Source organism: Podarcis liolepis, assembly GCF_965112155.1.
Source record: "Podarcis liolepis genome assembly, chromosome: 3".
Taxonomy (NCBI): domain Eukaryota; kingdom Metazoa; phylum Chordata; class Lepidosauria; order Squamata; family Lacertidae; genus Podarcis; species Podarcis liolepis.
Window position 1 is genome coordinate 61117206 of NC_139557.1, and position 144179 is coordinate 61261384.

The 144179-nt window shown below is 42.2% G+C and overlaps 5 protein-coding genes across 7 annotated transcripts; 1 reads left to right on the top strand and 4 right to left on the bottom strand.

Moving 5' to 3' along the window:
• Positions 1-2750: 2750 nt before the first annotated feature.
• Positions 2751-24870, bottom strand: TAAR2 (trace amine associated receptor 2; the record flags this gene model as incomplete). The annotated part of the gene is made up of 4 exons (XM_083498199.1): positions 24782-24870; positions 7583-7673; positions 5045-5121; positions 2751-3792 (listed from the first exon to the last, which is right to left on the bottom strand). The coding sequence occupies exon 4, from the start codon at positions 3783-3785 to the stop codon at positions 2751-2753; it is 1035 nt and encodes a 344-aa protein (XP_083354325.1). The 5' UTR covers positions 3786-3792; positions 5045-5121; positions 7583-7673; positions 24782-24870.
• On the bottom strand, positions 9410-24949 carry TAAR1 (trace amine associated receptor 1). Of its 2 annotated transcripts, none has more exons than XM_083498201.1 (2): positions 24782-24949; positions 9410-12220 (listed from the first exon to the last, which is right to left on the bottom strand). In XM_083498201.1, exon 2 carries the CDS (start codon positions 12126-12128, stop codon positions 11094-11096), a length of 1035 nt encoding a protein of 344 aa, XP_083354327.1. In that variant the 5' UTR covers positions 12129-12220; positions 24782-24949; the 3' UTR covers positions 9410-11093. The 2 variants fall into 2 exon arrangements, with proteins under 2 accessions (XP_083354327.1, XP_083354326.1); XM_083498200.1 differs by lacking the exon at positions 24782-24949 and adding an exon at positions 12905-12988 and having other exon boundaries at positions 10886-12220.
• A 5342-nt stretch (positions 24950-30291) lies between these two features.
• Positions 30292-59046, bottom strand: LOC310702448 (uncharacterized protein). Its single transcript, XM_083493931.1, has 14 exons — positions 58806-59046; positions 58417-58547; positions 52286-52478; positions 51031-51325; positions 49650-50020; positions 48086-48256; positions 46916-47029; positions 39754-39984; positions 39554-39684; positions 35888-36080; positions 34601-34892; positions 33126-33496; positions 31483-31653; positions 30292-30603 (listed from the first exon to the last, which is right to left on the bottom strand). The coding sequence occupies exons 1-14, from the start codon at positions 59019-59021 to the stop codon at positions 30478-30480; spliced, it is 3006 nt and encodes a 1001-aa protein (XP_083350057.1). The 5' UTR covers positions 59022-59046; the 3' UTR covers positions 30292-30477.
• Positions 59047-61582: 2536 nt separating this feature from the next.
• On the bottom strand, positions 61583-81874 carry SLC18B1 (solute carrier family 18 member B1). 2 transcript variants are annotated; one of them, XM_083498180.1, is made up of 17 exons: positions 80772-81874; positions 80033-80725; positions 78611-79676; positions 76791-77619; positions 75190-75329; positions 73791-73886; positions 72683-72756; positions 71870-72017; positions 70922-71078; positions 69596-69732; positions 68090-68191; positions 67472-67563; positions 66334-66429; positions 65592-65666; positions 63555-63648; positions 63411-63460; positions 61583-62157 (listed from the first exon to the last, which is right to left on the bottom strand). In XM_083498180.1, exons 4-17 carry the CDS (start codon positions 76822-76824, stop codon positions 62091-62093), a joined length of 1362 nt encoding a protein of 453 aa, XP_083354306.1. In that variant the 5' UTR covers positions 76825-77619; positions 78611-79676; positions 80033-80725; positions 80772-81874; the 3' UTR covers positions 61583-62090. The 2 variants fall into 2 exon arrangements, with proteins under 2 accessions (XP_083354306.1, XP_083354307.1); XM_083498181.1 differs by lacking the exons at positions 78611-79676; positions 80033-80725; positions 80772-81874 and having other exon boundaries at positions 73791-73882; positions 76791-78499.
• On the top strand, positions 81725-86117 carry RPS12 (ribosomal protein S12). The gene is made up of 5 exons (XM_083498224.1): positions 81725-81784; positions 83653-83769; positions 84866-84968; positions 85238-85339; positions 86028-86117. Exons 1-5 carry the CDS (start codon positions 81771-81773, stop codon positions 86088-86090), a joined length of 399 nt encoding a protein of 132 aa, XP_083354350.1. The 5' UTR covers positions 81725-81770; the 3' UTR covers positions 86091-86117.
• Positions 86118-144179: the final 58062 nt, after the last annotated feature.

Consider the following 144179-nt stretch of genomic DNA (forward strand, 5'->3'; position numbering starts at 1 on the left):
GCATGAGAGAAATTGCTCATCAGGCTGACAAGGGGTTTTCCACTCCTGGAGTATGGAGAGAAAGAATTGCAGATAGAATGAATATGCAAACACAGAGAGACTGAAAGTCAATAGCCCATTCTGTATTATTTTTATTGAATGTTAAGGGGGTTTTTTGTTAATTTTTTTGTACACGCAACTCCCAATTTATGCCTGGGTTATGTTCTGGGCCCCCGCACGTGTAACTGAAATCACATATCAGCTCCCCGGAGACTCCTCCTGGCTCATGAGGAGACCCTCCCCAGAGCCTGAAGCTATTTTAATTCACAAAATGTGTTTCTACCAGCCCAGTGCTTTTGGGGGGGCTCCTCTCCCCCACATGTCTTAAACACAGAGGTTGGTGAATAAATTGTGTCTAAAGTAGAAGTAGAATTGTGTGGAAAGTAGAAATTTGTAAAGGTCTTGCTGTGACATTTGCCATTTTTGTTTTGGTGGACTACAACTCCTGGCACATCCTGTGTCTGAGCTTCGGAAATAGATCATTTCTGTGTGTTTCTGTTTCAATCAGAGGCTGTGGAAGTTAATCTGGCCATAAGCTGCTTTGTGCTAGTACCCCCACTCCCACCAGATTGCTCCCCACTTCTGCTAGACTGATTTATATGCCAGACAGGCAGACCTGCACCACAGCTGATTTTGTATACTGATGTTAATGCAATGTGCTCCTATGAACTCCTAAATGTGGTGTTCTTGTTTTCTGAACAAGCAAGAATGTCTTAAAGAGTCACCTTACAAAGTAAGAAAGTGTATAATGGTATAAGGGTTAGTGATCAGGGTGTGTAAATAGAGAGGTCAGAAGGAAAGTAGAAATATATACAGTACTGACTGGCTTTGCATCATTACCACCAGCTGTTCACAAGAGCAGTTCACAACCAACATAGGTTGCAAGGCCATCTTCCTTTTCAGGTTCTGCACCATGGTTATTACTTAATGTGTCATGTTTAATGACATCACCATGACCCGTCATCATGACATCACTGAGGCCTGCCTCTAGACCTCAGGTTTGGGCCTCAAAATCCCAGGATCTGGGGTACTCCTGACCTGACAACCCTAATAAAAGCAACATTCCAGCAAATAAGCAATTATGAGCATAGCCCAAGATATGGTGTCGGAAGAGAGGTTTCATACAGGTGTTTACAGGTATACCTAAAATAGCTTTTGACTTTTCTGAAGAATATTCATAGGGGATGCAAAAGCTGCTTGGGAGACATCAATATACTGGGCTTCCCCTTGGGGGCACTTACTTCTCAGCTGTTTGCTTCTGACAAAAAAGTGTGCCTCACTTGGGAAATGTCAAACCTGAACTATTATTTCAGTCGTATTCCTTGAGCTCTTTTATGACCTCTGCTTCTTGTTCTTTGTAATGTGTAAATATCAGGTTGCCATATCCTGAAGAGCAAAAAAGATGACAGCCTGAGCTGCTGCCAGCCTGAGCCAGGGAAAGAGGCATCCGGGGCTGACTCAGGCTGGTAGTGGACACAGTGTGCAGAGCAGCCCAAGCCCCCCAAACCCAGACATTTCCTTTAAAATGTAAAAATCTGCCTAGATGGGCATGTTGGCCCCCCAAAAGAGGACATGTCCAGGTTTTCCTGGACATATTGTACAATGATGTAAAGTTAAGGAATAATTGGTCCAGCTTAGCATCTTCAAGACAGAGTGAGAGTCTCAGCTCAAGTTAAGTTACAGCAAAACCTTGTTGACTTCAAGGATGTATGGCAGGAGTGAGAAATGTCAGGCCCTGGAGGCTGAAAGAGGCCCTCCAATCCTCTCTGTCTGGCCCTCAGAACTTCACCCTGTGCCAGGCCATGTCCTCTCCAGGCCTGCTCTGCATTCTCTTCAAGGGCTTTAGCTTAGCTGGAATGTGTCCTTGAATGGTGAGAATGGTTCTTGCTTGCCTGGATGGGGTGTATGTAGCCTATGTGTGTAAATAGATGCCTCTGGTTTCTGCATGGCTGAAACATCAGCTACATCTGCTGTTCAACCCACTTTTTGCCTCTGCCCCCCCCCCCAGTGTGTGTCCCCCCACCCCAAAGGTTCCCTGTGAGGGACCATGACCATCAGACTAAAAGGAGTGCTTCTACCACTGGAAAATGAATAAAGATAATTGCAAATGAAATGGATATGCCAAAATACATAGACTGATATACAGTGGGCCAGTCTTTATTGTTTTTATAGGATATGCTTCTTGACATTTTCCTTGTATGACACCATGATATTTTATTTCAGTCTCTCTATATAATTGTAAAGAAATAAATATGGTTTAAATGTATTTAAAATACATTTAAAAATGTGTCAAAAGCGTTCTTAAGAAGTTCAGAGTTAGCCAATTTCCCTTGTGTGTAGAGGATTTCCCCCCACTGGTATCATGGCTGCAGATACACTTTACATTTGTGTGCATTCTGTAAGCTCTATGTCCTGGGTTTTGTTATTATTAAACGCATGACATCAACACTGATCTGGACATATTTCTTTTCTTTCTATGAGTTAAAGCACTTCAGCCCATGTGTGTGTACAAAAGAAAGCACGTGCAAACAGTACAAAATTCAGGTAAGTGTGAAATTCAAAGCTTAACTACATTCTAATATCTATGAGATAGATTCACAGTTCCGAGGTACAACACACCTCCAGTTCTTCTGGTACATACTTTGAATTTATTTAAACATACATGCTATGTGAGAGAAACCACTGAATGCCTCACTTGAACACATGTTAATTTATTGATTTTCAAGGAAAAGGTTAGCAGTGCAGGACTGTGAGTGGAAGATATTTCCTATGAGGATGTACCTAAGTGCTTTTTGAAACCATGGATAAAAAAAACCATATATTAATGGATTGCAGGTGGAGTTGATGTAGGCAAACCAAGTTAAGGCATCAAATAATACTTCAGGAGTGGAAAACCCTATAAAAGGGTCGATTAAAATGGTGAAGAAACATGGAAGCCAACACAAGAGAAAAACCCCCATCACAATACTCAAGGTCTTAGCCGCTTTCCTGTCCTTACTCTTAGAAACCTGGTTGTGTTTTTCATCACCCACATTTTCAGATCTGCTCTTCATGACCCTCAGGTGCTTTTTGGACACGTGGAAGATTTTTGCATAAATTCCTATCATCACAGAGCCAGGGATGAAGAAGCCAAATGAGAACAGAACTACACCCCACAGTTTATTAAACATCACCGGGCAAGAACTAGAACATGCAACTAAAAGCTCATAGCCTTCGATGCCAGAGGCATATGCTTCAGAGAAAACCACCCCGAAGGCAAAAGAAGCTGGGACTGACCAACAAACAACAATCAATTGCCTGATTGTAGGGATAGTCATTTTCAATGAATAGTGAAGAGGGAAACAGATGGCATAGAAGCGATCGACAGCAATGGAGCAGAGGTGGAAAATGGAAACCAAGCAGAGCATCAGGTCCAAGCTGTAGTGGATTTTGCAGAAGGTGATCCCAAAGTACCAGCAGTTCTCTACAGATCGGATCATGCTGTAGGGCATAATGAGGAAGCCGAGCAGGAAGTCAGTGACTGCCATGGAAAGGATGAGGAAATTAGTTGGGGAGTGCAGCTGCTTGAAATGTGAAATGGAAACGATGATTGCCAAATTCCCAAAGACAGTGACAACGATGAGTCCACTCAGGGATATATACATGGCTCCCCGAACACCTGCTGACCTGAGATTTTCAAGGCAGCTTCCATTTCCAAAGCCAGAGCAATCAATGGCAGCCACAGAGGAGTTAAGAAAAAACACCATTCTTCATCTGAAAATAGGAATATGGAATATTTAATGCAGAAAGGGACACATGCTGTTTTGCAGCTCTCCTGTAATCTGTCCAGAGGCTTTACCATAAATCTGTCTGACCTATTGTAGCTGATTGTGTTGACTGATGGCCACTGAGAATGACATGCAAGTTACCCCACACTTGATATGTTGCTGGCCTCTCCGTATCTTGTTTCGCCTTAACAAACGAGGATCTTGTTTCTTATTGCAGAGGTAGCACACAAGGAGATGAGGCTCAACTCTTCACTACCTCATCCCATGTTTTTTAATAAGGCTGCTTAAGAATGGGCATCTAGTGCATTTGGGGTGCCAATCTCTGTTCTCTGTGCAATGGGAGAGTCAACAGATAAGCTTTCCTGCCCTCTGCATGTTGCCTTCATAGTGAGAATCAGCCTCCCCAATGCCTGTATTTAGTTAAGGAAAAACAAGATAAATGGCTGCCTGCTGCTTAGTAAGAGCACATCCAGTTTGGTCCTCAGAACAGTGTCTTTGCCATGGCAGTGTGCCAGCGTATGCCACAGCTTAATTGTGTCATTCATCCTGAATCCATGGGAAAGTCTGTTCCAAAACCAGAAGTCATGAAGCAAAGTGGCCAAGATTTTTGCCAATCTTGAATTCCTCTTTACTGGTGCAGTAACTGATGGGATTGACTCTTAAATCCTATTATCGGTAATTGGTTTAGTCCTCCTAAGTAAGCCACGTTAACCAATTTGTGGATCAGTTTGTCAGGCTACCCTGTGACTAATCTGCCCCATTTGGCAAATGTGAATAACTCCCCTATGTTGTAACATGGCTTTGTGGAGAAATATACAAGCAGACAAAATCAAAAGGGGGAGGAATGGGAGAACTGAAGGCAGGCAAACCACTTTTTCCTGTGCCCTATTGAGCTCATGCCAGCAGCCAGAGAAGATGGAGGACTGCTTGGTCCCTTTTTCTTTTTTCCTGTTCTGCTTCACTGGGATCCGGGGCTCATATAATCTGCCTCCTGTTCTGGGAACATGTCAAGCAAACTGGAAGACTGTGGCTCTACAACCTCTCCCAAAACAACCCTAACATGCCTCAACATCAGACAGATGTGGAAGAGGAAGAGGAGGTCTGATCTTCCCCCACAACAGTGGACCTCTTTAAAAATGAAAACCAAACTGTGGACCTCTTTCTCCTAGCCCTTGAGATGGGTACACAAAAAGTCAAAATAGCATTTAATACATTTACATCCTTCTTTCTTCTCCTACCTGAGTCTGCTTACACACCACCATTTAAATATTAAATTTGAATGAGACGACTGGAAGTCTCAGTCCTTTCTGATATCCTGTTTTAAAATAAACTGGGATTATAAAGCTGCTGTGCTTTTATGACACGACAGCAAGAACTCAAGAGAATATGAAGCACAAGAAAAGCTGAAGTTTAGTTGGGAGGTGGGGTTAAGTACAAGTGTGAGGTCAAATCTCCAGAAAGGTTGGATCCTCTCAGGATCACACATACTCTCCAGCAGCTAGCAGACTTTATGATCAAATAAAAGGTGACTTGAATGTGATTTGAAAATGATAATAAAATGCGCTGTTTAATTCTTAATGTGAAACTCCTTGTTTTCATGATTTTCTTTTTTAAATTTAGTTTCTACATTCTTTTATTAATGTTTGCTTTATTTTGCTTTTGTGCTTGTTGTATTTCACCTTAAGCCCTTTTGGACAAAGGGTGATCCCTAAATATCCTAAAAAATAAATACATACACATGCATATAAATATGTACTATGTATAGGTTTGCCCAAATACATCATGAAAAGATTGATCCTCCAAAGACCGATGAGATCATGTGACCTAAACTGCATTCTAGCAGTGAACATGCATGCTTAAAAACTTTTTGAATCCAACATGGGTGTGTAGGGAGCTGTCCAAAGGAAAATCCCATCTCCCCCAAAATGCTATTAACCCTGGGACAAAAGCTCCCATTGGTACCAATGTGATAAATTCCATTTTAAATGTGGAACACACACATATCCATTTGCCAGACAGGAAGAAGGAAGCAGCAGCATGGTGGTTTAAGCTCTACTGTGACAGAGACATAGAGAGATTGACCCCTCTACTGTCCATGGCTGAGCTATGGTGATGCAATTGTATAAACAAGCCTAAGCAAGGTCTGAGTTTGTTGGCTGAGCTTCCATTCCTTCTCTCCTCCTCTGATGTGGCATCCATTTTTAATTAACCACATTTTATTGAAACATCGTAAGCGTAAGCTGTGGTTAATTTTGATATCATATTAAAAATACAACAGCTTCATAAGCCATTATTTGAAGCTGGCTTGATTTAATACACTATATCTAAGATTAACCACTGCTTGTCTGGATTGATGCTGAGCTAGTTAGAAGTAAAAGCTTCCAGTCTCCTCCCCACTACCATACCAGAGTGGACGGGGGTCGGTGCACAAGTGCACAAGTCTGAGGTTCATCTATGTACATTCCAACCATAGCCTACATCTCCACGAGAGCTATGAGGGCAGGGGGAAGGAATGGAGAAAGGAACTTCCCTGGAAGTGAATTTCCTATCCTAGCAGGATCCCAGATAACCTTCCATATAACGAAGGCTATCATGGGCACAGAGAGCAGCAAAGTCCAAGGCCCAAGTGGTTCTAACAGGGGTTCAAGGCAAGTTGAGGGCCAGTTTGGGGAAGGTCTGGGTCAAGCAGGGACTCGGGGGGGGAATGCAAGTTGATGGACAAACCAAGGTCCAGGTAAGCAGAACACAGTGTTGGCAGCAAGATGTTCCAGTAGCTCTCCCAGTCTCACATTGAGGCTTTTAGGCCAGAGCTATCAGAACCTCACCATGGGCCCAGCTGAAGCCCTTTAGAGGTTTCCATAGAGTCCTCCTCATGAAAAGGACCCTCCTCACAAGGAATCCTCTTCTGCAACCAAGCACTCCTCCTAACTGTGACTATCTTGGCCTGCCTCTAGAGGTGCTGTCATTTGCAGGGACTTGATGGTGGTTCTGCCTTCTGCTTCAGTCACTGATCTTGCTTTCTGCTGGGAGTAGTCCCTGCTAGTCTCCCACAAGGGTCCCGGGCTCCTACTCAGCTGCTTTCTGGGGGCTCCAGATCATCCTTGGCCAGGGCATGACAGTGATGAGCAGGAAAAGGCCAGTGAAAAATTGAACTTTGAGAATTATTACCTGAAATACCCTGAATAGAGAAAACAATTTTCTTTGAGGACCTTGACAGGCAAGGAAAGGGTTGTGGCTTCTCTTCCCATATAAAAAAGTGGGGGTCCCTACACTTGCTTTTTCGTTGCAGTTTCCAATGGCATATTCATCATCATGACTACTTTGACTCTCAGAGGGCAGCCCATAGGGAAGGCTAGAAGGAAAAGCCAGAGAGGAGGAAACACAATGGGTGTGTAGTAGGGAGTAGAAGAGAAAGTGGTCCCCCATTATGAGAGGAAGAGGCGGCGGCTATATTGAAAAAAAATTAAAGGGGGTAGTTGTGATTAGACACAACTGTCTCTTTGAATTTCTAATTCACTAGCGAATTGCTTGATTTACTTGAACTGGTTCACCAGTAGTTGCTAAGCAAATGCTTTCATACTATCAGTCTTCATGATCTTTTTAGTTCTCATGAAAGAGAAAAAGATGACATCGTCCACAAAGTACCTATTTAAAACAAAAGGGAAAGGGAGTTGGCCTCTGGGACCTGTTCAGTTAGATGAGCAATTAGATGTGCTGATCACCCATGTCTCAAGTTCTAATAAGGCTAATGATGCTTTGAAGACGTATTTGTTTACCTGCTCACAGGTTAATTTCCATCCAAAATAGGATCAGACAAAAGTGCAACACATTTCCCTCATTTGCTTCTCATTTGCTATATGACTGGATCTGAACAGAAACCAAGAGACCTCATTAACACATCTCTGATGCATTTCTCAGTTTTAGTGAGGACAGCTACACAACAGCACTGATTAGGTGCTAATGAAGCCATATACTGCAGGACTTTTGCAAAAACATGGTTGTCTCTGATGGGACATTATACTTTGAAAACAAAAGGCAGCGAGACTCTTGGGGAAACTTTGCCTAATCAGTCACAAGAGGAAGAAGTTATTCCTGAGTTAGGTCACATACTTAAATAACCATGCTGATGGATACAAGGTCAACCTTTGATCTATTTGTTAGGAAGAAATTTAAAATGTAGTAAAAAAACATTGAACTGGCAGTAACATATTGACAAATGGGAGATGTTTTGTCTTATTTTACTGAGTTATCATGTTTTACTGTTACCAATTGTCTGATGTGTTCATTGCTGTAAACTGCCCTGACATTGTATGAAGAAAAGTAAGATATGAACTTTAAATAAGTAGTAAAATTTTCAGTCATAATAATAATAATAATAATAATAATAATAATAATAATAATAATAATAATAATATATTATTTATACCCCACCCATCTGGCTGAGTTTCCCCAGCCACTCTGGGCGGCTCCCAATCAAGTATTAAAAACAATACAGCATTAAATATTAAAAACTTCCCTAAACAGGGCTGCCTTCAGATGTCTTTTAAAGATACGATAGCTACTTATTTCCTTGACATCTGAAGGGAGGGTGTTCCACAGGGTGGGCGCCACTACTGAGAAGGCCCTCTGTCTGGTTCCCTGTAACCGCACCTCTCGCAATGAGGGAACCACCAGAAGGCCCTCGGAGGAAGACCTCGGTGTCCAGGCACAACGATGGGGGTGGAGACGCTCCTTCAGGTATACTGGACCAAGGCCGTTTAGGGCTTTAAAAGTCAGCACCAACACTTTGAATTGTGCTTGGAAACGTACTGGGAGCCAATGCAGATCTCTCAGTAAGTGGTTTACGAAACATAATCAAGGAGAATTAAATCAAGGGAAATCATGCACATTGGTACTGAGAGGAATACAGAGCACAGGAAGCCACATAGCTCTGAGTCAGTCTAGCTCAGCATTGTCCACACTGGCTGGCAGCAGCTCTCCAGGGTTTCAAGACAAGGGATTGAACCTGCTTTCTGTATGGAAAGCAGATGTTCTACTACACATACACAGAGGAGGGCGACCAAGATGGTGGAAATCAAGCCTTATGAGGAACTGTTGAAGGAACTGGGTATGTTTAGCCTGGAAAAAAGAAGACTGAGAGGAGATATGATAGCTGTCTTCTTCAAATATCTCAAGGGCTGTCACATGGAAGATGGAGCAAGCTTGTTTTCTCCTGTTCTTGAGAGCAGAACTCGAACCCATGGCTTCAAGTTACAAGAAAGGAGATTCTGACTTAGCATCAGGAAGAACTTTCTGACAATAAGAGCTGTTCGACAGTCTCCCTCGGGAGGTTGTGGACTCTCCTTCCTTGAAGGTTTTTAAGCAGAGGTTGGGTGACCATCTGTCACTGATGCTTTAGCTGAGATTCCTGCATTGCAGGCGGTTGGACTAGATGACCCGTGGGGTCCCTTCCAACTCCATGAACTATGACCCTTCCCCATAACTTTCCTTTTTGTTAAAAGTCAGGTCTTTCACTTAAAGGGGGGAGTGGGGCCACAATTTTCATTTCAGCAATCAACATACTTAAGCCAGGTTTACAAAAGCAGACATGTTGCTTTGATCAGCAAATGTGTTTTATTGTTATCTGTTGTATAACATCACATACTGGACAGATCTGGTAACTGCACAGGTTTAAGAAACAACAACAACAACAAAAACCCACGTGTATAGCAAAGGTTAAGTGGAGCACTGCATTTGAAGGCACTGTTCCAGTGCCCTCACAGCCTGACCCAACCCCAAGCATCTCTGCAATATGCAGCTCTTTCCTTCACAATCCCTTTCTCATCAAAATAAGGGCCATTTCATTAGTGATAATGTAAAGAGAAAGAGCGGGACAGAAGCACATAGCCATCAACCCCACTTTCTGTTTCTTAATATAATGTTGCACGTCACCCCAATCTCTGAGCAGTGCGACATTGCAGCAGTTCCAGGGTTCATGTTTCCTTTTGGAAATGAGGCATGGCAGAGAGTGGGGTGTCTTTATGCTATATGGTTTATATTAAACATATATGCAACCTGAACCTCCGATGGAGGGGTTCACAGCATTAACACCCCAAAAGCATCTTGTTTCTTTCATAGCCACAGCCGTGGAGTCAAACAGAAATCAAACATTGCTCTCCCTTTCTCCCCAGCTTGCTACTTTCCTTCTAGGCCACATCACTGCTAACTCTCTCCTCCAAACTTGGTTTTGTCGGGGGGGGGGGGGGCTACCTATTTTCTGTCTCGCACAGAGCCCTTTGTTCTCTTAACAGTCCATTACCCAGGCTATCACCTCAACATAGGAAGCTAGCCTGGCTTATATTTTAACACTTGCTGAAACCAGGGTTTTGAAGGATCTTGCATACAGCCTACTTCGTCCTCCCCAAACTCATAGCAGTAACAAACTCCAAATCCAAAGTAACAATAAAAATGTTGTGACCTGCTTGCTGATCAGTTTGACAGCTACAACCCTTGGCCCAGTGAACTCATGAGAGCTGCCAGGATGGTTGGGAGGGCTGCCATGGCAAAGGAAGGAGGAGGGGGCTTTTGCAATATTGGCGGGGAGGGGGGCTGGGCTGCATCTTGTGCAGCCGAGTGGAATCTTCTAGAGTTGTGGGGTTGCAGGAACCTTCCAAAGGACCAGCTACCATTTCACTCTTCCTCCTTTTCCATCAATAGACAAAACCAGCAGCGGCTGGTTAACAGGGCTGAAAATGAATTCCACACTCAATCTCAACTGGCCCTTAGTCTTTCTCTGGGTGGGTAGCAAGAGTTCTGTTACGCGTTCCTTCATCTTTGTTGCAACTTGGCAGAAATAGAATTGGGTAGGCTGGGTGGATAAAGGGGGCTCCCTTTAGGGGACCTGAAAGGTGAGCAGCTCCCAGCTCAAGGTCCAGTGGGCTAGGCTGCTTAGCAGCCATCTCAAGCTACCAGTGGTCTCAGATGCTTGGTTTTGTACCACACTGGTCTCTCAGAGCTGGATAACCCACCAAATGGATGCCCCAGCCAATGAAGGTTGGCTTACAGGTTGAAAGTCTCTGATGTCAACAGAGTGTGCCTATGTCTGTTTGCCAATAAGTTGTGGCCCATTGGCACCCATACTTCTCTCGTTGTTGGTTATTTGTCTGCACCCTGTTTCTGGGCCATGATGGGGCTGCTGGAGCAACTGCACTGAAGCATCCCACATGCTTTTTCACTGTGACCTTCTGCTTCAAAATGGACAGTGCCTGGTAAAATACTGAAGAAAATGCTCTCAAAGCTCGACGTGCTTCACTCCATAAAGAGCTGAGTCCTGGATGAATCTTGCTGAAAAACCTTCCCCAGCACAATCATCTTCAAGGCCCTTCGAAACCACAGGTAAAAATACGCATAAACAATTGGGTTGAAGGTGGAGTTCAAGTAACCAAACCAAACCAGGGCATCAATGAGAACGGGAGGTATCGCATAATTCATAAAGGGATCTGTTGCCGTGCAGAAAAAGAATGGGAACCAGCAGATGAGGAAGACACCGACCACAGTGCCTAAAGTCTTGGCTGCTTTTCGTTCTCTGCTGTGTGAAATGTGATGCTCAAATCTGATCTGTATTTGGTTTGCAGCAGCCTTAATGGACCTGGCTTGCCTTTTGGCTATAGTGTATATCTTCCCATAGACACACAACATGACAAATCCAGGGATGTAAAAAGAAACCACGGAGGCCACCACTCCTGATGTTTCATTGAAGAAGACAAAGCAGCCTCCCACGCAGTAGATGAGCTTATAGTAGGTCTCTTCTGCTCCAATCATGTTTAACTTCAAAAAGACCATCCCAAAGCCAAATGTAGCAGGGAAGACCCAACTTACAAAGATCATGATCAATACGACCCCTGTGCTGATCTTTGCTTTGTATCGCAGTGGGTCACACACAGCGTAGTAGCGGTCAATGGAGATAAAAGAGAGGTGGAAGATGGAGGCTGTACTCAGAGTGATATCAATGCTGGTGTGGATTTTGCAGAAGAATTCTCCGAAATACCAGCAGTTCTCAACTGACCTCACCATGCTATAAGGCATGACAAGGAAACCAAGGAGAAGGTCCACTGTGGCCATTGAGAGGATTAAGAAATTGGTTGGGGTGTGGAGCTGCTTGAAGTGCGATATTGAGATGATCACAGTCAAATTGCCAGCTAGGGTCGCCAGGATCACACACACCATGAAGATATACATGGAAATACGAATGCTGATTGACCAGCTGCTCTTTATGCAGGAGCCATTTATGTGTTCACAACACAACTGCATCCTTCCTAAAGACTCAGATTCCTGAAAGCACATTTTAGGCCCAGCCTGATTGTGGTGTGTGCAGTTCTTCTTTTATGGTCAAAACAGGATCTATTTATTGTTACCATCCAGAAGAAGGGGGCTTCCTGCCAAGAGAGAAAATTACAACATGAATATTTAGGGCTGAGACAACAGGTGTGAGTTTTATTTTCTTCTGTGTAAAAATGTTATGTGAGAGAGGGGGTGGATTTCATGAAGGGTGTATGATTGTGTGAATGCACTTTGTAGAGTGTGTGTGTGTGTGTGTGTGTGCGCGCGCTTGCATATCTGGGTACACAAATGGTGTGGGGAGTTGGCTCCTCTCACCACATGTGTGCAAGCGACATTGCGGCAACTTTCCCCATCAGAATATGGCCGTCAAGAGGAAAAAGTTTCCACACCTTATGTCAGTTGTGCAAGCCTGACATAAGCCTTGGAGCCCTTTCAAGGTGTTAGCAATCTTTAGAATGGCATATTCAGCTTTTAAAGGCCCGATGTGTAAATAACGTACAGAAGACAATCACGATGCACGAAGACTTCACACTGTCAATAATGGACTTTTAAGTTTATCACAATATTTGCCAGTGGGCTTTCCAGTAAAAAATAAAATAGTCATACGGAGGAGGAAGGGGATGCGGCTTTTCAATTAGAAATGGAACACTGGCAATCCAGTCTACAAACCAGTTCCTTAATACAAATGGACTTTGCCTATTTACCCAAATGAGCTGAGCAGAATGATTCCAGCCAAATAATTAATCATTCAATAGTACTGATTACTTCACTGCAGTTACCAAGAAATGACTGTGATGCAGTAGGAGCTGGCCTGGACAGTACTGCATACTCAGCAGGTAAAACTCTTTGGTATTCTCCCCTCTCCCAGGCTTCCCATTCTTCTTAGTGCCAACACAGTTGTTTGCTGGAATATATCGCTGTGGAGGGATGAAAGTCTGTTCCACTTGTCTTGCAAAGGGTGACACTTTAGCTGCTGCATACAATACTTTGCTTGCCGCTCTACAGAGGATAGTGGCAAAAAGCAAAAAAAGGATTAGACTGTCAGGATGTAGAAATGTCTTGTTCCTGGCATGATAAAAACTCAGTTGAAATTAGGATATCAATAAATAGATAAAGAAATACATCATTTTGGAAACACACCAGCACACTCTTCTAGCCTAGCAAATGGTTCCCTTGAGAATCTCTTTCTGGGCATTTAGCCCATGAGATTTTCTACGTTACTCTTAAGAGAGTTTCCCCACCCACACCCCCAAGTGATTGAAATGCTTTTCCCAGACAGTGAATATTTTACATGACAGGTCCAAATCCTTACTTTCCATCTTTACTGCGGTGCAGCATGGAATGATGTATGAGCTATGATTCTGGACCCAGCCTAGATGAAAACAGCTGGACTTAAACTTTCCCACTGTTGTGACAGAAGATTTAGTATCTTGAAGGTGCTACTCATCCAAAGGTTCATCTGCTCCCTTTCAGTCTGGTTTCTTTGACTTTTTGTGGGCTATTTTGTTGATTCATTTCTAAGAAATTCTCCTCTGTGTTCTCTTCATCGTGAATGAGAACATGATAAATTATGTTAAATGATGGATTCCAGAACACAAGAGGCCATGAAATGTTTTGGAGTGAAGGGTCTCAATCTGAATTTTTGCCAAAGCCATTGGTCTCTCTTTAAGCCACCCCCAACCTGATGTCCTTTAGATGTTTTACAGCACAACTCTCTTCATCCTGACCTTCCTGGCTGGGGCTGAGCATTGGAGTTCTAACAACATTTGGAGAGCACTTTGTTAGAGAAGTCTACCTTAGGCCAAAATATTTAAGAAGGGAGGGGAGATAAACCTTTAAGGATGCCTAGATTCACCATTGCAGCTTAATTAATGTTTTGGGTCAATATTGTTGCAATTTACTATGTCATACTCAAGTGGTATTATACAGAGCAAATGTCAAGCTGCTGCCAGCAACTCCAGGCTGGTTGCCCAGGAACGTACAAGACAAGGGTATGTTTCTTATCATCCTGTTTTTATTTAATATTTACTTGGATATTGGCATTGTCCTGAGTGAATCTCCACCCCCTGTTTCTCCCACTTCCTCATTTGTCATTCTCATTGTCTCTTCCATGGTTGCTGCTACGTGCCCTCTGTCTTTGAGCTATTTGCTCTCCTACTTTCAAGGCTCACCAGATTCTGGGAGATGGAGGGTCTGGAATGCTTTCTAAAGACACTGTGTCTATCAGCAGTTGCCCCTCTGCTGCTTCCTCTCCTATTATTTCCCAACTTTTCCCCTCATCTGCCTATGAGCTGTGACCTCCCTCAAACCCCATTGTAAATCTAAACCATCTTCCTCTTCTCTAGAAGGGTCAGGCTAGGGAGGCGGTCTCCACCATTCCTCCTCTGCCCAGTCCCTGACAGCAAATGAATACTCTTCAGTTGGACCATAGTCTTCTGAGGGCCTGCTTCCATGTCATTACTTTTACTCAAACGAGCTCCTCCCAAGTGCTGCACATGGGAAAGTGTAACACTTGTGGCTATCAAAGAATCAGACCACAGTTCAGCAGGCAGCTGAGCTGAGCAGGCTCGTTTCCTATTTAGCAGATCCTCCATCTTGATTAATTTAATATTTTACATTTCCTCATTTTAGTTTCCTTGTGAGTAATTGTCTCCAGTCTCCTTTCCACCTAATGATGACAAATGGCTCTGTTTTAAGAACTAGCTAATCAGGTCTGATCTAATTGGACAATTCTTAAAATTTATCAGTTAGAGAAATAACTGCATTAAGAAATGATAATTCCCATCACTATCTGTCAGTTTTGTTGAACGGACCAGGGGAATAATAAAATAATGCAAACAAACAAATTAAGAAAAGCACTTTAGCTAAGAGAAAGAGACATTCCATTTAAATGGGCTGTAGATTATAAAAATGCATATCTAGCACAGATCTAAACGTTGTTCTGTAGAGTGCCTGGCAGGGGGACTCAGGTTTAGGCTCCCAGCTTTATTAGACTTTCTAGCAGTGATCTCATTCACAACATCATCTAGGCTGGGATCCTATTTAGTGCCTCAGATTAGGCCCAGTCTAACCCAGGATTACTCAGACCCAGAGATTACTCAGTGCAGAGCCAGTGGCATTGTCCCTATAAGGGAGAAAATACAGACTTCCGGGTTGACGCGATCTGGAAATGGCGGATTCCCTCCGAGCTCCGGAGGGAATCGGCTCCACTGAGGATGGGTCTTTGCCGCGCCGGCGACGCGGGGACCCTTAAAAACCGCAAGCGCGGAAGCCTGCGGACTGAAGACTCGGCGGGTGCCTTAAGCGCCCCCCCTGATTCGCAAAGAGCCTTTTTAAAGGCTGCGGAGGGGATACGGGGGTGGCGTGGCACTGAGAGTCGATCGCTACCTCGGTGGAGCGAAGCCGCGAGCCATGACCGGAGAGCGCTGACTTCCTTCCTTGAAAATTTGGACTGAAAGAATCACCCGTGAGTAAGACGGATTGGGACTTTATAAAAATTTTACCTTCAATTGGAGACGACCGGGGGGTGTGCTAAAAGGAAGTCCACACCCCCCCTCTTGCAGACCATCTAAGCAACGACACAAGAGATAAGCTGGAGAGCCTACCCTTGGCGGGGTGAGTTAAAAAGGACACTAACTTTCAAGATTTTACTAAAGGAAATTTTGTGCAGGAGAGTGGAGTTTTGGAAACCTTCCTTTTGTTTTAAACAACCCCCCCTCCCGGGCTCGGGAACGTCCTGCCTTTGTGCCTGCGTTAGAGCTGCGGAGTTTGACAGCTGTCAAAGCTGCCAAACGGGCGGTTTAAAGTGAGAAATTGCCATTTAAGATTCCTATGGACTAAGACGAGTCATAATTGAGCTGAAACTGTTGGAAACAAAGTAATAATAATCAGTTAAAGGATTGTTGGTGAAAAGGCAAATAAGTAACCAGATTCCCCCTAGGGGGAACTCTGTGAAACTACAATGGATACAATGGCTGTGGAAGGAAAGTTACTAGTGGAAATCGAAAGGATGTTTCAATTGGTGGGAATCTTACAGGAGCAGAGCTTGGCCATGAACAAACAACTTGAGACTATGACCTTGGGAACAGGCAACTCTGCTCTTTGTATTGAGGACCTTAATGAGAAAGAATCCACAGCTGATTGGGAAACAATATCTACAGAGCTGGAAGAGACTAAACAACAAGAAAAAGAAGAAGTAATCCTGGGAAGCAACAACCAAAAGTTGACATCTGTGGAATACAAGCAAGGAGACGCTGGGAACATATCTACCACAAGTCTGCGAGAGATACAGAAGAAGAAGGAGGAGGCCCCAAGACAAAATGGAGTACAGGAATTTAAAATAAAGAAATATGATTGGGGCCTCCGTTTGGACTTAGACTTGGAAGAGATAGACTTTGTGGAAATACTTCAGCAGCTACCTTTGAATCTTCTTGTCGGAAGAGGACATACTTTGATGGTGAAAGAACTTTTCCCAGATCTGACGACTGTTATAAAGGACTACCAACAGGACAGGCGGAGAGGAACGGAAATAGATTTGAAAGCCTCGGACGTGAGGAACCCAGGCTGAGAACTTCGAATTTGGATTTTTATTGGGAAGGGACAAAAACCGGGGATGGGAGGGAGGGAAGAAGAGACTCTTAAAAACTCTTAAGACTTTTAGGTTTGGTTAAGATGACTTTTAATTAAGATAAAATGAAAATCGATGGAAGAGAACTTAAGTCCAACTTATGAAAATTAATTTTTATTATAAAAAAAGGAAATAAGATGAATAAGATAGTTAAGAGGAGAAATATCAACTTGCTGACATAATCTTGAAACTGGGATGCATGAGGGGGGGTGGGGGGAAGTCAGGGAACAAGGCTATGAAATGGGGATTTGCTGATTTTATACATGTTTTTGTCTTTTGTTTTTTCTTTGTGTATGTTTTGTCTTTATAAAAGCAGAAAACCAAATAAAAATTTTATAAAAAAAAAAAAATATATAAGGGAGAAAATACAGAATCAAAGAATAATCAACTGAGCAACCTAGTAGCTCCAAAACCAACCCTCACAAATATGGTATACAGTACAAGGGCATTTTAGAAATAAAAAGATCACCATAAGACATTGCAGCAGAAAATGTGCAATTAGGCAATTTCTAATAAGCAATGCAATAGCGGTGACTGGAAATACAAAACAGTGAAATTCATCTGGTTGCAGAGTGCTGAGGCTGTTTGTTGATTCATCATTTGGTCTTCAATCACTCTCACTCACTCACTCAATCAATCAAAGAAATCTTTATAAAAATATTCCACTTCGTCATTCTGTGCCTACCATCTCCTCTGGAACATTTTTACTGAGGAAGGCAAGAGATGTAGTATCAGAAAGCTGAGAGGTAAGGGATATGTGGAAGAGGAACATGTGAACCACTTTTGGAGGTGGAAATTTGTGCTGCTAATCTGCCACCTGACACTTCCTGGGATGTAGCTCTCTGGAAAAACCTATTGCAAACCCACACCCTTGTTTCTCATCTCTCCACAAATCCAAGCATAATAATAATAATAATAATAATAATAATAATAATAATAATAATTTTATACCCTGCCCATCTGGCTGGGTTTCCCCAGCCACTCTGGGCAGCTCCCAACAGAATATTAAAAACATGATAAAACATCAAACATTAAAAACTTCACTAAACAGGACTGCCTTCAGAATTGTGAGTGGGTGAGCGTAATTTATGACAATTTATTATGGTATATATTTTACATATATTGAAAAATGTGTTGATGCTTAAACAAATACCTTAGAGAGACCTCGTTTTACTAGACAAGTTGCAAATTATGTCAGCTTTTCTTGAAAAGTCAATATTTCTTTTTATTTATGAAGTTCAAGGGTAAGTGCCAATCCTTATGTAGCCCAAACAGTATCATCCACACACAAGAGAAAGGTTTCAAGCATGATTTTCAGAGGATAAAAAAACCTCTATGATTGAGACCCCCCCAAAAAAAAGAAATTCCAGAATGGACTGAGCATCCTCAGTAGGCAAAGAATGCTACCTGGGGGACCCACAAGGGATAGAATGGAGTGGCTGGAAATACGTTCAGTAGGAACCCATAATGGCAACATTTTGGTGCATTCCTGGCCATCAGATGTGTTGATGGAGCATGCATATGCCCACCCAGCCCTGTTATGCCCCATTACACCTCTGCCCCACCCCATACCACCCTCTTCCAGGTCCAAAAATGACTCGCTTGTGCATGTTTGTGCATGCTTTGAACACACGCAAAATGGGGTTGCCTGTAAATGACTCACTTTGCTTATGGTAAGATCTATTAGTCGATGTATTTAGCTGAGGTATTTCTCTAACATTAGCAAAGATTTTTAGCCCTAGAGCATCCCATCATAATGTTTGTGCTAGTCTTGAACTTTCCATGGAACGTCATGCCATCCAAATGCAACAATGTTTAATTTGGGACAATTCCTTTTTTAGTGAACTATTTTCTCAGCATTTGACAAACTAGGGTTGGCAATTAAAGGAAACCGTAAATCATATCCATTAAACTTTTTTTCTTTTTAAATAATCTTTTTTAAAAGTAGCAGACATAAAAGGTTAAACAGAAGCTATAATATCTGCATCTAGTTTACAAGTGCCACAAAAAAATGGCAAGGGAACATGCCATATTAATGCTAGGAGCTGTCAGAAACTTAACAGCTGGTGCAGCACAGAACGATTTGCCTTTTAACTAAAGCAATGGGGAGAGCAGTGAGGTTGGCACCCAGTTTCCCAGAGAATAAAATCTCTGTTGCAACAATAGGCTCCAGGTCCTCTTGCTTTCCAATCAAATTCAAGCTCCTGGATTTAACCTATAAACCCCAAATGGCTTTGGGCCCTACATATCTTACAGCCAAGTTCTAAGCATGTTTACTCAGAAGTCCGATATTCAACTCAGAAGCCTCTACTCAATGGGTCTATTCTGAGTAGGGCTAACAGAGCAATCCAAACCCCTTGTGCTTGTGTTACTTGTTTGCCCAGCTCTATGGCTGTGACAAGCGACACTCTGTCCCTGCACTGCATCTTTCATCTTTCAAATGTGCAGGTGGTAGAGCAGCCCTCGTAAGATCCTCACTACCAGTAGCCAACAGAAAGTCCCCAATGGGATGTGATGAAGGTGGGTAGGGGATGAGTTGGCCCAGGAACTTTTGGACCAGGGGACAGAAGGAGCTGCCCTTTTCAGTTCTTTCTGTTTCTCATTTTCCATGCTTAAATTTCATTCTCCACATTTCTGCAGCAAATCTGAGATTTCTTTATTTTTCAAATCCTCATCAAAACCCACCAGTGTTTTAGAATGAATTTCTTCGAGTAAAACATTTTGTATGCAGCCTTTGCAAGCAATTTCCCCTCCTATGATGCATTTTTGTATGTTGTTTTCACAAATACGTCCACACTTTCCCCTAATATTTTTTGTAAGCATTGTTTGGTTGGAGAATTGCATTGCAAAATTCAGAGACATGGGAATTTCAAAGGAAGGCTGCGTTTTGGTTCCCATACAGCTTTGAAAACTACAGATTTGATAGACTTGCATTTAAATGCCAACTGAATCAAATTTCTCCCCCATCTCTAGGCTGGGTCCCCTTCAGATCTCACTGCCATCATATCTTTCTAGGCTTGCACAGCCAGCTATCTTCCTGTCTTCCTAACTTCTGCTCCAGTTGCAGTGTGTGGTAGGACTGTGAATGCGGTAAGCGGTGGTTCAGCCACTCCATAAAGCCCTGCCAGAGCAAGGGGCAAGAACTGGATTGCAGTGATGATGATGATGATGATGGCAACTTCTAATTTATATGGGGGTTACGTTCCAAGATACCACACATTTAGGTGGAATCACGTATATTTGAAACACCATTGAAAAAGCCTGCAAACACCCCATTCTGCCCCTGGCCTGCCCCATTCTTCCCCTTTTTGTGTATATTTGGGTCACTTACAGGTTCAGCAAGATGCGCATGTGCATGGTCGCACACATATCGGATGCACCTAAAACAACAGTTGCTGCCTGTAACAACAACTTTCTGATATAGGGCTGCATTAGCTAGATATCATCCGCTGACTCAGCTTTTGAAACTGCCTCTTTCTCTGTGTCTTGAATAAGAGAGATATTTTCTGGAAGAGAATATATTTTGCTCTTTCTCCCCCCCCCCAAAAAAATACTTTAACGTAGACCATCTTGGAGGTCTTTTCTTTATACAGTAAGAGGAAGGTGCTGTAGAATGGCAAAAGTAGGCTTTTAAACTATCTCAAATTTCTACCTTCTCTGTTAAAATGTGGGGTCTCTGCCATAGCCTCAGTTTCCCATTCCCATGGGCTTTCTTCATCTTGCAAGACATCTTTAGATAAGAAGCCACCCAGCTTGTAAGCTGTTCCTAAAAGGTACAAGTCCCGTTTCCAAACCCCATCGCAATGCTTGTTCTTAAGCCCTCTAGAAGTCAGAATGGAGTACATTATTAAAAGCCAGTATGTCCAGGAAGCAGCTGCTAAGAGAGAGAGAGGACCAAGCAAATGGTTCTATAAACTTTTTCCACTCCACTCACTGGAAAGGCAAATCCTTACTACTATTTAATTAAACATTATAGGCACATGAGGAACAAAAGGAGCCACGCAGCACAGCGCATGCAGCCAACCTTTTGCGCAAGCCTCTATAAAGGGAAGAAAAGGCACAAACGGAGCTCTGTTTTGTGTTTCTTTTTCAAAGGGGTCACTGTGTACAGAAAGCAACACTCGGTGACTGAGTTCTGCTTACTTTGTTGAGCAAACAGGCGTAATCCAGCAATCTATCTGCTAATATTTGTCTGAAAAAGCAGAACTACTAGATACACAATTGCTGTGTACGTTAAGCACATATTACAAGACATATTAAGAGCTATGGGTGAACAATACTAATTGCTTACTCTACAGTGGAAACGGCAAGGCTTCTCCGCCCCTGCCCCCCAGCAGTGTGTGGCTATAAACATGTTGGATATAATCCCTGTTCTTTTAAAACAGATTCTACAAAAAAGCAATATAACTATACAGTGAAGAAACTAAATCTGTTCCTCAGTTTAGAAACTAAATCTGTTCTGGAAGTCCGTTCTTAAACCAAATCCATTCTTAAACTGAAGCACGCTTTCCCTAATGAGGCCTCCCGCCGCCGGTGCCCTTCCACTGTTCAGCTTCCGTTCTTAGACCGAGGTAAAGTTTGCAAACCAGGACACTACTTCCAGTTCTGCGGAGTTCATAAACTGAATAGTTAGTAAACAGGACTGTTTGTTAACCAAGGTACCACTGTATATTATATATCTAGCAAAAAGTTGCTGTACAGACTGAACATAAGAACATAGAAAGTGCCCTAGAGGATGAAGCATCCCCTCCTCACATTGGCTAACCACCGATTGTCATCAGTCAGAGAGGGAATTATTAGTGTGTGTTTTCGTTCTTATTTTTATTATTTATTTTGTGTTTTTTATATTGTAATGTTGTGAACTTCCCTGGATGAGGGGCGGTGTACAATTTTAAAAAGATGATAGATAGATAGATAGATAGATAGATAGATAGATAGATAGATGATAGATAGATAGATAGATGATAGATAGATAGATAGATAGATGATAGATAGATATAGATGATAGATAGATGATAGATAGATAGATAGATAGATAGATAGATAGATAGATGATAGATAGATGATAGATAGATAGATGATAGATAGATAGATAGATAGATAGATAGATAGATAGATAGATAGATAGATAGATGATAGATAGATAGAGATAGATATAGATAGATGATAGGTGATAGATAGATAGATAGATAGATAGATAGATAGATAGATAGATAGATAGATAGATAACCTATGGAAAGCAGACACTTTCTCCAGCTGTGATTCCCAGCAACTGGTATCCAGAGCCATAATGTCTCCAATAGTGAAGGTAGAATATAGTCATCACAGCCTGTAGTCATTGTTAGCCTTGTACTCCGTGAATTTGTCTAATCCTTTTAAAAAGCCAACTAAATGTTCCCCGTTCCAGTTCTTTGGGGATACTGCATTCCACTTCTCCATTTCCTGCCCTTCTCCCAATATACACTTAAGATTCTGTGGCCTCTAAACATGCTCAGACTTCAATGGATTGCATTCTCCCCCCACCCCTGAGAGGGAGGTGCCAGGCCTTAGGTCCCCTGTCCCAAGAACTACTCCTACTTCTGCAAACTTCAGGGCTCCCCTGAGCATGTTGATACCTTCCCCCTCCTGTTACTCAATGTCCCCACTTGGGCTACAGTCCTGCCAATACTCATCGGCTGGGTTTGCTGTTGCCCCTCATTAACAATTTCATTGCGGATGTTGCGTAAATGGAATGTGTAAGCCTCTTTCCTAAGCTCTGCAAGCAAGCCTATAACAGGATGCAGGAGCCAAGCCAAAAAATGCTTTTCCCTCATCATCTTCCCTTGGTTTCAAACATAAAGTGGATGCTCATTCTTAGATTTTACCCAAGTTGTTCACATGTTGCATTTGTTTTGTTTATAATCCCAGAAAAGTGAGTGCTACTGTTTATAGTCCCAGAAAAGTGAGTGCTACTGTTTAGGAATGTAAACAGCTTGGAATTGAGTGTGCCTGTATTTCCCATGGAGTTTCTTTAAAGGAGAGAGAGAGAGACCCCCCAAAAAACTTGTTTAGTTTTTCTGACTCTTAGTTCTGTAAAGAATTTTGGAAAGGCAGAATGTTAGAAGCACAGCGTGAGATTTTGCATGGCTAATGAAAATATTTCACATTACTTTAATAAATGTAGATGAAACATGCATAAGAAAGTACCTGGTGCTTATGGGGAATAAGGAACTCCAGTAGGTGAGGAAATAGATCAGCATTGTAAAAGTGGAATCTATTTATCCATATTGTGACACAAGAAGAAGAAAGGCATGCTGGACTAGCAAATCATTGGATAATTTCAGCATGTAATTTCTGTTCCATTCATACAATGGGGAAACTTCTGTGGTCCCCCTCCCCCCTGCGGCCCTCCACACTGCACCCTTTTCCAAGGGCAGCCCAGTTTTCAGAAGCACATTCTTAGGAGACCCATGAGAAAACCCTATTCTGTGAATACAAATTCAGTTTTGTTGGTGGAAGGGAAGACAACTAATCAGCACCACCCAATCACAGTTCCTGTGTTAGAACAGGAAAAATATTCTTTACCTCTTTCCTCCTCAAAGTTTGGAAGATCAGAAGCAGGCGTGGCCCTATCACATGCTTTCAGCCTGTGGCAACAGCTCAGGGGTAGATGGGAAAGTGGGGCACAGATGAAATAATGTGTGGGGAGGTGGAATTGGGATAAATGACTGGAACTTCCCCCACAGTCAAGTTTCTTAGGCTGGAATCGTAACCCCACCTTCCTGGGGGTAGGCCGCACTGAATTCAATGGGATTTACTGAGTAGACATGGTTAGAATTGCAACCATAGTTATAAGCAGTGCTTTTTATTACCATACTCACCAGTACAGAATACTATTTCCTCTTTCTTTTTTTTCTTTTTTTTTTTTGCTACCTATGGCAGCCACTGTGTGCTGGCACCCACAGCATGTTTATCAAAACATGAGTACTGGCACCTCATTTATTCCCATGGAAAGCACAGGCTTACAAGCAAATTTTCTTCATCTCAGGAGTTCTCAGAAACAGGAGTGCAGGAGTGCTTGTGAAAACAGAAGTATGCACTAAAGCATCTTTTATTTAGTGTGAAAATATATTTAAACATGCAATACACAAGGGAACAATTTTCTTGGTAAAGGAATGCTCTTTGTGTTAGGGCAACTGGCATTTTAGGATATGCACCTCATCTCATGAGATCCATCCACCCACTGCAAAAGGTGGTTTTCTTTTAATGTCTAGTTAACTTGTTTTTAATTAGGGGTATCTCAGATGAAAATATTGTAATTCTGAGGTTATAGCAGGAAACAATTTATGTATATCTCTTCAGACTAGCCATGTTTCACATGCTTTCCAAATAATACATTGTCTTTCAGCATTTCCTAAGCAAGGTAAACTGCTATGTGTCTTCAAATATAAGTACCATAATGATTTCAAAACTGAGATACTTTATTTAATGCAAAAATTTATATGCTAAACAAACAAAGAAACCCAGACTGTTCAGAGTATCTCACTTCTACTGCAATATTTTCAGGCTTAATTTAAATATAACTTTTATTCCAACTAAAATAAACCAATTAAAAACAAGATGCCCATTGACTAAATGTCACTTTAGTGAGTTGCCAACTATAACTAGCATCTTATATTTGTGATATATATGCATAACATTGAAATGATAAGAGAAAGAGATTTAGTTCCTGTTTTGTTTTTTAAAAACATCCAAAATCTTGTGTGTGGATTCAGAGTCATTTTATTCTCTTCTGGCAATAGGAAATCTTCCCCAAAGAAGGCAAAGAGTTCATTGTGTAGTCTCAGCATTCTTGAGAAGAGCACTCTGCTTTAATTCAAAGTTTGTCCAGCTACTGTACTGGACAGGGTTTTTAGATTTCCCCCTCCCCTCCTGTAGTTTCTGCTAACCAGGGCAGAATACTTGAAGGAGGAAGAAACTCTTTACTGTCTTTAGCCCAACCTCTTCACAAAATCTCCACCAGAATCCCCAAATAATAAATTAATCTCACCTCAAAGAAAGATAGACTCCACCTAAGCAAGCATCTCTAGCATCAATCCACCATCAAAGGTCCAAATCACCACAGATGCAAGCCTTATTCTTGGCTTATCAGTTCATGCAAATCCAAGTTGATGAAGCTGTGTCCATTCAAGTCTGACTTTCGTTCACAGCCTAATGCAAAGTCTCAACCCACATGATGACGCAGACATTAAATATTCAAACAAGATAAGCAGATGAAAAATATTTCCTGCCACCGATTTGCAGTGCAGGGAAGGGCAAAGGGCTTATATTTTGAAATGAATATATATAGCATGCTAAACAGTTATGACAACTTAATGTACATTTCTTCTACCTGAACATGACATAGACACATATTACATTAATAATAGTTATAACAACTTAATTTACCTGTGTTCCACGTGTTATTATATCAGCTGATAATAAAGCAAGAAAAGTTGTCAGCATCATCTTGGAAATCTACTTTTTCATTACATTAAAATTCAGTGTAAAACTTTTAACACCCTTTATTTTTAGAGTTGTCCCACAGTTTACCTTTCCCTAGCTAAATATTAATCACATGGAAAACCTACAGAACTGGTTTGGTTGTGTGTGTTTTTTATAGTTTTCCTGGACAGCAAAATGTGTGTGTGTTTCAAGCACAGCAGCAGTACTATCAACCCACCTGTGAAACCACAGAAAGTACCAGTTGTGGAAGGTGCCAATTCTGGAAAATACCAGTAGTCATTTGAGGAAGCTCTGTTCAGCCTATAACTAAATGCCGACTGCATCCATAGCTCCAATGTCAGCTAACCTGGATGCCACTTCCTCATCTCCAGTTTAGATTACTGGACATGGTTACCTTTGCATTTGTTCAACAACAACAACAACAGCAACAACAATAATAATAATTTATTTATATCCCACCCATCTGGCTGGGTTGCCGCAGCCACGCTGAGCGGCTCCCAACAGAATATTAAAAACACTTCCTCATCTCAAACATTAAAAACTTTCCTAAACAGGATTGCCTTAAGATGTCTTCTAAAAGTCAGATAGTTGTTTATTTCTTTGACATCTGATGGGAGGGCGTTCCACAGGATGGGCGCCACTACTGAGAAGGCCCTCTGTCTGGTTCCCTGCAACTTCACTCCTCACAGTGAGGGAACCGCCAGAAGGCCCTCAGAGCTGGACCTCAGTGTCCGGGCTGAACAATGGGGATGGAGACTCCTTCCGTGATAGAAGGAGGAGGGTGGAGAATGTCTGCCTTTCAGTCTCCATTATCTTTTAAAAAATACTTCTGACTATTGGTCTCCCAAACCAAAATTTCACACCCCTGTTTATGCTTCATTACTCCCTGCCCCTCTTTAAAACAAAAACAAAAAGCTCAGCCATGGCATTTCTCCTGTTGCAAAATTCTGCCCCTTCCAACCTATCCTCCAGTTCATGTTGTGATTGTTTTCCACCTTGCTTTCTTCTGCCACCTTCTCTTTGGACCTTCATTGCCACATCATTGTCCTTTCACTTCCACCTCATCCCCTGCTGCCGAAGCCATTCACTCTCTCATTGCTAAGACATGTAATGCCCTTCCTCAAATCGTTACTCCGGCTCCACATTCTCTTGAAGGTCCAGCACAATCCCTCTGCAATGCTCCAAGTCCCAATTGATTCTGACTCCCTCTCATCCACCAAGTCTACTTTTCCCAATGGCAAAAAAGGAAGTCACAGTGCAACTCTATGCATGCCTATATGGGACTTACTCTCACATAAATGGTTATAGGATTGCAGACTTACTCCCTGTCTCAGAGAGTCAGGAAATTAGGGGTAAAATTACAGAAATGCCCAAAATGCCTATGTAGCACTTTAACTTATGTCCCATCACCAAAATAATTATTCCTGTCTTCTTTCTGTCTTCCCTTCTGAATGGGCAATCAGGGTTGAGGTGGAAAGGTAAAGAACCCCTGTATGGTTAAGTCCAATCAAAGGCAACTATGTGGTTGCGACGCTCATCTTGTTTTTCAGGCCAAGGGAGCTGGCATTTGTCCACAGACAGCTATCCAGGTCATGTGGCCAGCATGACTAACCCGCTTCTGGTGCAACGTAACACCATGACGGAAGCCAGAGTGCACAGAAATGCCATTTGCTTTCCTGCTTTCCTGCCACAGTGGTACCTATTTATCCACTTGCACTGATGTGCTTTTAAACTGCTAGGTTGGCAGGAGCCCACCCCATCGTGCGGCAAGCCCAAGAGGCTCAGTGGTTTAAACCATAGCGCCACTCTTTACTTCACACCCCTACCAGCAGATAAGCCCCCTGTGTTGGTTTCACAAACAAAGTGGGGGGTTTTTTTGGGGGGGATGTATGCTGTGCAATGCTAGGAGTCCAATGCTAGGAGTCTTCAGCTGGTGAGGTTCCACAAAAACCACACTGTTCATCTGCCAGGGGGATTAACAGTAAAGATGGATCTGTCATTTTCAGTGTCTCAGTTTCTAATTTTTCCAATCTGAAATTCACTTCTTCACATTCCTGCAATTATTCTATTAAAAAAAGCCATGAAAATTGTTCAGCCTTTGCAAATTCTTAAAACATTTTTGAATGTGGTTTTGACTAATACACACATTTTTTTGCAAGCAATTTGTCCCAGAGAATTAACTTCCATATGTTATTTTCACCCATAATTTCATTTTTATGCACACCTCCCTCTAACATATACATTTTTGTAATTGTTGTTTGGAAAACAGCATCACAACATTTGAAAAAGCATGAATTATGAATGCCAACATTCTGCATGCCTGGAAAGGCTTGCCTAAATGTTTTTAGCAAGTGAAGACACCTCATTGATGCCAATTGGCTGGGTGTTCCGAGGCGTGGGTGATGCGGCACTAAAATATCAATTTATTACAAACGTGGAACAAGTATTATATGGCACCTGTAACAGTACCAGATCTGCAGATTGAAGCAGTTGTGTGGGCACATTTGGGGTAGGGCAATCCTGCAGATAAATTGATTTCATCAGTTACCAAAGGTGAGCCATCTTAACAGTCCCACCACCTGTCAAGGCTCAGGGAATACTATCCCTTCCCCGGGGGCAGCCAAAAGAAAGCAGATAATGTGAAGAGTCCTTACCACATAATTTATTCAGTATTCACAGAGAGAGACAAAGGGATGTAGTCTCTATGCCATGATGGCATTGCTCCAAGTCCCACTCCCCTACATCATCCCTATTCTGTATCACTCCTGCATAGGCTAATCTGAGCTTTCTGCCCCAGAGCTCTTTGTTTTACCATCTGCAATACCCGCCTGGTCCTGGGAGTGGGGGGGTGTCAGGAATGCTTTTCAAGGGCACTGAGTCTGTCAGCTGTCTCTTCCCTGGTGCTTCTTCTTCCTGCTATTCCTCTTCCAATATTTCCCAACTTTTGCCCTCTGCAGCCTCTGAAATATGCCCCTCTGCAAACCACTGTTCTAAATCTATATTGTCCTCCTGTTGTGAGGAACATTCAAGAGGAGGGGTGGCGCCCCCCACCATTCCCCTACTGAGGTCCAGCTCCTGACACCACCATTGCAGGTGAACCCATCGGTAGCAGTGAACTTTCTGATTTGATCCCAAAAAGGGTACAGTGGTACCTCAGGTTAAGTACTTAATTCGTTCCAGAGGTCCGTACTTAACCTGAAACTGTTCTTAACCTGAAGCACCACTTAAGCTAATGGGGCCTCCTGCTGCTGCCGCGCCACCGCCACACGATTTCTGTTCTCATCTGAAGCAAAGTTCTTAACCTGAAGCACTGTTTCTGGGTTAGCAGAGTCTGTAACCCGAAGCCTATGTAACCCGAGGTACCACTGTATAGCCCATTTAAACCGTGTAAGAGCCCATGGAATTCAATCTTTCTCTCTCAGCTTCTCATTGCTCATTTTAAGTCCGTCTGCAGTAGTTACTCTGACTCATGAACCACCCTTGTCGAGAAAGTTAATTAACTCTTTTACAAGCACAGGGCAGGCTAGCCTTTAAATATTACCAGCTTGAAAATGTTTTGCAATGCTGTGTAAGCAATTAAAAAGCATTTCATCGTTGTTGTGTTTTGATGCCCAAACCTTTCCAGGCCAAACGACACTTAACACGATGAGCTGCACTTTGCAGTGCTAATATGGTTTGACATTCATTTCAGCATCGAAGGATTAAGAACCATTTTGAGAGCGCTGCCGTCCCTGAAGCAGAAGCAGGTGCTTCTTGTTTACCCCAGCAACACCAAAAGGTTGTTAAGGGAAGATATTGACAAGAAGAAAGCAATTTGTTCCAGCCGGGGAAGAGCTATAGTAACTTATCCTTGCATTCGTAATTCATTGTGACACCATATGGAACTCCTTTTGGAGCAGTGATAGGGGATATATAGATAGCATTTGATGTTGACACTCTCATTTGATACGCAAACCATTCAGAGAGCAAATATTCTTAAAAGAAGTCAGGCTTTCTCCTTCCTGTGTACGTGTTGAGTCCTTTTTGCAGCATCAGGGTGACCAGATAAAATGATTCAATAATATTTCAATACTTCTTTTTTTGGAATATTTTTTGCAGCCATTTTATAGACGGAAGTGGGTGGTGTGAAGGCAGCCTCATCATCATGTCACTGCTGACTTGAAAGGCACATAGGGCATCGGATTGTGACCCACAGTATCTGTGCACAAGTGGTTCAGACTTCCCCCAAATCTTTACACACATCTCAGATCTGCTCCAGAACCTTTGGAGCAAATCTGAGAGGAGGGGAGGGGAGACGAAAGGAAGAGGAAGCCTGATCACGTGACACTGGATGCCACCCACTGTTTTCTAGCAAGATACTTCCCCGCGTGAAACATTTGAGGCAAACACCTGTAGGGTAAGTGTGGGGTTGGGGTGGGACACTTGCAATGTCCCTCTGTGTGTAAGCTACATCATTCCTTTCCATGTTAAGAGTGTAAAATCCTCATTGCAACTGGAGAACTCTGATAAGACAGGAATCCTGATCACAGGAGGATTCTTAGCATGTTCTGCTCCCTATCATGACATTTCTCTTCTGACTTTCAGTTTAAAATCTATCCTCCATTTTGAGGAAAACAAGAGTGCCAGTTATATAACAAATCCTGTGTACACACTGTGTATTTAAAGAACATGACTTTCCCCACAGAATTCTGGGAACTGTAGTTTGCCCACCACAAAGCTATATTTCCCAGCACCCTTAACACCCTTAAAGTATACAACACCCAGACCTCTTGGAGGGAAATCATGAGCTTTAACTACATGGTGTATAAAGCCATGTTTGTCATAGTCCATGCCCTGTTGCAGCTGTGAAGTGCAGTATCACCTTAACGTCATCAAAATAAGATTGTCACAGGAGCCATTTTTTCTCCCAGAATATTCATGGTGCACATAATGTGCAGAGGCCTAGTTCTCTGATAGAAGTGAACAACCAAGGACCCCAGGGAATTTCAGGGATAAGAAAATGGAAACTCAGAAAGTGTTCCTGTTTGAAGAAGAATAAAAGATGAGTAGCTAAAATTAATTCTTTGACCTTTATTAATGCAATCTTCGAGGAACTTGTGTTCTTTGGGATTTGACGGTCAACAACTAAGCAAAATAATCTATGTGACCATCACAGCAAGCTGTAGCAGCCCAGTCATGTCAGAGTCAACAAAACGCAATTTGCGTTCTTTCACAGTTGTGAACTGTCCAGCTCAGAACATCTCAAGGAACCTCACTGAGTATGTAGGGATGTGGAGGATCCTTCTCATACCACCTGCCCCAAAGTGTCACCGTTAAGACTGGCTTCGATGTACCATTATGAGTAACCAGCTGTCCATCACTCAAAACCTAGTTGAGAACAAAAAGAGGAGGGAACGGTTACAAAGTAATAGTTGCACACAATATCAATATTATAGGTTTTATGCAACATAGCACTAAAGTGAACATTCGGTTAGAACAATAATTTCCCTCGCACATTCTCCCCCCATCCCTCCTTCTGCACACGTGTTCCTCTTAAATCTGTTCTGAAGGTTTTTCCCAACCCTCCAGATCAGATTTGGGCAGCGCTTTTTTTCTTTAAAAAAATGTTTAGGGGTACTCTCATTTTGACAAAAAATAAATAAATCACCATTTCATAGTTCAAATCAGGAAAAATAAATACAGTAAATGGACAAAAGTACAAAGATTCACAAAATGTTCAGGGGTATGCATCCCCCTGCATCCCCCCCGAAAGAAGCACTGGATTTGGAGATGGCGCAGGGTGTGTGCTGGAGGGGAAGAGAAGGAAATTCTCTTTGTGCTGGTGCTTCGCTTTGCACTAGTGGAACCATATAGGCAAATATATGTAGAAATCCATTCAGAAAAGTGAATTATCATAGAAGGGATGGAGAGATCTGTTTCTCCTCTACCAAGCCAATTGGTAGAAGACAATTTTTAGTAGGCCAGTAAAAATAATAATAATCCATGCTGGTAAATTTCCTGGCCTAATAACCAAGGCCGTATTCAACAGTCTCTGTGGCCCCCATAGATTTCCCTGTACAGCTGAAGGCACAAGAGAGGTAGCATGATTTCTTTCAGAAGCCCACTCTTATCCTGAAAAGGCTACTGAGCCATCTGAACTTTGTTTATGATAATGTCCTTAAAGGAATTTGTCTCCATTCTGATACCATACAGCCACAGTTTTTTTCCATCTCAGCCAGAAAACATTTGCTAGAAGCACCGCCCTACCTGAAATTCTCCAGGCGCCAATTGAACTCCACTGAGCAGGACTTCTGGGAAGACATAGTTAGTGCTAAATGTGCCACTGAGAGAAAAGAAATCAAAGTGGGTATGAGCAGTTGTCACAGGCTGGCCACAGGTCTGTTGGTCTGCGCTTGCACACTTCAGCAATGTACATATCTAAAAAGAAAAAGAGCAATGCATTGGGAGAGCGCTCAGAATAAATATAAATTTTACTGCTGCTGTACCATCACAACCATGGTGCTGGTTTAAAATACAACCAAGTTGGTTACAGTATAAGAACAATAAGAACTGTTGCAGTACTAATACAGTATTATATGAGCTATATACCCTCTATATACCCAGGTGATCACCGCACTTTGCAGGTGAGGCCTTCCGCAGATACCATCTCATCAGGAAGTCCATTCTGCACCATGTAGGACTCAGGCCTTTAGTATTCTTGCACTTAATAATTTGGAATCCCCTCCCCTTCAACATTAGACAGGCTCCATCTCTGTTGTCTTTTTGGCACCAATGGAAGACCTTCTTTCTCCAACAAGCATTTTAAGTAGAGATCTTTCCCAGTCCATATCTGTGTTGGAATTGTTTTTAAATATGCTTTATTATCAATTGTGGTTTGCTGCCCTGGACTCCTTTGGGAGGGAGGGCAGGCTATAAATTGAATATAAATAAATAAATAACCCGCCCAACTGCTCACTCAGTTGATTCAAGAAGTTTCCTTGATGGTGTTAGCTGCAACAAGAACACCCTACAAATGTCAAATGTAAGAAGTCAAAAGCCAACATTGATTTCTTACATTTGACAGCCCTCACCTAGTTTCCAGTGTACTTCCACACACAACTACAGGCACATTGGTCTCCAGAATTATGAAACAGGTGCATATCTCATTACTCCAAAACTAAATAACTAAACATACTAAATAAAATTACAGTCTTAATTATCAGTGACAGCGTTCCATGGGGCTAGAAGGCCATATTTAGACTGTAGCCCTGTGCACACTAACTTTGGAGTAAGCCTCACTGAACTCATTAGAACTTTGTTCCAAGTTCACCTAGCTACAACCAAGTTACTAAGACTTTGGAATTAGGTTTTCTTCTTTCCTTTATTCTGGGCACGAGCCACCCAAGAAGGAAGCACATATTTTTGTTGTGTTGTTGTCCTCCGTCTGGGGAAGCAATGGAATTCCAGTAATTTAAACTGGAAAATTAAATTCAACTCTCCAGCTGAAATTTGTAGGAAATTACAGTGGTACCTCAGGTTACATACGCTTCAGGTTACATATGCTTCAGGTTACAGACTCCACTAACCCAGAAATAGTGCTTCAGGTTAAGAACTTTGCTTCAGGATGAGAACAGAAATTGTGCTCCGGTGGCGCGGCAGCAGCAGGAGGCCCCATTAGCTAAAGTGGTGCTTCAGGTTAAGAAGAGTTTCAGGTTAAGTATGGACCTCCGGAACGAATTAAGTACTTAACCTGAGGTACCACTGTATATTAAAAGTGCTTAACTTGAGCCAGATCATGTCCTATGTTTCTATGGCAATATACGGCAATATATCTAGAACTTCCTCCTCTCTCCCCTCATGAATAAAAATGAGATCCCACCTTCCCTCATAAGAAGAAGATAAAAAGAGACCTGTAAGTAGTAATTTCCTTCGACCTCATGAAGGCCGTCAAATGCACCTAGCACATACACTTCATTTTCTTGCTTTTCTGTCATTTTGTAGCTCAAATGGCAGCAGAGAGCTCCCTGGCAGATGGTAAGATTGCCAGCTTCTTTGGCGAGTTCAGAGAAAGTGTATTCATCAAAGAAAATCAATCCTGTGAAATCACCATCTTTGGGGACCGGTTTGATAGTTGTGGCATACGAGCTCCAGTTCACAGGGGCAGGATGGGTAGGAGAAAGAGATGGATGGGAATCGAGCTCTGCAACCAGAAGATTCCCCTTCTCTGATTCTGCATCATAATGATATGCTTGGGATCCATCCGGAGCATAGATTCCACTGCCTAAGAATGACACAAAACAGAAAGACAGAAGCAGCTGCTTCATATTGCCCGTCCTGTCATAACCGCAGACAGCACCCATTTAAGTTGACCAACACATACTCTCACATACCCAAAACCCACATGCTGTACTCCTTTCAATCTGGGTGTGATGATTATCACTTTGTCAGGCAGGAGGAACGCTGAGACGAATATCCTCATTCCCAGACTTAGGATGAAACAGATTTCTTGGTCCAGACTCAGCCCAGTGAAGAAACAAAAATTAAAGCCTCCAGGTGGCATCGCTGACAACCTGATCAAGCAGAAGTTCTGCTACAGCTGGGGCCCAGAGGCTCCTTAGAGCGACTAAAGGCCAAGTCAGAGGCAAAAATTGTCTGCCTTTGTTTAAAAGAGAGCCAACTACAGCCCAGTCTTTGCCATCAGAAGTCCTATGAACTTTTCGAAACCTATTTTTGGAAAGGGCATACTAAGCACACCTCCAGTTGTTCTTTTTATTGTGTATTCATAATGATTTGTGTTCATGGTGGTATCATGATAATATATAATGATAATGGAATATTAATTATTATTAATTATTATTAATTAATAATTATTATTGATTATTATTGATTATTGATTATTATTATTAATTATTATTGATTATTATTAATTAATAATTGTTATTGATTATTAATTTATTATTTATACCCCGCCCATCTGGCTGGGTTTCCCCAGCCACTCTGGGCGGCTTCCAACAAAAGATTTAAAATACATTAAAAGTACTGTTGGCATCTACTTCATTTCCAATCAGTGCATGCCCTTCTGTAATCCTGCAACTTTTTATGCCGCAAAAGTTCCAGTTTATTTTTTTGTCCCCATTTTGTTATGCTACAGTGCAAGTGATGCAGTAACATTGGGGAAGCACCATCTAATAAAACAGAATGATTTCTGGACAGCCCAGTAAAACTCCACCATGAATGCTTTATTATTGCATCAGTGTGACCTTGCAGAATGCACCCTCAAAAAACAAAAACAAAGACATCCATCTGGAGGGGTCTTAAGAAGGGAGAGGCCAGCTAACTAGTGTATAACTAGTTATACATAATCTTATTGAAAACTGTATATTACCTGTCATTTTCAAGCTAGGGCTATGGGTATTAGATGCCAGGACATTGACACGCATGCCCATAGCCCATGCTGAATGGAATTCAACGGCAGTCAGATGTGGGAGAACGTTCATCCAAGCTGTTGGGAAGAGGATGGTGTCCACCTGCAGCTTGCTCACCAGGGTCACCGCAGGGTCATGGAACAGAATATCAAAGCAGGTGAAAAGACCAAATTTTCCAAAGGCAGTATTGAAGGTCACCAATTCAGGTTCTGGAGGGGAATCAAACTGGTGTTCTGACATAAAGAGATTGAACTGTGGAAAGATAACACATTAAAAAAACAAAAAACAAAACCACCACCCACACACCATTAAGGTACTTGGGTATATTAAAAAGAAACTATTGTACTTAAAAGTGACCTGCAAAGTGTACTGCAAGTTATTTAATTTTCATCTAAATTAATGAAAAGCTAAATAAGGAAGAATGGATACCAAAACTTATGGAATAGGCAGAAGTGGCAAACTTACCGGAAGAATAAGAAATCAAGATAACAAACATTTTATAAAAGAATGGAAACGGTTTATTGAAAATTGACAGATAAATTGTAAACAGGTAAGAACATTGGCAGGATTGTTGTAATAACCTGTAGTTTTATAAGAGTATATATTTAAAGTAGATGGATAAATGAGCAAATTAAGTTAATTTGGATATGCAGAAGACATAAAAAATCAATATAAGGAACCGCAGAAAGAGAGGGAAGTCAAATTTTGAAATGTTAAAATGAAATTAAAATTAGTGAAATATATAAACCTGAAAAGCATATTTTATTTTTATTTTTAAAAAAGCTAAATAACATTCTTTTTAAAACTGTTTTTAAAAGGTTTTATTTTTGTTTCAATTGAACCACCTTTCGGGGTTGTTCTTTCTATACCAATGCCATCAGTGTGTTCTTATACTATTGTGTAGTCTGTACATAAATTGTTAATAAAAATACGATCATTATTATGTATTCAATGTACTAGTTGCTTCCCACATGGGAGCCTCTAAATGACTTGCAAAATCACAGGAGAATAACCCATAACAGAAAAATGAATAATAGGCTGTGTACAGTAAAAGGAATACAATGGCCCATAAAATGAACAGAATAAAACAGCAGCAGAAGACATCTTCAATAGACAGCAAAATGTGGCATGCATCCTACATTCTCTTGCCTTTTCTTCCCAGTTCATAAAACAATTCCACCCTATACAATATTATAACTGGGGGGTGGGTGGGGGCCAATGATACCCAGTTTGTAAAAATGAATTACCTTGTGGTAACGTGCCACGAGTTTTCCATTCGAGTCCATGACAATATTGGTGTTGTACTGATAGTGACCATCACTAGGGCATTTGGCATCTGTGTGATTGCATGGTTTCTTATCTCCCATGTTGGCAACCAGATAGATAGAGTTGTGCCTCGCCAGGCAACTCAACCTTTCTTGCACTGGGGCAGGTCCAAATCTAAGCGGAGAAAAGCAGAGAAATGAAGGACTCGGAGGAAGAGAGATCCGTTGGTAGACCACCTAGTTGAATCTCCTGAACGGAGGGGCAACATGCTAACATTCATAGCAGAGTAGCCCCATGTTCCTCCAGACTGTAGGAAATAAAGGGCCCCTTCAGATTTCCATTTTATTACACTTTCAGGATGATTTGTGCTAAGGATGACATCAGGGCAGTTATATGCCATCCTGCTTTCAATATTGTTTAAACCTGCAAAGGTTTCAGGGCTGTTTGGACGTCCCATAGCTTCTAACTGAAATCCCACATCCTTTTACACAAATGTTCCAGTTTTTGTGTTTTTGTTTTGGTCCCACTTTTGTTGCATCATCGTGCAAGGGTGCCCCTCCCCCCCCCCAACAGCACTAATGCAGTGATATAGAGGAAGCACTGCAGAACAGCCAATAAAGCGGAACAATGCGTGGGTCGTCCCCTAACCCACCACTAATGAAGTATTACTGCATCAGTGACATGTTGCAAAATACCCATCTGGAGGGGCCCTAAATAGATAGAAGGTAGAAAACATATTCTGGGCCACACTAGACCTTACATAGAGATAAATGTCGCCCAAATTTTTCAAAATGAAACGCAGCCACTGGAAGACGTCAGTTAGAGGAATGGGGATGTTTGATCTCCAGCCATTTATCCATTCAAAGTTACCTTATCTGAGCTGTTATTTTTCTATCTGTGGGCAAAAGATATGTATACAGGCAACAATTTACAGAGGGATTGCGTTCTGAGGCACCACACGCATTGGCGGGACTTGTGTAAAACCAGCTCACCCCTTTCTGCCCTACTCCTCACTGCCCCCTTCAAATGTCAAAAACACCATGTGCATCAGTCGATGCATGTGCTTTGAATGTGTGCAAATGTGTGCAAAAGTTGTCTGTCCCAGTAGCTTTCCCCTTGTGGTTAGAAAAATAGCTTGGGGGAGGTGGGGAATTAAGTGGACCCTCCCAACATTGCTCCTGTATCCAAGCTGGCAACATCTTGTTGCTGTTCTTCCTTAAAGGCATTGCAGCATCCTTACCTTCTATGTAGCATTTAATATGACCCTCAAAAGGTTCAAGCAAATGGGACAAAACAACATGTTGCACATCAACATATATAACTGCAGCACAACAGCTTTCTCTCTTTTCTTAAAAAGTTGATTCCACAGTGGGTGGCTGAGAACTGGGGTGGAGTGGGGTGGTGGAGCTTAACCTCCTTCTCCACTCCAAATTCCTTCCACCATCACCCTGCCAGCACTTTGCATTATAAGCAAAATCTGTCTGTTAAGTTTCCCATTCTGTTCTGCATTTATGTAGCATAACCACCCATTCAGGGTTATGTGATATAAAAATAAATAAATAGCTCATCTCAAGCATCACACGTCACTGTGGATGGTTTCAGAAGCTAGTTTATTTTATTTTATTTTTTAAACCCAACATTCTGACATTATGAAGCCAAATACTGTACAATTACATTCCACAACCAACTAACATTTCTAAAGTGTTTATTAATAATAATAAAAATACACAGAAAGCAGGGAAGTGGTACTCTTCCCAGTTGGTTTCCATCACAGCCTCCAAGTGCAATCTTTCTCGCTATCTTTTATGCCAGTTAGTACATTCCTGCTTAAGTGAACATAGCTTCCTCTAAAAGCCTTCCCACACAAAATATTTATTTTTCAACTCATTTCCTGCTCAGCTGCTTATGATATCCATCACAAAATGTTTTTTTTAATGAAAGCGCCCTCTCTTTTGTTCTGTTGCTCCTGGCCCTCAGAAGTGTGCAGTTGGAAGCTGTGATTGAAGCTGTAGGTTTTCCACAGCCAAGAAGTAAATATTGGCATATTATTTGTAAAGCATGTATGTTTGGGTGTATGGGGTGTTAGGGGAGAGGAAATACCTCTGCTGGGGAACACCTCATACTCCTTCTGTCTGGCAAGGGCTCTCCATTGCTTCAGACAAGAGTCCTTCCTAGCCATAGCTGCAGATGCTGGGGATTGAACCTGCGATCTTCTGCATGCAAAGTGAAAAACCACCAATGCTCTGCCACTGAGCTCTTCCTTAATAGCTTCCTTCTGACCTATCAAAATGGCAGCCCATACTTGCTCTTGCTTTTCCATTTCCTCATCCTCCTTTCCTAAGTGCTCTAGGAAGTATGGTCTGGTCATTCTAACCACAAACACCATCAAAACAAGGGAACAAATCACTGTGGTGTCATGGTTAGAGTATTGAATGTAGATAGAAGAGACCCAAATTCAATAATAATTTATTATTTCTACCCCGCCCATCTGGCTGGGTTTCCCCAGCCACTCTGGGAGGCTCCCAACAGAATATTTAAAACATGATAAAACATCAAACATTAAAAACTTCCCTAAACAGGGCTGCCTTCAGATGTTTTCTAAAAGTCAGATAGTTGTTTATTTTCTTGACATCTCATGGGAAGGCATTCCATAGGGTGGGCGCCACTACCAAGAAGGCCCTCTGCCTGGTTCCCTGTAGTTTCACTTCTCGCAGGGAGGGAACCACCAGAAGGCCTTCGGCGCTGGACCTCAGTGTCCAGATAGAATGATGGGGGTGGAGATGCTCCTTCAGGAATACTGGGCCGAGGCTGTTTAGGGCTTTAAAGGTCAGCACCAACACTTTGAATTATGCTTGGAAACGTACTAGGACTATGCAGAACTAGCAAAACTGACATATAAGCTATGGGACAAGGATAACTGTGACTTTAAAGATGAATGGAAACCCTTTACAAAGTATTTGAAGACGCAACAAAGTGAACTGGACTCCTTGGCAGGTTTTGAATAAACATTCACAAACTTTTTATTGATAATGATCAGCTAAATAGTTTGAGGATCTATACAACTTTGTAACATGCAGAAAACAGCAGTCTCAGAGAAACCAAAGACTGGAACTGAGGGAAGGAGGAAAGGGGGAGGAAAAAAGAGGGAGGAAAAATGGGGGGGGGGGACAAGGGTGATATATTTTTGGATAATACGTTTTTTTTAAAATTTTGAATATTTTTTTTTAAAAAAATAGATAAAATAAAGGTCAGCACCAACACTTCAAATTGTGCTTGGAAATGTACCGGGAGCCAGTGTAGGTCTTTCAGGACTTACTTGTTTAGTGACATAGCTTACGGGCTAAGCTTGAAACAGTCACCATTTCCCAGTCTAATCTACTATACAGGGTTTTTGGAGTCCTGATTTTGATCCTCTGCCTGCCCATCAGCCATCTAGATTGTGAAGTCCATAAATGTGACTTCCCAGCAGTTACCAGGTGCTTTGGAGAAACCTATCGTTCTCCAAAACAACTTTATTTGAAGCTGTACATACATTACAACACCGACCACAAGGATGGAAGAAGCCACCATACTGAAGTGCCTTTATAGGGTGTTTTTTCATTTTGTTTTTTAAGGCTGCTTATGAAACCAACAAAATCCGAACACACCTTTTTGGGTCCGTACATGGAATCCAGTCAACCTGCGGATCAGGTATGTTTTCAAGGTAGGGATAAAGTGTTTCTCTTGTGAATCTGAAACCATATATGGCATCTTCAGGAGTCACAATGATGTGTGCACCCTGTCAAAAGAAATGATGCTGATGATCTCTCCACCACAGGATAAACCAAGTCACTTTATCAAATAGTACCTGCTTTGCGGCCAGTTTGATGGCCTCTTCCAAGACATCCATGTTCTTGTTCATCAGTTTTAATGCCTCTTCAGAAGAAACAGGCTTTGGGGTGGGCTTTGCCAGTACGACTGAGTGCTCGTATACTGCTGCAATGTATTTGTCCAAGGCCGAGGCCCCTGGGTCCAGCAGGAGGAGATAAACAAAGACATGCCATGGGGATGGGAAAGAAATCATTGCTGGGCTCGTCTGCTGCAAAGAGGAAAAAAGTTCCAATAAGGCTAAGAAAAGAGAGGAAAAGGGATGGCAAAGTCCACACTTGTATCAGCTGACTTGTATCACATGACTATCATGTAGATTATTTCATCCCTTTCTGGACTCTGGCCAGTTATTTCTGTCTGGACTCTGGACAGTTATTTTGAAACTAAGAGTGTTTCACAAGATCAGCATTAAAGAAATTGACAGTTGTACTTTTAATCCTTTTTATGCACCATATATCGCCCCTTTGTTTTAGTCCGAAATGGAAATATGGAAGGAGGTACTTCCTGAAAACTGCTTAGATGAATCAAGCAGTTTATAAATTTTGTTCTTTTTTTAAGGAAAATCTGTACACATGGGCTTTCTTCTGCTCTGAGTAAACATGCATAGTGTTGTGCTTTTAGCCTTATTTCTCTTTAAGAACAGCAACTAATATATTCGACACTTTCCTCTAAACATGCTTCTGTAATAACTAGAGACTCTGAAAAACAGGTTTTCTTAAAAATGGTAACTTCCTGTTATAATCTTAAATACTCTTTCCTACATTCCTTATTTTATGGTTCTATGAAGAATAATCTAACACATTAAAAATATTAACTTTACCTGAATGTGCTATATGAAGAAACAGCTTAAACAGTTTCCAGTGTTTAAGTAGTCCATATGAAAGCTGTCAGAGCAAATGTATGTAACCTGACACAGCAGCAACCAAGGTGCTGCTTATATAAGGAAGCTGGGATTAACCCTTTAGCTGCTATCTAGCATTCTAACGAAGTGATCCTTGAAATATTCCATAGCAAAAAATACCATGTTTTCACTTCCTTTTATAGTCTTTCCTGTGTTTTTCCCCTCCTGCAGATTGCTACAAGAAAGGTCTAATTAAAACAACTTCACAAGTCCCATAGGAAAATATACCTTTACCTTGCTTATTCCTGCCAACCTAGCAGTTCGAAAGCATGTCAAAGTGCATGCAGACAAATAGGTACCGCTCCGGCAGGAAGGTAAATGGCGTTTCCATGTGCTGCTCTGGTTCACCAGAAGCGGCTTAGTCATGCTGGCCACATGACCCAGAAGCTGTACGCCGGCTCCCTCAGCCTATAGAGCGAGATGAGCGCCGCAACCCGAGTCAGTAACGACTGAACCTAATGGTGAGGGGTCCCTTTACCTTTACCTTACTTATAGGGTTAATACCTATGGATTTCAGGAGTCCCCCCCCCCTTTCCATTTACCCAGCACCATCTGAATTCTTTCTGTTTACTGAAGTGGGGAAATTTTGTTTAAATTCCTCTCTTCATATCACCATGAAGGTGATTTCCTAGTAGCCACAATGGCCTTTTTCAAAGGGCACTACCACTGAGGAAAATACAATACTTTGTAGAAGCAATGTTACAAATTGTCATCAACAGTACCACAGGCAAGGCCCATCAAGAACATGAAGATATCACAGGCTGTCAGAGGTTAAAAGTATTGATCATTCAAGTGCTGATCACAGCTCACAATCAATCAGCAGCTCTCCAAACCTGCAGGTGAGAGAATATACAGACATCAGATGGATTGTTGTTGTTGTTTAGTCGTTTAGTCGTGTCCGACTCATCGTGACTCAATGGACCAGAACACGCCAGGCACTATATGCCTGTTGTCTTTGTCCATGGAGTTTTCTTGGCAGGGATACTGGAGTGGCTTGCCGGTTCCTGCTCCATTCAGATGGATTAGAAATATGCAATCAACCCTCAGATGGTTAAATGCTGATTGTGCACTTTATCTACCAGAAAGATAAGCAAATTTAGTACACACCCTATCTCTTAAGAATGAAGGCTTTAAATGTTACTCAGCAGTTACTGCAGCAAATGACAACAAAATTCAGAGTTGGATTATTTTTCACACATCAAATGTGTATTTATTTATTTTGAAACTGCCATTTAATAGTTTATTTGTGCGCCAACAACATAAAAGTTGTTTTTTATTCAAGCTTTCTGGCTAGTTAATGATATGCCTCTCTTACACCCCCATTATTTCTGTCACAATCGTAAAAGAATTTCAGAAATGTCATTGTACCATATAATTAGTACATGAGAAATGCACATTGGCAGCCGTAGAAAGTGTTTCTTCAATAGCTGATATTCAGCAACAGAGAGACTTACATGGCAATTATCTTGAACAGGAGCAAGGTCAAGCCAAGCATTTCAAGAGGTCTCAAAGATCGGCCAGCTGCAGTGAGGCAAGCCATTTCCACCTAAGCTGCCTACCTGCCCTGATTCCTGGGCTTGTGTGCCACCCACTGCTCTAGTTTCTGGCAGGGCCTTGAAGAAGTCTGAAGGCTGCCTTGAGATTCTGCTTGGACAATTAGCTAGAACCGCCCTGAGACCTTCAAGTATAGGGCAGTATAGAAATTAAATTAATAATAATAATAATAATAATAATAATAATAATAACAACAACAACAACAACAACAACAACAACAACAACAACAACAACAACAACAGAAGGGGTGGTCATAATGGGCCGTCCTTTTGGTGTGGGCATAAGATTCTGCCTGGTTTTAACTGATATTTTAGTTGTTAGGCACCCAGGGAGAGTGAATAAACAAGATAGCTAGTTGACTAGACTTCCCACTGAGAGTGGGGAGTCTAAGTTCACTGTGGGGAATGTAATGTAGGCTACATTGACTTGTTGTTGGTAGTAGTATGTCTCTGGAATGAAAACGAAGAAACTGAAGTGGGTTCAGGTTCTGAGGTGTTTGTTTGGACGGGGAAGGATCCAACAGCCATGGGTGGGTGGGGGAGTGGTGGTGCCTCAATAGGTAGCATTGAGGGGAGGGAGAAAAACATGGCAAGGAAATATGACAAAATGGCACACATAATTAAGGACTTTTGGAACCAAAATGGCACACATAATTAAGGACTTCTTCCATTCCTCTTCTCTGTATTGTTTACTGAGGGAACTTTTGGGCCTCCAGATATTGCTGAATTACAAGCCCCATTACTCCTAGCCATTGCCGATGCTTGCAGGGGCTGGTGGGAGTTGTAGTTCAACAACACTTGGTCTACCCTACACCATAGTGGTGTGGCTCTTCTGGGTTTTCAGCAGGAGTCAGTCCCAGCCCTACTTGAAATTGCTGAGAATTGAACCTGTGACCTTCTGAGTGAAAAGTTTGTGCTCTGCCACAGCCCCTTTCTGTGACTGAAGAGCCTACAGGGTAGATGATGCTAGGCACCAAGCAAAAACATTCATCTTCTCCAAGGTCTTTGACTAATTAAACAATCTGTGGCCTTTTAAACTGGAGGAGGGTACATTGTTTGTTACTGTGTTATTTATTTTTGTATTTTTAAATGGTAAACTGCCGTGTGCTCCTCAGATAAAGGGACATATAGAAATTTAATCATCATCACCTTTCTTTTGCTGAGATGGGAAATCAGTATCTAAATTAAAGCATTGTCCTAAGCCTAGCTGGTACCGTTTTGGAGAGAGGAATTTCTCCCCTCCCACCCACTAATTTTTAGCAAGATAGTGAAAGGAGATTTAATCCTCTCCCTACTCCCCTTCCCTACATTTAGACAGTCCTTCCCTCTTTGCTCTCATCTCATTTCACCCCACCCAGCCCAGGGGTCCGCCACCCAACATGGAATGCTATACACCTTCCATTGACTATCCTTTCACTCAGATTTCATATTCTCTTTCCCAGAATGCTTTCAGAGCCTGCTAGATCGGGGCATTTGGCTCCTTTAGGCCAACATCTTGTTGTAGTAGCCAACCAGATGCGTGTAGCAAGACTGCAAGCACGCCAACACTCTCCCATCCTGCTGTTTCCAGCAACAGTTATTCAAAAGAATAATGTCTCTAACAGTGGAGCCTCTCATCCTCAGATGGTCTGCTGCCTCAAAGCGAGATTTTTGCATCTGATAAAAAGTGGTAACAGATTGATTAGGAAAGGGGAGAGAAGTGAAAGTTCAGCTCAGTAACTGTAGCTGGAAAAGCAGGTGCCTCACCTTTCTCCCTTATAATGGACTGTGACACGATTATGTCCATCAGGATTATGGGACCTGACAGCAGAGATATCAATGAAAGTAGTAGTAGTAGTAGTAGTAGTAGTAGTAATAATAATAATAATAATAATAATAATAATAATAATAGTTGTAGTAGTAGTAGTATTTATACCCTGCCCATCTGCCTAGGTTTCCCCAGCCTCTCTGGGCGGCTTTTAGCAGAATATAAAAACATAATAAAACGTCAAACGTTAAAAACTTCTTGATACAGATGTCATCTGAAAGTTGTGTAGTTCTTAAACTCCTTGACATCTGATGGGAGGGCATTCCACAGGTAGGGCATTACTTCTGAGAAGGCTCTCTGCCTGGTTCCCTGTAACTTCTCTTCTCGCAGTGAGGGAACCACCAGAAGGCCTTCAGTGCTGGACCTCTGTGTCCAGGCAGAACGATGAGGGGGGAGACGCTCCTTCAGGTATACTGGCCAAGGCTGTAAACAGAAACTCCAAATGGAATAGCCTACAAACTGATCTGCAGTGGCTGTGGAATCTAAGCAATGATGTCACAGTCCTGTCAGCCAATAGTTTTCAATCTCTTGCCAGGATTGTGGTTTTCAGCTAAATCTAAAACTGTTTAAAATCAAAATGGTAACATCTAGAGTGATTATTCATATTTCTATAACTATTGGGTTTGATGCTTTTGAATTATGGTGCTGGAGGAGACTCTTGAGAGTCCCATAGACTGCAAGAAGATCAAACCTATCCACTCTTAAGGAAATCAGCCCTGAGTGCTCACTGGAAGGACAGATCCTGAAGCTGAGACTCCAATATTTTGGCCACCTCATGAGAAGAGAAGACTCCCTGGAAAAGACCCTGATGTTGGGAAAGATGAAGGGCACAAGGAGAAGGGGACGACAGAGGACGAGATGGTTGGACAGCGTTCTCGAAGCTACCAGCATGAGTTTGACCAAACTGCAGGAGGCAGTGGAAGACAGGAGTGCCTGGCGTGCTCTGGTCCATGGGGTCACGAAGAGTCAGACATGACTAAACGACTAAATGACTAAACAACAACAACAACAGAATAGACCCACAGAAATTAATGAACATATCTAAGTTAGGTCCATTAAATTTCAACAAGTCTCCTTTAGTAAAACCTAGTTGAATACCTCCCATTTCTTAGCTTAGTATGTCCTCACACAGCCAACGTGTATCCAACGGATGATTCATAGGTCAGAGACTCAGAACACCTGTTTTACGGGTAGCAGTCCCAAAGTTTCTCACATTAATTTAACAAAACAAACGAACAAGTAAGTAAATATATAATACTGCCAACTTCCTTGAAGAAAACAGTACTAAATAAATAAAAGAAAGATCAATGAACCAGTATGGTGGGTTAGCTTGCAACACTGCGGTTCAAATCCCTTGTCAACTATGAAGCTCATTGGGTGACCTTGGGCCAGTCACTACCTCTCAGTCTGATTTACAGGCTATTTTTTCAGGCTCACCATTCTTCTCTCTTTTAAGATTTACTTACCACAGTACAGTGTAGCAACTTATAACAAAATGGTGTTTTGGACCAGAGTGTATATATGTCAAAATAAGCCAAGGGGAATTACTTTACTAGAGCATGATATTTATTTTAAGGGCAAAAGCAATGTAAACATAAAAACGACAATTCAAAACATTTTATTCATTACAAAGTAAGTGAGTCGCTTTTCCACTCAAACTGAGTATTCACAGAGACATCTAACAACCAGAAGTAAATTGCACACCTAACTGATTAAGCCTGAAATGAAAAACAAGGTTCATCAACTTAATTGCAAGTTTCCATGAGTTAAGAAACCATGGGAGAAATTTAGCACAGCACTTAGTCGGTGCAAGTATTCTTGCTTGGCTGATGTAACAATCTCCCCTCTCCTTCCTCTGTGCACTATTTGGGGGCTTCTCTTGACCCCACAGAGCCAATTTTGGAAAGCATGGGGGCATACATGGGGGAGGAGGAAGAAAGCCATATTGCACTAGTAGAAGCCATTTTGTGGGCTCCTGCTAGCAGGACTGGTTAGCTGAATTCCTCCCCAAATGTATGCATAAGTCTCTGAACAACGCAGCTGGAGACCCAAGTAAGGAACAAGAAACTGGATCAAAACACATACAGCACATCTTTCCCAGAATCCTTTTGGGGACTGAGTTTGAGTTTGACTCCATTTTGGAATCTGAAATATGATTTGGGCAGCAGGAAGATTACAAACTCACAAATTCCGGTCCTGGACCTACAGAGGGCCTTGGGTGCTTAGTATCTTCATGAAGTGTGGGCAAGACTGACCACTCACTCACAAACAACAAAGGTTCATTTTGGGCGCTTTCTCAGGATGAACCCGACGACAGACCTTTTATCAAGTATTGGCCCTATTGAGCAGGGCACAGGTTTCAGGAAAAGCAAAGAAATGTTTATTTCTTTCTGATAGAAGACAAATTAGTCGTCTGAATGCTTACAGCAGGGGGGAGGGTACCTGTGGCCCTCTGAATGCTGCTGGATTCCATTTCCCATCAACCTCCCCAGCCAGTGTGGCTTGAGGTCAGGAATGAAGGGAGTTGGAGTCCAACAACCTCTGGAGAGCCACTGGTTCCCCACCCTGAATTATAGTTTATATTTGCCCTAGCAGAAGATTTCTTTTGGGTACAACCAAGAGGAGGAACACAAATATTAATAAAGTCTAAAGCCAAAGTTCTTCTTCATTGTATGCCCCATGCTCCTGTTTAAAGCAATGGGAAACTGCCATGTAGCTAGATGGTGTGTTCATCTCCTCTTTGTGGCTGATAACTGCTCCTAAAACAAGCTATTTGGTCTGTCCTGCAGCAGAACACACTGATCCTGTTCATTCCGCCTTTGTTGTACAAGCACCCACAAAATTCAGGAAAAGAGACATGATGGTGATTGGATGAGTCTTATGAAGGAGCACCCTCTGGATGTGGCAGGTCCCTTTCATACCACCTTCCAAAAAGAGCCACAGATAGAACTGGCTTTGATAGGCCATTGCTTGTCAAACGTCCGTCAGTCAATACCTGGGAGGATGGAAAGGGCAGGCAAAAAGTTATACATTGGGAAACATGTTTGGCTTAGAATACATAGGAAAATACAGACAAACATTTATTACTGGAAAGTTACAGGTGCTTGCAATCAACCGTTTTTTTTCTTGTTCTCTGATACAGGGTGGTCTTGCATCCTTCTTTACACAGGACATCCATCCTGTTTGAAGGCATCCTTGCGCAGTCCAAGTCCAATTTAAAAATAAAGAAGGGAGAGCAGGGCCCTTATAGCTTTCCGCCAACACCTGTCACCTAGACAGCAGACTGAGCCAGCCAGTCACCTGGCTGCAGTCTTCCCCACTATGGTGAAAAGTAATGCATTTCTTTTTAAGTTGTAGCAGTTTTCCGTGAGAGTCATGTGCCTGCACCCAAAATACATTTAGAATTACTGAGTGACATGCATAACAGCAGCTTCCATGGACTGTTTGTCAATGAGCAAGCAAGGAAAGTGGGTAGACTAGGCCTCAGCCTGCCTTTCCTTGCTGAATACTGTAGGCCAGGGCTGGAGAACCTGTGGCCCTTCACAGAGGCAGATTTAGGGCACTTGCTCAGCTTTGGGAAGCAGGTGTCAGGGCTCTGCCAGGGTCCTAGAGTCCTCCTTCCTAAAGCCGGGCAAGTGCTTGCCAGGCTTTGGGAAAGAGGTGGGGAGGCTCTAAGACCTTTCCAGAACCCCACACTTCTTTCCCAATGCCCACCGTAAGCTGGAGGGAGGGCATCAAACGGCCTTGCCCAGGGTGGCATATGACCAAGCTCCAACCCTGCGCTTCAGATGCTGCTGGGCATCATTCCCATCTGGAGGACCACAAGTTCACTACCCTACTCTGCTACAGGCAAGATGAGAGAGACCAAATTCACACACACATAGCAGGGAAAGCTGTTCAAAAAGTTCAGTGCTAGGTACAAAGAAAGCTGTGACTATTGAATGATTAGGAGCACAACTGTTTTGAGAGATGGAGAGGAGGAGCTATTTTAATCTAAGAAATGGCTTGGGTCACTGCTTTTGCAGAAGTTTGAAGACACTTTGGTCCTTACCTGAAATTCTCCAGTGGTCAGCTGAGTCTCAGTGAGCAAGACTTCCGGAAACACGTAGCTTGTGTTAAAGGTGCCGCTGAGGGTGAAGGAGTCAAATCTTGTATGAGCTGTCTCAACTGGCTCCCCGCATGATTTCAAGTCTGTGCTCTTACATTTCAGTAGTGTGCATATCTATGGAAAGAGAGGGTTGTGGGAAAGGTTATTTTGTGGAACTAAGCCATTTAAAGAGCCGTGTGTTTATGGAATGGAGGAAGATATTTCCCATGTAAGTGGGCTATACAGGATGCTGTTGTGATTCAAAACAGTACACAAACCAATGATAACACTGCACAATACTAAGCCTGAAGTAGATCACTTTCGCTGATTATTTTGAGACAACTCTAGAATATTTGGAAGAAATAAACAAGTATTCTTTTTGGAATACAGTATTGAAGTTATGGGATTGGGGGGGATCTTTCTTTCTGTTTCCCTTGTGAGGACCAACAAACAAGGATTGCTTTTGAATCAACAGAGAATTCTGAGGCCTTTTCTATAAAAATAAATGTGTGCATCCTTCGAAAAATGCTATGCAATACTGGGAGTACTTAGCATTTGCATGACACTTACAGTAAAAAGCAAACAAACCCACGACAGAATATGAAGTTAAGCAGGAAGCCACATGGTGGCACTGTGTAAAGTAAAGGGACTACCATCTCCAATGACTTCAGCAGACTTATTTTCACCAGAATCCTACTAAATTTTTAAAATTATGTTATGAATGTAATATATAATCCCCACCCCCTATATCAGGGGTGCGGAATCTGTGGCCCTCCAGATTTGTTGGATTTCAGCTCCTATCAGTGAGGCCAATGATCAGAGATGATAGGAACAAGAGTCCAACGACTACAGCCATCTTGGCTCTAAGCAGTAGCTGTGCTCTAAAGAAGGGAGGTGTCTTACAGGGATTATTATTTTCTTCAGTAGTAATCCCTCTAATGATTCTTACAGGCTTTTGGAAAAGCTTCTGGAGAGTACAGCTTCTGGTTTCCTCAAAGGCTCTGCCACAGTGAAAGCATGAAACACATGTATCCTAGACGTTGTTGGTAGGTAGGGATGGGAAACGCTATCAGTTTCTTTTTCTCTCGGTTTCTTGTTTTTCCAGTCTTAATTTCAATTCTCCATATTCTCACATCAGTTTGTGAATTTTCTCTTTTAAAGAAGTTCGCAAGAAAATTCACCAGCATTTTAATAAACTAATTTTTAACGTGCTATTTGGCCCAATATATAGATTTCCCCCTCTAATATAATGCATTTCTGTATGTTGTTTTCACTCATATTTGCATTTTTATGCACATGTTACTAGAATATATTCCTCTTGGCTGGACATATTACTTGGCCGGAGAAGTGCAGTGCAAAATTCAGGAATGTGCCATTTAAAATGATGGCTGTGTTTTGGTTCACATATTGTTCTGAGCTGGGTAGGTTTGCCTTTAAATGAGGACTGAGCCACATTCTCCACCACTCCCACTGGTAGGGCATTTCCCTTCTACATGGCCTGCTCACCCTACCCCACAAAACCCTTTACCTGCAGATAATATTCCCCTTCGATCACATGAAGCCCATCAAAGGCGCCGAATGCGTAAACCTCATCCTCTCGCTTCTCTGCCATCTTGTAGCTCAAGTGGCAGCAGAGGCCCTTTTGACAGACGGTGTGGTTTCCAGCTTCTCGAGAGAGTTCAGTGAAGGTGAAATTATCAAAATAGAAGCTTGCAGTAAACACTGGGCTTGCGGGGAAATGCTTGATATTTGAAGCATATAAGCTCCAGTTGACAGCAGGAGGGTATGTAGGGGAAAGACGGGGGCGAGCATTGATTTCTGCAACCAGGAGTTTTCCAGTCTGCGTTTTCATGTCAAAGTGATACACCTTGGCTCCTTCAGGTGTAAAGATACCACTCCCTGTGGATGGCAAAAGACACTGGGGTGAGGCATAAGTTTTACTATTCCATTCCTTTACCCAAATGAATGGAGTACTAACAGCAATGGTAAAGGGAAGTAGAGCAGACTCTCAATTCACTGATTTGGGGCTAGAAGCTAATGCATAGGGCAAATGGTGGGTAGTGACAAGAGCAGGTGTGGGTAATTGCTGAACTACAGTTCCTATCAATCCTAGCAAGCACGGCCAATGGCCAGGGATTATGGGATGTGTAGTTCAGCAACATCTGGAAAGGCAAAGGTCCCCCACACAAATAGCTTCAGCAGGGAATGCATCTCATTAGACAAAGCAAGGTAGGCAACAGATCCTGGGAACTGGCCTTAGTCCCCACATGTTCTCTTCTACTTAGAATAGAGCTGTGTGCAACCCCCTAAGTTAGCATGTTACCCTCAAAGCCCATGGGGTGTCGTGGTGAGTGTGTCGGACTAGGACCTGGGGAGAGAGAGAATCATGCAACACACACACACACACACACACACACACACACACACACAAACAGTGGAGGGTGCTGTCCCTTTGCCAGTGCTGAAGTAAAATCCAGCTGCTTCTGTAGGTGGAATTGGCCCATACCGTTTTGTCATTTGCCTCAAGCTGCAAAATGTATTGGGCATGTGAAGACAAATAATGTATTAATGCAAATAATGTGTTGCCTGCAGAATATCATTGTGCGCTCATCGCCCGTCTTGAAAGAGGCTGGTAGAGAGTTCATAACTGCAACTTTAGCACTGGTAGCAGATGCTAGTGGATTCCAACTCCCATCAGCCCCAGGCACCATGGTCAATGGGAGCTATAGTCCAGCAACATCTGGAGGGCCACAGTTTGCCATCATTATTTTATAAGGCTGATCTCTGAAGGAAATCACATTTTTAAAATAGCAATTAATAGGTTAATCCTTTCCCCCCTCTGTGCTCTTTCCCACACTCAAATTGCCAGATCTATATCTACGCTGAAATTATTCAAGGTAGCACTTTACCAGTAATGTCCAAGGTGGGCTTGTTTATATTAGCAGCAAGGAAGTTGACACGCATCCCCATTGCCCAGGCTGAGTAGAACTCAACAGCAGACAAGAGCGGCAGGCCATTCTGCCAAGCAGTTGGGAAGAGGATGGTGTCCACCTTGTACTTCTCCACCAGCGAGATGGCAGGTTCACGATAATTCAGAACGTCAGCACAAGTCATAAGGCCAAGCTTCCCAAAGGAGGTGTTGAGGGTGACAAACTGTGGGTCCTTGGCGTAATTAAAGTATACTTCAGAAGCGAAAAGGTTGTACTGTTTATAAGACAGAAAATATATACAGATATTATTGGAAGAAAAGCCCCTCGTGGAGACAGGAAAAATAGTATTAGGAACATAAGAAGCTGTCTTACACCAAGACAGAACATTGAGCTCAATATTGTCTAGACCAGGGAAACCAACAAGGTGCCCTTCAAAGGCCATCAGCCCCAGCCAGCCAGGATAATGTCAAGGATGACAGAAGATACTGTCTGCTACTTTCTGGAGGGCCTGTGTTGCCTACTCTTGTCTTCACTGACGGGCAGTGGCTTTCCAGGATTTCAGGTAGGAGACATTCCCAGCTCTACCTGAAGATGCCAGGACTGAAACTGGGACCTTCTGTGTGCAAAGAGGATAGTCTACTACTGACCTACAGTTATTCTCCTAGAAGTTGGTGGTGTTGCCTCTGTTTTTCAGCACACTTACAAGACCTGGATTATCTTGTGAAAACCATCTACAAGTAAAGTCCTTACAGCAAACATCTCAAATATTGTGGTTTCTCTTTCAATGAGACACATCCATGCATACTGGTGCAGCTTCTCTGGCTGCTCCACATGAGTGCATACCTATCTCTTATTTGGGTGGGAGAAATGGGGGCTCCTTTTTCTTCTAATTCAAATTGAGCTACGTATATTAATTTGCATTACTATCTGTTTTGTGTAGACCAGGCATAGGCAAACTCGGCCCTCCAGATGTTTTGGGACTAGAACTCCCTCATCACTAGCTAACAGGACCAGTGGTCAGGGATGATGGGAGTTGTAGTCCCAAAATAACTGGAGGGCTGAGTTTTCCTATGCCTGGTGTCAACTCTAGGGTGCATTACTGTGCTTTCTATAGCAAATGGAGAACCTGCAGCCCCCCAGAGCACAAACTCCCATAGTCTCTGACCATTGGCCAAACTGACTGGGCCTGATGGCGTCCAGCAACATCTGAACCAAAACGAAGAAGAGTGCTTACCTTGTGGTAACGTGCCACAAATTTCCCTTCCGTATCGTAAACAACGTCTGTATTGTACTGATAGCGACCGTCACTCGGGCACTGGGGGTCACTGCGGTTGCATGGCTTCTTGTCCCCCATGTTGGCAACCACATAGATGGAGTTCTCCTTTGCTATGCAGCTGAGTCTTCCCTGTATTGGATTCGACCCAAACCTAATGTTGAAAGGAAGAAGTCAATCATCGATACAAAGTCTATTAAAATGGGGAGAGGCCACTTTAATTCTGATCATTTGTGAACCCTATCAGTTCAGAATGTGGCAGATTAAAATAAGAACGCACGGTTTCAGGTCTAATTAAGACCGTTCTTACCAGGCAGGGGAAAGAAAAAAAGAAGTTGGTTCATGGCTTTAGATCAGCCTTCTCCAACCTGGTGCCCTCAAAATGACCAGCCATACTAGCAGTGGCTGATGGGAATTGTAGTCCAAAACATCTGGAGGGCACCAGATTGGGAAATGTTGCTTTGGAAAGATCTTGTCCAGGGATGGAGATGGAGTGAGTGGGAAAAGATCTTGAAGTGACTAGAGAAAAGATCAAGGATATCTTAAAGCAGCAATAAAACGGTGTCGCATTTCTGTTTATATTACAGTGGCAAAGACAGGTATAAGATTTTTAAAAAAACCAAGCAAGTTGTCTCTGAGTTGGTTCACACTGGCTCTATTTTGAAAGCAGCACAGGCCCAAGATTGAGGCCTGTGCATGTTCTTCCACTGCATGTAGCCTTCTTGGTGTAAAGTGATACCTATGCCCATATAGTTGTACCTGGGAAGATGAACAGAATCCATTCCAGAAGTCCGTTCGACTTCCAAAAAGTTCAAAAACCAAAACATGGCTTCTGATTGGTTGCAGGAAGCTCCTGCAGCCAATCGGAAGCCACGGAAGCTCCATCGGATGTTCAGCTTCCAAAAATCATTCCAAAACTTCCGGGTTTCAATCGTTTGGGAGCCGATTTGTTCGGGAGTCTAGGCATTCAAGATCCAAGGTATGACTGTATTCATATGCAAGTATAACCTTCCCATATGATCCATCCACCTTCTGCAGCATGTGGGCAGTGTAGGCAGGACACGTTGGTAATATACCAGTAAGTGCAGAGAGAGTAAAAAGAGTCACGGAATACAGTGCAGACTGTGATTGAACCTGGTGCTAAGCATATGGATGTAACTGGGCACCAGCAGAAGTCTTATCAAGAACAGCCTGGATTATCCAGTACAAATACTCTCTTCTGTCCAACTTGCAAGTCTGGGCTTATCAGCTTCCTTCATGCTCATCATGCTAATTAATTCATTATCTTAATTTATAGAAGGACTATACTATGAGAATGAATGATGTAAGCAGAGAAGACCTGGGAAATATAGCAACTTATTTTACGAGGAGAAGCTTTGTCTCTCCACTAATAATTTTTACAATGCATATTATTGTTTTAAGGCAGTTGAGTGGTGTTTTTTAATAATGCTTTAGGTTTGGCTCAGAGGATCCATGGTGCTCTTTCGACACCTGTCCTCAAGGTAATTCTGTGATCATGCATAATCTGTCCTCTTTAATTTATTTTTCTATAGGTCTTCTAATATAGCACCCTGAGCAAAGAACAGTTTTTTGAAACCAGGAGCAGCCTTTGCATCTTCCTAACATTATTACCTGTTACTAGGCCATTGTCTACAATCTTGCCAACAGGCTGCTAAAACTTCAATATAATTTAAGCCACCTGCCAACTACCTTTGCGGCATTTATCAGCAAATGATTAAACATTTACATGTAATTTTGCACTAATGCAACTTAGTTTGAATTATAAGTTTCAGGTAATGCAGTCCTACGCATGCCTACACAGAAGTAAGTCTCAGTGAGTTTGCAGCATTTAATCTCAAGTAAGGGTGCACAGGACTGCATTCTAAACTGTTGTTTTTAAAAAGGAATACTGTTTCAACGTGCTATTTTTAACCAAGTAAATTTGTTAAAAGAAATACTTCCTGCAAAGTTTATTTGGCAGACATGAATCAGGCCATTTATACAATGACAGTTTTGTTTTTCTGTTTAGTATCATTGCTAAATAATTCACTAGGAGTGAATCAGCACATGACTGAATTTCTCTTTTATAGAGAACCAAGATCCACTAAGCAGGGAAGTCCCGTGAATGACTAAGGAAAATCTCACAGGACATGTGGAAAAGGTGTCCCTTTGCTGCCACCTCGTGGCAGACAATTGAGCAAACAGATGCATTAAAGGTGAAGGGACCCCTGGCCATTAGGTCCAGCCGTGGCCGACTCTGCATTACAGTACTTCTAAATTGAATCAGGTACAATACTTACAGAAGTCTAGAATTTTGGGTTTTGTTTTGTTTGCCCACTGTAGGTAATCTGATATCTGCTCCTAAATGTGTTTAAAGGTAAAGGTACCCCTGCCCGTACGGGCCAGTCGTCTCCGACTCTAGGGTTGTGTGCCCATCTCACTTAAGAGGCCGGGGGCCAGCGCTGTCCAGAGACACTTCCGGGTCATGTGGCCAGCGTGACGAAGCTGCTCTGGTGAGCCGGCACCAGCGCAGCACACAGAAACACTGTTTACCTCCCCGCTAGAAAGCGGTCCCTATTTATCTACTTGCACTTAAGAGTGCTTTCGAACTGCTAGGTGGGCAGGAGCTGGGACTGAATGACGGGAGCTCACCCCGCTGCAGGGATTCGAACCTCCGACCATGCGATCGGCAAGCCCTAGGCACTGAGGTGTTACCCACAGCGCCACCCGCGTCCCAATGTGTTTACTTAGAAGCAAATTTACTAGGTTCATGGTTAAGTATAGTGTGCTTTTTGATCACTATTCCTAGGAACCAGATCCCAGCTTTAATGGGATCTGGTAAGTATTTTTTAAAATCAAATGACATGGATTCCCGTAGGTAGATGGATGCATCTCCAGCTTTCACTGAGAATTCCTTTTAAGTGGCGGCTGCCCCAATTAGGTCACTATCACAACTTGTGAACTGCAACACCGCTCAAATAAAATGTAAGAGAGCAATCCGAAAAGAGTTCCTTTATTTTAGTACCCTCAACACGAGCAGCGTGAGGGTGTTTCTGGGTCCAGCTCTGTCACTGGAGGCCCAGGTAACGTCAGTGGCTAGAAAGAGCTTTTATCAGCTGTGATTGTTGCATCATCTGCAATTGTTCCTGAACTGGAGAGCGTGGTCACGGAAGCTGGGACACTGCTGACTTCAAGACTGGATTACAGGAATCCACTCTGTGTCGGGCTTCCCTTGTGCTTGATCTGGACACTGCAGCTGGCGCAAAATGGTGCATCTCTGCCCCGGTTGCCCATTTGTCACCAGGCCAAATTCAAAGTGTCACTATTGGCATATAAAATCCGTAACACCTTAGAGTCTGTTTATTTGCAGGATTGCCCCACCTTGTATCTGCCCACACAACTGCTTTGACTTGCAGAACTTGCACTGTTGCATGTACATTATACTCATTTTTTCATGGATAAGCAATAAATCTTTTAGGCAGGTGTCATCACTGTACTTTTTGCTGCCTGCTTAATATATATTTTAATTCAGAAAGCCTATCCAGGCATATAGAATGCTTATATGAATTTTCAAACTGGTGTTTATCTTCTTATTTGGAATCCCATACCAATTGACTTCAGCAGGCAGACACTTTCCCTGTACACTTTTTGGCACCTGTTTAATATACTTTTGTTTAATGTAAATGTCTCGTGTGTGTTTAGCTACTGTTGATTCTAATCATTGTTCATATATTTTGAAAAAAAACCTGTTAAAAACTGTTTAAAATCTATAATCCGCAATGTTTCATCTTATCTCTTTGTAAACTGTTTAGAGGGTTTTTACAATCCAGCAGTATAAATAAGTTTTGTTAAATAAATAAAAGCATGCGAACTTAGAATCATAGAGTTGGAAGGGATCCAAGAAGCCACCCAGCCTACGCCCTTGCCTGAGGACAGCATTCCATATATATATATATATATATATATATATATATATATATATATATATATGCTTTCGTAGATTTTCACGGGTACAGGAATGCAGGTTTTGGTGTCTTCGGGTGTCTTCCCGTGTAAGAGTTGGGGTGTCTAGGCGACGTTTCGACGAGGTCTCACTCGTCATCTTCAGGCTGGTGCTTTCGGCTTCTTGTTACTGGAACAGAGCAGGATCTCAGTGTTTGAGTTCCTATAAATACTGTTGAGGGGGTGTGGTGTATAGCCTCCAACGTTCTGGGCAGAGAGGAAGTTCCCAGGTTAGTGTGCCTTTTCTTCTTTTGTTCCTTAATTACTTGAGGGATATCTTGAGTGATTTCTTGAGTGATATTCTGAGTACCACTTAGGTGGGTCATTAGGTGTGGATTAGTTGCTAAAGCTTTCGTGTCTTGACCTCTTGAGCTTGTGAAGAGTTTTTCTGAGAAGATGGCTGTACTGCACTTAGTTGTGCTCTGGCTTGGCTTCGTGTATAGGGGCGAGCTGTGGTTTTGTGCCCTGTGCCAGCCAGATCTGTGTAGGGATTGCAGGGGGGTGCAGCATCCGGAGGTGCCACTATGGTTTGGCTACTGGATGGTGTCTGTAATTTATCTGTGGAGAGGGTCTGGGTTTGGGTCTGGTGTGGTTGATTGGTGATGGCGTTCTGTGTGCCTCTGGTTCTGGTGTCGGTTTTTGTGGGGAGGGCTAATTTCCAGATGTCTGGCAGGCGGGACGTGTCGTCACGCTTGTTCATGTTGTGAGGGTGTTTCTCTATCTCGATGGCTTCCATGATTATTCTCTTGTGGTGATGTTCCATGTTAAAGAGCACCTCCGGATGCTGCACCCCCCTGCAATCCCTACACAGATCTGGCTGGCACAGGGCACAAAACCACAGCTCGCCCCTATACACGAAGCCAAGCCAGAGCACAACTAAGTGCAGTACAGCCATCTTCTCAGAAAAACTCTTCACAAGCTCAAGAGGTCAAGACACGAAAGCTTTAGCAACTAATCCACACCTAATGACCCACCTAAGTGGTACTCAGAATATCACTCAAGAAATCACTCAAGATATCCCTCAAGTAATTAAGGAACAAAAGAAGAAAAGGCACACTAACCTGGGAACTTCCTCTCTGCCCAGAACGTTGGAGGCTATACACCACACCCCCTCAACAGTATTTATAGGAACTCAAACACTGAGATCCTGCTCTGTTCCAGTAACAAGAAGCCGAAAGCACCAGCCTGAAGATGACGAGTGAGACCTCGTCGAAACGTCGCCTAGACACCCCAACTCTTACACGGGAAGACACCCGAAGACACCAAAACCTGCATATATATATATATATATATATATATATATATATATATATATATATAATATATATATATACACACACAGATATATACATTTCACTGATTTTACAGTCATTTTGACATTTTAAAACTTGATTTCCTTCCCTCTTTCTGCAGTTCCTTAAATTTATTTTTAATATCTTCTGCATATCCAAATTAACTTAACTTACTCATTTATTTATTTATTTATTTTCTTTATATATATATACTCTTATGTAGCTGCAGGTTATTACAATAATGCTGCCAGTTTTTTTTTTAATCTGTTTACAATTTATCTGTAAATATTCAATAAACCATTTCCATTCTTTTATAAAAAAGTTTATCTTGATTTCTTATTCTTCCAGTAAGTTTCACCATTTCTTCATATTCCATAAGCTTTTGTATCCATTCTTCCTTTGCTGGGACTTGCCTGATGACAGCATTCCTCTGCATAAGCCTCTGCTTAACTTCCTCATCACCTCCTGAAGCCCTTTGTGCTACTGCCAAACAGCTTACTGTTAGGAAGCCTTCTTTAACTGAAATCTATTCCCTTGCCATTTCCAACTGTTAGTTCTAGTCCTACTCTGGAGTAACAGAGAGCAACCAAAAAGAGGAACAAATGCCACATTGTACTGGAATTGCCATTCTGCACATATCCTGAAAAGCACCAGGGAACTCCACTATTACTTCACCACAACAAATGAAGGTGTGTTTGTAAAGAAGAATCTGAGTCATATTTTCTGATTTTGAGGCTACACCCCGGAGCTGCTTCTGTTTTTATCTTAATGAATAACATGAAACCAGCAAGAAAATACCTTTTTGGCTCATTGCATGGAATCCAGTCTACTTGCGGATCTGGTATATATTCCAAATAAGGATATAGAGTTTCTCGGGTGAAGACCCAGCCATAAAGGGCATCCTCAGGCGTCACAATGATGTGGGCACCCTGCAAAAAGACATCAGTTCAGACATATTAACCCCAGGACAAATACTGCCATCAAAAGGTTGCTATCCAACTCAGAGTGGGGGAATCTGTGGCCCATCAGATACTGTTCGGCTCCAACTCCCATTGGCCTCAGACAGCATCATGGGCAGTGGCCAGGGATGATGGGAGTTGCAGTCCAGAAACATCTGGAGGACCATCCGGTTTACTAGTCCCTGATGTTGCTGCTGCTGATCTGCTCTAACTGGTATGCAGTAGTACCTGCTGGGCAGCTGTTTTGATGGCTCCTTCTAAGATGTCTAGATTTCTGTTCATCAGCTCCAAGGCTTCTGCTCGAGAGACGTTTCTCGGAGTGTCTCCTGTCAGTATCACAGCATGCTCATAGACAGCGGCAATGAAGGTATCCTCTAAGGCAGAAGAAGGGAGAATCATTCCCATCAGAAATGCAGCACAAATGTGAAGCTGGAAGATCGCCATGCTGGTGGAATCTGCCCGTCTGCTGCTCAAAATGAGAAAGACTAGGCGGTTACCTGATTTTTAAAGAAGTTCCTGAAGCTCCAGTCATGGGGAAGTAAAATTGTGAAACGCAGATTGCCAAACTCCGCAAACTGAATTCACCTTGGATTAGTCTTGCACAAGGCAGAGAAGCAGGCTCTTCTAGCAACAGTGTTTGTTGACCTAAAAGCAAGCGCTGCCAATCTAAAGCTGGGGAGTTCATGCAGAGGGCTGGAAAAAGGTGCATCAGAACAGGCAAAGAACTTGAAATTCGTGGTTCAAAGATTCATCCTAAAAAAGCAAATAGACTACTTTGAAAGTCAGAGCAGTCACAGCAGGTTTTTTCCTGCAGAATCACTCAACAGTAAGACTTTCATGGGATCCAGGTAATGTCTTGAATCCCAGAAGCAGACATCAACAAGAACATGGGGCAGAGTTTCTGCGGCAACGTTGCTTCCTTTGTCCTGTGTCTACCTTCAGTTATTGAAGTACTGTACCTCGAACTTGCTCACAGCTCCCAAAAGTTGGTGGCCAGTCCTCCTTAAGGACAACTGCAACATCTGGTCCTTCCCTCCCACCCAGTCCATCATCATGATGGATGATTTGCTAGGTGATGATGATGCTCCATGGGGGGAAAGCTCTGTTGCCATCTTTTGAAATCACATGCTGGTGGCTCCCTATGCGACCTGCAGGTGATCAGTGATCTTCCTCTGTGCCTAGGGGATGGGACCACAGCTTAGTGATGGAGAACTTGCTTTGGGGGCTCCAGATTAATCCCTGGCATATTCAGGCAGATTTGAGAGTCATGTTTGAAACGCAACAGAGCCATTGCCAGCTAGTGTAGACTGAGGCTGGGCAGGCTTGCCAACTCTACTTGTGTGTGTTTTGTTATTTGAACTAGAAGCCCAGGAAGATCTACCTTCCAGAGCTAGCAGCCCAACACACAGAGTTTGAATTTCTATCGATAAATCCTTCTAAGGCAATCCTTCCACTGTATTTTGGCTTGCCAGATGGAACAGTCACCCCTTCCACACACACCCCAATGCTGTTTCCTGACCCCTTCCGCCAAGGCAATTTAAGGTGGCATGCAGGAGGGAGGAAAGGTTAGAAGCCCCATTGTGCCAGTTCTTGTGAAGGACTTCCGTTGATGAGACTCATTTAGTTGAATCCCACCCTTTGTTTTTATGGGGCATTTTTGGTCTAGCTTTGTACGCATTCTTAAACAGTTCAAAAGTGCTTTTGAACAAATACCCAGTGTGCCTCTGAATCCGTTCAGAGCCAAGGAACTTTTCAAGACAAGAGCAGAGCTGCAGTCTGTCCTTTTGCACAGAAATCCTGTCTTGCTTCGCTTTCATTTCAGCAGGCTACGTTTAGGTAGGAACATCTGTTTGGTTGCTGCTAGTGCTAACAGTTGGGAATTGGAAACATCTTGCTGAGCCACTGAAAATCCCGTGTGTGCATAATCCCTTAAGGGACCAGTGGTGTCTCAGCAGAAAGCATCCTCCTATGTTCCGACAAGTTTCAACAACATCTTATTAAATAGAGAACTAATATATTTAGGGAAACTCGAAACTTAATGCCATCTTGGCAGAGCCCCACCATCCACTTGTAGAACGGCAATTCTGCCTGCTAACAGGAGTCATAGATCTACCTTCAACAGAAGCCAGACAAATTTATGGCTACATTGAATTAGATTTTTATTTGCAAGGTACCCACATGCATATTTCCTCCAAGACCTCTTTCTTGTATAATGTCTGCTGGAAGCAGTGTCAGACTAGAATCTTGGAGACCAGGTTCAAATCCCCAGTGAGCCTTAAAAGCTCACTGTCTTGGGCCAGTCATGTTCTCTCAACCTAACCTACCTCATAGGGTTGTTGAAGGGATTAAATGAGGAGGTGGAGAACCACGTATACCTTGAGCTCCTTGGAGGAAAAGGTGGGATATAAATGCAATGAATAAAATAATGTTTTAATGTATTCTAAATCTTTTTATTGGAAGCTGCCCAGAGTGGCTAGGGAAACCCCACCAGATGGGCAGGGTATAAATAATAAATTATAATTAAATTATTATAATTAACAAATCAGGAAGCAATGTTTTTCAAATGAAGAGGGCAGCTCTACACCTTGCAAAAGGAATGTGCTTGTCTCTTTTATTGAAGGTAATGGGAAAGTCCACATTTACTGGAGCTGAGCACACACACTGGAATGCAAAACAATTCTCTGGGGTTAGACTGTGCATGCAATACAAGCAGCTGGGGCATGATGATCTAAGGACACTGCCCTGTTTGCACAAGGGCTTCCACTTGTAGAATGACTTCTCCTTCCATTCCCCTCTCTCTAAATCCCCCCACCAATCTGCTCAGGGGGGCTACAGTGAGCCACCAGAACAGTAGAGAACTGGGGTGTGTAGAGAAAGAGAAAAGGGAATGGAAGTTCAGTTGCACAAGCAAAAGGTTTTGCATCAACAGGACAATTTTGCTGGACACGAATCAATTTCTCAGACAATCAGTAATTTTCCACATTCAGAAAAAAGTACACATAAAACAGCTTTTAGTGTTCTTTATTTTAAATTAGCAGGCAGACAAAAGTTTTAGGTCACAATATACCTTTAAAAGTTTCTAAGAATATTAATCTTTAAAAAATATATTAGCAAAATGCCCTAGAACATCTCACACACTTTCGAAGAAACTAAGTTTATTGAGTGCTGACCACCGGTGATATTAGAGTACAAAAGTAGAGCATTACGGAACATATTTCACATAGTGGAATATATTATTTTCACATTGTGCAAAGTACTTTTGCCCGCCAGGCAACCTTGCTGCTCTCACGTAGAACCAGCCCAAAGAGGTCTATCACACGACTGTCCAAAAAGACAGGCATCCCCTCTAGAAACAGAATGCCACAGTACAGCAGTCAAGAACCTACAGACCACCGTGTGGCATGAGGCAAAGGTGGCCACCTTCAGTTGCTTGCTTGCTTCTTGCTTGTGTATCAAGCTCCTAAATTATCTGTACAAAAGTAGCTTTAAATTGACAGCAGGGAAGGCTTCCAGCTACGTTGCACTTGGCAGAAGACGAGCCCTTTCTTCCTCTGTGCCTGGAAGGTTTTGGGGACGGGATCTGCGCAAAAGAAGAAAGACAAGGTTTGAAATGTTCTCAGCATCCACAGCAATATTAAAACAGAAAGGCAAATTAAATTTTAAAAATGCCCACAAAAAATTGCCTATTAAAAGGGAAGAAGGCTATAGAGATGCAAATGGATTTGTGTTGCTTCAGCGCGGTTTCACATTCTTCCTTCCTCTTTCTTTTGCGAACCATGATTTTGTCTTAGTGGCTGTGATGACACACACGGTTTCACTCACCACCACGACACAGCAATATTTGGACTTGAATGTGGGGGGAATCAAAACAAGTTGCCACGGCTAATATGGCTAAGTGCCAGAGCTAAACCAGCCAATGCCTCAGTCCCAGGAAAAATCTCTCTCCCTGAAGCTGCCTTGAAGTTGCTGTTGGGAACTTCCCTCCTGTGGGAAATAGCAGCTTTAGATGAAAGATTTTGTTAAGTTGTGGGTGAACATATCAGACGACACAGCGATTCTTCAAACAGCTCTTGTTTATTCACAGGCCAGGACAGAACTGAACTGAAGGGCTCAGTCAGCCTGCTTATATAGAGCTCCAGTACCACGTTATTGTAACAACTTTCTAAAACTATCCAATCACTGAACGTCACTTTCGATCCTTCATTTGCATAACTATCTACAGTATCCCCCTGCTGGCCCAGGGTGAGAACTTCAATACATAACAGATTTTATCAGGATTATGCCATGGCCCCTATCCTGATCAGCTTCCCCCACCCCCAGCAGCTATATTTTGATAGAAAACATAGCAGTGAGCGGGGTATCCCAGTTGTGGAATAGTCTCCTCACAGAGGCTCGCTCGGTTCCTTCTTCATAGGGAGGGTGACTTTTTTTAATTCACCCAGGCCTTTGAAATCATTTGTAGTCTGACTTCTGACTTATTGTGTATTTCTACTGCTGGTTCTCTTTTTCCTGTTAAAAATATTGTCCCCACTCAGCCCTGAAGCTCCCTGGGCAACTCTGGGGCAGCAGTGCTCTCTCTCAGCCCAACCTACCTCACAGAGCTGTTGTGAGGATAAAATGGGAAGGGGCTTTGTATGCTACCTTGAGCTTCTTGGGGGGAAAGGTGGGCTATAAGTATAAATAAATAATTTTTAGTTTGCATCGAGCTGAATAATCCAGAAGTAAAGAAGGAAAAACTTAAAAATTTGCTCAAATGCTTATTTGTACATTTAAATGAAAATAGTCATTTCCCCCTTTAATTCATTTTTTAAAATAAAAAAGTAGTCACAGTACCTTCTTCTGTGCAAGGCCTCGTAGATATAATATATTGCAAGAGCTAACCCCTGAAAAGAAAACAAATAGTATATTTGCAATGTGCCACACATTCAGAGACAAATGTAATAAAAGCTCATATCAAGAAAACACTGGTTTACATACACTTATCAGCGCAAATCCACCCTGTATGGCTGCAGCCCATTCAAAACCCAGCTTGTCGTTTAGAAATCCACCTAATGTTGGACCTACAAAAGACCTAGGAGAAGGAAGCGAAGCACACATTTAATGTAGATCTGAGAAAGAATGACCAATGCAGCTTGCACAGACTTTGCATCCCGGGTTATGATTCAAGGTGCTTTGAAGAATTTGCCCACTTCTTAAGAAAAGCTAAACGAAAACATCCCTTCCCCCCAGTATGGGCCACTAGAAGGATCCCGGGAAATTCTGCCCCCTGCCAGAGCAGCTGCTGCCTATTATGCTCTGCAAGACAAGAGACCAGAAAAGTGTAGCTAGCCCAAGACATTATAAAAGACTGGTTTGCATAGTTAGTGCCCCTAAAAAAACATGCTGACAGCTCAAAACGTGTTGAGTTTATAAACTATTATTACATTAGTCACACTTACTTCTCAATGGGACTTCACTTAGTCAAGAGTAACTTTTCACAAAGGGCAATTAACTTATCATGGATTGAAACCTAGATTTCCAATAAATTTTTCCAGTCTTCTGAACTGGTACCCTTCCCGTCCTTATCCTCTGCTCCATGTCACCAATCACCTCTGGATCCAGATAAATTATTTTACCTAGGTTCACATCCACACCACACACTAGTGGCCAAAATTGTGGAAACCTTTTGGGAAAAGTGTATTTCCAAGGTTTGATGGCTCATAACACCCGATTGGCTCTCGAAACACTCATGCTCACTGGCTACATTCAAATGAGGGGAAACTACTGCATATCAACCTAAGCAAGTTGTGCTTCCTTTTTCTTTTGATAGAATACAGAAAACTGAACAAACTTTGTTGCATGACATTCTTCATTGAATTATCTTTCCACTGAATAATTTCATGGTATTACTCCAAAAAAAAGTGGTGTTATGAGCCATCAAACCTCAGAAATACACTTTTCCCAAAAGGTTTCCACAATTTTGGTATATTTAAAGCACATTTTTACCAATCGAATAGCTATGGCTTCTCCCAAATAATCCTCAGAGCTGCTGTTTCCCTCTTATAGAGCTATAATTCCCAACACCCTTAACAAACTACCATTTCCCAGGATTCTTTGGGGTGGGAAAGCTTTGCGCTTTAAATTTAGGTTGTGGGTGTGTCCTAGAACACCTAATGCCGCCACAGAGTCTAGAAATGCATGGGCTCAACCCAGTCCCCAAAGGGCATAACAGGGCGTGCACCTAATCAAACAACTATAAGAATGGGTGACCTGGGCATGCCCCCTTCTGCCCCTCCCCTTGGTCAAAACAGTTCTGAGTTCTGAGCTGTGCTCGTGGTCAATTGGATCAAGTCCAGTAGCTATTTCTAGAAACAAAAAGGTCTTTTGAATTATTTGAACAGAGGCTTAGAAATGTGTGCTAAGAGTCTGAAAGGGCCCTTTTTTTTTTACTTGTATGATTTCCCCTCTAGTTTCTTCCCCATTGTCAATATACACAGCCAGTGCTGGATTTACGTAGAAGCTAAACAAGGTATAACTTAGGGTTCCACTCTCTTGGGGGCCCCAAAACATTTAAAAGGGGGGGGCTGGATCTACATTTCCAAAAAAGAAGATAAAAAACAAATATAATAAAATAAAACCTACACACAGCAACAGTGTTTTGTGTAAGTAATGGGCATATTTAGCATATATTCAACACAAAAACCAGTGACAATTTGTTGTTGACAAAGGACAGGTGGACATATAAAGGGCCCCATTACCTTCGGTAGCTTGGGGCCTCATCAAACCTAAATCCAGCCTTGCACACAGCACTCACATTCTTACACAATGAATATTTTTGGGGTTTTCTCCAATGGAACTCTTATTTATGTAACCCACGTAAACTCATGTTTTGTACTCACCCCCCACCCCCAAACCTATGAGACCTCTTCTCCTGTGAGTAAGCAGTGTTGCTTTGGCTCTGTAAGTATCAACACAGAGAGAAGAGAGGAGGACATAGGAGTGCAAATGATAGGCCATCCATGACCTTCTACATACCCAAGTGACCATACTGCGCTGAAGAGTCCAGATACCAGGCCTAACAAGCTTAATCCTTCCTCAAAGCCGTTCTCACTGCAGGACAAAAGGCGAACAAACAGATCATTTCCAAAGGTATCAACTTTTCATTTTGAAATGCAAGTTTTGGAGCTCTGCAGTTTGGAAGACAAGTCATAGAATCACAAAGTAGCAGCATCCAAAACAGACCTGCCTTGACTTTCAAAGGCAGCTGCAATATTTCCTGCAGGGAGAATAAAGGAATGGAGTACTGTCTCTTCAAAATCTTCTCTTTGTACATGAAACCACATCTCATTCTGTAGTGAGACGTGGTTGTGGCAAGTGTGAGGTACCACACTGGTACTCCAGTGGTACTCGCACTGGGGAAAGGGTTCATTAGCTCAGGGAGAGAGGCCGTTCTTCTAAAAAATAAAAGCACTGCCATCATCTTAATTCATATGTTGTCTTAGCTTTGCATATGAAATAGGGTGGAGGAACCTGTGGTCATTTTGATGTTACCGGGATGCAACTCCCATCATCTCTGAACTTTGGGTCATATTGGCTGGGAGTCCAACAACATCTTGGAGGAACAGTCTCTCTGCCTCTCAATATAAAGTATCCTGGCACAGACCTATAATCATCAAAGGAATTCACTACAGAACAAGGGAGCCATATTCCAATTCGCTTTGCAATTGCCAAAGAGTAACATTTTTCCCCCAAAGTGTATGGAGAGACGATAACTTACTATGCATGATTGAGCATTTCAGGGAATATCGGGATACCGCTCATTCCAAGGGAAAAACCCATCAGGACCAACATTAGAACAAAGAGCCAGAGTTTGCTGGGGGAGGGAAATCAAAATCCTAAAATAAGTTGAGGAAATGATGCAACATTCCTCATTTGGAGGAAGGCACTGGATATAGATAAATATAATAAATAAAATAATAAGCAAACACACAATTCATTATACCTTTGATTCATATATTAACTTTTTTTTAGCATTGGTAACAAAACATTTATTTTATAGGAGCCCCTCCCCCCGATTGTAGTATTAGTAATAATATATTCTAGCAACAATGTGTGTTAATGACTTTTGCTAAGTTGCTTTATATAAAATAAAAAAAGATTAAAAGCCAAAATTTTAACCAATAATGTAGAATACAAAATTCCTATAATGAAATTGTGATTTTGTTAGTCACAGGCAGGCACCTGACGTTCTAGGCTAATTGTCATGATTTTTGGACTGTGCTGAACATACAAACCCTTCATAATCTCTGAACTTCTCTGAACTGAAGTTCAGAGATTATGTTTGCCATGAGGAGTTGAGTTGAGAGGCGATGTGTGGCATGACGACTTGCCTAAGAGCATACAAGATGCTGCTATGTCACCTCCATAACTAGCTTAAGGAAAGGACCTCAAATTTACCTCCCACCGAATGAGAAAATATTGTTTGTCAGGGTACTCTGGGCATGAATTGGGAAGGCCAAGCTTGAACCCGTGGCATTAACTGCTGGGATTTACACTATCTCCCAAGCTCCTTTGGCACAAATGAGATGGAAGTAAATGTCTTCATTTTTCTTTCAAAAAAGGGGGTGCATGCTTCTAAACATTTCAGGTTAAAAGTAAGGGGGAAGGAATACCAAAAGCTCAATAGTACACACTCTTTTCTTGGCGGAATAAACAGCAGACTGTGTACAGGCTGAATAAGGTCATAAGGGGACCACATATGTGATATTAGAATTCAACAGCTTTTGGATACAAAATATGAATATTTGAGGGCAGAAGATACACTGCCCTGCTTACTGATTGCTGAATAAGTTTGAAAGCTTCAGAACATGGGCAGACTGCCAGCGCCAGAGACACATTCATCAAGTGTGCATTACCTTTCGATGTGCAAGATGGGAGCTGGTCCTAACATAAAGTAGCATAACGCTGTCAGTATGCCTCCAAAAATCATTAGCCACTTCCTTAAGTACTGCAAGAAACAGAGAAGTGAACGACTTGAATTTTGTCAAAATAACTACATTTGAATTAATTCAACTGACAGGAGGAAAAATTATGTACTTTATAAGTGTCACTTCATATTTTCTAAGGCAGAACAGTGACATTCAGGACATGCATAAACAAAACCAGCATCCAGCCTCATACTTTGAGATAGTCTTTGGGATTGAAGGAGCCATTTCAAAACCGGTTGGTTTTCCAGCTTTCTGTTGTCACTGCAGCTTTTACACATTAATTTAAAGTTTTCCCTGTTCATTTGTCTAAAGGGGGCACCTTCATTTTGCAGAGATTCCAGGGCCTAGAACAACCACCAAAATCTTACATAATGGGCAGTGGGATATGGTTTGGCTGAAATGGGTGCCAGGCACCACTGTTTCTGCCCACAGTGAGGCCTGTGGGATTGGTTGTGTTTTGACTTCAGAACAGGAATTTCTAGTTATGAAGCCTACTGAACTTTAATAACTCTATAATGTAGAATCACAGCAGGATTTTGAACTCACCGGGAATTTATCACTGAGAAAACCAAGCAACGGTGAAGATAAGGAATAGGAGAGTGCTAGCCCCAAGAAGACCAATCCCACATAACCAGCAGGCAATTTGAACTAGAAAAAGAAAGCAGATTTTTTGATATTTCATAAAAATAGCATCTGACCCTCAGTAAAGTTCATTGTTGCAGCAGGGCAAAGTTAGATTTACAAGCAATAGATTCTTATGCAATTTATACACACACACAAACAAACATAAAAATGAAAAGGCAACATTTCTGCATTTTTAAAAAGAAAAACTTGCAACTTTTTTAAAAAAAACTGCTTTGGGGGGGGGAATGGGGGGGAACAGGCAGAAATCTGCATTCTCCCCCCCCCCCAATTTTCCCCCAGGCCTTCCCATCTCTAGCCTCAACAAAATTGGACAAAATGAAAAAGTTCGCTGTTAGAGAAATGGGCACTTATTTAGAAGTGAAACAAGCCCCAACATTTTAATGTTTTCAGTTTTTGCTGGATACTTTTAGTTTTCTCCAAGATTAGCCTATTTAATCTCTGCATTTAAAGAATCTTGTTCTTTAGTTTTAAGACTCTTTTATCATTGGCATGATGTTTCACATTTTATTTCTGTACACTGTTCAGATATTCCTTATGTCTGAAATCAAACAAATTATACTGGAACACAAAGCACAACTTTGTTATGAGTAACAGATTTATTTATTTTAAACCTAGTACTTTAAAAACAAAAATAAAACCAAACAAAAATTATTAAGGATTGTTATCTGCCAAGGGGGGACGCGGGTGGCGCTGTGGGTAGAACCTCAGTGCCTAGGACTTGCCGATCGCATGGTCGGTGGTTCGAATCCCCGTGGCGGGGTGCGCTCCCGTCGTTCGATCCCAGTGCCTGCCAACCTAGCAGTTCGAAAGCACCTCCGGGTGCAAGTAGATAAATAGGGACCGCTTACTGGCGGGAAGGTAAACGGCGTTTCCGTGTGCTGCTCTGGTGCCGGTTCGCCAGATGCAGCTTCGTCACGCTGACCACGTGACCCAGAAGTGTCTGTGGACAGCGCTGGCTCCCAGCCTATAGAGTGAGATGAGCGCACAACCCTAGAGTCTGGCAAGACTGGCCTGTATGGGCAGGGGTACCTTTACCTTTACTATCTGCCAAGGATGCAGCAGAAAATTGCAGTTGTGTTTATTTCACTTAGGCTTTAGCATTATGAATGCTAGGAATGTCCACTAACTCAATTAACTTGGCTCCACTTTGCAGTTATAGAGAGGAAGAGCTTGTCATCTGCTCACCTGGCTGAGCTCTACCTGCAGCACTGCATTTCCCACTCCACTACTTCATCTGGTCTTAAAGCTACAAGACAGCAACTGCCATTAGGACACCTCTTGCGACTGACCCTTATGGAATTCCCACCAGGACCGTCGCAAAATTGACAGTCTTATACAATTTTAGTTGATTTTGATAATTTTAGATAAAGCATTTGTATGAAAGGCTTTTCCCCCAATTGCACTTACCTTTTTCAAGACAAATAGTGACATGGTAGGATCCAGGAAGCTCAAGCATCCACTCAGTGTGAACATAGTTAAACAGAGGAAAATAACTTTTGGAAGAACAACAAGCTTCCAGAATGAATCTTTGCTGGGAGTGGAATCTGTAACAAGACAAAGAGTGACATTTTGGGCAGGTTATTTATTTTAATCACACTCGGTGTGAATGACATGTTACAGAATGGGATAGGGTCCTACCCCAAAGCAGCATACAATTTTTAAAGTTGACACTTGGAAAACAGAGGAAGACAAAGGAAAACAAGACTCCTGAGCAAAGTTAGCAGTCATGGGAAAAGCACAGAGCTTGTCTTATGGATCCCTAACTGATTAGAGAGCAGGAAGCAGAAAGTAGGAATAAATGGAGTGGAAAGTTCTTGCAATAAAGAGTGAACAGTGCGTCCCACCCACCCCTCCACACCCACCTCATCAATACTAGTAGGCACCACTATTTTTTATATTGCTCATAAATGATGTAGAGGAAGGAAGTGAATACTGTGACAGCCAAGTTCATTGACGACACCAACTTACTGGAATAGCAAAGAGCTCCAAAAGGATCTCTTCGCCCTAGGGGAAATAACATTAGAATGCTGGCTCAATGCAAACAAGAGCATACTGGGGCACATTGGGGGGAGGGGGAATATCCTAATTTCATACATATATCTTGGGGTTGCGATGGCTAGTTCAATGAAAACAGAGCTAATGTACGACTGCAGTAAAAAGGGCAAATTCCACAATTGGGATCATTAGGGAAAGAATTGAAAACAAAAGTGCCAATATCTTGACTTGGGCCAAACAGGTTTCTCAGGCTTTCAAAATGCTACAAAAACCTGCATCAATTTCATCTCCAGCTTTAAGGCACTTCAAAAGTATCACAGAAGCACACAGAAAGCCACTACCTGCAACACCCAAAGGGACTTTTTACTACGCTTTCCAGTCCTGTCCTTTGGTAGGGGAAATAAAGCAAAGCTAGCATTCAGGATAGACTGGAAAAACCCTCCTGAGTATGCATGTTTTTTTGGGGGGGGGGTTATTTGCTATTATGTTATGTATTTTGTGTTTTATACTGTGATGTTTTGATGAAGAATGGTATATTCTTGTTTTTGTTATTATTTTATAATACAAGGGCTCTGTAGATTGGGCACAGCTATTACCGTCACCAGTATTACCACAGGTGAGAGGAAAGTTTCCTACATTAATGTGTGGAAAAACAGGCTCCATGAGACTATCTTCACAGTGGAGAATAGGGAAGTTCCAACCCAATTCGAACCAAAAGGCAATAAAGACACCACTTACCATATTTTGGTAAGAGGAACATATTCAGTGGCACCAGGATCAGCACTAGGCACCCAAGTACAATGAAAGGGACTTCATAGCCAAAAGACTGATACAAAAAGCCACCGAGAGGCGGGCCCAGAACTAGTCCCAGTCCAGTAAAAATTTCAAGGCTGCCCTTAAAAAAAGAAAGGAAGGACAACAATAGCATCAGATCAGGTGGCCTAGTTGGTGCAGCAGGACAGAATTAGTGAGAAGTACAAATTTCATTAGCATCAATGGAGTGCTAAGTTTTGCTTCTATGAAGGTATTAACTTTTTTACCCCTTGGCTTATAGAGCATTTGAGTATATATAAACCTTTAATCTCTTTTTTTTAAAAAAATGCCACAATGCCCAATGCCACAATGGTAAAGCACAAGCTTGTTTTCTTAAAGTAAAAGGGGGTGGAGAGAACAACAATATTGGTCCAAGGATACTAAAGCTAAGCTCACATGGTGTAGTGAAAGCTATTATATACTATCATCTAGTCATGTTTTTTTCTGGTTTGGTGCTATCAGCATTCAGCTAAAAGGTCAGCTCTTAAAGCAACAACACAGACCTGCCTTTGTAGTTTAGTTACTTGTGATGGTCATGCAAAATTAAAACATCACAATCTTAACATCCCTTACCAAATGAAACTTTCCCAAGTTAATTTCAGTGTATTGAGACGACACCCAAGGCGGTATTTGTGTGATGCAGGTCTCCTAGTCTCAACAGGTCCCAAGAGCATCTGAAGTGTTAAAACTTCTGCTTCACAGCCAAAAGGTCACAGGTTCAACCCCTCCCCCCTTTTGTCTCTTCAGACAGGGATGGAAAAAAACTCCTGCCTAGAACCCTGCAGAGAATGCTCCCACACATTGAAAGCAGTATCATGCCACATTACATATTAACCGTGATTACTCAAAATCAGCTCCTGGCTTCATACATACCATAACTGTAGCAATGTTGTTGGGGAAAGCCTTTGCTAGAATAGAAAACGAGGCTGTTATGGCTGCGGCAAAGCCAATCGCATCCATGGCTCGAACTGCAAAACACAACCCTATGAATATTGGCCCATCGGGTGCTCTGTCCAACATCCTAAAATCAAAAGAAAAGTTAATGCAGCTTCTAGGCCTCTTATGCATAAACACATCTAGTACAGTGCTCTCGTATAATAGACATGTTGGCAAGGCCCTCTTGTGTAAGTAGCACAGGCTGCACCTTATGGCAAATATTGGGTCAAATCTGCCTGGCAAAGTTGTCGTCTGCAGTGAATGCATAAAAGATATCTGAGAAAAGCACTGCAATTAAGCAAAGGTTCATAAGTTGGGAGGTGCTTTGGACAAGACATCAGGCATCAACGAACGGACCCCTAACCAATTTACATTTCCACTTTTTCGGGATTTCAAAGGGAAATGTACTTTGGAGTGAAGCAGAATCCATATCCACATCTTGAGCCTGTGTCCTTTTGCATGTAAGGTTAGGAGCTGCTTTGGGCAAAGCATTTAAGTAATCTTTTGGATCATACAAACGATGTATATATTTATATTTCTTAAAGCATGGAAAATTTAAAAATGCAGTTCCAATAATGGCCAAAAATATAAAAAATATTAACAGATGCTATATCCTGCCAAATATATGAGGTCCAGAAGAACAGCAATGGCTCAGGCCCTAGCTTACTGAGTTGAAGTCTCGTATAAAGTATTTTTAATAATTTTTATTTTTATTTTTTAAGATGTATCACAATCCCAACACACACTCACCCAAAGAGAATTGTGGCAACTCCCGAGATGAACATTCCAGCAACAAACATAAACTTTGCACCAATCTGTACAAGCTGTAAATTACAGAATAATAAAGTTATAGCGCTTCTGCAAGTTTTATAGAAGTTTTAGTACTCAAATTTACTGTTCTTCCTTCAGTTTTTTATGAAAACAAAATTAAAAATCTGTGAGCTTAATGTCTTCCCACTCTACAGATTTACATCCAGCTCATTATCACACCTAAAAATATTCTAAATGGATAAGTGAATTAACCTACTTTCACAACAGCAACAGGTGCAATTAACTGTTACAACACTCTTTGCTGCTGCTACTTTCCTTGCTGCAACACAGAACTCCCATTAGCTAATAAATCCACTGCAGTAGTCCAAATACAAAGGTCAAGTCATCTGTCCAAGAGGGGGTTCCAAGGGGTGAACCTGCCACAGCTGGAAGAAGACACGCCTAGCCACCAGGGCTACCTGAGCCTCCAGTGACCATGTTGGATCCTCCCAAGGAATAGATCTATTCTGTCCAGGTGACTACAAGCCTGCCCAGAACAGGTTGCCGTTATACCTCCTGGAGTCAAGATCTCACCACACATAACACCTGTGTCGTCTTAGGATCCACTTTCCATTTATTGTCCTGCATTAAGTCCATCATCACCTCCAAGCACTGGTATAGCAGATGGTGGATGAAGCTCAATGGGAGCACATTGCTTCAAGCCACATGTCTCTTCATTGTTTGTACAATTCAGGATAATGGGTATTAGGCTATAGTGACCTGGATTCATTGGGTGGTATGAATTTTACAGACCTCCTGTCTCTTCACATTATGGGATCTGTTGAGAGGACCTTTCAAATGAGTCTACCTGTTTGCAAAGGGTACAGGACAGACTGAAAGGTATTCAAAGTAACTACTCCATAAGCATGGAAAACCTTTCCCTTTAATTTATGGCAATTCATTTAGGAAGCTTGAGATTTTCTAGATGTGTTAGAACACCTTAGTAAGGATGTACACAGGCAGGAGTTTAAGATAGCTAAATGAAAATTACATTGCTCTTCTGACGATATTTGAAGCTTACATTATGGAAATTGTCAAATATACTTACATACTTTCCCATGATCAAAGAAGTCAAGAAGTTGAATAATGCAAAGCATCCAAAAATGAGTCCAACTACAGTGTTACTAGCACCTTTCTTTTCTGCCTTAAACAAGAAAAAAAAGAGGATTCAGCTTACACAGATGCAAAAAAAAAAAATGCTTTAAATGTGTTGTAAAGTGTAATATACAAATAGTGAGCTATGCAAAATTCAATGTATTTTTAAAACTTTTTTAAAAGCATTTTTACAGCATTTGTGTGTGTGTGTGTGTGTGTGTGTGTGTGTGTGTGTGTGTGGATTCCACCAGAGAAAAGGTTTCCTTTAAACACAATGACTTGGAACAAAAAAACTACATCAAGCCAGAAATACGGCAGTTAAAATGGCTTAATTGTTACAAAACGTTGCTGGTGGACATTGACAAGGAAGTCCAAGGAAACACTGTAGCAGAACAGCTGGCTTGCTGCTGAACAACCCTGTGGTTGTGGATCTATGAATCTCTGCACCAAATGAATGGGGGGGGGGGCGAGAAAGCAAAATTCACATGAGCAGAACTTTGTAACAGACCTGCAATCTACCAGGCACTTAGCCAAGGTGTTTTATTTTTCTGAAGAAGAGAATGTGCCCTGCACCTAGTCATGGAAAGAAAATAAACCACCACACCACATGCCCCATATCTGCTTATATGGCATGGGTTCAAAGCTGCTTCCCACACTGCATTTTATACACAGGGGTGTATGAATGCACCTACACGAAAAGTAGAAATCAAAATATTTCCTACCACCGTAGAAAGTTGTTGGTGGGACAGGTCTCTGGGAAGAGGTCTAGCAGAGCAAGGATGGGATATCTGCAGGCCTCTGGAAGCTGTTGGACTCCCAACTCACATCAGCCCCAGAGAGCACGGCCAATGGTCAGGAACTCAGATGACAACATTGGGAGGGTCACAAGATCCCCAACCCTGGCCTAGAGAGTTCACAACCCTTCAAGTATTATCCATGAGAACAAATGGCAAAAAGTGTCTTCAGACACTTCCCAAATAGAAGATTTTTAAAAATTATGGGTAGAGAAATTGGATTCACCAGCAACATTTTGCAGTTTATATGTTGTGAGTTCTTTACATCAAACACCACAGCACACTTTCCTCTCTAACCTACTCTTCCCCCAACCATCCTTGTATTCCAGCCTTGCTTTTTATGATTCTATTTATATAGTGTTTCCTCCCTCATTTTTCCTTATTTGCAGTTCAATGGGAAATTGCAAGGAAAAACCCGATTTTTAAAAGACAATGGGAAACGAGACTTTTGTTAGACATGTTGCTGGACAAAGTGTCATCAAGCAAGTCTATCAAAGTCTTCATTTAAAAAGTTGTAATGATGCAAGCACTGGATTGCCAAGTTGTATATCCATTTACCTCTCTTGGGAAAAAAGGTCCAAGGATTGAGTAGCAAATCATTGAACTGAAGTTGATAGATGCTGTAGCTACCAGTATAAATATCTGTTCTTTAGAGAGCCTTCGGGATTCTTCAGCTGCCACCTGTGGTATGTCATTGTCTTAGAAGGAAAACAATATATTTCTTAGAACGTAAAAAGCAAGATAGCATATGACTTTAAAAGTAGAAACAATACATGTACAGTTTTCACAGGTTAAATTAGAAATATAAAAAAGTTCAGATTTTTCAAGAGCCCAGTGCAATTCCCTTTGATCCACTTGCACCCTCAGAGTCCAGTAATCTGGGCCAACATTCTAAATAAACTTGCGCTAAAGGGGTAGAAATAAGAAACTTATTAAGTTGTAAAGTACATATTAGGTTGTATTTTTGTTCTAGCCTGAGAAAGATCCACATGCTAATTTGCTAAGAGCTTTTGAAACTCAAGTCATAGAGATATTTCTTAACAAACATAGTGAGCTGGAGATTATCCTTGAGGTACTAGCTTTAAGTTTGGCATAGGAAAGGAGAATGCATTTCTATACATGCATTTTGTCCAAATTCGTAAACTATTCTATTCAAAAGACCATTTCTACAATGCTACTGCAGAAAGCAGATTAATATTTGAGAGTGGGGAGAAATGAAGAGACAAAACCTAGGTTTGACCTTTGAATAGCCACACACACTGCTTTATTCCATAACCTACCTTTCCGGTTTGGTTGTGTGGATAATGTATGAAAGAACCACGCTGAGCTCCATTGAGAAAGGACCACACCTAAGTCTAATAGTACAATGAAATAAGCAACATGTGCAGGCTAGCAGTACAGGGGTCTAAAATAGCTGTACCTTGTTACCTTCATGTTCTAATGTAAGATAAGCCCACATGCAATTGCAGTGTCAGTGGGTGTGTCCTACTGTGATTTAATCATTTTTTCAGGGAGACTCATGTCATTTCTACTATTCAGCTATCTTTACACACTCAAAACTTAAGACCACCCCCTTTTATTCACTTCTTGGGGAATAAAACTTGGAGAAGGAGTTGGCTCAGGTGGGGGAAAGTAACAGCCTAGTGCTATGTACTCAGAAGTAAACCCCAATGAGTCAAATGGGACTTACTCCCATGTAACTGTATACAGTTAGGTAAAAAGGCAGAAAGTCAAATTAATGAGATGTTGAAAGGAAGCCTGGCAAAAAGTAATTAACTCTCTAGCAACGTATATTTACCAGAATAAAACTGCCCCGTCATTGTTTATAACTCCACAATTTAAAAAAACACGGATTAATTGTTGGGATTATAGCCAATTTACCTTGTTATTTTTGTTTTGATTACTTTGTTTGGAGTGTAGTATAGCAAAAGGCTGCTAAAGCATAACTAATTGCATGTGAGCTGCGACCCTATCACCCTTACTTGTGAGTAAACTCTTAAACCAGTGGGATACATTTCTGAGTAAGTGTGTAGTAGGACAAGTCGCTATTAGGATTCAATCCCGCCCGGGGATTTGGAGATAGAGAGCGGGAGAGGGAAAGAGACTTCTTGAAGCGAGGCTAATCGAAAAGCAGCGTTTCCGAGCATTTTTACACTCACCTGGAAACTCGCCCCTCGCTTCGGGGCTGCCCATTGTAAAGTAAGGAAAAGGAAAGAAAAGGCTGGATGCTGCAGCTTCGGGCAATTTCCTCCCCCCGCGAGAAAAGAGCGATGGCTCCCGAGCTTTCCACAAGTAACAACCGGATCTTCCCAGCAAATAGGGGCAACGACTTCAGCTGCTGCGACCCAGTAGGTTCAAGCCCGGGGCATCCACTCGGCAGAACGGTTTTGCCGGGCGGCAGCGGGGAAACAGCTTCGGAAGCAAACCGGCGCCGAACTCTGATCCCGCTCCGGATCCCGGCAGGCTTCACTTCGGTTAGTTGAAAGCTGAGCTCGGAAGTTGCCTCATCCCGCAAGCTTTCCTCGGGGTGGGGGCTTTTTAAAGGCGTAAAACTTCCTCCTCTGGTTCAGCCACTGGTACTGTTAGTCTTAGGTCCTGAGGCCGCTGGGAATTTTAGAAGTGACCCTGCAGCTGAAAAGAGGGTTTTTTTTCCGTTTTTTATGACTTAAGCCATCCGTAAGCAGTCTTGCTGAAAATCTGATGGAGCTGTTTCAGTGGGGCTAATTTGGCTGCGACTGCAAGCATGCCTGATTTCGAAGTGAGACCTATTGAAGGTACTCCCAGGTACGTGTGTGTCTCCAACTCCCAAGGTGCAACCGACCCATTCGCGACAGTGATGTAAGCAGCTCATCTCTGGTTTCAATGGCCATTCAGAAATGTGATGCCCTCCTCTGGAAGGAGCCAATGTATTTCAATGGCTATTTTTGCATGCCTCTGGGCAGCGGGTGGACGTGTTGACCACAGAATAGTAAGAAAGCTAAAACAGACCTCATTTCTTCTGTATGTGAAGTATCTCCAGCAAATGTCTGAATTGCATTGTGGAAAACTGCCTAGGATGGAGCGCTCATACAGAAATTTGGGCAACTCATCTCTCTGTGGTTTCAACCCAGGAGCAGTCCAAACATTTATATTCTCAAAAGTGCAATGCACATGCTCTCTGATTGCCATTGTAATGCTAACTAAATGGTGTTGAGTCCAGCCTTGAACCCACTTCCTCAATGAATTTTGTTTCCTCTTCCATAAATGTAGGGGCAGTGCTAAGTGCTGTAGCACCTGTGTTTTTCATTTCATGATGGCAACACACCTCTAAGACTATATGGCAAAAATGAACTTTTGATCAATGCGGCCAATTTGGCTTCGGAATCAAGGCAGCTTCCCCACCCCATTTACAAAACATCCAGCCTTATAAAAAGTTTGCTCACTTCAGAGTTTGCGCACTATTTTGATTGGTCGCACTAAAATAATTCTGGGATTTTCCAGAATAAATGTGTTAGCTTAAGAGTTAGCTATGCATTGTTTCAGCCTCATTAGTGTGTGTTTTTCTGTCTCTCTAACAAAAACTCATTTATTTGGCACACAGACTATTGCACCAAGAGTTGACATCAATGACCTTTGCTGTGATATAAGTGGTATTGCTCCACCACACTGCTGCTTAGGAGTGGCACCTAGGACTTCACACACACACACACACACACACACACACACACACAATGTATTTAAATTTTCAGGCCTAGAATGGTTGGCTTACTTCTGCAGTTATATATGTGTACAATTTACTCACAGTAGAATAAAGTTTTTTTAAAAAATGTGTATCTTTGTAGGATTAATTTCTTGGTTTTAAAATTCCCAACCCTGTAATTGGGCTGTTTTATATTCCAAAGTCCTGTCATCAAAATTCCATACTTCAAAGTGAGTGGCAGGCCTTTAAACTAATATCTAATGCACCGGGTTCTTGAAATGGAGAGGGATGCTCTCCCACTTCTTTTCAAGCATCTCATTTCTTCTTGAGCAGTTGTAATTGTGTCTGGTATAACTTCACCCCCCCCACACACACACCTCCTTCAAACATGAAACAAATTAAAAGATTCAGCTTTTCAGTAGAGAACAGCAATATTCCAAGTATGTCCGTTTTGCATCACAGATAGACAAGGGGGGGGGAGCCAAAGATGTTAGTAGAAATAAAGTAATGAAGACACTTGGTGGAGATTCAGAGGTTATCAAGGTATTAACTCTCTTAGTTTTCTCTCTAAAGCAAAATATGGTCAATAGTATTCCAAGTAATGCTGTGCCTCATTAACATAATGGAAGAAGCAGAAATTCAAAACTGCAAGGTTAGATCTGAAATAGTTAATTGCTTATTCTGTATCACTGACTTTATAATCAAAGGCAGAATTGCTAATTATTGATAACTTGTTAAGGTCAGTGTGCATTGGGAGTTTGTAGGGATTAGGTTTGTTTTTATTCTGTGTGTATTACTGTTTGTTAGCCAGCTTGAGCATCTTTGGAATGAGGATAGATTTTTTTTTAAAATAACTTGTTACCAGAAGCAATTTGGTAATTTTAGACTCTGCATTTACTGACCTTCCAGCATGGGCGTAGCCAGGATTTTTGTGGGGGTGGGGCAGAATTGACATGATTGATCAGTTAGTTAAGTATGTCTATTGTTTGACAACCGTGCCTTCCAGAGGGTTACCCCTTTCTTTAGGTGACCATGTGTGTTCCAGAGTGTGGTAAGCCAGCCCCATTTGGGGAGAGTCCTACTCATTCTGCTAGCTGCACATCTGCCCCAAAATCATTACATGATGGGTCAGGAGATATGAGCTGCCTGAAATCCTGAACATGCTTACTTAAAGCAAATTCCATTGAAATTAATGCTCCTGTTCTCCTTACTCAAGATACTTAATACAAAGCAATACAAAGAATGATTTGCATGGTATATGTGTTCAGTGATTTACCAATATGTGTTCAGTGATTTACCAATACTGTACCAGGATGCCTGTGTTACCAACTCTTTTGTGAACTGCCTATTGCATAATTACCATTGACTACACTTTCCTTGGGACACAGGTGGCGCTGTGGGTTAAACCACAGAGCCTAGGACTTGCCGATCAGAAGGTTGGCATTTCGAATCCCCGCTCCCATTGTTCGGTCCCTGCTCCTGCCAACCTAGCAGTTTGAAAGCACGTCAAAGTGCAAGTAGATAAATAGGTACCGCTCCGGCAGGAAGGTTAACAGCATTTCCGTGTGCTGCTCTGGTTCGCCAGAAGCGACTTAAGTCATGCTGGCTACATGACCTGGAAGCTGTGTGCCGGCTCCCTTGGCCTATAGAGCGAGATGAGCACCGCAACCCCAGAGTCAGCCACGACTGGACCTAATGGTCAGGGGGCCTTTTACCCTTTACCTTACACTTTCCTTGCTGGTATGTTGTAACTTGTCTTGACTATCTTTTAGAAAGGCAGGATATACTTCTTGATAATAACATGTCACTTAAGAGGGTTTTAATAATACAAAAAACCAAAACCTTCCCATTTCATGTGCAGAGTGTACTCAAATGTTTCCGCCTTTCTAGCACAATGTACAGTGTACACACATAGTTTCTTGTGTGTTGCACTGGATCCTGCCATCTCTGCTGAGCACAGCATTTTTGAGGACACGATGCAGTCTACTTTTGCTACTTAGATAATCTAAATCTTAGTCCAGCAAATGCATTCGTTCTGGATTCTGCATAGAAGGGCATTTCACAAACGCCGCAGGCAGCCTTTAGGAAGCGCCAAAGCTACCACATGGGGCAGTGATGTGGCCAACTTATGACTACACCATTCAAGTTTAGGTTTTGTCTGCGCTTTTTTAAAAAAAAACCAAAAAACCTCAAAAACTTCTCCTAGCCAACCACGGGTATTAAAATACGGTATTTGGCAAAGGTCCATCTTTACAATCCTCCTGCCCATTCCGGCCAATCTCCAGCTGGCGCTCCAAGGAATAGTGGAGAGCATCTCTTGCCATTATCTCGGGACTCCTCTTCCCCATAGTCATCCGTTCCTACACCGGCTTAATCTACCCAAGAGACCCCGAAAGATCCACAATAAAGGCGACTCTTGGCGAGGAGGGCGGCGACCCTGGAGGGGCGTCTCCGCAGAGACCCGAATCTCCTCCGGAGCAGAAAGAGCAGCAACAAGGAGCCTCGAAGGCGGGCAGGTTTAGCAGCCCTGCCCCGCATTCCCACGCCTCAGCGCCCCACATGGCTAGTGGAGGGTCGCCAGCTGCGAGGAAGGCGCTTTCATCTTTCGGCAGCCGGAGCGCTCTCGGAGGGGCGATAAGGAAAGGCTCCGGCTCCAGCAACAGGGAGGCCTCGGAGGGACTGTTCGAGAGCAGCAACCTAGGAACCCTCTTTCGGGTTGTGCTTTGCTCCAGCCTGGTCCGCCCGCCGACTTTCCCGCCGGTGCCTTTTGAATGATTCGGTGTTTTTGTGTCTGCGTTTTTTTGTCTATCCAGCGTGGAGAATTAGGCATCCTCCTCCTCCTCCTCGCGTAGTAACTGCCAAGAAGTCGCGCACTGCGAGTGTGAGGAGCGCTATGTGTTCGCGCAGGACAACAGGGAGCTGGAGGCGGAGCAGGCACGACGGGTCTCAGTGCTTCATGGTAGCACGCCCAGCCGCTGCCGCCAGCCGGGCAATATAACGGGCGCCCCCTTGTGCATTTATAGCACCGGGGCGCTCCTCTATATACTGATGGTTCGCTCAGCGCAAGCCGCAACGTCTCCTAAGGAACTACCGGCAACGGCTTTAACCTCCGTTTGTTTTTCGCCTCCGAGCAGGCGAAATGGTTAGACGCCTAACTGCAGGCGCGCGCGGCTGCGCGGAGAAGGAGAGCGGGGTCCTCGCGGCCTTAAATAGGCGGGCGGGCTGCTCCGCCCCTTCCTTTTCACCATAGGTTCGTGGAAGCTGTGAGGTGGGTGCAGCGCGTGTCGGGTCTCTCTCTTTCTCTCGCCCCCCCCTTGTTTCTCCTTGTTTTTAGGGGGGGGGAGAGAAAAAAGACGACTCTCTTTACTGTTCGCTTTCTTTCGTTTTCTGCAGCTCCCCGTTTAACAGGCTCCCTTCTTTTGTTTCAGCCACCCCCCGGGCGGGAGAGTCACCACCAACCATGGCCGAGGAAGGGTAAGTGCGAGCGGACGGCGACGGGGCGGAAATTTCCCTCCTCATTTTCCTCGATTTCCGGGCCCGGCGCGGGGACTTCGCCTTCTGGCTGCACGTGGCTGGGCCCAAGTTTCTCTCCTCGCGGCCGCTTGAACCACGTGCTTAGCGAAGGCCCCGCAGAGCCTTTCTCCTCTTCCCGCCCCCCTCCGGCCGCTTTCAGATAAGTGGAACATGGCGCTTCAGTGCAAAATAGGCTACTCCGTCCGTGTTGCGGGAGGGCCTGAAAGTTTGCAGGAAGAAAATTTCCAGTTCTTCCCTCCACCTTGCGGACACCTGTGCGCGCTCGCACCCTATTCCTCCCCCCCCCCCGAATCCGGAGTCTCCATGCGGGGAAGGGAGCGGAGGGTTTTTGTTCCTGGACGCCAGTGCGGGATGGGGAGGATGGTGGGAAACTGGACGTCTGTAAACATTTATCGTGGGATCCCAGCGGAGCAGCAAATGGTCCTGGCAAATTTCAGAGGGGTTTTTAGCCTGCTGTGCAGAGCCTCTAAAAACGTCCTGTCCCCTGTCAACTTCACTGCTATTGCCATTATGACAGCATTGATCCTCCAACGTGGCCCTCGTTCCTATTTTATCCTTGCAACATAACCCTATGGCACCCTAGGAGTGTTACGGTTTGCTGTTACTCCATGTCTTTTTCATTGCCTCTTTGTTTTAAGGATAAAGCTGCACTAAAGTCTGCAAAACTTTATCCCAGAATATTTATTAGTGTTCTGGGTTGTAATTGGCTGTGTTGATATGCTCCTTACAACCCCATCCCAAACCTCTGTTATTAGTGATACATCTCCCACATACTAAATTCTCAGGATGCTGTTTTTGCTGTAGTCAGCAGCTTCATGAATTGCAGCATGCAGAGTAGAAAAGTTGGACTTGTAACTTATGAAACAATACTTATCACCTCCGTTAATTGATATAGACCTCAATCTTTTTATGGTCTTGATCAGCTTAAAATCAGCATTGTGCCTCATAAGCTGCAGATCAGTGAGATTAGCAAGCTTGCAAGTAAGTAAAACTCCATGGCACATTATTTTTAAATTTAAAAGATTTTATTTGTCTGGTAGTGTTGCTTACTAAACAAGGTGGTGTGCAAACTTAATATTCTGTGTTACCAAACATTCATTTAAAGTTGTCAGTAATGTAGGAAATTCAATTTTAGTAGCTTCTAGGAAAGAACAATCTGGGAAACAAATACACATTGTGGCCATATGTAGAATATTTTGTACAGTTCTGGTAGCTCTTTCTCATGAGATCATAGAATTCAAAAATATTCAGGAAAGTGCAACTAAGATGAACAAGACCTCCTCTATAAGGAAATGTATAAGCTGCTGTTGCTTTTTGTTTTAAAAAGATACCTAGAAGTAGTCTTTTGAAATTCCCAGTAGTTTTAATATACATAAGAAGACACTGGTATTGCCTGCCATCCTAAAACCCAAATTGTCAATGAAAATGATAGTTTGGGGTAGCCAGGAGGAAATAGAATGCAAAGACGTCACGGCGTCCACTGTTGTAAGTAAGGTGTTTTTAGAAGTTCTAATTGTATTGTTTAAATATTAGACCATTTGCTGATCTGGGCTCTGTTAAGAAATACATGCATTTAACAAATTAAGCCATGCCCTTTTGTTAAGACCTGTGCAAAAAAAATCTCTTTGCTGTAGCAGTTGAATGAATCAGTGTTTGGGTACAATGTATGTCCAATTCCAGATGTTGATTTAAGTGCCATGCCAGTTCAAAAATATCTGGCTGGCCAACTGTTAACAGCAAAAGGGGCCTAGGTGAACGTTGGTGAGATAAAGCAAGTTCATGTTCTTCTGTGATTTTTCATTTGCTAGCATTGCTGCTGGAGGTGTAATGGATGTCAACACCGCCCTTCAAGAAGTGCTGAAGACCGCACTTATCCACGATGGCTTAGCCCGTGGAATTCGTGAAGCTGCCAAAGCCTTAGACAAGTAAGTGCTGGATGTTAACCAGTATGTGTGCCTCCATGTTTGAGTTTGGTCGTGCATTTCCTATAAGTGTGAAAAGAAAGTTGCTCAGGGTTGCTTAAAATAGTAAAAAAAAAAACTTATATCCTATAAAAATAATTAAAATACAACCATGGCAGAGACCACAAATAAAACTTAATTAAAACAGCATATACAGTGGTACCTTTGGTTACGTACTTAATTCGTTCCAGAGGTCTGTTCTTAACCTGAAACTGTTCTTAACCTGAAGCACCACTCTAGGTAATGGGGCCTGCCACCTTGCCACCACGAAATTTCTGTTCTCATCCTGAAGCAAAGTTCTTAACCTGAGGTACCACTGTATTTAGCAGGTAACAGGCTGCTGGAATAAAAATGTCTTCAGAAATTAGTGAAAGATGGGCAGAGAAAGAACTTCTGTGGCTTGCAGGACAAAGTGTTGAACAGTTTATGAGATGAGAGCTACAGGTTTTGAATGATGACTCTCTTAAAAAGTCGGATACCCCTTCACTCTTACTATGAGTGAGAATAATAGTCTGACAAACCTGTACATACAGATTGGTCTTAAGAGTAGGAGCCACAAATAGTCTAGTAAGGTCATAGTGGTGGGAGTAATATGGTAAAAGCACCCAGTGTAGTTTGAAAAATTCTAAATAGTTGTGTTAAGATTACTTGTAACTAGGTAAATAAAACACATTTAAAAACCTGGACTAAATTGTTACTGACGGGGCATCTGGTACTTTAAACTACATTTAAATTGCAGCAGTGGTATGAAATTCACTAGTGTACTGGTTGTGCAGTTCTTCGTTACTAACTTCAAAGTCTTAAGAAAACAAAAATACTGTTTATGATCCATGACTTTGATCCCAATTTTCCTCATGTGTTTTGAAAAGAACACACAGAAAGAGATTCCCTGTTCTACTTCACCAGATAATGTCCTATTGATTTGTGGAATCATGGGAATGGTTTGGGGAAACTGCAGGTGAGGAGTGGAATTTGGCCTCTCTGGGTGAACAGAAGAGCAACTTGGAATTGGATCTTTGCTGTAGTCCACTGTGTAACTAATAATGGTCTATTGTTTTAGACGCCAAGCCCACCTTTGTGTTCTTGCATCCAATTGTGACGAGCCCATGTATGTCAAATTGGTTGAAGCACTTTGTGCTGAACATCAAATCAACCTGATAAAGGTAATGATTATGTACTTCTTTTAGATTGATGATTTAATGCAAAAGCTGTTTTGCTTGTTCAGTAAAATATTTTCTACTAGATGCTTGACTTTTTAAGAACTGTTCCTGCTGTACAGTGATGATAACTTGGCTCCCTCTACTGAGACTTGTGAGGAGAACAACCACTAACGTTACCCTTTATGTCTGAGTGTACAGCTTGCTTGCTTGCTTTCTGTGCTTGCCATCTTATTTTGAGGGCAGTACTAATGGAATATAAAAATCTTTGACAGGTTGATGACAACAAGAAGCTGGGTGAATGGGTAGGTCTCTGCAAGATCGACAGAGAAGGAAAACCCCGTAAAGTTGTGGGCTGCAGTTGTGTCGTTGTCAAAGTAAGTTGATGAAAGTGCTCTTTAAAAAATTGGTTCATGTTTTAGAGCAGTTTTATTCACTAATTTGGTCTCAAATTGCAGCTCTTGAGCTTGATTAATCCAGATCTGAATGTCTTAACTATTAGCATAAAAGTTGACAGCAAAGAAGCACACCACTTGCTGCTTTGCTACTGTTTAAAGAGAAAGAAATTTTTGGTTGGCGCCTGTGGTGGGTGAATGAGAAATTGGGGTTAGAGGGGACTTTCTGCATGTGGGAATATTGAAAGAGATGCAGTTTCCCTACCCATACAATTAACTGATGTTTTGTTGCTCTTTTAATCTTCTAAATACTTGCCAAATTTAAAAACGTGCACCTCATCTTTCTCATAAGTAAAACATTTTAAATGATTGTTGTAATGGTGCACAAACTGATTATTTGTTCCCTTTCTTGTTTGATGGGCAACACTGCCAGCTGGATAAAATCTGCTTAACTTTCAAGTGTTCTGCAGAAATGCAAACTATTGCTGGCAATAATAAAGCCAGGGTACGAGCCTTGAAGATTAGGTAGTCATTGAGGTCCCAATAAATGGCTACATTTTGGTTTTTAAATATGGGTTGACTTTATTTTACCGAATGCCCTGTTTTTGGTACCCCAAAATGGGCTCTGACATTTGGCTTATTGTCTTACTAATGTGTTGTCTTATTGTAGGACTATGGCAAGGAATCTCAGGCCAAAGATGTCATCGAAGAGTACTTCAAGTGCAAGAAATGAACCAATAAAATATATTTGCGCCTGACAGTGTTTGTGTTTTGCTGGTCTTGAGATAGATAACCATTTTTCCCCCAAATGGAACTAGTTGTTCATTCTGGACTTTAATTATGTAGAGGGGCTACAGATAGATTACTCCCATTTCCTTCCAGGACAGTTTTGTGTGTATGTAATCATAAGTCAATTTCAATAAGTTCATTGAGAAACCATACAGGAAGCAACTTGAATCAGATTATACATAATGCTGTCTCTACTTGCAGACATGTTTGAGACAGCTGGTTTGAACACTCTTTGAAACCACCCTCCATTAAGTAGGCACTTTAGAGAGCCTTGTCTTCCTTTTTGATATGGAAGTCCCATGCCATGCTGGGGTGTATAGGTAGAATATATGCTAATGAAAACCCAGTCAAGGAGCAAACCAGTGCAATAAGGTCATAATTGTTGCCATATTGCTCAGTAGTGGAAGTTTCTGGACTAAAGCCAGGTTATTGGCCTTTGGTCTTAGCTGGGATACCAGTTTAAGATGGAAAAAGTTCAGGTGCTGTCATCTTTTAGGGGATGGTTGGCACCGCCCACCTCTTGTCACATTGGACCCTCTGGTGGGGGCATTCAGTGCCTGCTCAGCCAAACAGTCAGGCTGGGAGCCTGTTTTAAGGGGGCGGCCACACAACACTGCAGTTCCATGCACTTTGCTCAGAAACAAGCTCCACTGAGTTCAACAGTGTTTGGGTTTAATGGTGGTATTCCCAGATAAGTATGAATAGGACTGCAAGCATAGTCTGTTAAGGTTCTCATAAGAGTCTGCAAGAAAGAACAAGTATACTAAGGCTATAGGTTTAATGGGCCAGAATCCATTTTATCAGATGAATGAAATATGAGTACAGAAAATAAAGGATAAATAAAGCGATGCAAGAGAGAACGGCAGGTATGTCAAATACAGCACAGTGGTGCTTTTTTTACATGTGCTAAAGAGACATCAAACGGGTTTGAGCTGAAGCACAAAATGGTCTACTCTGATGTCGTTTCAGAAAAACGCAGACATGGCATGCCTAGGATCTGCACTCATTGCTCCAAATTTTGCACCATTTTGGCTGCTCCCAGCTTTTTCTACTGTGGTGTCAGCAACTACCTGGGTATCCGTATCTCACGTTTTCCCATAGCACGCAAAATTAGGGTGTTACCAAGGTATTGTGAACACTCAGTATCATTTTGCAGTAATTCGACAGATCGGCAGAAAGATTTTAATATTCCTGCTTAGTTCTTGCCAAGACACCTCAACGTGGCTTCTTGCTTGGCATTTTGAAACTGGGTGACTAATGTTTGTGTTTTGTCCCTTATGCAAATTGTACTGAAGCAGGAGTTGAAGTTGCCAGTGTTCGATGAGAGCTGAATGTCTGCATGAGTAACTTCAAAATCTATCATGCAGACAGATCTTTTCATTTCACATTAGGATTTCCCAATATAATACACTGATAAGTTTTGCAGTTGCTCCAGTGGCAAAGGATCAGGCACTGTCGGCAAGAAATCAGTAGACTGGGTAAGCACTTGGTTGCTGGTTCCAGTCATTCCTTTTAAGCTACACTATATCCTTGCCAATGAAGGAATACACAATCTGGTAGTAAAAATGCACTCAAATGCTTTGCACAGTAAAGGTAAAGGACCCCTGGGCGGTTAAGTACAGTCAAAGATTATGGGGGGTACGGTGCTCATCTCATTTCAGGCTGAGGGAGCCGGCGTTTGTCTACAGACAACTTTCATGTGGCCAACATGATGAAACCACTTTTGGCGCAACAAAACACCCTTTACCTTCCCGTTGCAGCGGTACCTTTTTATCTACTTGCACTGGCATGCTTTTGAACTGCTACGTTGGCAGGAGCTGCTAACAGAGCAAAGGGATTCAAACCGCCAAGCTTGTGGTTACCTTTACCTGCTAATTACCAAATGGTTGTCAGTGGTCTCTGGAGGGCTTATGAGTGGAGCATCTCTCTGGCCATTTCCACCTGTTGGGTGTTTTTCAAATGCATATGCTGGTATTTGATTAAATTCATCGAAGAATGGATTGGTCAAGTCTGAATGGCACCCAGTTATTCGGGATGTTGAAAACACAAGCAGACTGCAGGAAGCTCCAAAAGGATGGATGAGCAACAGAATGGCCCATATGTTTTAATAGAAAGCAACAAAATGCAAATAGCAGGAATGGAAGTTTATGTGAACTAATGTTATAAATAATTTTAAAATCTTGCTTCAAGATCTTCTGTTTGCAAGTTAAGGGGAAACATTACACTTTACATTTTCTAGCACTCCTCATACCTTACAAAAATTTTAAAAAGCATTTTGCTTTTTTTACTTGCACAGTCATGCGCACATTTACTTTGAAAGTCATGCACACATTCATTCAAAATCAAAATGTAGGTTACCCCAAAGCAAAACCTTAAGATTGCACTAAAGCTTTGTTAGGAGAAATATAATTCAGGACTTGTACAAATTTCATGATGTCTAGGTGTTTTCAGAGAAGAGCCAATTATGCTTAATCTTCATTTTCATTTTTTTGGCTCAAACACGACCTGTCTCCTTCCAGCCGGTCTGTTGCCATATGTTTCAAACATGCCAACATCCTTAGCATAAAAAAGCTGAAATTTGATTGCCTCTCTTGGAACGTTTAAAATTACAACCATCAGTTGATAATTTTCCTTTCTTTTCTGGACCACTTGTAAGCTCTCTATTCCTTGTATGGGTATGTTTTGTTACTTGAAATATTTATAAAAAATAGAGAAGCTGGAACAGTGGTTGAATTTCTGGTTTCTTCCAGCATTGATTCATTTCAAGTAACAACCTTGTCTGCAAGTTTCCAATTAAAAATCTTGGACTCGTCTAGCGGGGACTAGATTTTTACAGTATATCTGGTGAGACTAGCCATGACAGGTTGCTGTCATTCTGTTAGGCAAAACTTGCACACAATTAGAGTAGGTCCCTTGATTAGACCTCCAAGTTGTGTGGGCACACAACCAAATTGCTTGCCAGATGCATATAGTGGAGTTTTTACACATTACCAGAGTACCCTGAGAGCTACTATAATAGAGGTGGTAGCAGTCACACAGCTCAGATAATGGAAAGCAGGTTGAAATCCTGCTCTATTATTACAGATCATAGATGGCCAATTTCTTGTAGTAGCAACAACACACACTGAAGCTGGTGGAACTGAAGACCAGACAATGGTATTGCCAGGCGTGTATTCCTGCTTGCCTCCTGTGTTGGGCGATGGCTAGTTTCCTTGCTCGATAGTGTAGAAACAGAACCACACTGAGATAATAGACCATTGGGGTGGTGGGAAGTTGGTTATTGCTACTTTCAGTAAACATTTTATGCCGCTCTGGAAGGTAGTGTTTTTTTTGCTTTTTCAGATTCCTTTTCAGGCATTAAGAACCATACCTGCTTTTTTCCACTCCCAGAAAAGCTATGCTATAAAACTTCAAGTCTACATTTTAAAAGATGTAACAAAAATAATTTTAAAATTGATTTTGGACCCTTGAGGCTAGCAAAAGCTTACCTAAATCAGGACATTATTTTTACACACTTAAAGTGCAAGTATTTAAATAGTTTTGCCATGAGACACACAAACAATGTGGTATTGTATAACACAGCTCCCGCCCCCCCCCTTCTGTAACTATCCCAGTTTCCCCTTTACTTAACCTCACTGCATGCTTTAAAATTTATAAACTGTTATAAAAATCTTACTTATACCTGGTTGGCTTATTATACAAACATTCTTTAAAAAGGTTTATGATATTTCATATTGCTGACATATGAGATTATTATGTGTGAAGGGGAGATATAAAAATAATAAATACTGTATTCCATAATGGAGAAAGTAAATGTTAACATCAACGTTAATGCAAAATTACAACCTTGTTCTGATTTTGATGTGTGCTGTCTCTAAAAATTATATGTGTGTATATATATGAGTTCACCGGGTCAGCAAGCACAGTATCTGCTGGTAAGTATTCTGGAACAATTAATCCATTCTGTAGTTATGCTCAGGTTAATGGCATTACAGTAGCAACAGATCTGACTTGTGGAATTTTAGATTGCAAATTTACACAGTTGATTAATAAATATACTGGAAGACCGCTGAGGGGTGAGGGGCACATTTATTCAATGTGGGGGTGGGGAATTCATGCAGAAACAAATGCATTCAGGTTGACATTTTTGCGTGTAGAAAACATTTTGGGGTAAAGCCTGAATTTCTAATGCCACAATCCTCTCAGCGGGGAGCAAGGGGCTTGAATCTGTGGCAATTGCTGTGCTACATTCAAAATCCTGTTTGCTCACTGTGACCAGGATGGAAGGTGAGGGTGTTTTTTAGTTCTTCCTCTTCCTGTTTCCCCCCTTCCCAAAGTGGTTGATCACAATGGGAGGGAAATAAACAATGGAACTCCAGTACTGGCATAGTTTCAGGCCCAATACATGGAGGGACAGTGGCTTGAGATTCTGCTGATCCAAGAATGCCACCCCCCAGAATGCCCTGAGAGATATTGTCCAGAGCTTTACCAGTTTCTTTTCAGCTGTACTTCTTCCTCCCCTGTCCCCAACCTCTCTCCCATATCACTCTCCTTGTCTGACCTCCCTACCAAATATTTTCTTCAAGATGGCGGCCTGGTTCATGACAAATGGCCATTCAACCTCCTCTTAAAAACCTCCAGTGGGAGAAAGTCCATCTCCTTCTGAGGGAGTCCGTTCCACTGTCAAACAGCTCTTACCATCTTTCTTTTTACCTTTACCATCTGAAAGTTCTTCCTGATGTTTCATTGGAATCTCATTTCTTGTAATTTGAAGCCATTGGTTGCACAATTACACTCAGTTGGGGAGGTTTTGTACGACAAGCCCACTTCCCCCAAAGATGGCGACTTTTTGTGATAAGGACAGCGGTGGGAAAAGACACGGGAAAGTGAGATAGCAAGCAAGGTCATAGAATCATAGAGTTGGAAGGGACCCTGAGAATCATCTAGTCCAACGCCCCTGCAATGCAGCTGTCTCATATGGGGATGAAACCTGCAAACTTGGCATTATCGGGGAGGTCATCTAACCCCCATACAAACAAATCCACATGAATGGTCATTTAAGAGGTCACGTGGAAGCAACCCCCAACATCAAGAAAAGGAATTGGTTTGCTCTGTTAAGAGGGGAGGGAAACGTGAAGTTTTCAGGCCTGACCAGTATTTTCAATCTGATCCTTTCTTTTCCATAACTTTTGCAGTACAGTGGGAGCTTGGTTCTCAAACGCCAAAAACTGGAAAGTAAGTGTTTTGGTTTTTGAACGTTTTTCGGAAGCCAAACGTCCGATGCGGTTGCCAACTATTGTTTCCAGGGCACCTGCACCAATCAGAAGCTGCTCTTTGGTTTTCGAACATTTTGGAAGTCAAACAGACTTCTGGAATGGATTAAGTTTGGCACTTTTGTTTTTGCTAATTATTTTGCGTTTTTGTTTTTGAAGCTTTTCTGGTTAATTTGTTTTTGTGACTGTGTGGAATCCAGTTTAGATACTGATTGATTGACTATGTGACTGCAGAAATGGATTTAAAAAACCCATTCAAACAATGACTATCATTGTGAGAGAAAAATAAATATTATCATCTACAATACTGTCTTATTTATTTTATAGTACAGTACATTGATTATTGCTTTCTTTTAAGGATCACTGGTCTCGTCAGATAGTGAAATTCATGTTAAATTGCTATTTTAGGGGTTGTTTTTAAAAGTCTGGAACAGGTTAGTCCTTTTTGCATTACTTTCTATGGGAAGGCGCGCCCTGTAGTATATTCTGTAATAATAATACGACAGTGTTACCACCAGGAATGCTCCAGTATATGAGAAAGGATAGTGAGTTCCTAAAATTGGCTGAAACAGAAGGTGGCAGTGTTGCTGCAGATCAGAAGCAGCAAGTGCATGCCAAGAGCAGTCGGGGAGCCGGTGCTGATTGCTGGTGGAGTTTTAGCAGCAGGTGTTGCTGTGATTTCTTCAAGTTGAGTACATAGGAAACAAATGTGAAACGATTTTGTTTAGTGCCACTGAACACGGTGCAGTTTAACTGTGCATTTTCCAACGTCGGGGCCCATTCCCTGGCAAAAATATTCAAATGAGTTTTGTTTTTTAAACAGAACTTTAGAAAGGTGCTTTTAAAGCAGCAGCTTCCATCTCTTTTCTTTCTACCTACTGTATGTTTTGTAACACAGATGGGCTGGTGATGGTAGTGGTGGAATCAGGACTGAGGAAGAAAGATCTTTACAGCCATCCATCCCTAAGCCTAGGGGGGCTTCCATCCGTAATTTGCAAACAGGTTACTGCCAAGGTGTTTTGATTTTTTTGTTTTTGCTTTAAACCTATTGAAGCAAATGGGGGAAAATACAGGTTGGTCTTTTGATATCAACTAATCCAAGTGGCTGCTGCAAAAAAATCATAATGTATACGTGAGGACCCCTGACCCCCCAATAAACACCTGTCTTTAGAGAAACTGGAACAGTAAGCTGTCAGCTTTTGTCCTGGGTGTTGTTAAAATATACGCTCCTTTCGCTTTCTGGAGCACATTGGGACTATTGCATTCTGAGAGCGCATGGCATCTGTATTAAAATATTGCTGCATTTTTTATATAGTTTTCCACTGCATTAGTTTTGCGGACCACAGCGATCCATTCTGAGTTTTGCTGAACTCTGTATTACAACAACAACAACAACAACAACAACAACAACAAGAAGAAGAAGAAGAAGAAGAAGAAGAAGAAGAAATAAATTGTAAAGAAGTAGACCCAGCTCAGTTTCGTATTGAGAGCTGAGTTTCAGCACTAAGAAGCCACTAATTCAGCCTGCAGACCAGCACTATGGGAGCTACTTTCTTGACTTGTGTCTAGAATAGTGGTTTTATATTTCCCTTGAGTACACAGCCAGGAGACGCTTGTTTATTCTGGATGGAGCAATTAGGAGTAAAAATGATGTGATCTTTACATATTTGTGATCTCAGTGTATTTGAGTCTCACGGGTTCTAGACTCCACCAGTAATATTGCTGTGATAACTCTGGGCAATAATGCAGTTTATCATGCAACCGCACACGTGTCTACTCACACGTAAGTACCAGAGAGTTCAGTGGAGTTTCCTTCCGGGATAGTGCATACAGGAGTGAAGTCTTTGTCGCTTCTTGGTTGCTCCATAACCTATAGATACAAAAAGTAATTGTTAAACACTACGGAAAATGGAAGGTGCAGACTGCTGCAGGAGGGTCAGAAACGAGCTTTCAGAATTCAAGAAACGTATTTGTGTGTATGTGTGTGGACAGACATGTGCGATGGAATATGCATTGACTATGTAACTAAAGTGAGAAGCATTTTTCAGTCTGGGTTGCACAGCTCTTTGCTAAAACATTAAATGTTTATTGTAGTTTATATCTAGGGAAATCGGGGGGGGGGGGGCAGCAAGACTGTCAAAGCTAAATTTTAAGCTTTTAGAGCTCCTCTTGAAAAGACAGCACTGCCTGTGTTTTGAGGCAAGGTCAACAATGTAAAAGTTATTTTCTTCACTCGACTGTCTTGATACATTATGGCAGTTCAATAATATTGCAATACACACAGTGCAATGTATTTAGAATATTCCCCCTTAAAAGCTTGTGGTTACATTCATAATGTACAGCTTGCTGGATTTTTTTTTCCTGTGTGTAATATTATCTCCACATGTGTAAGGGGCATGCAATATTTTATTTTTTGCTTAAGCTGGGGAATGTGAAATTAAATTTATCAGTTGAAGAATTTGCACAAGAGCTCATAAATAGTTCTCCGCATGCTTCTAGTGGCACATGGGAAAGGGTGGAGAGTTGGGGATTGGGGAAGGATGCAAAGAGACTGCAAGACCCAGCAGATTTAAATATCCTTCTTCCTTTCCTTACTGAGAGAGCCTATAATTCTGTTCACAGCTGGGACAGGTTCCTTTTAATATTGTAGAAAATAACAATAAGAAAAAAAGCCTTTGAAGCACCTATTGCTTATTTTTCTGAAGGAAGGTATCAGCAGCTAAGCTTTATTAGTCAGCGCCATACTCTTTGCAGTTGGTTTGAAAATGCCATTACAAATGCAGTTTGGATAGAGATGAAATTTATAATTGAAGTAAATGCTAGCCCAAAAACTTAGGCATAGCTTGGGCACACTTGAGAGACCCAAGCATCCATTTCAGAATTGCTCACTAAGTACAGGTATTATAGTTGTTGTGGAACAGAACTCCTGTGCCTTTAAAAGGTAGGGCTGTATGTATATATGTATCTTTAAAAGCCTTAAGAGAACCTGCATGGTTGCACAGGTGAGTGGGCCTTCTCTGCAGTGGCTCCCTGTCTGTGGAATGCTCTCCCCAGGCAAGTTTGCCTGGCGCCTTCATTATACCCCTTTAGGTGGCAGGCAAAAAAAATGTTCCTTTTTAACCAGGCCTTTGGTTGATCTGATTTACATCCTACACCCTTTTAAAATGTTGTTGTTTTTTGTGGGGGGGGGACCTATTAGGTCGTTGTTTTTATTATTATGTATTTTGTAGTTTTAGATCTTGATTTTATTCTGTGAACCAGCCTTAGACTCCCTGGTATAGGGAAGTATATAAATAATAATACTAAAAACAATAATAATTAATAATAATAATTCATTGCTGACTGACGTAGGCAGGCTTAGATAATGACATTCGTATTATAACATGGATGGCTTTAAAAGAGAATTAAGCCTATTTATGGAAGATAAGGCTATCAATGGCTAGCTTCTGCATCCGCTTTGGGAGGCAGTATTCTTCTGAATACCAGTCGCTGGGAATCATAAGTGAGGAGAGTGCTGCCAGAGGCTGTTTTTGGATGGCGTGACCGGTGCAGTGTTACTGGGTGCTGTGCTGCAGGGGGCGCTGCAACAATGCTGTAGAATGGAACACAAGAGGAGAGGGGACAAATTTTAGTGTTGCACAAGGCACCACTGAAGTTTGAGCCCAAAGTCCACCACTGGCCACTATGAGAATGGAGTTTTGGACTAGCAGGGCTCTTCTTGTGTGTGTGTTTTGTCATTTTGTTTGCATTTTATGAACCACTGTGGTATTACTCGGATAAAGAGTGGCATATAAATATTTTAAAATAAATACATATGTACTCTCAACAGTTGTTTCTAGGATAGCTTGCAACAACATGTAAGCAATCTGTAAGTGAAATAGACCCAATAAAACTAAAGCAGCAATAAAAACAGCACACCAGAGTCCATAAATATCTTGAACAAATAGCAGTGTTACTGGCACTTAAAGGCTATTGTGAAAGGTGCTACATGCAAGAAGGACCTGTCTTTTGTTGCTGTAATTTGAACACATAGGGCTGTCTCCAATGAAGTTGTCCCATTAGTACAAGGATTTCCACCTACACAAAGACTTCCTGTCCCCTCTCCTCCTCCTCCTCTCCTCTACCCCTCTGGAGCAGATGTAGGAGGCACACAAGGAGAAGAAGTCCCATTGTGCAGGCAGAGGTCTTTGCACTAGCAGGATCACTTTGTTGAAAATAACCTGTATATTCCATGTGTTGGCGCCTTGATCTGGACCTCCAATTAAGATCTTCATAGCATGGCAAGTTCATACTGGTCTGGCAGTTCTTCAGTTGCCCAAGCCTTGAATAGTTTAGGGCTTGATAGGTCAATGCTAGCAGCACTTTGAATGGTGCCTCCTAGTGTGATGTGCTCAGAGCTGGCCACCGTTTTATGAGCAGGCAGGTTCACTCTACTATAAAAACTGAAGTCTTTCACTGGAAAGGAAAATAAATACATTTTATTCTTTTTGGAAAAGTAAGTTTGTTTTGCCTTTCTGTTGCTTTCCACTTTTGACATAGCATTTCTGTGGGGGGCTTTAGGAGTGCCAGTAAGTTTCTGTCGTCTTTTTGCTGCCAGCAGTACACATTCTTAGAGAGTTATTTGCCATGTGTACAACTTGCTGCTCCAAAAGAACACTGCATATCCCACTGCCTTTAACCCAAATATCTTTTTTCATTAGTACTACCCTTAAGTTAGTACTACCTTAAAGTTGGTTGGTGGGATGGTAGTGCATATTTTAAAACGCAGAATAGTCAAATCTCGTCGAAAGCTTTGTCCTGGGTTTTTGCATATTTATGGTGGAACTTCCACAAAAGTCCAACATAGTTACATGTGTGATGCTTTCAAACAGCACTGTGAAATTCTAAATTATTTTTCATTGATTCCTGGTGATATTGTCTCCTTTTAAACACTGCTTTTCTCTTTCTAATTGCCAGCAATGAAATTCTACCAGGGCTATGAAAAAACAACAACCTAAAGCTATGTGTTTCCATCTAAAAGCAAATGAGATTCCTTCAACAGCCCTTAGCTAACCAATTTATTAATGATGGGGAAGCAGACTAAAACCTAATGCTACCAAAAGTAAGACAAAATGAGTCTAGTCAGTGAAGTGACTGGAAGTCTAAGCAGCATTATGTGGAACATTAAAATTGTCAAAGGTGCTTGCTGACTATTTTGTTGTAGCTCCATCTTTGCAGATTCTACACAGATAGTGCTTTCGTATACAAAAAGGCATGGGCAGCATCATGTATTTTTCAAGATACGTACATAGATATGTCATGGGAATCCTCCATAATTCAGAGATCTTGCCATGTGTACAGCAAAGTAAACATACATGCATTTGCCAGATAAATGTCTTGTAAGTGGAAATCTTATCTGGAGGAAATGCAACATGTGAAAAGTGGTCCTGAGTTTATGTGGATTCAGGCAAGTTACTGTTGTCCTACTTTAACAGTCAAATTTACCTGAGTTGACTGAAAAAATTGAGCTTTTAACTGTCTGAAAGGAAGGGTGTGAATGTTAAGATAACTGATGGACAGTATAGAAAATGTTCACTGGGAGATGAGTGGGAATCTAGCAAGTGTTGGCTTTGGTGTCCATTTTGCATTGAAACATGGAAGTTGATTCCCATTGCATGATAATTGCAAGTAAAGTTTAAAATTGCTGTGGGAAAAGCCTTTCTAATACAGATCTACCCTTAATAGTTATCTTGGGCTTTTTAAAAGGTTGCTTATTTAGTGTAACTGATCCTCAAAAGCTTGAGTGGCCAAGACTATAAAGGCATGCTACCTTCTAGGAAGCCAGTTTGTCCTAATACTTCATGTATTTGAACTTGGATCTGGCAAACATGGGTTCAAATTTCAGCTCACCTTTGGGCCTCCTGGATGGCAAGGGTGTGTCTTTCAGACAGTTTTCCATCTGAAAAAATAGAAGCAGTAATGATTTGTCTCACAGGGTGGTTATGAAGATGAGTGAGATCCAAAGAGCTGCATAGGATCATGGAATCATTGCTATGGCCCAATGGGATTTCTTTTATTTCCCATCACCTTTTGGGCGACTGAATCCCATGCCCAATCACAAACTGTTCTTAAAATTCCCCATAGTTTCAAAAGCAGTGTGTCATGTGGCACAGTGATGGGACTAGTGTTTGAAGAGGGAAAACAGCTCTAAGGTCCGCTGGAACTAGTTTAATACTTTTGATACTGTACCCTCTGCATATTCCAAGTACTATTGACATTATTCTTTCCTCTGTTTTCCTAGCCTGAACAGCCGGTCCATGTACAAGTCTTGTTTTCAGTGGGGTTCTGCACACCATGAAACTTCTTAGAGGAAGACAATCATTTCAAAATGTACATTCCCCCTCTTTATAATTGGATGTGGAACTCTCCAAGCACAACTTAACCATATTTAGCCCCACTCAGCTACTTGCAGAAACTCTTGAATAAGAAAAGTTAAGCACCTTTCCCGATTATATTTCAAACCATAATTCAACTCAGAGAAAATAAATAGCTACATCAGGTGGATAGTTTAATCATACCCTGCCAAGAATCCAGAATTTAAAACAATAGCCTAGTTGAGTGGAAAGTTTATATTTTTAAGTAGACACTTAGTCTGCATAAATGGATGTAAATAAATGGGCAAGAACAGCTGGAAGATAGGTGACATTTGAAAACTGTGATGAGATTCCAGTGTTAGACTAAAGATAGCTAAGTAAAAAAACTGGGGATGAGTCAGGGTTAATATGGTGTATAGAAAGGTCCTTTTTCTATACCTATACCTTTCCATATGTGTGGTCTAAACCAGGGGTGGCTAACTCCCGAGAGACTGCAATCTACTTTCAAAATTAAAATCCGGCAGTTCAGGTCAAAGTTGTTGAGCTTTTTGGGGGGAGGGAAGATGCCTATTAGGGACTTATTTGCAGCTCTCCTGAGTGAGGGAGGAACAGAAGCAGCAGCCACTAACCTTACGATCGCTGGCCATATAACAGCCTCTGTTTCTAAACTTTGGTTTCCCTTCTGTAACAATAGAGGCTGGCGCAGAGGGCGGGGCTGGAAGGGGGCCAGCGATTGACCATGATCTACCAAAACCTTGCAGGGATTGACCAGTAGATCACGATCAACGTGTTGTACATTCCTGGTCTAAACAATTGGTTCAGCAGTTGTTCTGCTAGCTTTTAAATATTTGTTGCGTCGAAAAATGGAATATAGGCATTCGGTGCATTACAGATAAAGTTAATTGTATGGTACCCTCTTGCTTTGGACAATATATTGGTTTGCTATCCTCTAGATTCTTTTAAAAAGTAAAGCGAGTCTGGATGCCTAATTTAGTTTGATGGAGCACCTTATTTTTATTGAGAGGTCCTTTTGGAGCTCTTCACAATATCTTTTCTGTTTTAACAAGCGTGAACAATTTAGTATCTTCAGCAAACTTGGCCACCCCACTGCTCACCCCTAATTCTAGGCCGTTTATGAACAGTAGTTGGATATAACCTGCAGCACTTCAAAGTGTTTAACTTTGGCTGGATCATGCCCTATGAAAATACATAAGCTAAAAAAGTATATCAAAATTGTATGCATAATGAGAAAATATAAGCTTTGTTTTCAGTGTTCAGAACTGTGGCTAGGATTTCCAAATTATGTTTAAAACTCACCTCAGTGCCCACAACCACATGAAAAACCAGACTTGAATAGCAGAATTCTACTGAGCTATTCTAATGATCCTGGCCCCGCAAGAGAAACCTGAGCGAGTTATCAATGTCAACAAACCTCTGCTGGAGTTACAGTTTTAAATGTGCTGTTTAGTTATACCTTATTTGCTATAATACACAACAAAGATAATGTTCTATTAAAAATATACAGAAGAAAACATTTCTTAACCAGAATTGTTTAAAGAGCAGATTGTATTTGACAGTGAATTGTAAAATGTAGATTTGGTTTTACAGATGAAGGTTGAATGAATACGGGTGTTGTAAAGAAAACAGTATTTTTCGGTTTAGCAGAATGACTATAGTCTTACCATGCCTTTGGCTCATCATGACAATGAGAGTCTAATTGAATGAAGACCTTGTTTTACTCAAGATCCATTGTACTTTCATACTGTATTATTTCTTAAAATAGTAAAAGATGGCAGATCAGATTGTTTAAGCAGGTTGTTGCTTTTACACAAGCAGTATTTTGTCAAGATAACTGATCCTAAGGGCCTTTCCACACATTTTACAAGGCATTCATCACACACAGACAGAGCCTAGGAGCCATTTTGATACAAGCTTATACAGTGGTACCTCAGGTACATACGCTTCAGGTTACATACGCTTCAGGTTACAGACTCTGCTAACCCAGAAATATTACCTCAGGTTAAGAACTTTGCTTCAGGATGAGAACAGAAATCGTGCAGCAGTGGCGCGGCGGCAGCAGGAGGCCCCATTAGCTAAAGTGGTGCTTCAGGTTAAGAACAGTTTCAGGTTAAGAACAGACCTCCAGAACGAATTAAGTTCTTAACCCGAGGTACTGTTACCCGAGGTTCAGTACCACAATCTTCTACCATCATTCAATAGTTTTGAAAGAAAAGATTCAATTATGTCATGGTCCACACTGAGGCTATGCTACCAAATCCCAGAACGTACCCCCCCTTTGCATTTTTTAAAAATCCTGTCAATGTTTTGGCTTTCTTTCTTAACCAATTAAAAAATATTCATAATGAATTCCCTTTTCTTTTGCAAATTCACTCTCAGTAGACAAAACAACTGGGGGCTTAAGTATTGCAGATATTAATATTGTGTAGCATGAAGCAGCTGAATGACCCCAAACTGACTCCTTTTGCAATAAATCATTGTGCAGACCCATTAGTTTTAGTCAAAGCTTAGTTTGCAGAACTTTCTTCAAAACAGAACAAAAAACAGTAAATGGTACATCCAAACAGTTCCATAAGCTCATGTACATGTCCAGCACAGGCTCAGCATATTAAAAATAACTTTAAACAAGAGTGAGATCAAATCTCTGTTTTCCCCCAGTTCCAGCCTCCATTACAGCCTGAGGATGTTTTCTCCTGGAGTGAGTCATTTACAGATCCTTCTCCCATGCAGCCTGAAAACAAAAGACCAACAGTAATTCCCTTCAAAATACTACAGGCAAGAGTCCAGAAAATAACACTTATAGAATGACTATGCCTCTGTAAAGGTAAAGGTAAAGGGACCCCTGACCATTAGGTCCAATCATGACTGACTCTGGGGTTGTGGCGCTCATCTCACTTTATTGGCCAAGGAAGCCAGCGTACAGCAGTCATGTGGCCTGCATGACTAAGCCACTTCTGGAGAACCAGAGCGGCCCATGGAAACGCCGTTTACCTTCCTGCCGGAGCGGTACCTATTTATCTACTTGCACTTTGATCTGCTTTCGAACTGCTAGGTTGACAGGAGCAGGGACCGAGCAATGGGAGCTCACCCCATTGTGGGCATTCGAACCGCCAATCTTCTGATCGGCAAGTCCTAGGCTCTGTGGTTTAACTCACAGTGCCACCCGCGTCCCCAGTGTCTCTGTAGAAGGAATCAAATAGAATCAGTCGTGCACATAGGAGCCAACTTCCCCCAATAAAATATTTGAGGAGGCTGCCCCTCCCCAAGTTGATGAGCATTGCCATTCAAATGGTGTGTGTGTGTGTGTGCCATGTTTTGTGATTATGTGGGGTGAGGTTTACCTCCCCCCCCCAATATTTTATTCAAGTGGGCACTCCTGGTTGTGCATGTGCTTTTGCACTGCCCATGATATTAGACCATTCTTTCTAAGTTTATTAATCAATTGTTAGTAGGGAGTGGAATTCAGACAAATGTAAGGTAGCCTCTTTTATGATTACACTAGATGTGGGTAAGATGGCGATAGTAGCCAGGTTTCTGCAACACACCATGAGGATTCGTGAATGTTAACTTAAGTGTCAGATGCAGAATTTTAATAAGCAACTTTATTGTACTGAACCCTACTGGAATCTTGTATATATGCCAATAAAGGTTTGAGAGAACATTCAGGCATTCTCCATTTCAGAGCGAATTAAACAATTATAATTAACATTAACTAGGAAATCTTTTTGGCTCCGCCCCACCCCAGCTGGCCATTGGGAGCTTGGGAACCTCTGCATAAAATGGCAACAAGCAGGATTTGCCACTTCTGGGGAGTCACTTTTCTACCTGCCCCACACATGATGCCAGTGTAGGGAAGATGGACATGCTTTGTGGCAAATGGTGTTGTAGGCCAAATGTCAAGGTGCAGATTGGGATCATGGCACATTCTCCATCACTACAGTCCTGATGAAAGGAAGCCCCCAGCTGCTAAGAGCATCTGACACTTCCACCAGGGTTGCATCACAGAGTTGAATGGGATAACTCCTGTGTGTCATAGTCATGATCTGGATTTGTGGGAGGGGACCTCCACAGCTGTTATTTTTAAAGTAAATGTACACATTGAATATGTTTTCTAGTTTAGCCCTAAGAAAGAAGGGAGGAATCAGCTGTGAGGAGTAGAAAAGCAAAATAAAAACAGATTGAATAGAAGTTCCATTGATATAATTAACCTGGAATGTTGTTTCAATCACTGTGAATTAACATCACCAATCTTTTTTGCTTGTGGCAGGTATGATTAAACTCCATAGATTGTAAAATAAGCACCACTGCTGTAAACACTCTTTCAAGGAGAAGAAAAACATCTTTACTCTTTAGCCACCAAGTTTTTACAAACAAGGTGGATGAAATCTGTCAAGAGTATAACTGACCAGCATTACCTAATCTTTTGACACTTCCATAATGTGCTCCTTTAAACTTCAGCACAATGCAGCTGAAAGATACTCAGCAGCATTTAAGAACGTATGGATTTTCCGAATTCAGAATTGCTTCGTTTAAGTGCTTGGATTTTTTTTTTGAGAGAGAGAGAGCCATATTTTTTGTTTGGACATTAAAATATTGCTAACAAACACTGAATTCTGGAACCGTAATTTGTATGCTGGTGTATATGCCACTTTAGCAAAAGCTTAAATATGCAGAAAGCCCCAAATCCAAAATTTTAAAAATACTTACTATTTAACTTCATCACAACCTGAAACTGTTAGCTTTAATGCACATTTACTATGACAAGAGGCAAAAGATGGAAGCAGAATTATGATATGCGACTCTGTGTTCAAACACCTTCCCACTCTCAGTGCTGATAATGCCAAGCGTATGCTTAGAAATGTGTGCACACTTCTAGGTGATGCGTGAAGTTTTGAACACTACGTACACCCTTACTCTGTGCACGGTTTGCACCCACAATTTCCTGCGCGCAGAATGCCTTTGCCGAATCAAAGCAAAATACTGAATAATATGACCCTCGTAATGTGAAATTCCAAATTCAAGCTTAAAATTCACTGGGCTGCACAATGGAAATTTCCAATCCAGCTCCTCCCCACACACCTCAGACTCTGTCCCAGTGGATAAGAAGACCCTCCCCCAGAATAGGGCATGCAGGGAGAGGAGAGCGGTGCATGAGTGGAACTCTATGAACACAGCATTGGATACCCCCCCCATGGTTTTGCGTTGCAGTTTTTTAGCTCAGTGTTTGTTTCAGATTGGGACGCGGGTGGCGCTGTGGGTTAAACTACAGAGCCTAGGACTTGCCGATCAGAAGGTTGGCGGTTCGAATCCCCGCAATGGGGTGAGCTCCCATTGCTTGATCCCTGCTCCTGCCAACCTAGCAGTTCTAAAGCAAGTCAAAGTGCAAGTAGATTAATCCCGCTCCAGCGGGAAGGTAAACGGTGTTTCCATGTGCTGCTCTGGTTCGCCAGAAGCAGCTTAGTCATGCTGGCCACATGACCCAGAAGCTGTACGCTGGCTCCCTTGGCCTATAGAGCGAGATGAGCACGCAACCCCAGAGTCGGTCACGACTGGACCTAATGGTCAGGGGTCCCTTTACCTTTACCTTGTTTCAGATTGACCGTCGCTCCCTGCCGAAGAAGTTGTGTGATGAGCCCACTTTGAATTAGGTCTTTACTAAACTCCCTAGTTCTTCTGCCTTGTTTTTTGCTGATACTGTAATTCAGTGTGCAGCTCTCAATGGTGCTCAAAGTAGCAGGTGAGAAGGTTAAACAAGCTTCCTGATCTTTGCCCTTCCGCTGCTGCAACTAAAAATTTGGGGAGTGTTCGGCTTCTGGACAGTTTATTTCATTATTAAGATGAAATTGTTAGTTCTCACTGCAGGATGTTCTTAGAAGTAGAAACTATTTCCGTCCAATTACAAGTTTTTCTGTTAACTGTGAACTTAATACTTAATTGTAATTGCTAGCAAAATATAATTTAACCATAAAGTATGCTGAATTGGTAACAAAGTGCCCTTTTTACTTGAGCAGGAATATGGATGTGGACCAAACTGTGTCTGCATGGTTCCAATTAAGGGGAGGAATGCTTTATGTAAAGCTCCACTTGATGAATATAACTGAAGTCTCTGACAAGCTAATAAATTGGAGTTTAGAATACAGTACTGTATACCGTACAGTTACAGCGGTGACACCTACTTTGGGTCATCAATTTTGGTCAAGCCTTCCTGTTCATTTAAACTAAAATAATAATGTGTGGGTAACTCAGTTTTTTTGCCAGCTGTAAACATGGAATGGAATCTAGCGCAGGCCCCGTTCATATAAGCCAAAGGGTTTGCCGAGCCATTTTTCAATTTCCATGCTGGGACGTTAAAGAAACTTCAGCAAAGTTTATTAAATAGCAAGTAACCCATTAACCAACATACCCAAATGTTTATGAATTGGTACAGAGGGGTCTCCTATTTTACCAAGACAACTGTTGTCTATTTGTAAGGCAGTTCTCTGTTTATAAAGGTGCCCTCTTTTGGACTGCCCAGTTTAAATATACAGAACCATAAGAAGGGAGAGCATTTGAGAAGATTCCCAGGCAACTCTTCATTAGACAAAATGGCCGCAGGGCAGTTTCAAAGCATTATATATAAAACACCATATAGCATAAAGAAATGGTCGTCATTAGTACCAGTCATCACTCAAAAGAGCAGCATAAAATAAACTTGAAACCTTGGACAGTCACAACCAATTTCCTCCAAAATCCTGGAAGAAATAGGTCTGGCAGTGCAATGCCAGAAAAGATGTTGCCATTCGTGCCTCAGGGCAGAAGGCCGAGGGAGGAGAATTCCACAGTCAGGGGTGCAACAAAAGAGAATGGCCTTCTTCGCTGACTACAGGTTTAAGATATGGGAGGAAGTACTTTGAAAAGCAACTGAGCCCTGGGTCATTTATGGCCATAAAGATCAACACTAATGTCTTAAATTCAGCCTGGTAACATATAGGCAGGCAGCTGGTGGAGATCCCACACAATGGGTGTAATATGACTGCATGTTAAAGGACCGGGCAGCACTCTGGCAGCAGCGTTTGATAACTTCTGGACCATCTTTAAGGGAAGCTCCACGCAACATGCATTACAACAATCTAGCTGCAAGGTTGCAAGAGCATGCACCACAGTGGGAAATTTCCCATCTTCACTTAGCTTCTGGGCATCAGCCTGAGCATGTACACAGGTTACAGTCTTCCCCACTGTGGTGTGAGGTATTTTACTTCTCTTTAAATTACAGGAATGATCAAGTCACATCTATAGCTATAAATTCATATATGCACATTTTGAAGGAATGTGTTTCTCCTCTTTTGTTTGTGCATGTGCGCACATGCACGATGCCCTTCCACCCACCTGCCATTTTTTTGAGGATGTGCAAGTGGGCACCTTGATCCAGGCGGAGCTCAGCTAGGTCAGTCTATTCTCTGCTGCTGCACAGACCCCGGCCTCAATATCAGAGGAAAAGGGAGACCTGCTGGCAAATTCACTGAGCAAAATGTAAAAGTAGCAATTGTAAAACAGGTGCTTTGTGACCAAAATTAGTAAAAGAAAGGGAAAAAAAGCTTTTTACCTGAGCAGAATATAAAGAAGTCTCCCTTCACGTGACCTATGGGGACTTTGAGGGCAACCTTTCATGGCTGATGTTGTTTGGGCAACTCAACATCAGATGTGCTTATTGCCCTCTTTTAGCTTCCAGAGCCTGAATGTCATCTTCACCAGGATCTGTTACCGTCAGCACTCATTTATCCATTATTGGAACCTAAATGCACTTTTGCTGTCGCTCTTCCCCCGCCCTGCTCTGTTGGCTTGGTAGATGCAAAAGTCCTCTAATCAGGTCATTGTACTAATAAAAGAAGCATAGCACTCAACCGTTTGCAGGGAATTTTTGAGGGGGATTCATGTCAGATGGAAGCTTCTAGGGCACATTGTTCTCTCTCCCTCAGCACCTTGATGAATTCACGCCCAGAAGCCCAGAATAGAGCCAATCTATCGAGGGTATTTTAGATTTCTCTCAGCTTCAGCAGAATTTCGTCAAGGACATTCCTGTCATGTTCCAAGGCACGCTTGCTGTACTTGGCTTTCTGCACAGGGTGTAGCTGGAGGAACTGACTGATTGTCTGTCTGTCATGGCACACTGCAGATGTTGGGAAGGGAACCAGGCAGCCACTGTTTTTTCCTTCACTTCCTCACTTCCCTTTCTTTCCTGATCCATCCCGCCTTGTTCTGCATTGTGTGGTCTTTCTCATCCTTTCTTTTTTAGCAGCCCGGTTGGCCCACTTGCTGCTGGGCTTAAAACATTGTGGACTAATGAATTTACACTTCTTCCAAAGACTCCAGTCTAGGCCTTTAACAGCTGTGTGACAGGCATAAATTCAACAGGTGTAGCTCGTTCCATCACCACATCCCCGTGCTAGGAAATATTGCGCCTGCTGAATGCTTGCCAGTCTTGAAACCATTAAAGCTGTAGACTTTTGGGGCATTTCCAGGCAACCTGTTTATCGAACATTTGTACCAATTTGTTGGCAGGGAGGTTAGATGATGTTGCACCAAAGCTGTTGTTATGCCACACTTTCCTCAATATTCTCATTATCACAGAAAGTCTGTCCCTTGGGGGAAGTGGGTTTGTTGCTATAATAGCACAGCACTGAATTTGCCACTGGGTGGTTTAATCTCACCTTAAAATAGCAACAATCTGAAAGTGCCCTTTTTCTGGAGAAAAGGTAGTGACATTATAGATTAAGAGTGGAAATGTGGAGTAGTAGGAAATGTGATGGAGGATTGAACTGACGTATACATTTGTGATTCTTGCTTCACCGAGACCCTGGAATCTACTTCCATGAGGCAAGAATGGCGAAAGTAGACCTGAAGACCTTCACATCTCCAAGGCACATAACAAACTCCTGAAAGCCATTAAGAAAAACTACAATGCAGCAACTTCTGGAGGGGGGAAACAATTTTGAGCATAGGAGCTGTGTTTATATGTGAAAGTGTTTAGCCCTCCCATCACTGACTTTAAAAAAAATGTCAATAAATGACCCTTGCCAGTGTATAATGGTGGGGGTGGGGATGGGGGACCCTAGGGATGCCTTGCACCTATCAACCCCCAAAAGGAGATTCATCACCTCCTCCCCCAAAAGGACAAGAGAGAACCCTGGTTTGCATAATATTTGCTTGTGTTAATTTACATAGGCAGTCCTTACCTTAGCCCCCCATCAGCTGCCTACTACATTTACAAGCATAGCCCTCCCCACTGGGCAGCTGCCTGTTTATACAACCCCCCCCCCCCCCGCGCCATTCATACAGCACCAGCTGCCTCCAAGATACACAGGGTAGCACCACAAATCTGAGGATGCCACCAGAATGGGATGGTTTAACTCATCCAGAAAAGAAGACCGACTTAAGTAATTATTTAAGCAAATTTACCATGTTGTAAATCATGCATTTCCTAATCAAGAGTGCATATTTATCTGTTGTCCTAGCAATTAAACCTATTCAGTCACAACTAAAGAAAACTTTCCTTCTCCCTAAGAGCATAATCTAAAACTACTGTTTATGAAACCATTATATCTTCCACATGACACAATGATATCTGCTTAGGGGCATAATTTTGAATTTTGAATTATTATTTTTTCTGTGTATATGTACATGATATTTAGCTAGATGCCTAGTGATATCTCCTTTTTGGTCTGCAGTTTCCTCTCTTCCATCAAAGCCTTGAGGTTAAACAAAAGCGTAGTGAGGATGGGAACGATCTTGTTTAATGCTACAATATGAATGAATTTAAATGTTACTGCAAATGATGCTACTGTCTGATGCTGATCGCACAGAGAGAATATAAGTTTTTCTGCAGAAAGCTCTTAGGCTTCTTTCGTCCTGGCCTGTGGAATGGCCCCTGTAGAAACATTTGAAACTAGTCACTTAATAATGCAGAATATAGCACAGTGGGAAACAATCATAAGCTGGCATGGCAAGGAACAAAATAACCTCGTAAATCTTTTCCATCCATTGTTTTCATTATTTCATATCTGGGCCTTCCTCTGGCAAATAGCTGCCAACTAGGCATGGGATTTTGTGACATGTCAAAGCTCTTTTATTCCTATGACCTTGGCAGCCTTGCAGTGTGAACCAAGGAGAGCCGAGATTCATGAGGTGGTATTTTGTAGAGGTCTCCTAAGATTTAACTGTTGCATTTAATTTCTGCAGGACAAGCACCTGATACAAATATAGGGAATGAAAAACACTTGCATATTCTGGGATGTCTTTTATGTAATAAATGGCAAAGGGATTCTTGGTGCATTCACACATCCCCCCCCCCCGCCCCGGCACTAGTTTATATAAATTTTGCATTCATTCTCCTCTTTCCTATTATTTGATGATTGTCCTAAGACAATAGGTAAAGGTAAAGGGACCCCTGACCATTAGGTCCAGTCACGGACGACTCTGGGGTTGCGGCGCTCATCTCGCTTTACTGGCCGAGGAAGCCGGCGTGCAGCTTCCGGGTCATGTGGCTAGCATGACTAAGCAGCACACGGAAACGCTGTTTACCTTCCCATCGGAGTGGTACCTATTTATCTACTTGCACTTTGACGTGTTTTTGAACTGCTAGGTGGGCAGTAGCTGGGACGGAATAACGGGGAGCTCACCTCGTCATGGGGATTTGAACCACCGACCTTCTGATCGGCAAGTCCTAGGCTCTATGGTTTAACCCACAACGCCACCCATGTCCCACTCCAGATGTTGCTGGACTACAATTCTCAACAATCCTGACTCTGGCCATTGCAGATGGGGCTGATAGGAGTTGGAGTATAATGACATCTAGAGGGCCGCACTCAGGGCCAGATTTAGGTTTGATGAGGCCCTCAGCTACTGGAGGTAATGGGGCCCTTTATATGTCCTTTGTCAACAAAAAAATTGTCGCTGTTTTTTGTTGTTGAATATATGGTATATGGTAATTTATGGACCTAATAGGTATCTAAAGCCATTTGCACATAACAAAATATGTATTTTTATCAAAGTACTTGTTGAACTGAAATACAATAGTGAAATAATTATTAAGCTCTAACTTAAAATGATTGGGGGCCCATGACTTACATCATAGGAGCCTACACAACACAAGACACTGTTGCTGTATGTAGGTTTTATTTTATTTGTTTTTTATCTTATATTTTGGAAATGTACACCCAGGTGGGGTTTTTTCCCTTTAATTTTTTTGGGGGCCCCCAAGAGAGTGGGGTCCTAAGCTGTAGCTTGTTTAGCTTATACGTAAATCTGGCACTGGCCACACTGGTTGCCCACCTCTGCTGTATACAGTGCCCTGACTAACTACGAAAGAATGGCTACAGTTTTCCCTTTCTCTAGAGGACTTGAAGTATGGGGAATGGGGAGCTGGTAGTGGTGTGTGGTTTGAGCAGAAGCCAGGGAATATAACTTTGGTTTGGCAAATGAGGATAGAAACATGTACCCATTGTTGGTTCCCAGATAAGCCATTTCTCTCCTAGAAGTAAAGCAGGTCGCTCCACCCCACCCAGAAGATATTGCATGTGGTGAAGTCCTCCTACATGTGTTTCTCCAAGGTCCAAGCTAAGTGCCTTCTTCAGTCAGAGAGGAGTTGTATGCCCTAAGGGTGTGATAAAATGTATTGAGGTACCAAACACCAGCATCATTTAAACAATGATTTGAAGACTTTATTAAATCACAGGAAGGAAATGTAAAAAAACAACAACTGGGGGGGGGGAGAGTCTATGTTTCTAATTAAGTTAGAAAGAAGGCCTCAAAATAAAGGAAGGTAGTTTTTAAAATCATTATGATTTGTTTCAGCATTTCAGATAGGTGCACCAAGGACTAAAATCTGATTGTATAAACTCCTCTGACACGTAACAGACCATTCTGACTTCTAAGATTTAAGTCAAGTGATGACAGACTAGTTACATATTGGGAGAAAAGGGCTCTGGCGAGTCTTTTTCTCCTTTTCTTGGAAAGGAAGTTGGTCTAGTTTCTCACTTTGACAAATTAGGTTCCTTTTAGAAAAGCTTATTCCCTCAGCACTTATTAGTGAACACATCTAACCTTCTTGGGTATCACACTTGAGATCACACACACCTCCCGACTGCAGCAAGTTATATTTATCACTGGCACTTGTCCTTTAAAAGTTGCAAGATGACTAATTAAATAAAGGCATCCATTTGCCTCTCCCAAAGTTGGTCATGTTTTAAGACTAAAGCTTGTTAATGAACAATATCTTACCCAAAAGGATTAAAAAGTAAGTATGATATTCTTGATGCCTTTTTGCCCTGTCGCGAGGCTAGAAGTAACCAGCAGACATAGTGATGAATTTAACTCCACATTCAACCTGTGAAATTCTCATTGAGACTAGGCCATCGTTTTGCACATTCCTTTCATGAAGTGGCTGTAACCTGGACTAGATTCATGCAGGAGCTTGATAGCAGGGATGGGGGATAACTTGAATTCAGTTTACATTCAAAGGCAAGCCTGCCTCATTGGCATTTTTGAAAAAGCAACACAGCACAGCAGCACACAAAGAAAAGGACAATCAGGCCTTGAAAATTGCACTTCTCTGAATTTTGCAATGTTTATGTTAGGAGAAATTGCTTACAAAAATATGCATATTAAGGAAAATTGCATACACAAATTGTATATATTGGGAAAATTTGCACCAAATTGTTGATTAATTTCTGAAGGCTTAAAAAAGAAGAAGAGAGAATCACATACTGATATGGAAATGTGGAGAAATGAATTTAAGACTGGAAATGAGAAACTGAGTGAAACTGAAATCGACAGTAGGTTGGGAACAGATCCCTTGGCAATTTTGGAGATGAGGGGCAGGTTTCCACTCCCTCTCTATTGCATCCATGGTATTGGTTCATTTGCTTTAGCTAGGGTCCATGAGAAGTGACTCAGCCTATCTGCGTAAGCCTACCTTTTATTACAGATCCCTTCTCTAGTTCTGTTTTCCATGTGCTTCAGTGTTGGGAACAAGCACAGACAGATACACACACAGAGAGCAAGAAGGCTGCAAATGGCATGGGAAGATCTTTTCAGTTGGCAGAAGGGATAGACACACCTTTGAGGTTAGGAGAGACAGGGCCAATTTAATGGATAGGCATGGTTTAATAGACCTTATCCACACATACAACAGAGATGCCAAACTACTAAATCTCCAGATAGAGACATTGCAGCTTGAGGTTCTCCAGATGTGTGTTTGGGCTGTAGAGAGGACTCTGAGCAATGGAAATGGATGTCCAAATCTGAAGCCTCTTGCTACAATTAACCAGCATACCTGAGTGACCTGAGCTACAAGTTGTATGCAGTGTTTCATCAGGTCAGATGCTACCAGGTTAAAGAAGTAACATCTGATTGGTCCCAAGGTAACATTCTTTGGAATGTGCTTCCATATGATGATTGTTATACCTGTCATATATTAGAACATGTTATAAATACTTGTCTTACCAAATGGAGATGCATTCCTAGTTCACAATGGATGTGTGAATCAAGAGTTCATTCACTATGAGACCAACTGCTTGATCCTGAGCTTGATTATTCAGATGTTCAATGGTACTGGTACCCATCTATTTAGGGCTTTCCCTCCTCTCAGGTGGGCGCCATTGCTATTCTAAGAGAACAATGGAGGTGTTCATGGCATAGCTGTCAACTGTCCCTTATTTGGCGGGAAACTCCCTTATCCCAGCGCCGTGTCCCGCTGCTGTCCCTTATTGATGATGTCCCTTAAATTTCCCAGGTTTCATGCTCGCCTGGCTCAGGAGGAAGGCAGCGACTCGGGGTCCTTCGCTGTGAGAGAGAGCGCGCACTGGCGCCGTCGTCCTGGCACGAGGAGTTCCATCGGTCCTTCCCCACCCGAGAGAGGGGGGAGGGAGAGAGACTCTCGGCCACACTGCCCACGAGCCTGGAGGCAGCAGCAGTGGTAGCAGCTGAGGAGGTGGCCTGAGGGAGGAGGGATGGGGAGGGACGCAGAAGGGCTGCGGCGCCGCCGCAACTGCCTCATGCTGTATTGACAGCATCTGTCAATCCTACCAATGTATGTAACTCTTTACAATAGCAAAATTCCATATTTGGGCTGCTGATCCCTTATTTTCGAGGCTGCTGGTCCCTTATTTTCAAATCTGTAAGTTGACAGTTCATGGTGAGTCCCGGCAGCTCTTTTTCTAGATAAATAGCACTGCATATTCATTAAACACATGATTGCAGGTTCAGCTAAGAAAAAAGTGTGTGGAGAAGTGGAGGGAAGAGTTGGCAAAAACGGAAAGAAGGCTGATTGTACAAGGACAGCTTCTCTCTGTGTGCTAGCTGCCTCCATGAAATTTGCAGCAAGTTCACCATTCAAAAATTTATATACCATTTAATACATTAAGTGGTATACATAAAAACAATCCACAGAAAACTGCGCAATACAAGAATAAAAAAAAATTCAAGCGCAATAAAAAAGAATTAAAATGTATTATTAAACTGAATGCAACTTTAAAATGTTTGCTGGAACTAGAAAGTCTTAAGTCATGTGCCTGAAATTCAGCAAGAGGGTGTGTATCTTGGTTATTATGCAAAGGAACCTGGAGCCAAGGAAAGGATATATAGCTGCCCATTATGTCCCCAAAGGGACTACCCTAGCAAGTTTCCTCACCCACTAAGACCGTTCATTTTCAGCAAGCAAAATAAATGTGTAAGGAAAACACGATCTGCTTATCAATTCATTAAAGTTGGATTTGCTTAAAATACCTTATTCACGCTCCATTGGGCGCAGTCTACACCTGTGCCTTTCTCTATGGCAGAATGGTCTGGATTTTCTGGATTTAAAAAAAGATTAGACTGTTTTTCTTTCAATTAATTTTATCAGCCTCCGTCTACAAATTCTTGTGTGAGAATTTTGACATTTAAATAACAAAGTTATCATCAGAAGGTCATATTTTGTCAACGATGTCCAAGGTTATTGTTTTTTATGCAGAAAATGTTGAATGGATGCCTGTGATCTAGCAAGAACTGTTGCAAAATATTATGGGGATCTAGAGTTCATTGCTTGCTTTGCTCTGCTTGTAGGGAGTTTACTTTTATTTTTTTCAGCTTGAGTATTTTCAATACATACTTTTTCGTGTGTGTGTTCGGCATAGCTGTCTGTCAGTTTTTCAGGGCAGGAAAGAATTTGGAAACTAGAGAATGGTAAGAACAGAATTGTTTTGAAAGGAATCGCCCCACAGCATTCAGGGCCAAAAGCTTTTATTAAAGTTTTATGAAAATCCTCCCTGTTTTTTACATTCCAGTTGAGTCTATTAACTTTGCAGGTTTTGATGATCTAGCAGGTATAAGTACTTTTCACATTAAATGCAGTGTTGACAAAGGAAATTCACTAGCAAAGGTTTCATTAACTGGGGATTATACTGAAACCTTTTCCCAGAATCACCAATAAATGGAAGCTTAATCCAAAATTTGGCTTTCAAACCAAGTGCAACAAATATAATTTATTTTTTTGTTCAGCTTCAAGTTATGCATTGCTTTCTTAATAGTATTCACACTCTCATTTATACTGTCCAACATATTCATTTGCATTAGTAAAAGAAAAAAGCCTGTAAGAAAACATGTATATGAAGACGTTTTAGTTTTTAATGATATGATCATGACAATATGACGTTCTTCTTTTCTTTTTCTTGCTTTGCTCTTGCTTTCATCCTCTTCTTACTCTCTTTAAAGGTTTGCAGAGTTTTGCAACACATTTTATATCTGAGAAATGCACATTGGTGATCATGTGGCTCTACCATGTGGTGGTGGGAATGGCTATGCTAATAACTGTCTTAATAATCTGAGATATGAATCAGCCTTGTGCCTTTGCATGCAGTCACTGCCCTATTCTCATCTTGGCACACCTGAACGCAATATGAAAGTCTTCAGTTAACCAGAGTTTCCTGTTTTGTCCAAACTGGAAAACTTATGTTTACTAGCTTTCAAATAAACCAGGATCTTAAACCATCGTTTGGAGTTGGCTTAAGAGCCTGGTTTGTACTGAAGGTGGTGACCATAGTTCCCTGTTTTAAATGAAATGGGAAAATACAGTTTTAATAGGCACTACTAAAACTAGGAGTCACTGGTAACAGATTGACTTTTAACCTTGCTGTTTTAATTGCAATAGGACATGCATAGCAAATTATTCAGTAAAAAATAGATATTACAGAAAGATGCTCACACCTTTACAGTCTCATAATTATTAATCATTTTGTTTATTCTCTAGAACACTTTTTCTTCAGTTCAAAGAATAAAGTATTCCAACCAATAGACAATTTTTTTTTGGGGGGGGGGATAAAACTGCATGCAACTGGAAGCAAATTTTACTCACATTTTAAAAGTTTTGTGTTTGTATTCAGTTTTTTATGTAAACAATACATGAATTCAGAAATTTGTGTCATGTGGTATGCCTTTATTTCTAAATAAGATGTGTGGAGTCAATCTTCTCTGAAAATCATAATTGGGTCCTCTTGCATTGAATCTCTTTTCCTGTCCCTATATGATGATGTTGATATTGATTTATAAAGCACCATCAATAGTTTAAAATGCACAATTCATAAACCATTACATTGGGTATAATAAAACTAGCCAAAGAATGCTCCAACTACCACACAATTGCACTCATTTCACACGCTAGCAAGGTTATGCTTAAAATTCTACAAGGCAGGCTTAAGCAGTATGTGGACCGAGAACTCCCAGAAGTGCAAGCTGGATTTAGAAGGGGCAGAGGAACCAGAGACCAAATTGCAAACATGCGCTGGATTATGGAGAAAGCTAGAGAGTTCCAGAAAGACATCTACTTCTGCTTCATTGACTATGCAAAAGCCTTTGCATAGTTCTTAAAGAAATGGGAGTGCCTGATCACCTCATCTGTTTCCTGAGAAATCTCTATGTGGGACAAGAAGCTACAATTAGAACTGGATATGGAACAACTGATTGGTTCAAAATTGGGAAAGGAGTACGGCAAGGCTGTATATTGTCCCCCTGCTTATTTAACTTATATGCAGAATTCATCATGCGAAAGGCTGGGCTGGATGAATCCCAAGCCAGAATTAAGATCGCCGGAAGAAATATCAACAACCTCAGATATGCAGATGACACAACCTTGATGGCAGAAAGTGAGGAGGAATTAAAGAACCTTTTAATGAGGGTGAAAGAGGAGAGCGCAAAATATGGTCTGAAGCTCAACATCAAAAAAACAACCAAAGATCATGGCCACTGGTCCCATCACCTCCTGGCAAATAGAAGGGGAAGAAATGGAGGCAGTGAGAGATTTTACTTTCTTGGGCTCCATGATCACTGCAGATGGTGACAGCAGTCCCGAAATTAAAAGACGCCTGCTCCTTGGGAGAAAGGCGATGGCAAACCTAGATAGCATCTTAAAAAGCAGAGACATCACCTTACTAACAAAGGTCCGTGTAGTTAAAGCCATGGTTTTCCCAGTAGTGATGTATGGAAGTGATAGCTGGACCATCAAGAAGGCTGATCGCCGAAGAATTGATGCTTTTGAATTATGGTGCTGGAGGAGACTCTTGAGAGTCCCATGGACTGCAAGAAGATCAAACCTCTCCATTTTGAAGGAAATCATCCCTGAGTGCTCACTGGAAGGACGGATCGTGAAGCTGAGGCTCCAGTACTTTGGTCACCTCATGAGAAGAGAAGACTCCCTGGAAAAGACCCTGATGCTGGGAAAGATGGAGGGCACAAGGAGAAGGGGATGACAGAGGATGAGATGGTTGGACAGTGTTCTCGAAGCTACAAACATGAGTCTGACCAAACTGCGGGAGGCAGTGGAAGACAGGAGGGCCTGGCGTGCTCTGGTCCATGGGGTCACGAAGAGTCGGACACGACTAAACAACAACAATAAAACTAGCTAATCAGGCCCAAAGGCCTCAGAGAAAATATTAGTTTTTAAGAGAGATTTAAGCATTCTGAAGGTTAACCAGCCTCATATAACCAACATGCTGAAGTCAAATAAGAATCATAGAGTTGGAAGGGACCTTGAGAGGCATCTAGTCCAACCCCTTGCAATGCAGGAATCTCAGCTAAAGCATCCATGACAGATGGCCATCCAACCTCTGCTTAAAAACCTCAAAGGAAGGAGAGTCAATGATCTTCTGAAGGAGACCTTTCAAACAACAGATGGAGAAGGAGCCTTCCCAGCATGGGCTGCAGTAGAGTCCGTCCCCCTACATTTCAAATGTCAGGCACATGGTTTTTCTGCCCGGAGGCACATGGAAGGGACTTCTCTGCTCTAGATATACTTTCAGAAGAGGATTGGCTGTGTGTTACAGGGACCTGATTGGCTAGAGAACAGTAGGTTGACCAAAATGTTTCCAGAACATCTCTGAATTCAAACACAGCTATAAAAATATGTGTGGCTTTGAGATTGGGGGGGGGCACCCCCCCAAAAAAAATAAAATGCCTGACATCAGCCTTAGGAGTAGCCATAGTGTAGCAGCCTCCACCGTTAAGTCTCAGAGAATTTGAGCTGGATATTCATTTGAAAATCACTTCTCATTGCATTGTATATCAATGTCATTTTTCTGCCAGATGGAAAGTGTTGCTATGACACTCATTGCCAACCCTCATCTTATGGCACAATCATCTAGTTTGTTTCTACAGTCCTTAAGCATTTTTCAGGCCTTTTACTTCCTTGTAAATGTATATCACTTCTGTATACATTCTGGGTTTCATGATACAGTAGCCTTTTTTCTCTGCTGACCTTCTGTAGCTGCTTCTTCCCAAGTCCTCTCCCTCTAGACCAACAGAGGAGTTAACACCATAACCGGGAAATCTAAACTCAAGCTGTTCTTTTTTCTTTTGTAAAAAAGAAAAGAATAAATCCCCTCTTCGTTTCATAGCCAGTTCCATCATTAAGTCAGTTCCTTGGTGCTCAGTAAAGAGAAACCAAATATTGCCTTTCGTTACAGGCATAGTAAATTCAATTAGTACTTATAATTGCCTTTTATCTTAGTCGGTCAGACTGAAATATTTTCAGCATGAGACCTCCAGAGTTTGTGTACAATACTTTAAATTACGAAGAGTTGGAATGGAATCGTATCAACTATATGCCCCCCCCCAGCAAGCAATGAAATGTTTTAGAAAAATAATAAACAGCCCTTCTGTCATCGGACAGCTTCATTTTCTTCACCAGATTAGGGTGGTCTCTGAAGTTCTCAGTAGCTGATCTGACAGAATAAAGCTGAAACAAATTGCTATTGCAGTAATCCTTTACTGGCAGTAGGTGCTGGAAGGGAGAGAAATCAACAAGAGGCATATAACTAAATTGGCTAGGACACCCACCTGTGTAATAACGTTCTGGCTTGCTGAACAATCTGTTTGTGCAGGTTTATCTGGACATATTAAACTTTTCTTTTGGCTGTTGCCTTTGGATGGAAGTAAGGCATCAAACAGAAAACAGCCACAAATGTCAGTTGCACAGGCCTTTAGCAAGTAGACTTGCACCATGAAAGCACAGCGCTATCAAGGATTGATCCAACCAAGACTGTGACATGACTATATGGGAGCTGCCTAATTCTTCTTTATAAATGTGGTTCCCATATCTGGCACGATACTGAAATTTCTTTCTTTCTTTTCAAAGATGAATTGAAGGCTTCCTTGGGTTGGATCTGACTTCCGAATCAATCAAATTATTTTCAAATAGAACCAGAGCTACTGCCACTAATTGGATCTTCTCTTTCTTTATTTTGTTTTACAACTTCATCTGTTTTTCAGCTTTACCAAACTCTGCTTGGCTTATCAGCCAAAAGGACCTGGACAAATCTGAAATTGCTTTAAGGCGAATGTTGCTGTTTATACGGGGTTGAACCATATCTCAACTTGTATATATGACACTCTCACCCACCCACCAAGAGCCAACTAAAATCCCTGAGAAAGATTTGTGCATGGACAAAATGTCTCCATTGTAACTGGGTTCCAGGTCCGTTTCAGCACATAAAATAATATGGGTTTGTTTATGCCCTGTTTAAGAACATAGTCGGTTACGCAAGGATTTTTTTTATAGGAGTGTCATTATATCGTATAAAGACAGCTTTGATATGCTCCCTAAATCGTTTGTGTGAATTGGCATTCTCTTACTAGATTGAGTGTACCTATAAAGTTTTTTAAAAACTTATAAACAAAACGAGTGTTTTTCTTTGCTGCCTGCTATGCCTGGAGCTCAATCTGAGAACCACTTATTTAGGGACATCTGAATGATTCAGATCAGGTGTCACTGCAAACTGGAAATTACAAGCTCAACCCCCCACCACACCCCATAGTCCTCTGTGACTTCAAGGGTGACTGAAGTGGGGAAACTACTTCTACTTGTAGTCTCGTCATGCTTTTTCATGAGGCCTTTGCAATAACCCCTTACCCATCATCCTTAGCTAGAATCAAGGTGCATTAACCCCCTAATTACCTTTCTATTGCCTTCCCATTCCTTTGCTGTCTTCCTTCACTTTTGGCTTCAGATTGTAAGTTCCTTGGGAGGTAAGGACCTGTCTGTGGCATTTGATTTTGAAGCTCTTGTCAAGCATTAATGTCATAGATTGTTCTGTCTGTCAGTCAGTCGGTCGGTATTTGTATATGGATAAAGACAGAATAACACTGAAGGATTTCTCAATTCGGGCTCTTAGAGCAAATGCCACTTTCCCACATTAACCTGTCAAGGACATGACCAGATGGACACTGAAGGATTCTTTGTTCTGAAGTATAATGACAGGCATAAAGGAAAAGGGATGCTCTAAGTAGGCCACTGTTACCTTTCACATACAAAAAGGAAAGATTCTTCCTGTCTTTCCCTTTGGTCACTTTTTCATGTTTCTCTTACTGTCTGACCATGGCAAAGAGCTTCCCAATATTAGCTGATGGCCAAACCATCTTCCATTTCTAGCAGTGGTTCTGGTTAAGAAAGCCCATCAAACATAGAAATAAAGTCTCTCTGCATGTCACCAAACTACGTCAATGGGCTATAAATCCAGAAAAGTTTATTACTTTATGGACTTTGGCACCTGATGCTTATACCATCTGTCCAGATTTTACAATGTTATGCTGGCGTGGCAGTTGGTGTGCCCCATCGAGTATTTCCATCGGCATAGCAAATTTAGGACCACTAGACTCTCCGATCTTAATATAGAATTACTATTATTTCTTCGAAGTAATGACAGTGAGTTCCTTCTAAGTGCTGCTGTTGCACCAGCTCTGTTTCAGAATTGGCAGCTTCATGGCTATACAAAGGAAGGGACAAGTCTTGCTAGAGGGGGAAAATTCTGTTTGCTCTGGTCCCCTAATTGCAACCACTTCCCCGTGGCAATGGAGAAACTGACTGCACCACATGAACACCTTGGTCTGGCCAGTTTCCTAGGGATAAATTTGCATCTTATATTTTATGAACAGATGTGTGGATATGTACCCATCTTTTCATGTTCTAAAAATAAATCATTTATAAACAGTTCCAAAAGTGTTCCAGTTATAGGCAGGTGATATATTGTGGGCATCATCCAATACAGGGTGCCAACTTGAGTAAAATATTTAGGGGGCGCAGGTAAACCCCACCCTGCACAATTGATCACATGACGTGGGATATAAATAGTAAATTTATAAATAGTGGAATGGGATGAGAGCATTAGGCTTATGCTCAAAATTTCAGTGTAACTGAACTTCCGTTCTCATGACTCCAACAGTCATGATCCTGTGGAACATCAACACAGACATGTGATGAAAACACTCACACATCAGCAGTGGGAAGGAATGAAATCCCAACATGGGACGTCCCTATTTTCATCAGAGAAATGTTGGAAGGTATACAATAGGGCAATACTGTATTTGGGCAATAGCAGACAATGGCTGTGGTTGTACCTACTAGAGGGAACTGTGGGGCCTTTTATAGTGCTGCCATTTAGTCCCTTTACTGCTATTTGTAGTTTGCTGCAGGCAAATTTTCAGTATTTTTCAAATGTCTGTCATTAATGCTGGACTGATGAAGCTGTGATGGACTACACCAGTTGTCCTCCCAGAATAGTATCTGTGCCTGCTTTGCATCAGTATTCTTCAGCGTTCTGACTTTTAGAAGAATGGTTCTGGTCTAGCATACTTTAGAACTGGATGCATAGGGTTTTTTTTAAAAGCAATGTCAACTTAAAAATCATTATGTTAGTCCTGACATACATAGACTTGTTAACACATTTCTTGCAACAAGCATTGTTAAAAAGACTTGGTTACTCTGGAGCTTTGAAACCTTTCTGTCTAGCAGTGTCTGCAGATTTTACCCTGGTGTTGCCTGGCATCCAAAAAGATTCTTGTTCACCTTCCCAGACTCAATCCATCAATACGGCAAGACATCTGCAGTTGTGGTGGCTGTCTAACTGTCAGAGGAAGGTCCAGTTTCAATAGTAAATCTGAGCTGCAGGAAAGAGGAGATCAGATCATCAGCGCAGGGCAGTTGCAGTTCCCTAACAATCCTCATTGAAAAACTCAAGAATTTTCAGAGCTCTTTAATATAAGAATATAAATGGGGACCTAAAGCAATAATGTTGCCTTCCAGCCTCTAGTAGGGCAGCCAACCTGGAATAGGAGGAGTCTTGAGGTGCTGTTCAGGGCTTATAGTAGCAGAAGGTCTAAGGACCTTCCTGCAAGTTTCCTTCTTTGTCTTCTGTAGGGCTAAAGGGCTGGCAGGCTGCCACCAGCCAACCAACCATGTCTCTAAGCACTTCATTGCTATATTGCAGCATCCTAGTCTTGTCCATATATAGGGAAGAGTTCAATACTGTGCTCTTCTGATGGTTCCATCAGCACAAGAATTCCACCCCCGTCTCGGTGCTGCCCTGGAGAATTCTCCTAACCTTCCAGAGCAGATATGGAGGGCAATAGCAGAGTAAGCTGATTGGGCACCTGGGACAACGCATGTCCAGGGGCGGGGCCAGCCGGGACAGGATGCTCTGCAGGGCCTCCGGAGTCTGCCTGCTCCCTCCCACTTAGCCGTCCTACAGCTGAGGGGGAGGTGAAGGGCGGACTGTTCGGGGCAGCGCAGAGCCTGCGGGCGCCCAAGCCACCGTGTCACTCCCAGGAGAGATGCGTGGCTCGGGTGCGCTGCAGGCCCCGCGGTGAGTACCACTTGGCATTTTGTCACCCCCCTCAGTGGTGACACCTGGGGCGACCCGCCCCTACTACACCCCCTTGCTCTGCCCCTGATGGGGGGGGGGAGCCTGGGGAGTTCACAAGGGGACAGGGGAAGCCCTGTGGCACCAGTGGAACTCCCTGTTAAGGCTTCCGCTAGCATGTTGGGTTAGTTGAATCCAGCCACTCAGGTTCTTCTGTGAGCTTTTTTTTAATACTTGTATTATGTGGACACTCATTTAATGCTGCACAGCATTAGTAATTGGTCTGTATGAATATAGATTGAGGTACACCTGGAAATCAGGTCAAAATATACTTGCTGAAAAGGTTACTAATAGCTGATAAAGTTATCAAGGAGCGTGAAAAGAAAGCAAAATTCCTAGCTCCATTGCCGATCCTGTTTCGTTTTGCAAATTTGGTGCAACCATTCCCCACCTACTTAGATAAAATCTCAGAGTGGAATAATTTCAACTCCTTAATAGTGATTAATTTGGGTGAAAACTTTCCTCACTTAGCTGTTGGGCTGCACTTGGACATTCTTTCAGCTAGCCGTAGTTCATAAAATAATGGAGAGGAATTAAGAATGGTTTATCAAGTTATAAATTAATCATGAGGTACTTAAGGTATTTCAAACTACCAGTACGATAATATTACATACTTTCAGGCATATTTGACAAATGTCAATCTCTGCTCCTGTGTAACTTGTGATTATACTCAGGCCAACTAACTCTCCAAGATATTAGCTTGCAAGTGCTTAGAGCTTGCAAGAAAATGTTATGGAGCCCTTTATTTTTTATTTTTTAAAAAAGGCAAGTAGAATAAGAAACAGCTGCAAATTAGATTCCCAAATCCACTAATGACCATTAGTTACTGTAACAGAAAATCATAGTTCTGATTTTTCAAATGGAATATTTGTTCTCCTTGCTGATTTAAATTGACATTTATAGACTTCTTTGAAATCTCCCCTTGCAGCAGAGCTTTCCAAACTGTGTGTCGTGGCACATTAGTGTGTTGGCTGCAGTGTGCAGGTGTGTTGCACGAGTTCTCCCTTGCTCCTCCTGGGGCTGGAAAGGGTTATTTAACCTCCAGTTTGCTAGTAAAACTGAATTACCATGTCACGAGATGATGCAAAACTGAATTACTGTGTTGTGAAATGATGCATTTCCAAAAAGTGTGTCACCAACTTGAAAAGTTTGGGAAGCTCTGCCTTAAAGGTTTGCAAGGCTTAAACTGGTTTGCCATGGCTCCCCAGAAGTGTTTTCAACGTGTAGGGCTCAGCCTGGTTCATGCAAAATTAAAATAGATGGGGGAGTTTTTGAACATGGGCAGAATGCATTCCCCTATTCAATAGACCGGTCTTGTTCCTACCAGAGCTAAAACAATATTTCTTAGAGGAGATTTTTTTCTGAGGAAAATGCATGATATTTTTCATTTTCCCAACACCCCCCCCCCACAAAAATGGGCACGATGCCCATTTTCCTCAGATTATTTCCTCAGATTATCCTCCAACATTTTTATTCTATTTTATTATATCTTATTTATGGTGGCTGCCATATCCCCCCAACAATGCCCTGGAATAATATAATACCCTGGGAAATTGTGGATGCACAGTGGTAGCAAAACTATCTGCATAGTTGGTGCTGTTGCCACTAGTATCATCAGCATCAAACAACAGCAACAAACCTTAGGAGGGGGGGAAACATGCCATATGCATTTCCCTCTAGTTCCTACATATCTGGGTCTATGTATTTTTTTTAAAAAAGAAATAACAACTTTTATTGAAGCCTTTCCCCCCAAACAATAAACTTTAAACCAGGCATAGGCAAACTCGGCCCTCCAGATGTTTTGGGACAACAATTCCCATCATCCCTGACCACTGGGCCTGTTAGCTAGGAATCATGGGAGTTGTAGTCCCAAAACATCTGGAGGGGAGGGCCGAGTTTGCCTATACCTGCTTTAAACAAAGAATACAAGGCATGCATGTCATTGGTTGCACAACATTCACCACTGGCTGGAAACTGCAGCTTGGGGAGAGTGCTGCTTGAGAGCTTGCCGTGGGTCTCAGTTAGCCATTAGGAGAACAGAAATACTGAACTTGATGCATTCTTGGCCTGAATAGCAGGCTATTTTCATCTTCTGATCTTCACTGGTCCACATAGCCTTGGACTCTAGCTTCTCTTAGCTTGGAGACGAATATGTGCACGAACATGTATGAACACACACGCTTACTTTAATGCCGGTGACTTCTCTGAGTTGTGATAATAATGACAATTACATTTGAAGTGAGTGTAAATGGTTGCTTCTCAGTGACCCACTTTGTTTCGCATGAATTTTGTGGTGATGTTAGACAACGTCTGCTACTTACTGAGCATTCGTCCTGATTTGTTTGTTGGGAAGGTTAGATGACATTGGATCAAGTGTTATCTCACGCTTTCAGTTTGTTTAACTGTCACCTTTCCTTATCATCTGATTTTTTAAAAGTGAATTTGTTGCACAAGAGCTTTGTATCAACTTTAATTGTGCAACGTGGATTTGAATGCCTCTGGGAAACAGCAACAGTTTGAAACTGTCTATTGTCTGTGACACACAGCCCCTTATAAATTCATCTAGCACAATCGCATAAACAGACTTGCCATTTTAGACTTGCCTGTGATAGGATATCTCTGCATCTCCTAGTGAATATTTCTGCTCCCTTGCTTGCTGAAGTTCAGAGCTGCCCTGCTCAAAACTAAGCCATTTTCGTGGCGCATAGATTTGTATAGGAGAATACAGAAGAGGCACTTTCCACATGGATTTGTGCCCCCGTGTCTGGAATGCTTTACATACCTGCAACCTTCCAATTAATAGAATTTATATTTCAATAAACCACAGCAGTCCTTTGCCAGATGTTCTAATTGTGTAAAAATTAGTTTATGAACTTACACGCTCCTCAAGCATACCGAAACTGTGTCTTATGTAGCCTGAACATTATTTGCATAAACTGGTTGAAGTCAGCGTAATCTTATATATCATCTGCAGAGTTAAAGTTTCACAATTGCAAATCCCTGGCAAATCAAGTACAGATGGACCTCTTTTGCCCTCAGGCCTCGGCCTGTCAGCTCACTTCTCTCACTTGTATCTTTCTCCTGAACATTTTTCACTACTAGTAGTCATTGAAAACTGTTTATGTAGATACATTGCAGGTACTAAACATGACACTGAACATTAGTCATGTGGGCCTTTCCCCTTTGATCACATTTCCTGACAAAATAGGGTTGGCATGTAATTCTGGGCGTCTGGTTGTACCACCTGGAAAAATTTGCTCTGCCAATCAGCAGATGCCAGACAGATTGTTCCAGTTTGTTGCGAGATGTTTCAGATAAGGAGGAGTCAGCCAAATAAATGGTTAAACCTGAGCTGGCAAATTCCATCAGGTACTCGTGGAAAAATCAACAAAGGGGCACATGTGGTCTTAACAGCCTAAAGCGGTGTTGGATGCAAGGGTGTTAAAACCAAAGTGATGATCATTGTTTTAGTGTGCCCTAATGTCTAAATAATAATAATATTTGCAAGTTATTAAATCTGTTTGCAAGTTATTAAAAGTCACATTAGCAGTTCTTGCTAATAGGGGGGTATTAGTGAAGGGGACAAAAAGGCATGTTTTGAATACAGAAGGGCTGGCAGTCTCGGGATTTGTTTCTGATTACTTTAAGATTTAACCATATTTCCTTTGCTGGTACCCAGTTGCTATTTATTTGGCTTTAGTCTTTGATCTCCCTTATGCTGGCACATCATAAAAAACATATCCCTGTTCAAGTTCTGTATTATGCAGTTGCTTTTTTCCTTGGTATGTTCGCCCGGCTAGCTGCGCATACGGAATAAGACTCTCTTTGTTTTTGATAGAGTCCAGGTGTTTATCGCTAAAGCTTACTAATGGATTTGACCGCAAAAATATACATGCAAGAGGCAAGCTGAAAAATGAATGGCAAAACTACTGGTTTGATGACCTGAGGCCTGCTGTACAGTAACCAAACAACACCCACCGTTGCACAAAGTGAGTTCTGTGAAAGCCCAAATGTTGAATTCCGTTCTTGGTTTGTGCTGGGCAAAACCATTACCTGCCACAAACTAAAATTTGAGGTTTCCATTAAGCAGAAACTTACTTTGTACCACAGATCTTGTTAGAACTTGTTTTGTTTGGAGAAAATGGCAATTAATTTTGTTCCATGGGAAACAATGGGCCCTGACTTCTATGTGGGCCTGCATTCATCAATATGGAAAGTTGTCATTGGTAGAAGAAAACTATTTCCTGCTTTCTTATATCCAGTTTGTAACAATGGTCAAACAATAGTTGACAATGTTTCCCTGCTAGGAAAACTATTGCTACAGGCCACCCCAATCTCTGGAGAGCTGTAGCAAAATTTCAGGGGTCTTGGCACTTAACCAGGTTTTGTGTTTCTTTGGAATGAGGCACAACAGACTAGTGTAGGGTTCCCATATTCAAAAAGTGAAAATGCAAACACAAAAGCACTCAAAAAAAGGAGAGGTTTTTGAGCTATTTTAAAAGAAACTACACTTCCGACATGGGTTGCCATATGTCCAGATTTTCCAGGACCTTTGAACAATTTCCACCTGGACACTATTTCCGAAGGCCGAACCCCAGCAATGTCTGGGAGATTCCAACCGTACTGCAACCCCAGACCTAGTGTCTTTAAGAAATATTGTTTATTTTACAAACTGGGTTTGGTTGGAAGGAGTTCAGAACAGTACATCCCCAGAGTTTCTCTTGATGCTCTTTTCATTGCTTCAGCAAGCTTGGGTCCCAAGTCATGGCTTCCAGCCTCTCAGTGCAGCCTCTCCCAGTCTGCATGGAGTTCTACTTGGCCCACCCTTTCTCCCTCACAAAAGCCCTTCTCAAAAACCTCAGTTTTAAAAGGACACCTTTTTCCTGTGGTGACATCATTCCCTCTGTTACTATGGCAGCCTCCCCCTCCATCCCAGCATCGTCTTCTGTTTCGTTGAGGGTTCCCATTATAAAACAAACCAAGCCATTATATACCTTTTGTGTCTTCAGGGACACTAGGCAGGCCTCATGAAGAAGCTAGGTGGTGTTATTTCCAGCCCTTGCTAAATTCATGAATTTGAGTTTGTTCAAATTCTTACCCTAATGTAGAGATTTGGGGGCGGGGAGTCCTGCCCACCAAACTCATCACACTATTCACACTATTTTAAAAAGATATTATAGTGGGAAAAGGCCCACAGGTTACTAAGAAGCCGAGTTCTTCTCTTAGATTGAGAGAGCCAATATTTTATATATTAAAAAGACAGCACATACTTTCCAATACAAACAGCAGCCATTAATGAAGGAACCGCAGGGGGAAAATGTTATCCAAGAGATGACTAGATCTTTGCCATCGGTGATGAGAAAATGCCATGACCCAGAAAAATACAAGTCTCTCCTCCACTTTGGTATGTAACAGAGAATTGCTTGGAATGCCGGAACCAAAGCAAAATAAACACACTCAGCATTGCCTAATGAGCAGAAGGGCTTTAACTCTGGCTGCTGGAGACAATCCCGGGTCCAGGAAAACAGCAATTTGTGCACCTCTTATATTCAACAGTAGGACTTGTATGGACATTGAGTATGTGTCAAACAGAATCTTTGTGCCAGGAAGTGACAGAGGGATATGAAAATAATCCCCGGAGTGCATCTGTTCCTGTTAGATTTCTGGATAGCTTTTCCAAATACCAATTTTATATATAGGCTCCATTTGATTATGAACACTCACATTTTTAAAAGGGTGCCATCTCTTTCGGAGGGTACAGCTCTCACCCTCCGAAGCATACAGCTGTATTCCAGACACAAATTAACAGCTGCAGTTTGATTGCTGCTGAAACCTTAAATACTTGCACCTGTTGTTAACTCTGTTTTGTGGTTGTGCATTTTGTAGCTCTTGTTATTTGAAAAATACAGCCCTCGGGCTCTGCTCTTCAAACCTTTTGCAGCAAAGCAGACCCAGCTTGCTTCAGTGTGGATAAGGGCTCTGCAGGCCCAATGTGTGCATCTGCTACATCAGCAAATGTGTGTACAGAACTGGGTGTCAGCATGGTTGTGGCACTGTGAAATTATGAGGGGCACCTACAGTTGTGCACAGCAGGGAAATCTGATGCTACTTTCACGAGCCAAATTCACTATGACCAGAACAATCTGTGCTAAAAAATAAAGTGTTGCTACACCAAGACAGGAGTGCCTGGCGTGCTCTGGTCCATGGGGTCACAAAGAGTCGGACACAACTAAACAACAACACACCATGGTAAATTGTTTTACAAGAAATGCTGAACTTCTCAACATATATAATACATATGCAAACTTAAGCAAAATTGCACCACTTAAGACGAGTAATTTATTCTGCAGTTTTTTTAAACTGCCAAGCTCCTGCTTGTTGAGAGGAAGAGAAGGAATTTTGCAGATCTCTGGCAAATCTTATACAGCAGCTTGTCTGGCTTTGAGATGTCACCAGTGTTTCAAACATGCCATGAGGGCTAGAACCTTTCAGTTTAGTTTTGTTGTTGTTCCTTTTTATAAAGAAGCTGAGATTCTTAGGAAACTGAATTCTGCACTCAGCATTCTGTGTCTTTTCGGAACTTCTGTGGGTTTGCATCTTACAGCCTTTTGTGTTATTATAAGACATAACACAATTATGGTGTGTGAAGAAAGGAGGGAAGATAGGGCTGGGATGAGGACATGTAGTCTGATCTCACTGAAACTATCAAAGGGAATCTTGCAAAGAAGTTTGGAAAGAAAGGAATGCCATTTCCCTATGGATAGGAGACGACAGATACCCTCCCTCATCTGATGGTCAGAATTATTGTTTATTACAAATTGTATGCCAAAAGTTAGTTTTTGAGCAGTCCCTTTTAACAGTAGGTCTTTAACAGCAATTAGTAGGTATAATGTTTTGCTCTATGCCATGAAACACATCTGCAAATCAAAGGTCTATGAAAGGGACAAAAACAAGCTCGGCTGTTAGCTGGCCAACCCTTTACCATGCAATAGGAACAGTATTAATTTAATTGTCCTACCCTGCACTGGGTGAAATGCAGTATTGGCTTGGCAAATAGTTAGCAGCTGGTGGCAGGCAGTGTTTGTCCTTAAGTACACTTTCATTTGGCCTGTGGGATCGTCCTGGAGATTCTTCACTCCACCATATGCTTATCATGCCTTTTTCTGTGGCCCCAGGCGATAATGACAACGGCCTTGGAAGAAAATTTCAAAAAGTGCAGCTGCTTTATTAAGCATTTGATTTAATTACGGCATTTGAGGCTGGTATGTGCTAGTTCAGGCTTGTTTCTCGAGAGATTTGCTTATGTAGCTTTGCAAAATACGGGGTGACTTTCTAGCAGAAGAGATGGCAATAAGCACCAGATCTTGTCTGGTCCAAGCTGAACCCTCATCTTCTCCTCAGAGTGCCCCAATGGCAGCTTTAAAGAGATTTCAGAATACCCTATGAATACATGCTAACCTTATTTTGGAAAACTGGCTTGGAGTAACTCTTACTGGTAGTGAATGATCGGTGTGAAGCCTTTAAAACAAGGCTGAGGAAGCTCTTGACCCCGCAGAAAGTACATTGTTGCATCCAGTGATACAGTATTTTTGGAAAAATGTCGCATGAGGGAGTTTTGCTGAGTGACATAGCTGTTTATAATTTAGGACTTGACTCAGTTGCAGGGTAAACAGAATGTTCCTGAAGGGGAAAGGAAAGATACCACAATGGATTCAGTTTTGGGCTCTGTGTGTGTGGGCTTTCCAGATCTTTCTATTTTGGTCTGTACTTAGCATTTCCAACAGCACAGCAAAGGCTCTGGGGTTGCACTGTGCATTTACATGTCGTAGTCAGGAACCAATTCCCAAGAATAAAACACAGGGACACAAAATGGTCCATCTGTCTATATCAGGGCTTTTGCCCATGGAATAAAGTGTGTGTATTTGTATGTATTTGCCCGGTTCTCCCTTTCCTCATTTAATTTCTACAACAACTCTGAGAGCAGGTTAGGCTAAGATGTACCGATTGGCCCAAGTTACAGATAGGTAGCCGTGTTGGTCTGCCATAGTCAAAATAAAAAAATTCCTTCCAGTAGCACCTTAAAGACCAACTAAGTTAGTTCTTGGTATGAGCTTTCGTGTGCAAGCACACTTCTTCAAATACACTGAAACAGAAGTTGCCAGATCCTTCTATATAGTGAGAAGGTGGGGAGGGGTATTTCTCAGAAGGGTGGTGGGAATGTGAGATTGGCAGATAGCTGAGATGAGCCTGTTGACGACTCTTAACGACTGCAATAGGTCTTACAGGAAAAGGCAAGGGGTGAGAAGGTGAGAAATGGCTTAGTCATGTATAATGGGATAAGAATCCAATGTCTTTGTTCAAACCAGGTCTCTCCATGGTTTTAAGTTTGGTAATGAGTTGCAATTCAGCAGCTTCTGAATTGGCCCAAGGTCACCCAGTGAGCTTCATGGCTGAGTGGGGATTTGAACCCTGGCCACCCAGGTCCTAGTCCGACACTCTAGCCACTACACAACACTGTCTGTCAGTAAGAAACATTTCTCTATATATTATATCAATTATTTCTACCTTTGCACCTATATATGCAAGTTACTGTATGCAAATCTGCTGTCTCCTTTGAACTTATAATGAACCTTTGAACTCCAATGAACTTGTAGTTGGTTGGGGGTTGCCAGCTTTTCCTTGCTAGCTCCAGTCATTCACGGACATAAGCATTTGTCGGTTAGCTTCCTATGGAGGTACAGAGCATAAAATTGATTGATAAAAACAACAGTGAAATTCAACAATTAAACCTCCCAAGTGGGATCAAATAAAAGCAGCCAGCACTAATACCCCAGCAAAAAACCATGAGTATATTGTTTAAGAAAGCATAGCTAAAAGCAGCTACCAGGCACCTTCCCCAAACAATTGCCTGGAGGGAAATGCCTTGTGAAATAAAAGGCCTTAGGCAGAAAGCAAAACAGAGCAATGGAAGGGGCCAAAGGGCTCTCTATAGGCAGGGAGTTCCATAAGGAGATGCCACCACCAAGAAAGTCCTGCCCTGTGGTTCCTCAGACTGGGTGAGAGTAAGGACTGGATGAGGCACAGCCCAAGGAAACATCAGCAACTATAAATGATGGGAATAATTAAATCTAGGAGGAAGCAATCCCTAACATATGCCAGGGGGGGTCTGAGACCTACTCCAGAAAAGACATGTGGAATTCTACTGTATTCTCCTCAGTTACAGCTTCTGAATTCTCCTGAGTTACAGCCCCACATGAATCACATAACAGAAGTCCTGAAAGGAGCTTACCATGTCATGGACGATGGTCGCAAAACTGGGATCAAGGAGGAACAACTACATATGGCTTACCATGCAGAGTGAGTCTGGTGTTCCTTACTACTGCTATAGCATTCTTTTGGAAGCTGCCTTGACATTTTGGAGGTGGGGGTGTCTATTTCCCCCAAATAAATACTAAATAATACAATCTGGAGCACCCTTATACTGTGCATTTATTCCTTTAGGAGCATTATGATCCCTTCAAGACTTGGCAGATTTCCCACCCTGCATAGATAATCAATGCAACCCAGTAAATCCTGGAGCAACTCCACTACAACCCACTCAATTACTTTGCCCACAAATGACATATGGCTCAGCTAAGCAAATGCCTTCTTGGAACTCACTGGCCCCTATGCGCAGGATTGTTCTCGGCTATATTTATATAGTTAAACTAGAGAGGGTAACAATTCATTCCTGGAATACTAGTCAATTTGAGTCATCTGTATCTAGTACATCTTTAATCTTAGCCAGAAATGCATGATTAGAAGAGGTTGTTTAATTCTCATGTGGAATTCAGCTGAGCTGCAAATATTGTAAACAAAAGGGGTTTTTCAGATGTGGTTGAGAACTTTTGAAGTGGATCTTGTTGAGACGAGGACAGTTGCATGGACAGAAAATCTGTGGCTATCTTGCTGCACAACATTTGCGCTGTTTAGTTGAAAATGTTTATGTGGATTATTTATTTATTTGGGGAATGTGACATTCAAAGTGAGAGAAATGGAAAGGTTATTGTATCCTACTTGTAGTAGTATTCAACAGGCATTGTTGATGGCAAGAGGTCTTTGAAACTGGTAGGGAGGCTTGGTGACCAAGGAGGACCAAAGGTGGGGCCACAGGCAGGGCAAGGTTTTTCTGGTTTCCTCCCCATTCTCCTCCCTTGCAATGGTAATGTGGACACACTGCAGTTGTGCAAATATTTATGCACCTAATTTAACAAAGGCTATTTAACCTTGTACGGCCTGGTGTGGGTTCATGGCACAATAAACCTGCATTAATGGGGGATTGTCCCTGATAAGTCTTTATAGAATTGCAGCCTCAATTGTTTAGGCTTAAAAGCACCACATAGAACTGTTAACAGGGGCCTCCATATGCTTCTAGACCCATGGAAAAGATTCTGCCCCCTCCATCTTATTCACTTCTACATCATCATCACAATTAATTTATTCCTTATACCCCACCCATCTGATTTGGGGGGCATTCTACAGGGTGGGTTCTCTGCCTGGTTCCCTGTAGTTTCACTTCTCATAGTGAGGGAACCACCAGAAGGCCCTTGGAGCTGGACCTCAGTGCCTAGGCTGGACGCTGAGGGCGGAGACAGTCCTTGAAGTATACAGGGCCAAAGCCATTTAGGGCTTTAAAGGTCAACACCAACACTTTGAATTGTGCTCGGAAACCGGGAGCCAATGTAGGTCTTTTAGGGCTGGTGCTATATGGCCCCAGCAGCCACTCCCAGTCACCTGTCTGGCAGCTGCAATCTGGATTAACTGAAGTTTCTAAGTTGCCTTCAAAGGTAGCCCCACATAGAACACACTGCAGTAATCCAGGTGGGAGATAACCAGAGCATGTGCCACTCTGGCGAGACAGTGCATAGGCAGGTAGGGTCTCTGCCAGCATACCAAATGGAGCTGGTAGACAGCAGCCCTGGACACAGAACTGACCTGTGCCTCCATTGAGCTTGGAGAAATGAGCTGCTTGGAGAAATGTGTGTGTAATACTGATAAGCAAATAGTAATAAAAAATGATAAGCCTTGTTGCCCCTAATTTTGAATTAGGGGAGGGTGTGTCTGTCGGAAATCAAGCCTTTATCGGGAGAAGCTGGCAACTCTCCCAGGCACCCAGCTTGGTCTCCTGTTGACCTCCCTGGCTGCATTCCCCAGCAAGATCCAGGCTAGGTCACGATAGGCGATTCTTCCGAAATGTGGGAAGAACACACCCACTCCCTCCTGCTCCCCCCGGCAGGGAAAGGGAGATAGACAGAAACGTATTTACATGCCTTTATTTCTGTCTTTGCAGCATTACAGAAAACATGTCTGTACTCTTCAAACTCCAGCAGTCAAGTGACAAAGACTTCCTGTACATACGCAAGAGGAAGAGCTCATATTACACTCTGAGCTAATTCCGGTGCATCGCCCTGTGAACTGACTGTCCCACTGTTTCCCACGGACAGTCCCAACATTCCCATCATGTTTTGTTTTCAAGCTACCAGTTTGCAGCTGCATTGCTTCTATATCGTAACAGTGTCTGTGTGGCCAGGCTTGGAAGCATGAACAACAGCAGCAGCAGCAGCCTTAAAAAAAAGAATCTAGGACACGTCTGGGATGTTCAGGGCTGCAAACTCTGACCTTTACATGTAGGTCCTTGGCAGATCCAATGTGTGGCTGTCAGCTGGGACAGGCGTGGCTGGGTGGGGTGTTCAGGAAGGTGCAATTCATGTTCCCATTCTTCACATAGGCTCTGCACCCCGAGTTCTCACCTGAACCACCCCCTGCACCATTCTACTTTTTGTACTACCTTTTAATTTGTCTTAAAATTATACCGTCTTTATACTCACAACAACCCTGCCAAGTCACTTACAGTATAATTTTAGTGGTCAAGTGCAGATTTATTCTAATTTCTTTCAGTGGCTGTGATGCAAAGAACCATAGAACGAGCTTCACACACCAAATTGGGCTTGGGGCTTTCAGATCCCATCCCTTTTTAAGTGGAGGGGCTTTCAAAAGTAGCTTTTAATGTGACATTGGAGCCTGCTGGTCAGAACATCCCTCTGGCAGATACCCAAGATTTTGGACTCGCCTAAGGTAGATCTTCCGATCTCAACCCCTGAATTTCCTTTAATTGTTTTTCCAGTTCTCACTGATATATAGCAAATAAGATTCACTGTAAGAGCACCGTTAGGAATAGTGTGGACATGTTGCAGTTTAAAATATTTGAAGCTATGGGAATGTCCTTTTAAAAAGGCTTAATTTAAATAGCTCGCACAGAATGGATACAAAATAGCACTGTGTGACGGGACTGAATCATACCTTGCAAAATGTTATGAAACAAGAATCCTAATCCAGATCCTATTAATGTCAACCATAGGAATCTTTCCTTTGCTTGCAGTGGATTTGGATAAGATACTAAGACATAGCTATTTATTCAACTGCCAAGAGCTCCCCCAACATTAAAGGAACCATATTTTATTTTCTGAGGGGGGGAAAGCCAAATATTGTAAAATGAAAACATTTCCTGTAAATGTAATCCTTAGACGCCAGATTTCAGCATAAAGCAAAAAAGCCGTGAGACAGGGAGTTCTGTTCAGCATGCACAAGTGTGTGTGTGTGTGTGTGTGTGTGTGTTTCTGCCTCAGGGCTTCTCACTTTTTTGTTCTATGCACATCTTTCACTGCATAAGAAACCTCCTTTGAAACCCCTCATCGGTTGTCAGGCAGCAATGAGAACTCCGGTTGCCAGGGAAAGGGAGACTGGATCACAGAAACGCCAATAAATATGTGCTCTGGTTCCCATTTAAGAGTAGTCTCCCATTAGGGTTGCCAGGTCAGGAGCATACCAGACCCTGTGATATCAGGGCCCAAGCCTGAGACCTAGAGGTGGCCCCTGGTGATGTCACGGGGGAATCCCCTAGTGATTCTTCCTCTGCACTCCCGTATACCACCAAGCCCTGGAGATGGAGATTAATTGGGAGAGGAGAGGAGGGAACGGAACAGGGCAGATCCCCTGCCCCAATAATCTATGCAGTAACTTGCAACTAGTTCCTGCGAGGCTGAAGCTTGCAAGCTTAATACATGGCCTTCTGCAATAATAATAATGCTCCAATCTGTACAACCATGACATCCCAAATGGAGAGCAACTCTGATCAAGGCTGTTCAGATCCAAGGTGCGGAGGCATTTGGCCTGGGCCTCAGATTTAGACGGCCGTTAATCTTTCAGCATTTTGTAAGTTCTGCCATTTGTTTCTTAGAATGTAATTGGCACATGCTCTCAAGTTTGAGCTGCATCTGCTCAGGAAATTTGCTCAGGAAAACAAACCAGGACAGGAGCAACTCTTTCCCCCTTCTCTTCTTCTGCCCCTTGTACTGTAGGCCAGCTTCCTGGTAACCTCTTTATATTCACTGTTCATGAGGAAATTTTGTACTTGTCAAGTAGTATTTGGTGCTGCGCTAAGCTACCTTAGTAGACAGCTCAACAATAAAAATAAATTTGTGCAGAAAGCATAATCTACAGCACTGTAGCTTAGAATGGCATGAAGCACCTTTTCTTTTAAAGGAATTGAATCTGACCTCTCAGTTTCTCGACAATGCATGGAGCAAAACCTTAATACACATTCCTGCCCACCCCTGTCCTGATAAACTGCTCGCAGCCTTAACAGAAATAGCTCTTAAAAGCAAAGCTGCTGTTTTGATTAGCAAAACTAGCAAAGCCAAACCTGACAATAACGCATGTGCTTTAGATTTCCCTGGTTTGAGGCACTGTTTACTCTGGCAGTGCTATCATTAAGCAGAGCCCCCCCCCCCCCCCGCGCTCCCCAAAGCTGTTACATGGTAGACTGATATTGGCTGACCCTGAAGCAAAAAATTTGAAAACAGCACATTTATTTTCCCCCTAATGCTGAACACGCATGCAATGAGGCATACTTTGGTCTAGCTTGGAAATTTTTCAAAATCGCAACTATTTGTCCCCCGTACTTTGTCTTGCATGCTTTTTTCTCCAAGTGAGGATAAAGTAACATGTTGAAAACTGATCTTGGGGCACTGGCAGCTGTATGTTTCTCAGGGAGACGGAGCTGAGGTCCAGTGCACACAGGCAGATTTTCCTGTGTTCGAAAGAATACAGTGGGTGAGATCCAACGGTATCTCCTGCTCACAGAGCATTGCATGGGGGGTGGGGGGAGAGATGCTCTTGCACAAACATGAGAACTTGTCTATTATAGAGCAGTGTGTGAAGTCTGAAGCACACACTCAGGCAATCATTTGTGGGTCAATGCTAGCGGCCCTGTTCCACTAGAAACTCAGTTATTTAGGTCACTTCCCAGTGACCTGTTTACTGAGCCTTCATTCTGATTTGTTTGCTGGGAAGTTAGATGACAATGGCTGTTTATGGAACATTCACTTTGATTTGCTTGCAAGGAGGTTCGACGATGTCAGATCAACTAAGTACTACACCACATTTTCCAGTGCAATTTCCCAATGATGTTCCATATCAGAAAAGGTCTGATTTTGGGAGTGAGGAAATACAGTCGTACCTTAGAAGTCAAACAGAATTCATTCCGGAAGTCCGTTCGACTTCCAAAATACTCAGAAACCAAAGCATGGCTTCTGATTGGCTTCAGGAAGCTCCTGCAGCCCATCGGAAGCTGTGGAAGCCCCCTTCAGATGTTCAGCTTCCAAAAATAGTTCACAAACTGGAACAGTCACTTCTGGGTTTGCGGCGTTTGGGAACCAAACCACTCGAGATCTAAGCTGTTCAAAAACCAAGGTATGACTGTAGTTTTCTGCTCAAGGCCTCTAAACCAACTTTCATTGCACAACCTGAATTTACTGGCATGTGACTGATTCCCATCCAAAAATAACAATGGTTTGGAAGTGGTCTTAGTTGCAGTCAAATATTTCTCTTTCTCCATGAGTCAATGGCATTACATGACTAGCAGTTTTATACAACATTGGCCTGTGTGTATTCATTTTCTTGTAAGACTCCAATCAGATGCATTGAGCTGTTGGATCCCAACAGCAAAATCTGCTGCCATTCCTCCTGCTCATGTTAATGCTGCCACCATGCTGAGACACAGGCCCGAAGCTAACCATGCTGTCAGGAGGGGTGATAGGATTTGGAGAGCAGGGGTTCATAGATAGGAGCTAGTGAGTTTCTCTTGTGAACCCTTAATAAATAGAACATTTCACTTTACCCTCCAGTAGCATAACTCAAACAGTAGTTCTATGCTTGGGTGTATCTAACTAAATAATGAAAGCTGGTTTAAGAAAGTGCCTTGATAAGTCTGCTCAAATTTGGGACTGAATCTATGCTCTTGTAGCTGTTTTGTGTTGTTTCAGTTTCTACCCCGTTCTGTCTATAGGGTAACAAACAAAACAGAACCCAATGCAGGACAAACAGAAGAAAACACTCAATTATAATTTTCGTTCCGTAAGCATTTGCTATTATTACCCAGCACTTATGACTTTACAGGTTGAAACATGACTTACACCCCAAAGATGATAAGCACGCTGGACTATAGTAGTAGTTTGGTGACCCACTCATATCAGAAAGAGGGCCGTCACATTCTCTACTAGCTGCAGCTTCTAGACAGTCACTAAGGGCAATACAGTACAGGAATCTAACTTCTAGGTTGTTAAGACTGTCCTTGAGTCAAAGTAAAAAATTCAAAGGTCTGCCAGACCAGATCCTGAAGCATTTGTTCCTAGCTGCTCTTCTTTTTCCAAAATGCCTGTGACCTGAAATGCCGGATCCTCAGGAGCAGGCACCAGGTGAATCCACTCTGGCTCCGGAGGTGGTTGAGGACTCAGTGCCTACAGGTGAGTCTCCCCCTGGGTCCATTAACCCTTCAGCCTCTCCTGAACTGCAGAGGCTCAGGGCAGAGAGGCGAAGGGAACTGGTTTCTCCCAGGAGGAGTGCTTGCCTTAAGGCCAGGGGAGGCGGGTCTCCTGGGGGCCGGGACCGCCCCTGGCCTCAGAGAAGATAAAGGCCAGTCAGCCCAGTCCCAGGTTGCGGGAGCAACGTCGTCGTTGAGTACCTGCTCCTACCTGGACCCAGACCTGACCTTCCAGTGTTCCTGTTCCCCACCCGGCTTCCTGCTTCTGACCTTCCAGTGTTCCTGTCCCCGCCCGGCTTCCTGCTTCGGACCTCGCCTCGCTCCTTGTGAACTGTTTCCAGGCTAGTGACTCAGGACTGATCTTTGACTACGATAACGGTAACCTTCCCCCCCGGGACCAGCACACAAGGTTTTGTATGAATTTTCCCTTCCTTGCTCCCCATTTCCATGGCTATGCCAGCCAGCTGTCACCTTACTGGCAGCTGTCAGTGAGTTCTGGTGATTTCATGCTGTTGATATGCAACCCTCCCATACTTTCTTCTAGACCAAAACCCACTGGCCATCTCATCTTGCCTCCAGTACATAGATTCCTGAGCAGATGGGCCAGAGCTACACATTGCACACAAAGCAAAAAATGGGGTGACCAACCTTTTCTTGCCCCACATTAGGGATATTATTTGCACATTACTTTCATTGAGTGTGCAATCTGCATATCTGTTTGTGCAAATAGCTGAGCTATTTGTACAGTTATGCACATGGAATGTTCAATGAGAGTACAGTCTGGTTACATGTATAGGTAAAGGTAATGGACCCCTGGACAGTTAAGTCCAGTCAAAGGCGACAATGGAGTTGTGGCGCTCATCGCGCCTTCAGGCCAAAGGAGCCAGTGTTTGTCCACAGACAGCTTTCTGGGTCATGTGGCCAGCATGATTAAACTGCTTCTGGTGCAATGGAACACCATGACAGAAGCCAGAACGCACAGAAATGCCATTTACCTTCCCGCCACAGCAGCATCTATTTATCTACTTGCACTGGCATGCTTTTGAACTGCTAGGTTGGCATGTATGCATAAAAACTGAGGTGTACATATCAACAAGTATGCACTCTTTCCTATGAATACTTGGCTTATGTGTAGAGACATCTATGCTCAGTTGTAAATGTGAACAAGCCTAATGCCAGTGTGGGTTGAGGAGGCATTTGCTGTAGAGAATCAGTACTTAATTCTTCTCCTGCTGCCATTTTGTCCTTCCTCCAACACACACACTTTGATCCTCCCCACAGTTTCCCACCACTGAGCTCTGGGACCCACATGTCAGATCAATTTCTGGAAAGCGTCTGCAAGAGAGAATCAGATGGGTTACATACCTGCTGTCCCCACATTATCAATAAGTGGTACAGTTGTGTTTTGGAGTAAAGCAAATATTTGATGAAGTATCATATAGTCCAAAACTTAAAAACAATAACTTTCTACCTCTTCATGCCCAAAAACTCACATGTAAATGTGGGCTAAGCCAATGGGTTTGGATAAAGACAAAAATCTAACTGACGTCTAGATAATCATTGATATATGATGAGGCAGAAAATAAAACTGACCCTAATTGGCAAAATGAAGATATTGCCATTGGTGGCTTGTGGCAGGCTTCCCTGGAGTAACTGGTCTGAGAGTGTCCTGAAAGGGATTTCCCTTCTCTCAACTTTGCTGTATTCCACCGGCTGCATCTGAGAGGACAGGAGGTTAGCAGGGAAGCCATGGCGCACTGACAGTGAGTCCAGCAGACAGAAGTTTGGCTCGGCTCTCAGCTGCACTTGAACGTCTGCTAAGCATGTGATGAAAGAGGGTTTTCAAGTGTGCCAGCTGTGGAAAGGTTAATAAAATATAACAAAACTAATTCAGAGCATTAAAGCTTCAGGCTTTGCTGATTTTATGCTTAAAAACAACATGTCAGACGAGTGGAGCTAACAGTTTGCCTTTCTCGTGTGCCTGCTTTCTTCTCATTTTTATGCTTGGAGGTCTTCCAGGTGGTCATTTTTGTCGTCATCTATTTTGTCACCGTATGCTATTGACCCACGCACAGCCCATGGTGCAAATGGTGGCTGTCACCTGTTTTTAAACCATGGTTGCCTTGTGCATCCTTGATAGAAACAATGGCAGACTTGGGTACTATGGTGCCCTGTGCGAGGTCAAAATTTGGTGTTCCCTTCCCCCCCTGCCCCAGTCCTCACACAGCCTTTCCAAAGGTGGGTAAGTTTTGGGAAGGAAGTGCAAGGGGCCAGAGCCCTTCTGTCTCCTTCCCAAACCCTCAGAAAGCACCAAGTAGGCTTTGGGAAGGAGGTAGGAGGACTCTAGGACCCTGTTAGAGCCTTATGCCTCTTTCCAAAAGCCCAGGGCCTCGCTTATTGGGCTTTGAGATGGTGCCCCCTCGGCTCAGTGCCCAGTCATGTGCACCACTCAGACAGCTCTAATTCTGCCCCATTAGAAAACCACTTAACACTGCATATTGAGTTTTTCAGTTCCCAGTTGTACTTTTCATCCTGCCTGCAAGGGGGTTGACCCCTCATTCTCCTCTCTTTGCACCATGAGATGTGGTGGAATGGATACAAAAACTTATGGAATATGCAGAAATGGCGAAACTTGCCGGAAGAGTAAGAAATAGAGATAACAAACTTTTTAATAAAAGAATGGAAATGGTTTATTTAATATTTACAGATAAATTGTAAACAGATAAGAACATTGGCAGGATTATTGTAATAACCTGCAGTTTTATAAGAGTATATATTGAAAGAAGATAAATAAATGAACAAATTAAGTTAATCTGGATATGCAGAGGGTTTTTAATGCAGATCAATTTAAGGAACTGCAGAAAGAGGGGGAAGGAAGTCAAGTTTTGAAATGTTAAAATGATTGTAAAATTAGTAAAATGTATAAAATTAGTGAAATGTATAAACTTGAAAAGTATAAATAAGTTTTGGAAAAAAGAAAATATAAAAACAAAACGATGAACAGCAAGAGAGAGAGAGGGGGGGAGGGGTAGTGGAGCATCCATCCCTTCTTGCATTTGGACCATTCGCTATCTACTCAAAGTGTGGAGTCCACCCTTTCATATTTGTATACCGAGTCAGACCATTGGTCCATCTAGCCCAGTATTCTGTTTGCCTACTGGCAGCAGTAAGCAAAGCAGGATTTCAGGCAGATGTCCCTCCCAGCTGTACCCTGGAAATGCCAGGGATTGAACCTGGCACCTTCTGCATGTAAACCAGCTGCTCTGCTACTGAGCTATGCTTCTGCCCCTAGTTGCCTTAGTGAAATATACTCGGAGTATAGAGTGGATTTCATGCTCTTTATTCAGCTCATAGTGGTGAGGAGAAATGAATGTTTCCCCAAAATATCTGCTTTATATACATTATCTACACAATGGGCTGCACATGATTGACTAATTCCGGGATTCTCCTGTAGGCCAATCAGGTTGTAGATTCACATCCATCTGGAGCTGGATTAGGTGGCTCCTGCGGACCAATCATACTGCTGCATTTTGGATCCTATTATTCCAGAACCAATCAGACTGCTGCATTTTGGATCCTATTCAACTCAGTACATAACACTTAATTTGTTGCAATCGCACCAATACAAGAGTCCAGTAACATGTGAGACCTGACTGAAGGTGGGAGGAACATGAGGGGGGAAATTCCCTATTTTATCAAGGAACAGCACAGGCTAAAATGTCCCTTCAACTCAGGAGCATAGTGACTGGATAAAACAAGACTGTGGCACACTCTCAGTCATTAAGGTGGAGTGTTCCAAAGATGTGAATTGAGAAAGGGCAACACTGGAATCAGATCAGTCTGTTTAATTGGATTGTTGTAGCATCCCAAGAAACAGAAGGAAGGTTTTCCTACTAGTGCAATAATAATTAGGCACTAGGAAAACCACCGGGGGGGGGGGGCTGTGTGGATAAATCTCTTACTGTGAAATGTAAAAAAAAGTTACATAAACATTTGTCAAGAATGGTTTTGGTGTTCCTGGGCTTGCTTCTGGGCACAGGCAGTGGACAATGCGCCCCTTTTCATCTAAAAGGTCTGCAGTTTGAAAGTACAGGAAATGATCATTAATTATTCTTAGACATCCTTTGTAGATGTTGGGGTTGTTGCTCAAAGAGCATCATTTCCCAGTGCTAGACAGACAGGAGGACATTCACAGCTCCATGACCTCTACATAAAAACAGGACTGCAATGATTAATGGAGCAGTTAGAACTTTCTGCCACTGTGGCAGGGAGTTAGCAGGATTATTATTATTATTACTATTATTATTGCAGAATTGGCCATCTATATATTTAAAAGCCAGTTCATAACTTTTCATCCACTCACCTAACTTCCCTTCATGGGTTGGTATAATTAAGGCTGCAATCCTATGCAGTTACCTGGGAGTGAGCACTTTTGGACTCAGTTGGACTTCCTTTTTTATATATATAAATAATTTTTATTAACTTTCAATTACATATATCCAATATAAGCCACATTCTAACATTGCCAAATTACAATTACAATTCAAAAATAAACCAATTGATAAGCCAATTATTCTTTTTGGATGGCCTCCCATGTGCTAGATTTCAAGGAAAGAGAAATTCATTTAATTTTGCTTCCAAAATCTTATTTAATCCAATTACATTTCAGGACTCAGTTAGACTTCCATGTGAGCAAACATGCCTGGGATTGTGTTGTAAGGCTCTGCCACCATCAGGGCCCCTAGTAGGGCAAGCGCTTTACACCTCTGGCTCTTGGAGTGGCTCAGTAGGAATTATTGGGGATCAAACTCCCTCTGACCTCTAAGCAATAAGATGTCTCTGGTTCCCTAGCGCCTTGTGCTATGTTGAACCTTTGCACAGTATTTATTTTTTAAGGGGGCACAGAGGCAAAACAAGCATCCCTCTGAGAACATAGTAGTAGGAGGTAGAATTCTTCAAGCAAAATTTTAATTTTGAAGTATCTGGCTGGGAGATGGTGGGTTTGCATTTACCTTGTAAGCTTAATGAAGTTCCCAAGGGGTGTGGTGTGTGTGTGTGTGTGTCTTTCCTTAACTTCAAAGCATTTAGGAAAACCTCCCCCCAAGCAGTGTAAACCTCTTTGTGGCTGGGCAACTCTCCTTCCTGGTAGGACCCTCTGACCCTGCGCCATCCAATTTAGTACAGAATTAGTTCCATGTACAGAAACACAAGGATGCAGGTGGCGCTGTGGTCTAAACCACCAAGCCTAGGGCTTGCCAATCAGAAGGTCGGCGGTTCAAATCCCCACAACGGGGTGAGCGCCTGTTGCTCGGTCCCCGCTCCTGCCAACCTAGCAGTTCGAAAGCACGCCAAAAAGTTCAAGTAGATAAATAGGTACCGCTCCAACGGGAAGGTAAACAGTGTTTCCGTATGCTGCTCTGGTTTCACCTGAAGCAGCTTAGTCATGCTGGCACGTGACCCAGAAAAACTGTCTGTGGACAAACGCCGGCTCCCTTAGCCTGTAAAGCAAGATGAACGCCGCAACCCGAGAGTCGTCTGCGACTGGACTTAACTGTCAGGGGTCCTTTACCTTTACCTTTTACAGAAACACAACATATTTCTATTTTTCTTGTATCTTTTCCTAGCATGTAGGTTTGATCAGAAATACTTGTGATCTTTAAGACTTTATTTTAAGGTTTTTTAATTAAAAAAAACACACACACCTGACTGAATTGTGAGTCTACTGGCTAAGTTGCCTAGTATGAGAGCTTTAAATCTGTGGACTCCCATCATGGGCCCTATATGTATTGTGACAGTTCATTAAGTGGCCAGTGAAACACCAACATGTCACACATCCATCCTCTAACTCAGGCAGCTGTGGCTGAGTCCAGGGGCCCTGAAGACATACTTCTGATGTTGGGCTGGCAGAATGATAATTTATGCACTCTGCAATTCAAAGGGATTTCATGGCAGTTGTAAATTAATGAAATCTGAATGGTTGTGTGTGTTTTTTGGTGTGTGTTTTTTTAAAAGGGGGAACTTCTCATTTAATTGATTGAGTTTAACATTTAAAAACAAATAAAGAACTTTGGGTCAGTTATTTTTCCTCCCTCTTTTTACAGAGAACAAGATAAATGAGATTAATGCTAGCAAGAAAGGGGGCGTGGGGGGAGAAAAGAAATGCATGGCTTTTGGCCAACACAAAAAAACTGATTCCCTCCACGCCTCCTCTTTTATTTCCCCTTAAAAACCTGCTGTTAATCGCTGCCAAGGAAGAAGTGTAGTAACTTACTACAGATTTTGCTTTCAGTCAGGATTTTTAAAAAGAAGGAAAAAGAAAAGCCTGCAAATGAAAGAATCTCTTTAATCAGATAATTGACCAGCTGGTAATCTTAGCTCTTTTGTGACACACCAGTTGGCAGGTACAGTAGTACCTAAGCATGAGACTCTCTCTCCCTTTCCCTTCCCTTTTGGATACTTATAGAGCTCCTCTGTCTCATTCAGTCTCCAGGGATATTTCCCAGACATTTTGAAGTCCTGAAAAAAGGGACAAGCTATCAGAGGTAATGACTGCCTATGGACATGCAGATGACACTACTACAGATACTAAGGCATCATGCATGGGGGGGGGGGGGGTTCATAAACAATTGTCTTGACACAAGGCTGTGTTGCCTCAAAAGGCATAGCTTGAAGTCATTTTATGATACCTCTTTCCTCACAAAAGTGTGTAAACCAGTATTGCTGTTTACAAGGTAAAAAATGGCAAAGGACCCCTGGACAGTTAAGTCCAGTCAAAGGCAACTGTGGGATGTGGTGCTCATCTTGCTTTTCAGGCAGACAGCTTTCTGGGTCATGTGGCCAGCATGACTAAACTACTTCTGGCACAACAGGACACCGTGACAGAAACCAGAGCGCACGGAAAGGCCGTTTACCTTCCCACTGCAGTGGTACCTATTTATATACTGGCACTGGCTTGTTTTCGAACTGCTAGGTTGGCAGGAGCTGGGTCCAAGCAACGGGAGCTCATCCCGTCGCAGGGATTTGAACCGCTGATTGGGAAGCCCAAGAGGCTCCATAGTTTAGACCACAGCGCCACCCATGCCCATGATGGTATTGCCCTAGCACACCACCCCCTCTAAACCCACCTTATTAAAAATAAGGATGGGTGCTTTGCCTGTTTGACACCCTTATGATCCATTGCCCCTATTTTTACTGCTCACTGCTCTAAACTTAAGGCTCTTCCAGATGATCTGTTTATTGAGAATTCATTCTTATTTGCGTCCATAAAGCTTATGTAGAGCTTGAACTGCCAGCAGATCCACACCATACCATTTAAAGCACATCCAACACATA

What these genes read in the sequence shown, in the direction of transcription:
- LOC310702448 (XM_083493931.1), bottom strand. Translation starts at nt 59,021, where the DNA reads ATGGCGATCTTCCAGCTTCACATTTGTGCTGCATTTCTGATGGGAATG. An exon ending in TGACCACTGGAGAATTTCAG is followed by an intron (nt 47,030 to 48,085) that starts GTAAGGACCAAA and finishes CCATCCTCCCAG; the next exon opens with GTATTGACTGACGGACGTTT. An exon ending in ATCCAGAGGGTGCTCCTTCA is followed by an intron (nt 39,985 to 46,915) that starts TAAGACTCATCC and finishes TCCTCTTTGCAG; the next exon opens with CAGACGAGCCCAGCAATGAT.
- SLC18B1 (XM_083498180.1), bottom strand. Translation starts at nt 76,824, where the DNA reads ATGGGCAGCCCCGAAGCGAGGGGCGAGTTTCCAG. An exon ending in GTTCCTCTTACCAAAATATG is followed by an intron (nt 69,733 to 70,921) that starts GTAAGTGGTGTC and finishes GTCTTGTTACAG; the next exon opens with ATTCCACTCCCAGCAAAGAT. An exon ending in GTGGATTTGCGCTGATAAGT is followed by an intron (nt 63,461 to 63,554) that starts GTATGTAAACCA and finishes TTTTCTTTTCAG; the next exon opens with GGGTTAGCTCTTGCAATATA.
- TAAR1 (XM_083498201.1), bottom strand. Translation starts at nt 12,128, where the DNA reads ATGTGCTTTCAGGAATCTGAGTCTTTAGGAAGGATGCAGTTGTGTTGT.
- RPS12 (XM_083498224.1), top strand. An exon ending in GCTGCCAAAGCCTTAGACAA is followed by an intron (nt 83,770 to 84,865) that starts GTAAGTGCTGGA and finishes CTATTGTTTTAG; the next exon opens with ACGCCAAGCCCACCTTTGTG. An exon ending in GCAGTTGTGTCGTTGTCAAA is followed by an intron (nt 85,340 to 86,027) that starts GTAAGTTGATGA and finishes GTCTTATTGTAG; the next exon opens with GACTATGGCAAGGAATCTCA.